Below are 121896 nucleotides of genomic sequence, written 5' to 3'. Positions count from 1 at the left end.
AGTTGCATAAGAGGGTTTCAAGACTATTCAAAAGATTTTTTAATGGTGGTTGAGTTGACCTTAGACATCGCCCACACAAATTACTCATTTGGCACATAATAGACCATTTCTGCTAAGTTTCATTTATTGAGAAGACAAAGTTTTCAATCATTCCATCATCCTGGACGATCGTAACGAGCAGTTGGGAGGTTATGAAAGCCACATGATAATGTCTGACTAGCCCAAGCGAAATACCACCAAAGAAAAGTCAATATGGTGCAAATTCCCCCCGATGAACACACATTAAACCAATCACTGCGCGTTAGCATTTCTGTCGTCCACAGACCATTACACAGCGCTGTAATTATACCACATATTCCATATATTACTTTGAATGAAAGAATGCCAATTACAATCCTTTTACTCTGTCTCTCAGTGTGCTGGCTGATGCCTCCATAAAAGTCTGTGATTAAATTACTCAGGGGAAAGCACTCACATTTTATATGACAACCCCTGACGCATCGCTCAGCTTCAAATTCCCCAACCAGCAGCAAATCTTCTGAGATGCTCTGTCTGCGGACAGGTGGGTCCAGATGACTGAGAGATACAGGCAGACAAGTCCCAGCTTTATGCTATTACTCTCTGTCCCTTTCTATTGATATAGCGCCAACTTCTTTTCTATACATATCGCATGATGTGACAGAAACATTAAGTGGAATTCTACTTTTTGACCTACCTTTACCAGCATTCTGTTTTCTTTCCACACAGCTGTCAAAATGTTAAAAAACACAATGCTTATCATCTAGTAAAAGCACTGTTAAGTACACCCATGAAGTACGAGCACTGTACCTATGAATGTAGGGGCTCTCCAGTCAAAATCATAACTAAACACGGGTTATTCTAACTTTTTGTTTGAAGTAGTAGTGCAAGTGGTGATACCCACCACCAACTGCCCTTCTTTCAGCTGAAAAACAGTCAAAGGTTAAAAATGAATGTACAGTAACTACCTACACCCACATGTTCCACTGAGGCTGAAAATTCCCTCATCTGAAACGAGTGCCTACTGCAGACTGTAGGTGTTGCTGCACTGATGAACACTGGACATAAGTAAGAACTTTACATAACACTTAGTTGTTAGTTTATTCAAGAATCTTGAACGGTCCACGTGTAAGCAGTCATTTTAGACATTCAGTGTGAAAACTGGGACTCTAGAAATTCCCCTCAAATTTCACAGCAGAGAAATTCAAGACTTGTTCAACTAACGCTGGAATGTGAAATGTGAGTTATGGAAAGACAAGGGTTCGACAGACAGAGAGAAGCCCTTCTGACAAGAAAGAAAACCTTAGCTTGTCAATCACTCCTCTGTCAATAGCTGTTTAATCCTGTGCTGAAAGCTGGTAGGCGCTGGGTCGAGAAGCAGACTGGAGGTTAAAGGTGACGCGAATGACAATTCCCCCCACTACAGGAGCATTTTTCATCACTGGTGGACAGCTTGTTGGCTGAAAGGTAAGGACTCCAATCATCTCATTGTCTTTTTGTGAAGATGTGAATTGTCTATGGCTGTAGCTCTGCTCATGACATTGATCCTTAAAAAGTGATACTGAGAAGAAATGCAAAATGCCCGTTATCAACATTTGCAAATGGCATCAAATGTCTGTGAATGAGAAGAGATACTTCATGCCTTACTAGCCATCAAAAATAAATGCTAGTATCTTGCTGTATACTCTCTGAGAGACAGTTGAATCAATTGCAGTTATTATGTGTGGGTAAAAACAAATCATAATGAAATAAGTGAAGACAATACACTTGCTTTGAACAAAAATACATTTGAGCTTATATAAGCCTCATCATCTCCATGACAACAGGTTTACTGGTAACATGGCGACGTATTTGTGTATAACCACGGCAACGTCTTCCAATTGAATTAAGCTGCACCTGTGCACATTATAGATGGAAATAACAGAGGGAAAGCAACTGTTACACAGATCCTGTTGCTGGCTAGATATATGAGACCGTATGAATCCTATGTATTCATTTTGTTTTGCACAGCATTGGGTGTATATTTTTTTCTCACAGATGTCTAAAATGATTCATTATTGTATATCAGTACAAGATTAATTAGCTTTTTAGAGTAACATTTACAGTATGCTGTGAGAAAAATGACTAAAAGTTCTTGTTTTCACATTTACAATACACGTCTGATGTTCAATTAGTATTCTTGTGCAATCCATTTGTCATGTTGATAGAATCTAAGTGTGTTTTCTTCCTAATGCACTGTGACAGATAAATAGAATAAATACATGCATAAAGAACTGCAATAGCACAAGCTCAACGGGCTATATAATGTGAATGGGGAAAGCAGACGTTCAAATAAACATTCTCATGGTGAATTTTCCCCATTTTGTTTACCACTGGGATATAAACTAAACACCGGATTTGTGAAAAGGGCACCAGAGCTGAGATGCATACAGAGAATATTAGATCAGTACCAATAGCAACAGTTAAGATGTGGTAAGGACAGGCTCCTTTCTGGTACATCAGCTGCTCTGTCAATACATTTTCTCTTAGGATAACAATCCTGTGCCAATGAATATTTATGATTAATACAGCCATTTGTAATAAATATTTGATGTTACTTTATTCACCAAGCTGGTTATATAAGGGTTCAAGAGACTGAGCAGTGTTTATGCTATTCATGTGGAATCTACTTTATTTTCATTTGCAAAACAAAATGTATATTTTCTTAGTAAACATCAAGTCTGGTTTACTGTTAAAGATTCAACGTGTAATACTTAAAGTCACCTATTAGCAGAAATGGAATATGGTGTTCGTAAATATGGCGAAAACACCAACCATTGCATTTTCTTTATCTTAGAATGAGCCTTTTAAAACTACATAGGGAGCGGGTCTCCATTCACATAGGCAGCCATGTTGAGCTGCCATGTTTTGACAGTAGCCCATAGTGGACAAACCATACACTGGCTCTAGATTTCTGACACTGCAGTCTTGCGAGTGCATGAAGTGTCCTGTAAATGCCTATCGCTACATTTGAGCTACAGGTAGAGTAGGATTGAGAAGAGAGAGTGGCACTTACAGAAGAGGTATGTCTTCACATGTCTTCTGAATTCTGAAAAAAGATGAAATTGTCGGATTCATGTTGGGTAATTAGCTCCACCGCCCAGAGAATTTTTAAGAGCCTGGGTTGGACCAGTGAAAGATGGACATGAAGCTTCTATAGGAAGTTCAACAGAGTAACAAAACTATTAAACACACACACATACATATTTCAGACCCCAAGGATAACAGCCATAAATGACAAAAACAGCAGTAACGAGACAATAACACCAGAAAATAATTGTAGTTTTTGCTTAAAAAACAAATGAAATAATCAATCACCCATAAAAGTAGTTGTTACAATTAGGATTTCATTATTAATTCATCAACAAATTACTGCAGTTCTAATATGGTAAATAGTGTCTTTAGTGTCTTAAGATGGGGCTCATTGCTGATGAAATAGCTCAGTATCTCTTGATAACACAGGTTCCGTGCTTGTCCAAATAAAAAATTGTCTATTATTTTACTAGCAGCAGTATAAACACACCACAGTAACATGAGCAGGTTGTTTACATTTTCTAGCAACACAGCGAAACACTGCCCTGTGACTCTGCCATTGTCTCTGCTGTTATTCACTTGATTGCATCTGTTCTGAATATCGCTTCCCTTTCCACCGAGTACGAGCAGGAGTATAGGAAAAGACAGGCACTGCAATGGCAAATTAATGATAATGATGCAGATGTTTGAAATAACAGTGGTGTGCTGGAAAATGTTGTGCTAATAGAGGTAAAGGAAACATTTATGATCGAGGAGGAAGACAAGAGTGACTGAGGCAGATTTAAGATCAAAGAGGAAGTCTAAATGCTTTTAACAGAAGTAGAAAGTTTAATTTATGATCTTGGACAGGGAGAATGGGATACAAGTGGATGTGTGGCTGATGCAGTTATAGAACCAAGTAAGATAAAAGCAAAACCCTGTAATGCACTGTGACACAAGGCTCACATCAAGAGCAGCAAAAAGAAATGGTAAAAATGTTCGTCTGATAAAAAAGCCATGTTTTCTGTCAAATATTAATGACTCTATGAAAAGCTTTACCATTACAGCAGCAATTCTGAATTTATAAGGTTCACTGTTATACAGAATAGTGATAAATAACTTCTTCCATCTCACACAACCACACCCCTTTCTCTTTGATAGATGGGTACACAGCACAGGCAGTTGCATCTCTCTCTGTCACACTCATCAAACACAAACATTGTGTGTGCATGCTATTGTGCATGTGCGTGCTCAGTGTTTGCGCAGCTCTGACTTATTTTTCATTTTTCCCTTTAACTTCCTGTGAGTCACCAGCACTGGAGGAAATACTTTACAGCTGTACCTTTATTTTTATGTGAAAACATGGCTTAATGCACACAGAGAACAAAAACAGGAATCTGGTGCAATGTTTTGCTTCACTTGTAAATTCCTGTGCACCGACTTAATTTGCTTTGCTTCTCAATGATAAAGTGCAGTTATAGAGCTGTTACATAACCTTTGCTTATTTAAGTATGTCATGAGCCTAGAGTGGCTTATATAACTTTACAAGATGGTATAAATCTGTAGATCCTCTTCTGTTTTTACTTATCTAAAGTCCAAGATACATTTTTTGCTGATGGAAATTATGCAATTATGAGGAGAATATGCAAGAAAGTATCCTTGATGAGATTAGTTTCTCTAAAGTGGATCGTGTCTGCACAAATCTTTTACCACAGTTAATGTGATGCACTGCAATCGCCAATGTTGCCAGTCACAAGTGAGAGACAGGAAGAAAAGAAATGAAGAAATTCTTTTATTTTAGATATTCATAATTAATGTTTTCCAAATTGCCCCAAAAGGAATGAAAAGTCCTTTGATGACAGTAGAGGTTGATGGCTGCTTGTTCATTTGTCATTCACAGAACTACTGGGAGATGTAAATATCTGTAGACTGTGATCATTTTGTATTTTAATCATTTATCTTTAATTCATATGTTTTCCTAAAGAAAAACACCCACTTAATTTGTAGTAGTAGTAGTACTACAGAATGGTTCTGGAGGAAGCATTCACTCTGCTGATATTGACTTCTCCTTTGTGTGTTTAATATAAAATGAATTTGTGAAAGTGAGTGTACTGCACAGATATAAACTGGTCATTATGAGATTTATTTTTTCTGGGGTCGGAGCCTATGAACATAAGCCCATCCCCCAGCACTATAACCCCCTGACAACTGTCTCTAGATAGATTTTGGAGTTGGTATTGCTGAGGAACAAGTACAGTTGATTGGACTTGCAAAGATGATGTATAGAAAGTGACCCCCATGTTTGTACTTGAGATTTGTGCTGCATTTAGCCCCATGTGTATGTGAACCAGGAATATTTCAGATTCTTCAGTCTGAGTTATTCATCTGGGATTTCTGGCAGCAAAGAACAAAACTACAAAACCATCTGTGGCAATACTGCTAAAATCTAAATAAAAATCAGTATTGACACTAATACAACCTATTCAGCTAATCCAAAGAGAGCCATACAGTTTTTATTTGTAAACAATCAGTTTAATAAAGCTAATCTAATCTTGGTTAAATAAATGATGGAACTGTTATGGAACAATGCTCAACAATTGCACGTCAAAATCCTGGAAAGGTTTCTCGTTTTTCCTGTTCTCCATGAAATGTTCATTTTCAGTCACATTACTGGTAAAATAAAAAAGCAACTTTTGGTTGGTTGGTTACTTATAGCTATTGGCGGGGGCTAGACAAAGCCACTTCTTGAACACACACCCACAGTAACACATGGAACTAATGTAATGAGAGATTTATAATTGAAATCACCTAACAGTGTTCCTACTAGGTCCCCAATAGACCCATATCCGTTCCTACAACAGACAATGCTTCCTTTAACCATACATGACATGCAGTGTGCATTACAAACACAAAGATGTTTTAATGGCTGCCTCAGTCCAATCTTTTCATCTTCTTCAAAAGTTTTTGACTGGCAGTGGCATTTGGTCTGCAATTAAATTTAAATTTTGAGCCATTAGCATTGGATTCTGGCACCCAACAGCACAACAAGATGACATTTTCTGTAGGTGATGTAGCTCTGGTGATTCACGGTTGCCTACACTTTTCCTTTGTAAGGGCACTAAAATATTCAACTTTAATTTAAATTAAATGCATACTTAAGGTCACAAACATAGACTTAAATTGGCAATTTGGACAAAGGAGGGAAAACTAATAATTATCTGTTTTTTTTCTTCTGAGACCAAATACCTTTGTTGTCATTTTTAAAATGCCATAATTAAAATGGTTTCTTGTCATACTTATCACTTTGTAGGGTGCTTCATATGTGGCCAAGTCTGCAATGTAGCTGTAAGTGTGAACATTAATGTGAGAAGTTGATGATAGCAGAATTAACACTTGTTGCAGTAATAGTAGCTTTTGATCTAGGCCATCAGATAAATAAACCATTTTGTCCTATCTTTCTTTGCAATGTACAGTATGTCCCATTTTCCTCTCATAATTCAGCTTCCGTCCATATCCTTCTAGCTGCCAGACCAAAGATACAGTTGAGGATGTTCTAAAATCTTTTTGTATCAGCTTCGTTTGGCATGCTGCGTGCCCCACAGGTCGACTGGTCACCGGGAAAACTCAAGCTTTCCAGATGGCCACCAGCTTATGAAAGCGTGTCACCAAGCCCTTTTGAACATCAGTGTGTATTAAATTTCAAATTATATTTCAGTTATTGAGGTTTCAGTAAAATTGGAGAATCTAGGTCGTGATAGAGATTCAATAATTATGGTGGTTTAGCGTGTTTAATAACAGAGAAGTTGACATTTTAAAATGACCATCAGACAGTCAGTTCATTTAGGGCCATACAGTTATTTGCTCATGCCACTGTTAACACACCCTACCATAGCACTGCAAAATCTCCTACTCAGCAAAGTCTATTCATAATCATAAATATGGGTAAGACATACAGTAAGACAGGAAGTTACTGAGATTTCCTGTAGGCTGCCAGCTGCTGTGGTAGAAACAATGTGAATGGCTGTGAAACAATGACCAATGCTAAGTACCAATTCAGTTATCAATTTTAGGTCCAATAAGTTGCAACAGGCTTGTTTCAGGTTCCACACGCTAACAAAAAAGCAGTTTTCCTTTGCTGCACATGCCTCCAATATACCTGTGGTACCTATTCTTACACTTTATTTCTGAAGATAACTATTTTGCAATAAACACAGGAAAATTTCATCTAAAACGTTGAGAAGAACCACCAGAAGACACCATGGCTCTTAACCTATCTTATTTCAGTATGAGGTGCAGGTTTAAATGGAACCTTACTGCCTGGTTTCAGACCCAGGGTGCCGAGTACTGAAGCTTTGTGAAGTACCTTTGGTGTGTCACACAGACAAAGAGGCACTTGACAAAGCTTTGGTATATGATGCCCTGGGTCAAATCCTGACAGCTGTTGGACCTTTGGGTCCACTGAAGTATACATTTGTATATTGTCACTTGTTATAGTTCAAGGGTGACTTGGGGGAGACCAGGCTCAATTTCTCTCTTTCAGAGCTGTAGCTTTAGTTGTAGATGTTTGTAGATGTGATCAGCACACATGGTTATGCTTCCTTCTGCCAATATAACTCGAATCAAAACAATCCACACTTCTCACAATAGCTGCACAAACACAAAGAGGAAATTAATGCTTGCCACTAAGTCACACTAATAATGTTTCTCAACAATGTCATTAATGTATTAATGTCAATAGGATATTAACGTTAAATGAATGATGAAAACCACTGGGCATTTTGTATATAACATACAATTGCTATTAATTACTAATATTATATTGTCAGTAGGATGTTAACATTTTTTATGAAAGCCATGTAGCATATTATTTTTCATAATGTGGAGTGGGTAGAAGTGTAAAAATATATGACTGTAATTCAAATAGTGGGACTTTGGTGCAGTGTTTTATTATCTATTTATCTGAACATGCTATTTCTCACAACGATTTTTCTCTTTTCAAACACGTAAATATTTTAATAAACTTAATGGATTTTGATTAGATTTATGATCTGGAATAAAGGTTTGAAAGCTATGTTTTACAGATAAAACCAAGGCCAAATAAAATTAAAGACCATACCATTTTTAAACATCAAACTTAATTTAAAAGCCATTTAATAAAAAAATACCAACGTTAAACTCAATCCAATCTAGTAGGCAGTTATTTTTTCTAAAGACAGAAATACATATCTAACCTCTGCGCATATTAGAATTCTGTGATTTAAGTCAGTGTCGTTGCGTTTTACTTAAAAACATACCATTAGCATTAATGTCATTATGACAGCAACATATTTCTTGTTAAAAGTGTACAATAATTCATTCTTAGAACAGAGGTAATAGAGTTAACATTGTTTTGTTACTGCATGCTTTCAGCTTGGCAGCCAAAGAGATGTCTCCAGTTTCAGAAGGCATTTGAATTATAAAACAGAGCCTTAATTATAGTAAAAAGAAATCACTTCCATGGCTCTTAATGTATTTTTTAAGTTAATAAATAACCCAAAACTATATAAAATTACAATAATTTAGTCTGAGGAATTGGAACAGATGTTAACACAAGCTTTATGTGCTTTATAAAAATGGCCAATATGCTGCAGAGCAGTGCGTGTCAGTTTGAAGAGCAGCAGAAGGATACCAGAGAGAGACTGAACCATGTATCTTTTCTTCCCTCTTGCCTCGACACCCTTCACATTCAAATGACCTCTGAAGGAAGCATGGGAATCTGCCTGATAGATATTACAGTATTTTGTCTGTGTCTGCTTTTTGCTAGACTGGGGTGTGCCCATCCCACCGCCACCCAACCCCCCCAATCATGCAAACTGACCTTTGATATTTAATATACCATGTTGAATAAAGGTCACTGCTGTTTTGGCTTTTCTCCACTGGTTTTGTTGTGTGATTGGAAATGCCCATAGAGTCTTCTATATATATATTTCCATGCTGCTGTCAAAAACATGCAAAATTGAAGTAATCTCTGTATATTTTTTTTGTTAGATTTTTCATAATTTCAAGGTGATTAGCTCACACCTGAGCAACGCTACAGTATAATGTTATGAGTTTATGAGTAATTTCCATCACTGCTTTTCAGCCATGATCAGCTTTGTGTTCTCATGACCTGAAGTCTTAGGCCTTCAAAGCTTGAAATTAATCTAAGACCTTATGTATCGTATGTCATGCACTGAAAAATAAAATACTTTGTTATCAGGGAAAGGGTCACCTGTTCTAAGCACTAAATTATCAAGATGCATATATACATCTTCCCTTCTGACTACAGATTTTAATGTCACTAGTGTATTTTTTTTTCTCAGATGTTACTTTCAATGTAATAGCAATGGATTTTCTTACATGAGACTTCCCAATCACATAAAGTGCCTACTGCCAGCTCCCAGTGACAGGTGCAGAAACCCAAACAGCCTCTTTGAAAACTGAATACCTCATTGCTAATTCATGTACATTATTTTATTACAAGGAGTTCCTGTAGTAGTAGGTAAGACATGTCTCCACTCCTCTGTGTTAAGTATATTGTTAAAATGATTTTAACCTTCAACATATTTTGCTCATCTACTAGAAGTTTAGACTTTTGTTTCATCATTCTGTCTTTCATTCTGTCATCATCTCTCTCCATGGTGGTTCTCTTTTAAGACTTGGGAATGCAAAAGACTCCAGTTAAGCTTCAAATGGCCCTCCTCTCTTCCCAATGAGATGGAAACATTAATCAATTAGGTTGGCCCTTAAAGGATCTGAAGGAGATGAAGCTCCTCTCTCTCTGAAAATGAAATGCCACAGACTTTTAAATCTAGTCAAAGGGCATTTTCCCAATCTTGCTCTCTTCTTTTTCCCCCTCCCTTTCATTCCCCACTCTCAATTTCATTCATCTTCCCTCCCATCCCCCTCTCATTTCTCATGTGCAACACAAGTAGAAGGTCGAGGAATGAGAGAATGATGAGGAGGAGGGTTTTATTCAGGAGTGGGATGAGGATGAAGGGATGATGGGGCTCTGAAAGCACGAATAGAAATAACATTTTCTAAAGTGTTCAAACTACAGATTTTAATATTGCTTTGCATCCCATACACATACGTTTTCACCAACCATTTCTGCTGCAATTTGATATAAAATCAATAATTTGTAAAAAAATATTTTGATTTATTATTTTATTTGTTTGATTTCTCATTCACAGACTAGTCAGAACACATAAGTTGTCAGTTATTGTTGACATGAAAATGATGTAACAAATTGCATGTAATCTAATTAGAGGTCATATATCTGTAAAATAATAGCAAATATTGTATGTGGTCGGTTTGCATCTGGTGGAAATGCAACAGCAGCTAATTACGAGTATAGCAGAGGGTCACATGGAGGGTGGAGCCGACTCCGTGAATGGCAGTTGTTTCAATGGCCGATTGTCCAGAGGAACAAGAGATAACATAGTCTCATTATTGAAGGTCAGTGGCTAGAAAAGGTTAGAAAAGGTTCACCACTGAACAGCCCTTTGTGGTGCCCCCTGCCACGGCCTCACACAGAATTTATTCACACAATGATACAAAACTCAACTGTGCTTTGATAAAGAAAAGTGCAAATTCTGCAAAGCATTATTTTGTACTTAATTGTTGTTATTCTGGAAGTGTCAGGTATTTTACGTAATTTCCCCATTAGAATTCAGCTGATGGCATATCAGATAATGGTTTTTAGTCTTTTATGATTTAAAAACGTTTGCAGTTTCCTTAACTTAGCAACATGTACAATACATGTTTACTTGGTACAGACAGGTTCCCTCTCTAAAAGAACATACAGAAATATGATCTCATGGGGGAGCAAATAAAATTTACTAGGGGTCAGAAGCATGAGGCCTTAGAATATCCCCAGACAACAACGTGTCCTTTGTAAGCTTGTGTTAGATGTGCGTCAGATTTAGGCGATATGAACCTACTTGTAGTGTTTATGAAGTTCATCTGGATGTTTGTCTTCACAATATGTTCATATTATATGTCTCATTTAAATTCATTTCCTTTTCTTCCATCAATGATTCTAATAGTTTGAAACAGAATAGAAATCAGTTGACATGCATGGTTGAGAAGAAACAACCAAGCTTATTAAACTGAATCATTTTTCATTCAGCCTATTTACATAGCTAGAGACAAACGGAAATGTGAAAATAAAAAAATGAAGCCCTGGAGTACCTGTCTAATTGGCTTAAATTGACATAAATTGAAATTTATTGTATGCGAATCAAACTGATAGTAGCTTTTACATTTAATTACACAAGATGCACACAAAGTGATTCACAGGAAAGCAAATGACATAAATCAAAGCCGAGGTGAGTCTTTTCGGGATGATTTTTCCACAAATTTGCAGCTTCTGTTTAATACTGCAAAAACAGTGTGTTTTTTTGGTCAAATTATGGTCATTAATGAGTCATCACTCTGCTTAATGGACCTACTGAACTATTTCCTGTTTACCCTTGCGTTGCTATTTGCTGTGCTCAGGACAACCTTATATGGAATTGTTATACTCTGTTGTTACAACATTTACATTAGTGCTACATTAAATCAGAGAGAACTCAGGACTTCAAATTAAGGTTATACCAGAAACAAAACAGGAAAGAATTTCACGTGAAAAATAGTTTTGTAATGCTGAGATTTCGATGGTAATGTCAGAACCTTACAAAAAAGCATTTTTAGAAAAGAGTATGCATTAATATTTTACACAAAATGGCCAACAACAGTCCTGCCATGTCTGACAAAACTGCACCTTGACAGCTTCACTTCCCATAGCTAGTGGGGAACTGAAGCCCTTATTATAGTGACATTAAATAACACTTGCATAACTCTGCTTATTTGTTACAGATGAGAGAGTAGGCTAATGTGTTTTCTCTGTGTGGAGGAGGAGGAGTAGGAGGAGAAGAAGGAGGACACTTAAGAGACACTAACTTTAGTGAACAACAGGACCACTGAAATGCACATCTAACACCTCTTCTGTCAGCAGTCGGTTCTTTAGCAAAAATACAACACAATCATAAAGATATTTTTACATTGGGTTAATTCAACTTTCAGCCTCTTACATTCAGTACAATTTACTTCATCAGAGACATATAATAATCCACTGGCCACCACTTGTATTGCATGGAAAAATTACAATTCCAGAGTCACGATTTTAGTCACTATGTGATCTATCACTGTGAACGTTTCACAATCACATTTCCTACGTGTCATTAGAAATACTACTATGAACCTCTCACCGTCATATGCATATCTATGTGTAATACGTGTATTGTCTGACTTTTAAGTTGAATATGGAAGAATGTTGCAATCAGCATTTCACTACAAGGGCAGGACAAAACAGACAAATGTGCTGCTTATGCTTTCTCATGCTTTGATTCTAATATGTTCAGCCAGAATTTACCGTAATAACGAACGGCATATCAGTCATAATCAACAAAACAATTACGCCATAAAATTGTTTTTCTTATTTTACCCAAGGGGGCTTGTAATGTATATTATTTCAAATTTAGCTGAATGAAACAACTGACACTAGAGGATGAATAGCAACAATCTCATAATGTGATAAAAGCATTTGTTAATGAAATACAGTGGTTTAAAACAAATAAGGCATACCATAGCATGAGCAACAAACCAGCCAACACTGTGTGTTGAGATAAAAGGAAGAATTATTTCTTTGGTGATGTTTATCGCTCATTGGTAATCAGTGGACAATTCCACGTGGAGGAAGATTTAAAAGCTCAGTTAAATGCAGGACGAGAGATCTAAGGGGCAGAGTGGAAAGAGACGAGCATGTTTCTGCCTTTGCCTTGTGCCACAAGTCAGTAAATGTTTTGTTTCAAAGTGAAATTTTACACCCATTTAAGAAAACTGACATTTTCTCTCCAAAGCCGATTGCTATGGCAAAAGCATGAAAACATTACGGAACATTACTGAACTGAGTTTACTTACTTATAACAACTAACATCTGCGACAGACTGGTGACCTGTCTAGGGTGTACCCCTGCCTTCCACCCGAGAGAGAGCTGGGATAGGCTCCAGCGGATCCCCGTGACCCTGAACAGGAAAAGCGGGTATAGAAGATGGATGGATGGATGGATAACAACTAACATTACCTTCCTTCAAAATGAAAATTAGTTATCAATTTTCGAAAACTAGGATCACTTCAGCTCAGACAAAGTTATAAAACCAGTACTGCTGACATCATCTAAGTACTGGCAGGGTCGTAACCGTAATGGAAAATATTGTTTTATATTTTCCTCTCATTTCCTGGTGCTAGCAGAAGCTCTTACCAAGGCAATATAAAGTGTTTGTTCTGCTAATTGAACTGAGTGGATGAATGGATTTTGAAATGGTACCCTAGACATCATGATTTGCATCCCACATTGGAAAGAAGCTGTTCTTGAACTTTAATGTTTGTGTGACTTTGCCTCTGTCCCTGTGTCTTCCCCCCTTTATTTACATGTTACACCAGTATGAGTCCCTACTTTGTTCACCGCTCCACCCCACAGCTAATTCCACCCTCTGTCTCAGTCACTACCAACATCTGTTCTCTCACTTCTTTTTTTCTTTTCCATTTACCCAATTTCTTCCACCCGTCCTTTTTTTTTTATAATCACCCATTTTTCCATCTCTGTGGTATAATTCCTCCTCTGTCTGGCCAGTACTCTGTTATGAAGGACTGCTACAGAAAAAAAAAAAAAAAAAAACTACACACATTCCTTTCTCATGACACCATGAGTCAACTCATGCCAGATAGTCCGGTGTACTGCATCATCTTCTCTAACAGCGACTGAGTGAACATGTTTAGATGAGAGGCAGACAGAGAAGAATCAGAGAGAGAGAGAGAGCTGCAGAATAAGAAGAAGTCAGTATCTTATGAGCTTGGACTCAGGACAGCCTGAGCTGGCAGCTGATGGCAGACCACCACAGCAAGCCCACGGTGTGACCCATCTGTGCCTGGTTTTAAAGCAGGCTCACATCCCAGGGCCAGAGCCACCATGCCGAGTAATAGCCACGGAGACATAGGCACAGTCCCGAGGGGGCCAACAAGTCACCCACTGGGATGACAATGGCAGCTTGGTTAACACAAACACACACTTAACACTTGTACAAAAACTCCCACACATGAAACAGAAAGAAAAGAAATACACACACTATCAGAAATGCATAACAGCACATTTTGCTCTGCCTTGCAAAAACACATTTATGGCTTTTTTTTTAATTTTTTTTTTTACATACAAGTAAGCACATAACACCACTGCACCCCATTCGTAAAGACAGTGTGATACATGTTTGGCTGTGAGTGATGTTGTTTTCCCTCTCTGCGCCTATTTGAAGCTCTGGTTGGACATTCTTCTGTGTTTACATCCTGTTGTGTCAACCACTGAGTGAGTATGTTTAACGTTTGTCCAGGTGTGTGTGAATGTGACTGTGTTTGTGTATGTTGAAGGGTCAAAACTGGAGCACACTGGCAATATACAGTATATTATCTCAGTTACCATGTCTATTCTGTATTTGATGGCATAATGGCTATCAGGCTTACATCTAAATGAATTAAAGTGAAAAAAATAAATTGTAAATGTGAATGCTGTAGCTGCTGTAATGAATGTCATGAAGCAGGTCAAACAGTGTCTATCAAACATTTAGCATGAACTGTATGGCCTAAATTATTACATATTATATGTCATAAGTGGTATTGAGGTGACGAAAGTCATGTAACTGTGGAAAAACAACATACATTCATGCATTTATTAAAATGTAATTAATATTTCTCCTCTTGCTATTAACCCCGACTGTGCTGCTTTACAAGGCACAGCTAAAAGGAGATCATAGACAAGTATGAGAAAACTACGTGTTTGGCCTTTTCAAGTCTGCAGTGTTATTCTTCACAGCTCTCAGCTTGTGTCAGTAATAATATTCAGCACAGTTGTATCTGTGTTAATGGACAGCCACGAGTGTCCATTCAGCGCCATTATAAAGACTCACAAGGAAAAATGTGATTATAGTAACACCCCATACAATGTTATCTGGGCTTTCAGCAGCTTGGACCATGATTTTGCCCTTTAGCCTAATGTTTCATTTTGTAGCAGCAGCATTATAAAAATATTTTTCTCATACTGTATCATGACATAAGAAGATATGTTATTGTGGAGATGTTTTTCCATCAGTGTAGCTATGTGATGTTTACATTAAGTCAGATATTGAAACCTTATATAAGGTACTTATCATCTTCAGAAAAAAAAAACACATTAAATACTGCATGGTCGACTGCAAGTAGATGGTTAAGCAGGTTTAGCTTTTGATATTTTTTTTTCTTTTCGATATTTATTTTAAATGCAGTTTTCTGAATACTTATACCAAAGTGACTTTTACAGGAGTTTTATTTGTAATGGAGTATTGCTACTCTTACTGAAGTAATGAATCAGACCTACCATAACTGTGGTGGGCTCCTTCATCTACAAGCAAATTATATATTTATACATTCAGCCAGTATTTATGGCAGTTTATTGTGAAATGAGGACTAGAAACAATATGTATAGTTATGAGTTGGATGTGTGATCATTATAACTGTCATAGTGTTCATTTCCAGAGAAAAACAAGTCTGACATAAACATTATGGTTAGAGGTGTTAAAAGTGGATTAGTATTGTAATGTTCTTACGTCCCTGCCAAAAACTGCATCTCTCCCGTCCAATGAGAGGTGACTTGATGTCAGTATGGGAGGACTGATTGTCCACTTTACCACCCTGTCAACAATTCAACCCAACTCCACTGACACCTTTTTCTCGCATGTTCGTCCTCTGACCAGTAGAGGTCGCAGCCTAGCAATCACTGCGTGGACGGGAACGCATGGATGGAGCTGAGCGCTCCCCACACGACAAAAGCTACAGCGCGTCTGGAAACCAGGAGCGGAGCACGGGCGTTCTGGGAGAAACCGTCGACAAAACCAGTTCTACATCTTTAACCTGCAACACGCAAGGCTCGGCTCAGTGACAGATAACTTCACTGACCGTTTTGCCTTTTTTTTTTTTTTTTTCTTTCTGAAATTACCCAGGCAGGCAAATTCCCTTTTCTTCCCCTCTCTCTCCAAGTGAACTTTATAGGGATGTTATATCAGAGCATCATCGCGCTGAATGCCCAGATAGTGCTGAAGTAAGTGTAATACGGATGTGAAGAACCAGCGGCAGGAGAGACTCGGTTTTCTTTTACTACTTTTCTTCGGTTTAATAGAGAGAAAAAAGAGTGTGCGTGTGTGTGTGTGCGCGCAGGAGAGAGAAAGAGAGAGAGAGAGAGAGAGAGAGAGAGAAAGAGAGAGAGAGAGAGGTCGCACAGGTTTTTGGAGCTACGCTTTCATGCCGTCAGTCTTACGGACTCTGAGATGGACGTCAGATTTTATCCAGCTCCCCCTTCAAGCGTGGGTTCATGTACGTTACCGACTGATTCCGGTTTGGACTATTACCACTCCAACAAGGTAAACGATTATCTGTACTTTACGAGCTTATCAGTGCGAGCTTGTCAGTGTGATGGACGCTCGCAGAAGTACATTGGTTACACATGCTGCCCATGTATATAACAGGGCGCAGTGTGTTAGGAAACCATTAGTGACAAGTGTTGCAACTTCAGCGACTCCAGGATAAAGACAGTGGAGAGGCTAGAGGGTTGCGTTTACAATAAACTTTCTGACCGCGTTTCTGATGTGTCGATAGTCATAAACTGCAGAAACACACACTTTGACACCTGTTCCGAGCTCTCACACACGGGTTGTTCTTTATAACTAGGGTTAGTTCGCCTGGATAAACTGTGGGTACGTTGTGCTGTAGTTGTCCTGCAGAGTTGGAGCGCGCCACTCTCCAGCGCCCTGGACGCACCGGTCTGTTTAAACAAAGTGGACACACTGCCTTGGTCTGTTTTTTTTTTTTTTTTTTTACACTAATGATATGTAGACCAATATATTTCTCCCTGTACAACTTAAACCTTTCGACCTAACTGCGGAAACGCACGGCTCTTATCAGCTTCACACAGATTCCCCCATAGGTCAATGCACAATTAGTCCAATAAACAATTATAAAGATTTCGTCTAAATGTGACAGTGACAGCGTTATGGCTCGGCTCCGTTGTAATTCTGTATGGAATACATGGTGTAGCCTTCAACTGACCACTCTATTAATTTGCCCTTTTTTGTGTCATTGCTAGTAATAGCAATAATACAGTACGCACATGATAACTTTATAGGATTTAATTATTCATTAGCAGCATAAAAGGAAACCACCCATAGTGGATTGAAATTTTGTTTATTTAGACATTTTGCTTTCATATCAAAACGGCTAAGAAGTTGTGATTTGCACATGCCTTTTTACGCACGAAATGGTGTCCGCTGTTGATATAACCCCACACACTTTTTTTTTGCATAACAGAAGTGGGTATAGGTGCAATAAATTGATACAAGTATAAGTAACAAGACTGAAAGAAAGAACCACCTTGCATTAATATTTTTGGAGAGTTTAATGTTGTCAGGTTTTCTGACATGCGTTGCAGTTATGGATTTTGTTGTTGTTGTTGTTTAAATCCACTGGGGCTTCTATAAAAATATCACTTTTTGCACAGTTGTCCTATTTTCAAGCCAAGCAATAGTGACAACTCCGATTTACTTGATAAAGGTTTTAGTCAAAATAACAAATGGGCAACCCTGCTAAAGAGTCAAAGATGAGAAGTCACAAGCCAACAAGGTTAGTGTCTTTTTTGTGGTTGGGGTAAAACTCAGGTAAACATTTGTCAGTAACTGCTGGGCTGAGCTACATGAAGGCATTATACCCACAGCCATTCAAATAGGTTTGCTTGCCTTAATACCTGGAGGGAAGCCAGCAGGTAGTTACCATTTGCTGATGACAAAGTGAAATATTGTTGCACAGTACACTATTTGAATTGCTAATCTCCACTGTTCACACACACTGTCACCTGTACGTGTACATGAACAGCACATGCACAGTGAACTGTACATACATACACATGCACTCATTCACACCCATACTCAAACGTATACAGTCACTAGCAAAGAGGTTTGAATTACAGTACATGACTACTTTATTCTGACTATAGTCGTTCCTTCATCTCTAACCTACTGTAACACCAACTTCAGTTCCTGGATTTTTCTGAATCTGACCTTAAACTAAACCTCAAATGAATCTAGTAGTAAAATGTGAACTGGCAAAATAATTTCGAATAGATTTCTTTTTTTTTTTCCTTATCTTGCTGTCCTTGTGACAGTATCTTCAGTCTTGTGTGCTTCTGTGTATGTCTCTGTAAGTCTAGCACCCACGGATGCTGTACAAAGTATAATTAGGATCGTATTGGGACCTGGTGCTCTCTGACGGGGGCCATGTCTTAGGTCTTGTAGTGTTAACACAATGAACTGTACTAGTTATCATGATTCAGTGAATGTAGAGGTTGTTGGCTCGGTAAGAAGCTGGTTTGGGTTTCAAGGACAGAATCATATAACATTGTCATTACTAAAGTAACAGCTGTGACTAAGGTGTAAAGTGACACATTATCTCTACTGTGCCGCTGGTGCTACACATAACTGTTGAATAATGATACCAGAGCTTTATATGACATTTTGGCAATAGTTCATCTTTATGGCAGTCACATTTCAGGAGTGGGATGAAGTTGACCCCTTGCAGTAGCCCTGTGTTAGCAGTACTGAGGTGGTCCAATGCCACTTTACCTTCAGGTGTTAACTTGTAAATACGACAAAAAAATAAGCTTTTTTAATTAGTTACAGCTATTGCATCCATGGTTATCAATCCCTTTAGTTAAAATATTTTACAGGAAACTGGAAAGACAAATGCAAATTACAGTAATAAATCATTTCTATTCTAAGAGCTGTACTGGTAGAGGGTATGAACAGGCTTGAAAGGCTCAACACCCTTTCCCAGAGTCCACGCTTATTGGAATATGTTGATATATATATATGTATCAACATATTCCATATATATATATATATATATATATATATATAAATGTATACTCTCTCTCTCTCTCTCTCTATATATATATATATATATATATATATATATCTAACTCTCTCTCTCTATATATATATATATATGTATACACATACACATGAATATATATGTATATATATATATATGCATTAACTCACCAACCAGGATATGAGCATAATAGTAAGTAGGACAGTCCATACATACAAGCCTTATTACTTCCTGTTCTAGTGGTGTAAACCTGACACACACATCTATTTCTGAGAGTGACTGTTGGGCTTTATGCAAGTGACTGCATATTTGTGTGCAAGTGTGTGCATTTTTGGACATGTCTTCTATCTGAAGCGGTTAATAATTGAGGTATGTAAAGAATGTGTAAGCTGAAACTGGTCTGAGCTGCTCGGCCACATTCAGACTGATGATTGATTGATGCATGCCAGGAATATGAATATCATACTGACAGAATAAGTCAATACCCAAATCTATGGATGCACTTGACCTTTGAATATAGGCAATAGCTTTCCTTCAATTATACATTTAACAATATCAGAATGTATCTAACAGTTATAAATGCTTTAATCAATGGGTGATTCATTTAATTTATTTTTCCAGGCCAAAATCTGATACATGATCAAAACACAGAATGATATGAAGATTATGTAAGACAAAAATGCAACTGTGCTTTTCTGCATTTCGTTGTAAATTCCATAATAAAACAACTTCAGCATCCACATTTCATAACAATGCACAGAACAATACATGGGAGAAGCATTGATTTGTATGTTGCTCTTCTCAACTCTAGCCAACTTGCATTGTCCTGCACTTGCACAATCACTGTGAGTCATCTTTACTTTTCGCCCAAGATTTCTCCTAATCTTTTTGAAGCCTCTCTGTATCTTTCCTGGCTGAGTGGGAGGCTTGTTTGTTCAGCGTACACTCAGCTGTGTATACCAGCGCTGAAGGCCACTTCTTCGCAAATGCCTGTTTTAGCGGGAGACTATTTGTCAAATGCATTATGACTTGTGCATACCCCCAGGCAGAATCACTCTGTTGAAATCAAGTTGGATAGATTACTGTAGCTGTTCCACTTTCTCCTCATCCCTCTTCCCTCTAACAGCATGGTGCCCAAGAGAGAGGCTTTCATGTAATTAGGCTGTAGTTATACTGTAGGTTTTTAATCGAATGGTTTGCAGATGTTATTCTTTACATAGTAGCTGGCTGTTCCAACTTACTGTATGTTATTTATATATGCTGAAGCTGCTTTCACCGCAGTATGGAGCAAACATTTTATTGATGCAGAGTTTGTGCCATGGAAGCGCTTATAGAAGTGATATTTTGATCAAAGCATTGCTGTGTTTGAGGACTTTATGCGTGCATGTGTGTGGAGTGCATACTAATTCCTAATGTACCTTGAGGCGAGATGTACGAAACATGTTTAACAGAATAACCTTCACTTACACACTGATCCACGATTTCCCACACGTGTTCTGCTTTGTAAAGCCTTACTGTACATCTTCATATGAATGCAAGTACCAAGCAGCTGACATTCGTCTACCCAAAGAGCAATGAGGCCAGGTTTTGCAGAACATGTACCACACTTTTTTCAAGTGGTCCGTTCCATTTTCCAACACTATCCAAATTACAGTATTAGTCATGGGTACTTCAAAGTATGGACAAGCAAAAATATTTTCCATGTTGAATTTTTAGAATTCGTTTTTTTTGTTTTCTTCTTCAAAACATGACTGTAATAGAAACAGAAAAAAAAGTTATTTCAGCAGTACCTCATTCTGTACACAGAGAGAAGTTAATTACATGGAGGCAAGCATTCTTGGGTGGACAGCATGGACTTGGGGTTTTTCATTGTGCCCATTCATAACATTCTGCTGACTGGCCTGTCTGAGTTGCAATATCCCAACTGTTCTCACTGTGAAAATGTTAACCCATGCATGGCTCAAATGCACACCCAAAGGGAAAACTGCTATCTAAAATGGCTGGAATTCTCAGTTCTCTCTCAGGTAAATGTATTGTTCTAATGTAATTAACTCACAGGAAATACTACAGTAGATAACATGATATGGAGTAATGCAATAACCATTATTTTACTTGTACTTTAAAGAAATTGTTAAAATTGTCCAGTTGTGCAGTTATTTTTTTGGCCTAACCACTTCCTGGCACTATTCATAATCAAGTCTTTCTGTCTCCCCACCTCTCCCTCTCTCTGTGTGTAACTTCTTCTCTCATTTACCTTCCCAGCAGCAATGTCAAAAGGTTATGGTGGGAAGCCGGATCGCCAGGGGCTGATTGTGTCTTTGAGTTAATGATAAGTAGCTACAGTGTTGTTATTCTCTGGAGCAGTGGGGCTTAGGTTGTGTGCTGTTCACAGACCATTAGAGTATAAGAAAATTGTACTATTTAAGAGGATTTTAGTTTTGATCACTGCTTTAAAGCAAAAGAGAAATCCAGGGCTATGTTGTCCACTGAATATGATTGAAAAGAGAGTAACATGCAGAACCTCACCTTCCCTGCAATCTGTTTATGTTTGCCTACGTAACGGCACAGTTACCGGAAAAATCCCTGCATTAGTACAGCCACATCAGCGATAATGTAGTTTCTATTCTGCAGGTACACTTGCATGAGATTTTACGGGATTTTTAGTCTTAGATTAATAGTCTGATAGAGAACAGGCGGAAGGATACAGCACTATCCATAACAGGGATTTACCACCATGGACTTCAGTTTAACCTACAGGATAGAGAAGGCAACGAAGTCTCAACCCGACTCTGCAGCATTCCCGTTGCTCTGATTTGTACTTTATAATCTAGACCAGACATGACTCAGAGCTACTAGAGGTGTTAAGAGGGTCATAAGTCATGTATAGCTGAAAATAGATAGTATAGTTTATCGTGCCTGGTTAGCTATTTAATCACCTTGGTCCATAGAAACAGGCTATTTATGTCAATGACTGATTATATTAACTGCCAAGAATTCACTCAGACAGTGACAGTGCATTTTTTAAAACTCGTCCCAATATACTTTGTGATGTACTGCTGCTATCCAAATCATTTCTATGCTGCTATCACACTGTAATCTATCAGCCAGTAAGTCGGTTTATTATAAGAAATCACCAGACTGCTTTTGGGCTAAGACTGATAGCAGGTTTCCAGGCTTGGTGACATGCATAGCAAACTGTAACACAGTGTGAAAGCACAGCCACATTACAAGACGTCAGAGTAATTCCAGTGTTGACGTTGATTGCGGATAGAAGCAGCCAAGCTCCAGCCCAACTCGTGCCCCTCATTAAATCACATTAACCCTAATTATCGTCACTGCCCCTTGAAACCCAAATACTACAGTCAGGCTTGACTCCTTGCTGCTCAGCTGGATGTTGGGTGTGTGTTTCATCCCCTCAACTTGTGTAAAGGAGTCCAAGGCATTTTAAACTGTCCTCACCTCAGGAGGCCACTGGTTTCTCAGTAGCTATAGTGTAGCCTGTTTCTCTGTCTTACTCCCTATCTGTCTGCTTGCCCCCTCTCTCTACCGCCTCCCTCCTTGCAGCCCAGTTTTCTTGTGCTGTTTTATATTCAGTTCTTGATTGGTTGGGGGATGGGGTGGTGGAATAGCATTTGAGAGGTTAGCTGGTTAGAACAGGGAGGGGGGAGTAGATTTGGGGTGTGTGGAAAGAGAGAAAGAGAGAGAAGGGGCTGTAGACACAGGGAAAATGGAGAGAGATTTTTAGGGGTACTTTATTTTTCAGCTCGCCATTGAGTCTGTAATGTCATTCAACGATGTGGAAACCAAAATGAGCCTTGCCACCAGATGTGTTCCAGTCCAGATAGCGACTTGAAAGACAGACGTTTATTGTTTTAGTGCATTTGGTGTGGTTCAAACCCAAACTGCATGAAATGCTGATTGATGGATTTCACTAAAGAATGTGTGCGTGTACATGTGTGTGTGTGAGAGAGCGAGAGAGAGAAAAAGAGGAGAGAGAGAGAGGCATCTGCTGCATGTGATTTATTTAACCATTTCTGTGCTGCTTTCCTATGCTCTGCCTGCTCATGAGAAGGGGAAAATGACTTTATTTTACTGTGCTACAGTAGCATTTCAAAGCAGATTCATTTTCTTTTTATCAGCACAACATTATGAAAAAATACAACCCTGCCAAAAATGTTTCCCTATGATATCTACCAAATGTGGCCTTGATGTTTCTATATAAAGTTTACACACCAAAAAAAAAAACAAAAAAAACAAAACTATATAACATGCTTCAGTAGAGATAAGTATAGTAAACACACGTAGCAGGAAGACAATATATCAGAAAGCTGCTGCATAGTAGCTCCACTTGTTATCATAACAACAAGTCAATATTAACATTCAAATTGCTGTGACCTTCCCTTATGCAACTTTATATCTTTGGTTCACCAAAGGCAACAACCAAACTTATTGTTGTAGCTGACATTTAGCATCATCCACATGCATGTGGTTTAGACCATAGGCCAGGAAGTGCGCAGCTCAATCTTTTTTGCAACAGTTTCTGCATCCCTGCTGTGAACTGTGTGGCCTTAATTATAATACAGTAACATTTTTGCTGTTCCTGTTGTTTTATGATTAAAGTATCAGCACGCCAGTGTGCATGCAACAAAGACAAAACATTTTCATTATGCTGAAATGCTACAATTCCCACAGCAATCTAAAGAAAGCTGATCTTCATTAGGATAATTGCTTCATTTTATCCATAAACAAATAGACTACAAAGTGATTATTCTAGATGCTGGAGTTTATAAGTGCAGTTATTGGCCTTGGCAGATTTGTATAAAGCAGGCTTTGGCACATAAATTAGCGTAATCGTTGTATGAGAAAACCATATCAACATTTCAAATAAGCACAGACGGAGCTCATCATCTCTCACTTTCACACTCGCCACTCTGCAAAGATCTCACAGTTCATCCAACAATTTGTTTTTCATTTCATCTCTCGGGGAATGGTATATTTCAGCCTATGTTTTGATACATCATGATTTTTTTTTTTTGGTCAGTAAAGGCTCTTCATGAAATGGTGTGAGGCTGCCGTTTAGTCTATGAGCAGGAAATGAAACACTAAGGAGAGGAAAAAGTGATTGAGAGTGAGGCCAGGGCGATTCTGGGATATCTTACAGAGTCTTAGGTAGAAGTTCTGACAGCAGGACAGGTCACATCTATCTTTTATATCATAGTATTATGAGGGATAGTGTTTAATCTTAAATAATTCTGTGAAAGCACCAAATCACCTACCAAAAATATAGCATTCATCATTCAAACTGGTAGACCGACAACTGATCCAGGTACAGGTTATATTGCTTTAGATTATACGTATTAGAAGCGCAGGGGATTTACAAGTCAGAATTACAACATGCCATGTGGGGCAATTGTTGGCATTTTATTCCCCTTGCTCTATGCCTGATAGGTGTTTCCTCAGAAAAGGTTGGTTAGGATGGTACTATCCAACAGATTCCATAGGATAAATGTATAAAAACACTGAACACAGTGTCTGTGCTGTCAAAGAATGCAGCTGTCGGGTGTATTAAGAGAGGTTCGCAAGCCTGGGCAAACATGAACAGTTGTCTTAGCTTCCTGAGGCATGTCCTGTGCAAACAGAACTGGAGATGGCTGGTTCAGGTCCATACTTACAGACCACCGACCCACTGAGTACACACGCTCAATGACATGCATTCTCTCACAGGTAGAACACACACACATTTATGCATGTGGATGTTCACACTTGCATAGCACAAGCGCAAGTGTGAGCACATAGGCCACCGAAATACTGCTGTGTTCTGCAGCCGCAGTGCAAACCCCCAGCTGTAGTGATTTCAATTCATACGTATCAGCCAGATGAGAAGAAAGATAGATAAGCTGCATTTGTTTTGCTTTTTTGGTTTCATACAACAGATCCTGTTGCTTATTTTAATTCTTACACTAACCACACATCCACACAGTATGATAGGAAAAGTGTCACTCTACAGTGACATTGATGACAAAATCTAAAAACAAAATCATTTCTTTTGAAATTGCAGTAAAAGTAAAGCTGGAAGTTTTGCCATTTGTGATTTGTTTTAGTTTGTTTTAGTCAACAGATTACGTTTGAGTTTCCTCAAGATTGCACAGAAATTTAGTTAGTGTCTAAGGCCACCGACCACTGGGCTTCTGCCATGTGACGTTTGTTTCTGTGCTTCTCTGTGCCAAGTGTGTGGGTGAGAGTCCCCCTCCCTATCACTACAAACCCACAGTTCCCCCAGGCCTCTTTTTGCCTCAGACTAGTAAACCACCTCTGCCCCCTCTGGCTTTGGGCTTTGTTTATAATATTTTCATTGTAGCTTTGCCTTACTTTCCAGGAATTACATTCCCCATATCTTGACAGTCAGTCTTTGTCTTTTCAATGCTGACCTGGTATAACAGCAACAAAGAACACTTAATGCTATAGAAGAGCTACACTTATACTTAGATATAAGTTTAATTGCATTTCTCTGTGTCTTTGCTAAATCTGATTTGCCCATTTTCCATTCTTTAAAAACACTCTCTCTAATGCAGAATAAGATTTCAGCAATGTTTATCTGAGCTTAATAGTCCACGTAATGTGTAATGTTTCAAAAATGTTAAATAAAATGTTGCCTTGTGTCTTTATTAATTTTGAATAGTAGCTACTGTAGGTCTGTTTTTGCCCACAGTGTGTTGTGATTGTATGTGATATGTTGGTGCAGCTGAAACTGAACTGTGCTCACTGTGCAAACACAGCATTGTGCTGGCACTCCTGATTTCACTTAATCTTTGACACAAAGGCACTGTCATGCAGCTGGGCTCTCAGACAAATTTAGTGGCAGAAAGAGAGAGAGGTGAGTATATGTACATAAATAGCTAGATATTTCCTTAAAAGTTAAGAGGTTTCACGTGTTAATGTTTATATCTACTTATTTTTTTCTTCTTTATGCTGGGGGAGGGTGTTCTGCAAGCCCTGAACATCACAGTCATTAGGACTTCCTGAAGCAAACAGTATCCTATGACTGATACCAAGCTTGATACTTTGGTCACCTCAGGACCTTTTTCTGCATTATAGTGTACACAGACATCCACACTCCTGCCAGTCTGGATGGATGATTTATTTGCCTTCCATCCTATAATTACCCACTGGGTAGATGGGAGGACCTCTCTTAGATTATAGTTCATCTTTACAGCAAAAGCCGAGGAGATGTTAAATGATTTGCCAGTAAAATCCATTAAAGGATCTTTTGATGTTTTCTCAAGCACTGGAACATTAATGAGAAATATTTGCTATCTGTGTAATGATAGTAATGGTTAATCAAAGTGTTATATACATTTGAAAATGGAAAACATTTTATTTAATTTTTATTCAGATTGTGCTATGCGCAGTGTTCCAATTTTGCTTGTTTGTATTGAAATGTTACCTTGTGGCACCGCAGACCATTTGCAGAGTTTGATATCAGAGGCACTGCATTCTGATAAGTACTGAATTGAATATTTTCACATCAAAAGAATTGTTTCTGTATTTTTGGACACGGTTTGAGGCAAGTAGAATGAATCGAAAATGAAAAGTGGTGACCTCCTCCATCAGACTTTGACAGGATTTTGCTGACACCAGTCATAGGTAATCACAGACTCTTTGGCAAGAGAAAGGCATTATTTTTTTCTAGCTTTGCACCAACCTAATGTTCTTTTAATTGACTTCAGAGAAACTGTATCAAGACGTGCTGATGAAGTTACAAATTGGCTAAAGCAGCTCATTTTGAGAGCCAGATCACCTTGTTCCTTTTAGTTTGGTTTGTTGTAGTTTCTGCTGCTCTGCATAATGACAAGGGTAGAAAGGTGGAAGAGTGGAAGATTTCAATTACTCAGAGAAAGTCAAGGAGGTTGTTGAAGTTTGAGAAATACAACATGGGCTGGTTGCTATGTGGAGATTGCACCCATTTGGAATGTAATTAAATTGGTTTGGCTGCCTGCCAGTGAAAAAATACATTCCTTTCTTCTCATCTCAAATGAAAATGTATAGAGTGTTTTGCTGAAAAATACCTGGAGGGAACAGTAGGCTGTTGAATATTTGTAATACAGCTTGCATTGTGCAGTTGAAATGAGTTTTGAGATGAGTTATCCATCGCAGTTTCCCCTTTGACATTTCAAAGGTATGCAGCTTTTGAACCATGGATTTACTGTAATCTATTTTTTTTCTATTATTGATGTGTGGTTGAGTTATAAACTGTAAATTGGCTTCTCTGCCATTTCACTGGCTGTGCCATATCAGAAACCACAAGGCCATGGTGCAGAAACAGACTTTATAATGATGTTTATATATAGTCCCATGTAAACCCCAATTGTTGGTTCCAGTCTACATATGAAACTACACAAGAGCACTGTTTACCATATAAAGTGTGTGAATCTTTCTTCTGCTCTTTTTTCCTCTCCACAAAGCAACTAACCAATTCTGAAACATGTAACAGGCTTTACCATTCTAATTTGAAAATAATGACTAACTGAATTATACGCTAAGGCACACATAAGAAACAAAAACATTGGGGGGTGTAAGTGTAGAGGCTGCGGCAGAAAGTACAGACACTGAGGAATTGCAAACATTTTCACATAAACTTGTAGAATTTTAAGAAGGGATCAGTTTACAGTCCTACTTTACACTAGACATCTGTTGTTAGATTGATAAAACCGCTAAACGCCTGAAACCGTTTTACGCAGAACTGTATTCTAATCCATTTTGAGTAATAGATAGAAAAATTGTGTATGAAACACTTATGTGTTATGATTTCCTTCCTCTCAGCTGTGTGAAGAGCAAAATAAATTGACATTTGAGGTTATTTTGGAACTGACAAAATATAAACTGATCTTCCTCATCTTTGAATGACCTCAGACCAGAATTAACCCCAAAAGAAATTTTTTTTTTTTTTTTTTTAGAGATTTTTAGAAATTGCACTGTTTATATTCAGGAGAACTTTCAGGAGAAGTTCAAGCACTTTTTGGGGGCTGAATAATAGCAGAAATGTCTGGCCAGTCACAACATCATGAAAATGCCGTAATAATAGCATTATTAGAGAGATGGAGAGAGGGAGGGAGAGAGAGAGAGAGAGAGAGCGAGAGCAACCAGCAGGCAACTTTAGTTCCATAAATGAGAGCTATTAGTTTGTTGTGCATTTGTTGTGTAGCCTAGTATAAAAATCCAGCCACCTCTGATCCACTGTTGCCTGATCCGCAAATGGATCGAGCTGCCCAGCTGAGCTGTTCTTACAAAATCAGCCTGGCATGGCTTTACAATAGCTTTTCCTTGTATGTGTCCTGTCAAATCAACTTGGCTCTTTGGGTGCTATTTTAGTGTTAGTCACACAGTCAATAGTGAAAACTACAGGTCCTATTTGTCGCTGCTTGCCCCCTGAGAGCACATGGCTATATACTTGTATGTCCGATGCCATAAAGCTATCGTTAAACCATGACACTTTTGGCAAGTGTCGTAACTTCGCAACCAGATCCACGTAGCGACACAGAGAGGTCTTGAGATGATGAGCTGATTAGTGGGGTCTACCATTATCGTGCTAATGGCTGTTTGTGGGTTTGTGTGTGCTCTAGCATGAGTGTATGTATCCTCATGCTGCACACTTGATTTTTAGTCAGAGGCTTAATCCAACATGCACATGACAAAGCCTACTAAGTGAATCAAAAAGCTGTGTATCAGTGAGCAACAAGGCTCCTCATTGGAACTGTGAAGGTAGAGTCAGTGGGTGCGACGAATGCCAGTGCACCTTGAGGCACTGATTTTGTGCCATAATGCTTTCATGAATTTCTCCTGCCTGTGCTGAATGCAAACTCACATCTTAATAAGGTGTAGGATTTTTTTTTTTTTTTTTTTGTTATGTCTTCTGTGCATACCTTTCCAGATACTGTACCGTGATATGAAAAGATGTGAGTAATTGTGTGCATGAACCCAGACTTGGGAATACACTGTTAGACTGTAAAATGATGCAGGTTTCCACCACTGCAGCTCTGTACTTGTGCAAGGAACTAGAAAACAAACAACTGATGGATAAGAAGAGGAGATGGAGAGATAGAGCTTCATCTGGCACACAGAGAACGAAAGAGACCTGTAGAGCAATTCTGCAAACTTATAGAAGAATAGAATAGAATAGAAGTATACCTTAAATCAGCATATGAGGCACACAAACCAAGAGTCCTGTTTCCCAAGCATGCACGTGCTGATATGACGCCAGTTTTCACTTTCATTTGTGCTCATGCACCTGCTCACGCTCACTGTTATTTTCATTAAAGAAGAGTGTTGTTCTACATTAAATACGTCTGTTCCTAGCTCAGCGAGTGATCACACAGGACCTTTCAAGCAAGTTTCGTCAAGTAAGCAAATTAATTTGTCACTAAAGGTAGTGAAAATGGTTGAATTCAGTCATTTAACACTGGCGAACAAATTATTTGGCAACACATTTGATAGATTACTAATAGTTTAAAGTAATATATTACGCAAAAATTGCAAACATTTGCTGGTTACAACCTGTAAAATGTGAAGATTACCTTATTTTCTCAGTTTTGTATTATAGTTGTGAATATCTTTGGGTTTAACCTGTTGTTTGCACAAGCAATGTGAAGTTGCTTTTGAACTCGTGATGAGAAGTTGTCACTGTTTATCACTCGAAAAAACAATTCTGCATATTAATGATAAAAGTTACGCAACGTATTTGCTGCCCTAATATAAACCTGTTAACTGTTGGCAGGTGATGACACGTATACCATGCATCTTGTCTCTATGTTTTTTCATTAGCATTAAATGTAAGCATGGGTGTTGTGTAGCTCTTTAAGCAAATGATCAGTAATGTTTGGTTTCTATGGAAGACAGTGTTGTAGATATATCTGTGAAGTGCTGGTCCAAACATGTGTTTCTAGGAGAATAATGCAGAAACATATAGAGCAGTGGTCTCCAACCCTGGTCCTCGAGCGCTAACGTCCTGCTTGTTTTCTGGATTTCTCCGCCCTACCTACTGCTGATTACCTGGATCGTGTGTTCAGCCAATCAGAAACTGGAAGGGTAGCGATAGTTGGAAAACCTGTAGGACAGTAGCACTTGAGGACTAGGGTTGGAGACCTAGAGAGCAGTAATCCATGAACAACTGCTTGACCTTGCAGTAACATTTCCAGGTTTTCTCACATTACAATGACGTTTCTGCTTTTTTCTTCACTTTGATAAGACCTCATTCTCTCTGCTGTGGTGTCAGGACTTAGTACATCAGCTTTAATTTGTATTAGCTCTTGCAGCTTGGCTGTCTACTGTATGCAATTCCTGTTTTTTGACATCGTTTTACAATTAAATGAGATTTTCTGTAGTCATTCAGGCTGTTTGGTGTATTTGGCAATGACTACTGCTGAGCTGCACAAACAAACCCAAGCAACAAAGCAACATCAGGGGTAAGCAGGTCTCGTGTATGACACTGAGTTGACGGATGAGCTAATTGGGGATTAACAGTTAATAACTGAAAGAGGTGAGACAAGTGCCGAGCCCCTCTCTGTGCCAAAGTCTGCTGTGATATTTCTATTTTCCTGATTCGGCTCACCACTGCTTCTCTTTTGTTTCTGCCTCCCTGGATTCTCATCCACTCTGTTTCACTCTGTTGGATTTTTTATTCTCCTTTTTCTAACCCTCTTTTGATTCTCTCTGTCTCTCGGGCTGATTCTCATCAGCCTGTATTAGTTGCAAATGCAGAACTAAGTGGCTGTGACAACATTCTCAGATGCTCCAGCTGCCACAGATTTATTGAGTTATTAAAGTAATGTACTGTGATTAAAAATGCTAATTTTCCCCAAATCGTATGCCAGCTTACATAGTTTTTATTCAGAAGCTGATTTAATTACATGGAAAATGAAACAAGGGCCGATGATTCAATCTTCGCAGCCAATTGCCCCTCCCTACAAAAATGAATTACCTCATGATACAGAATTATTGTTTGGGCTACATAAAGTGAAACAACGAGTGTGATTCTCTTCGAATGATTAATCAGAGCTTATTTTGTTTCATTGTACTTTACCAGCTGTAGTGTGTGCTACATATATTAGGCTTTTTTGTTTATACATTATCTCAGCAATCTTACCTCAGGCCATAATCTGAGAGTGAGGCTTTAAACTGAATGGTAAAAACAGATTCCTTTAAATCCTTATCTTGCTGCTAAAGTAGGCCACTCAGTACATGTATGATAGTTCTGGTTTTACATTTAAAACATTGGTTTTAAGTAGAGAAAGAAAAAAAGTTTCCCATCCCAATATTATTATGAATTGTGCCTTCGCCTGTTCTGAATAATTTCCTTTTCCCTGAGGGATTTGTTCTGAGTGCCTTCCCTGGCTCATTTTGGCCTCTCATTATGCATTCATGTATTCGTTTATATAATGCAGCAACACTGCAACTTCATTGGGTGAAGCTTAGTTGTTTTGGACAGCATTGTGTATGATACATGAATGGTAACATTTCTTTTCTTTGAATTCAGTTGTTTTTTTGTTTTTTTTTATTTCTACTTGAAGCAGTCAGTTTCTCCTGCTGCAGTTATTTCTCAGAATATGCAAGGCCCCTTTTGAACATCAGTGGGGTTCAGCTACTGAAAAAGTAACTCTCAGTTAAATAATGAGATATAACTTTTTCCCTTGATCACTTGATCTTTGCCGAGCACTTCTGCTAAGCAGCAGATAGCGCCACGCTGCACTGTTATGCCAGCCCTCTAAAATTACTGCAAGATGACCAGAACAGCTTCACATATTGGTTGGATCCCGTCCAGATTTCTCTGTGTACAGATCCTTGCGTTTATCAGCATCACTTTACAGCACTACCCTGTGAAGAAGACCTATAGGTGAGCGTGTGAATTATCTGTGACAATGTCGGATGTCTTTTCCGCCCTGGAAAGGATTGACTTGTATACAGAGTATGGTGAAGTGAGTGGCTCTGGCCTTCCAGATGTCCTAGACATAACAGAGGCTTGTCAGCTCTGCGGCTGAGCTCTAAATGGGTCACTCTCCTTGATATCACACAGCTCCTTCACAATGACCCCACTGTTCTTCTGATATTACAGCACACCAGGTGGCTTGGTATGAAAGTCGTGGCCAGACAAATATGGACTGCATGTGTTTGTAAGTAGTCAGAAAAAAACATGAACACGTACACATGCAACTGCTGACTGCAGAGTGGTTTGTGTAAGGTATGGAAATGGTTTTATTGCTGAAAGTGGATGTTTAATATATGCTACAGGTCAAATTTTGTAAACACCAGCTTTCTAAAAGAGCTTACAGAAAAACCCTCAATGATCTGTTTTAAAAAAAAAGTATTGGGTTTTTCTTTCACTGTATGATTTCAGGCATTTCATGATTGAAATCTTTGATATGGGGAAAGTGCATTCTTCATTGATCTGCTATTCACCTCTTAGGGTAGTATTTGCTTGACTGTAACATAACATGGTACACAGAGAGATCTGCAGGAGGGTAGTAACAAAAAAAAAAGAGAGAGACTGAGGGAAAGGGAGAGGGGGTGGGTGTATGGCAGTTCAGTGATTTCTGATTTATGGTTTGATTACAGTCTTTCCATCCTGCTGAAGACCGGCTGTATTTGCCTGCATCACGTGAACTTTTTCTCACATGGCCTAGTGGTGCAGCAAGTTTCAGCTCGATCTGCACGCACACACACACACACACACACACACACACACGCTAGTAGGATGGCATTCAAGCACAAATGCACAAATACACACTGATTGAGAGATAAAATAGAGAAAGGCTCTTTTAGTCAGCTGAGCAGTCTCCCCTCCAGCAGCCTGGCAACCATTCAATACCATTTACCTCCTAGTGGGAAATAATATTGATATTCATAAATGTACCCAGTAAAGGGACAAAAGAAATAACAAAAGGGACAAAAAAAATAAGCGAAACAATAGACTGTGATTCATGCACAGATGTCCACCGTCTTGAGTTCATGACATCCCACTCATCAGAATGAATATCAGCACGTTTATTACTGCAAATACGAATAAGAAGCCAAACTCTCATCATTTAGAATGTCAGTGGCACCATTTTGTAAGACAAGTAGCCTTGAAAATTTAGACAATGGACCTTTTTTCACCTGGAACTGGCTGGATATTCTCTACTGAGAGCTGCATTCCATTAATAGTCTAGGAGTGATCAGACCTTGGCAAGAAAGCAACATAGTAGTGAAGTGTACTCCCTTTATGTGCCATTAGTGTTTTAAACCAGCATCGATCCACCTGCATTTAGACCATGTTGGTGTATGAATAGGATGAAATCTGCACTGAAGGAGCCAGTCACTGATATCATGTCTCCCCAGACATGCATTATACAGCCATCCATTCTTCTCCTCAGGCCTCCTTTGGCCTCTTACTTTAAATTCTCAAACTGCATGTTCTGTACCAGGGACTCTCAGCCTTGTGAGTGAAGGAGTTCACCTTGTCATTCAGGTTAGTTATATACAAGGTCTCAGTATCATAGAGGATTGGTAATAGGAATTGTGGAAGTGTGAGACTGGAAAGGTCTATATGTGTCTTTTATGTTTTTTTCTGTCATGATAAACAAAAAAAAATGTGGGAAATTATTTTTCGGTAGTGGTAACTTGTTTGGTGTCTACCTGGACAGCACTAAAAATTGTAATATCACTTCATTTCCAACCAGCTGGGAAGTGAATTATAATTATATTTGTTTTTGAATTGTAATCCAAATTTGCAATTCAAGATATGATTATTTTTGACACTTTCATGCAAGTTACTCAACTTGTGATTCAAATGAAGAGCAATGTATGGAGTGCTAAGGCTACAGGGTTTCCTTTGCTGTGGGTTTTTTCACAGTATTGTTTCATAGACAGCTAATGCTAGCTCAACACATTTCTTTCAATAATGCTGGAAAAACCTATCAATCTTCCACTTTCTGTGTGAAATATAAACTTAACAGCACAACAGATAATGAATGTAGTCATGTGGTACAAACCAAATTCAACATGGGCTGTTATTGTTTTAGGTGATATAGTGACACGATGTGGTCAGTAGCCCATCACAAAATTTGACAACGTGTTGCCTAGCAACATTTACCCTCAAATGTCAGTCAACAGCTGCTATGGAAACAACCACTCAGATGGTTGAAGCATAGTCCCTTATGGCCTCTTTTGTAAAATAGAAAAAACAAGTTGCAGTATTATAATAGTTTAGATTTCACTTGAGGTTTGGAGAACTTGAGTTTCAGTTCAACTTTAATGCTCGTAAGTTTATAAATGTCCTGTTGACAGGTCAGAAATTGAAGTGAAAACAATGGGGGAAGGTCAAATGAGCTGCAGATTATATCTATGTTGTTTTTTTTTTTTTTTTTTTGTTAAATGTAAAAAAAAAAACATGTTTTCTAATTGTTTGAAATGAAAGCAATTAAATCCACCACATTAAAAAACAGGAAACCCCCAAAAAAATGAGGGTTATGGGCTACTATATTTTTGTCATTTAGAGCCCGCAACACCAAACTCCTATTAGTTTTGTGGATGAGCCATCATACACTACACTGAGCCAGCCTGACAACAAAGCACAGAGTGGACCTGATTGTTTTTGGCAGCACTCAAAAAGATCTCAAATTAACACCTGGTGAAAGCTGATGTTTAAAACCTGTGAACACCAGAAAAAAGGCCAACCAAAATGATGGGGTAGCTCACTGTGACTCTGCCATCAGCAGGTACATTTGAATATGAACAGCCATGACTGAAAGGTTATGACCCATAAAGAGAGTGAACGATTTGAGCAAAGTGCACAGAGGGGAGAAATGTCAGAGTGAGAATGGCAGGAAATATGTTAGTGACAAGGAAAAAGCTGCCCCTGGTATTCTAGAGCCCCGATGAGTAAAAATAGGGCATTGGGCAAGAAGGCAGGAAACCAGCAGAGCGAGGCCTCTAGTAGGAATTTCTTCTGGGGAGGAGAGATAAGGGACTTAACTCCCTCCTGTCTGGGCTGCTTGACTTTAACTTTAACATGCGACATGTGATCACTGATCACTTATGTATAGATGGACAGAGGAAGAGGAGATTGAAGAATTGAATAAATGATTTTAAGACGAGCTGTTGTGTCTCTGTGTGCACATCACTGTGTGTCTTAGGTTTGTGTGCACTTCTGTGTTCTTTCTGATGACTTGTCAGTTATTGAGCATCAACAGGGCTTTTTAATTGGGTCATGACTTGTGATGGAAACCAAAGATAACACACACACACACACACACATACACAGGCTTACTTATGCAAACACACACTCACATAAACACACACATACACAACACACATTTGATGTAATGGCTAAGGAGTGGAAAGTACCGTGTGTGAGAGCCTGAGGTTCCTCAGGTTAGAGAGTGGAAGTAAGACAATAAACAGTGGCCTTATCAGACTCTGGGCAGAGCTTCCAACCTGATAGCCCAACATATCACTCTAAATATTAGAAACAAATATGACCTCTACACCACTTTCCACAGCCTCCTCACTCCCATGAACGAACAATTTTGATGCAAAGTGTTCTTTAAGACTGAGATGTGCTTCTTCGTTGTTGTCTTACTGATCATTCTACATTATTTGATTTGCCTGTAGTTATGTGACACCACTGACACCAGATTTATCATAATGTTTTACAAATCAAATTTTCGGGCCCTAGTGGAATTTGAGATCGATGCCCCAGAAGTGGGAAGACAAGATGATGATTATCATTTCACCGATTACAGTAATTTGTATATGCTGTGGCAGCTGTTGAACTGATAGGGCGTTCACTGACTACTACACAGTTGACAATCTGACCACTTCTTATAAACCGTAGGCGGTTCAGGAGTTCCCAATGTTGGTCTTGTGCGGGGAAGAAAGTCAGAACATTGCCAAGCATTTACTCAAGAAACCCTAAATAGTTTAACATTTGCACCAACAATGTAGTCCACTGACATCTTTAAGTATTGAGAGTAAAAAAACATAACCCTGGATAAGAATTAGGAACTTTTCATCACTCTTTTCCTTTTAAAGGATGTTTACTTACTGATCTTCTATGGCTTGGAAAAAGAAATAAATGTTAGGAGCTGTTGATTAAATGTTTCTTAGCCAACTAGTTGGAGGTGGAACTACTGCTGGCTGTTTACAAGTCCAACAAACTAGACTTTTGGTGAAGTTGTTATTAAGACATTGTGAATGAAATGTACCTCTGAATACTGGAATAAGATTTTCAGTTGAAGTACTTCTGTTTGCAGTGTAATGACTAGGTCGCCACTTAAAATGTTTAATTGCCCTAAAGAAAACACAACTGGAGTAATACACATGAGGGTAAATCTCATATTTGTATTTAAGATGTTGGAAATACAAGTTTTCTGCAGCAGTGACAGAATAGTAGCTCTGTATGAAATATGCTCTATGATAATTAGAGTGCCTGCATTGACAAGAGGAACAGTGTTACATAAGTGTCCTTATGTGTCCTTGTCGTGTTCAGTTGCTGTCATATTGAGGACACAGTCCTCCTTCCAGCGATACTGCCATTCGAGACAATAACCTAAATACTTTTCAGATTTTTCAGTTTCACACTGTGATTTTTTCACCTTACTCTCTTTGTGATCCCATTTCATCTTCACATCCTTACTTCTTTTCCCCTCTGCCTCTCCTGTTCCTTTTACCAATGCTCACTCATGGTCACTCTCTTAAGTGATTGCTACATTTCATCTCATGGTAAATCGGCCGTCAGCCTGTTGAGCTATCATTATGCAAACGATGGGCAATTCAATTTCAGTTGGTCGGAGGGGGAATTTCTAATTAGGGTGAGGCACAGCACTCAAGATGGAGAGAGAGATGTAAAGGCATAGAGAGAGCAAGGCAGAGAGGTGCTGTAGATAGCAAAGGTAAAGAAAGAAGGAGAGGAGGAAGGGTTGAAGCTAGAGGGAGAAGGGTGCAAAAGAAGTATCCATCCACCAAATCAAGACCTGCTTTACAATTCTAGGTTATTCTTCTATAGGTTTCAAGTTTCCTGCCTCCTGTTCTTCCAATTGTTTGTCTCCTTCCATATCCAGTTAATTTGAATGAAGTGCTGGTTCTGAGCTTTTCTAGAAAATGATCCATATAAAAGATATGTCAAGCCCGATTTATGAAAACATGTTGAACTTTTTGCTGAAGAAACGCTATGAACTATGAATTTAAGAAAGCTGAAGACAAAAACTGTGTAATAAGACTCATACTGAACTTGTCATTATGCTGTGGTGAGCTAAGTTCTTAAATTAGCAAAACACCAGTTTCACATGTTGAAAAGGAAGGGTACTTAATGTAAACTATAAATATGTACCCTTGACTCATATGCTACTTATAGCTGTCTCATAACTTGTGTCATAGGTTCAGGGTAGTTAGATTGCAGGACCTGCGATCTGAATCATTTTGAATTTCTATCCTCTTGGTGGTCACAAGCCAGTCAAAGTCTCAAGCAAAGTGTCAAGTGATAGAGAGTTTATCTGATTTGAGTCTAACCTTTGGGTTCATGGTGCAGTAACTTCAAACTTCAGTGCACCAGAACAAAACAAATGAAAAGCAGATGAGACCTTTAAGGGAATCTGCAACTATACATCGAAAATCTGTTTAAAAATGGGCCATTATTAAACTCTGCAGAATTAACCACAACAGAAACTACACATGCTGTACATATGCTGTGGATATAGGCTTAGCATGTACACAGGTGTGAAAGAGTTTGCCAGTGAATCCTGTACCGATTTGTATTTATATTCAAGGACATTCAAATAACAGAATATAAAATTAGATCTATATTGTCATTTAAAACACGTCTTCAGTCTGCATGTCCAGTTTCAGCAGGTTTGTGAATAACACTGGCACAACAGATTTTTTCATGATATTGTCCTGCTCCCAAACTGGGCCAGTACTGTGCAACAGGTTTATTATTTCTTTCCCATCACTGTAATGAAGCATTGGGGTCGTTTTTTTTTTTTTTTTATATTCAGAAGCCCAGAGGGACAACATATTAACTGCAGGGGAAACAAAAGAAAATGAAAAACAGCACATGGTCAAACTGATTATGCGAATGTGGTCAATTTACCTGCATAAGGGCCTGTTTGCACAGTTTGTTTCTGAGTGTTAGCAATTATTTAGCAGTGATTTATGATTTCATTTATGTCTTGGCTGATTTCAGTGTGTATCGCACACTGTCCACTGTATGTGTCCGTGTGTGTGGGAGACATACTCGTGTGGGCTTTTTGACTGTTTTTTGCACATCCACACATATTTGAACATGTGTAGGTGTATGAATGTGTTGGGTTTCAACCATACATTCAGACTCAGGCACACACACGCACACACACAAACACGCAGGACAGAGGATTCGGCTGAGATCAGCAGCTCACCCTAGGCTGTCAAATATTCTGTCAGCACAGCCCAAGAATCACAATTGGACTCTTTGGGAGGCATTAATTCAAAGCACCATAACAATGCTCTCTGAAACCAAATCAACTGCCTGTAGTCAGCACATCAACTCTCAGCTAACTCTCTCCCTCTATCTCTTTATCTCCATCTCAGTCTTTCTCTCTTCTTGCCTCCTCTACTCTGTTTTTGCTGCCATGTTGTTTTCTATCCTCACTACCCCTCTCTGTCTCTCTCTCTCTCTCTCTCTCTCACTCTGATGTGTGATTGAACTTCTAAATATGTTGCTAAAGCTGACTAACTGTACAAGAAAGCTGAAGATAGAAAGCTGCTTCCTCTGCAGCTCAGATCTTATAAAAATAATACTGTTATTTGAAGCAACTGCAGCTAAAACTCTAATTTTAATCTAAAATTTATAATGTAATGTTACTGAGGAATGAAATATTTTAATTCTGTAAATTTAGTGCCATTCGAACACTATATTAGTAGTAGTGGATATGAATGGGTTAAATACATTGTGCTTTTGCCACTTTTATTATACTCTAGAGAAGTGACATTTTTATTCACTTCACCACTATTTTGTAATCAATTTGTTCATCATTTAGTACAACTGATTAAATGTTTGTCTCTAAATTATCAGTAAATAGTAAAAGAATCCCCACTTGACAATAATATTTGATTATCAAAAGGGTTATACATAGAATTTCCATAATTATCGGATTGTTTGCAACATTGCTTCCTATGTGTATTATTATATTTCTTAAAATCCTTATTAAACTATTTCTAATATTCCCTGTTAAAGGAAACATAAGAACATTCATATGACACTCACAAAAAGTCTCATTAAATCAGATGCAGTTTAACATCTGGGAGACTGCTCTCTTCAGCAATCCCAGTTTGTTAAGGAATTATTCTCCATAGCTTCTGTGTGTCTTTTGCATGTATTGTACCTTATGTGAAAAAAGAGAAAAGCCCCTGTTTCTGTGTTAACTCAAACATCTTCAAACCATCTGTTTTCTGCCTTTAACACGCTGGTTTTGGCCCATGCACAGCAGAGCTGGCCATGTTTGTCAGCTGTTGGTTGTAAGTTGTACTATTGTAGCACTATGTTGTTTTGCCTTCAGGAAACCACCTCATAAAAAAAGATGAGGTGTTTGTTGAAAAAAAAAAAAAAAAAAAACCTGATAAATGAAAATGAAAAGTTTCTTTTCTCCCCTCTGAATCAGTGAGAGCAAGGGCACTGACTGCACTTTATTAACGTGCTCCATCTCCCTCGCTTTTGTGTCAAATGTAATACAAAGGGAAGGTGTATGTCTGTGCGAGAGAGAAAGTGACAGAAAAGAGAGCGAGCAAATTTCTATGATCAGGAGTTATTCCAGTACATGTTATCCTTGGCAAGAGATGCATTTTATGGAGGTCTTTGTGGCATCTTTAAAACTGCCTTTGATGTAAATAAGAGACATAATTCATCAACTGATTGCTTGTCTCTTGCATTCAGCTTTTCTGTAGACGAAGCTTGATTAGTTTTTCTTTCATTTGAACTGAAGCAATTTAGTCTTTAATTTTGCACTTTGATGAATCCTGTAACAAACTGCACTTGACCATTGACTGGAGCAAAAATCTTTAATTATATCTATAACTTTTATTCCATTTTCCTGTGCGGAGAGTAAAAAAAAAAATAAATGCAGCATTTAATCCACTCTATAATCTAGGCAGCTAGCTGTGCTTAGCATGTGAGTTTGGTACAGACTTGGATGGTACTGTTGAATTTCTTATCATACCTGAAAACATGCAGCCCAGCTCTACACTGTTGTTCCAGCAGATACAGAATCTTCTTTCAGTGACAGGCACACAAAGTCACGTTTGAAAGAACAAGAATGAGGCGAGGAGAAAGGAGAGCAGTGCAATGTCATAAACGTCTGCAAAATGAACACAAAGTTGGAAACCCAAATTGTGTTGCAGATGCATAACCTCTACTTTCATTATTAGTTGTATTTCATGAAAATATCACATTTTCAGCTGTTTGTCACAACACATGACATAATAACTCTCATTAAGGCTCACATTAAGAGTCTCCAGCTCATGTATTGTTTTCCAGTGTAAATTAAGATCTGTGTTGATTAGTGGAACAACAAAAAAACTGAAGAAATAGAAGCAGAGGATTAGGCAGCAGAAGGAAGGGTGGAAACCATTTGAGTTGTGAACCTGCCGCAGAAAGGCACAGGAGACTATAGAAGATGTGGTTAGAAGGCAAAATGAAATTTGTTTTCAATTAAATTAAATTTCTTATAATATTATTAATTAGAATAATTACTGCATAATGGCTTGCTGCCACTAGAAACGGGAGGTAAAGCATGTACATACATATATACAAATGTCTGTATGTACAGCCATACTAATCTCACTTTACGTGAGGAATGGATGGAGAGTCACTGGAAAAGCTGCGGTCAGCTATAAATAGCCTCAGCTTAAACTCCAGTGTTGGCTGGATATTCCCAATGGTGTGATCAGTAGAGTGTCAGTTGTGGCCTCGGGCAGGTAGCCCCTGGGTTCATGTCCTGGTTATGGTTGAACTGCTTAGGCCTTGATATCTCTTTTACACACAGTCACACACACACACACACACTCATGTACAATTCATCTGTGTGACTTTTAATGCAGATGCTGGGAAATAAACTACAGCACACACATCCACATACAGCTAAATTGATTTATAATCTATGTTAAACTAAACAGTCTTATCTAAACAATTATTACAGTCCACCACATGGATATCTACAATGTGCATCGATATGTTCTTCAGGTCTGTAGCTTCTACCCTATAGTAATCAATGCAATGTATTGATTCATTATATTACACAAGTACTTGGTTTACAACAAACTCTAATCACATTTCTGTGCTGGCACCTTAAGCCATATATAAATGCATATTCCTTTCTCTTTATATATTAAACCTTCTGGTATAATTTAAGCCTGTCTTTCCATTTGAAATAAACAACACTTGTCAGTGTCTTCAAGGTCTACAGGTTAGAACTCACAGATGGTGGTATAAATTAACATCAAAAGATGTTTATGAACGCTTCCCAAGTCCCTGAAAAGCAAAGTTAGTTTTAATAAATTCAACAAGCCTAAAAAACTTATGTATCTCTACCAACTTATTATTATTATATCATATTATATATGCCTGTTATTATATAATAAGCATCACTGTACCACATACACACTAAACTGAACTCTAAATTCAACATTTATGTTGATGAAATGAAAATCAAAGTTGTAAAACACGGTGGAGATAATACAAATTAAATGATATGACACTAACAGTGATTCATGACATGTAAGGTGCAGACAAATATTGCACACTGCAGTTGGTTGGTTTTATCTCAGTATAAAGTCTCTAAAAACCACTGAAAAAGTGATTCATACTCTGTTATTGACTGTTAGACCACCAGAGCTAGAAATCAGACTGATATTGTGTGATATGTTTAGGCAACAGAATTGACAAGATGATGTGTTTTATCCGATGAAACATCATGCGCAGCAGCACAAAGGGGAGCAGACCTGAACTGTGTTGGGATTGAACAGCTATTTGGAATGACAGTAATGTTTTCTAGTATTGATCTTCTGATGTTAGTGTGCGTGCATTGTTGAGTGCATACTGTACATACAGTGTGGGGCACCGCCTCTATAATGTACACATTTGGTATGTGTGTATATGCATGACTATGTGTGTGTGTGTATATAGTACTGCATACTGTTGATGAGTGATAGGGTTTCTACATAAGCCGACCCAGTCCTTGCATTCCTCTCATTGGTGGAGTCTGATGTGTGTAGGCCTTTTAACTAATCTGGGAAGAATGTTGGCTATAGACACACATATACTCCATTAAGTCCAGACCTGCATAAATAATATAACATGCAACAGCTGGCACTACAGGTAACTATACCCCGACAGCTGTGCCTTTGGATTTACAGTGCTCCACCAGTCCAGCCTATAAAAAGGCAAAGCCACTATTTATATCTAATGTGTAATATATGTGGAGAAAAAAAAAAAAGATTATGAATTTTTATTATATAGACTGTCTGATGGTGAATTTTATTGGATATTGAGAATAATAAAAAACCATGTATCAGTCAGTAATAATTTTCCTTCACTTTCATTTTTTTCTGTTTACATATTCTATAAACATAAGGTGATTTAGATATGTCTGACTTAATATATTCACAAATGAAAAATAAAACATACTGCATTATCAAAGACATCAGTAACAGTAAATATGATGTCTATGATTAAATACTATCTATAACTGCTGTTATAAATCAAATCAGTTATATGTTAATCAAAAATGGGTTACACATGAATTGAGAAAAAAATGTATCTGTCTGTTGCTAATATGACATTTACCACTGCAATTCCTTTTTGTCTACATCAGTGTACATATGGATGCCAGTGTATTTGTGATAACTGATAACATCAGTTATCCTGTTGATGCTGGCCTCAATCAAATGCGTTGGCAGACATTTTAGCTCGCAGCATTGCACTTGCCCTAGTGAACATAGAATGACTATGTTCACTAGGGCAAGTGCAATGCTATAAAATGATTTGTCAGACACAATCTGTAGTTGTCTGGCACATCATGATAATCAGTATCGTGTAAATCTGTACACAAGCATAAAAAGTTTGTCACATGGCAGGAGATGAGTGAGAGAGCATATCATAGCCCAACTTTTATCCCACCCCCTATTGTTAATGCTTCTACATCCAGACAACCATCACTGGCTCACTGTGTTTATTGTCTGCCGATTACGCTGGTACTGATTGGCTGAGGCCTACCAAGCGACGGGACAATGTTTGCTTTTGCTGTCTGCCTGGGGAAGTCCCTCTTGTCCTCAGACAGGCTCAGCTACATTAACTGATACAAAGTTCAGAGGATGCCAGTCTCTTCCTGGTGTGGTGCAGCACCTTCCTGTGGCTGCACAAGTTAGCTAGAACTGTGAGCGTGGGGGTTATTTATTTATGTATATATCTACTAATGTTTCTTGTTTACAGAGAATATTACAATAACATGGGCACGCAAGTGAGCTTGACCCTCTGTCCTATATTGGTTGTAACAAAAATGTGGGTGTGAGATAAAAAAAAAAAAAAAATAGAACAAGAGGTTAGACTCAAAATGGTGTTAAGCAGAAATGGTAAATGGCTGGCAGCATCTGGCTTAGCAGAAATATCACGCAAACCTAAAGTCAGCCAGAAAGTGAAAGAAAGGTGACAAGGGTGGGAGCATCTGAAGTGAGGCCTAGAAAACAAAGGTGTCAGAGAACAAGTGTACTGAACAATGCTTCTTGCACTTGCAAACTGTTGTGAGCCAGCAAGGAAATGCGAGGAGTTGGCTGTTGCTGTTCTGGGTGCCAGCACTCCTAATGAGTCTGTCAGGGCTAGTTAGCACAGCAAGACCTGCTTGTGTCCCCTCCAGGCCACAGACAGCTGTTATTAGCCCCGTAATGGCATGCCACAGGGCCAGATTAGCCTGGCACACTGGAGAAATATCAAACATTCACTTACTGTGGCTCCTTCGCTGGCTAAAGCAGCTACTCTGTGAGGCATTTATTTAGCTGCATTGCTGCCAAGCTACCTAACAGACCACGAAAGAAAAAGTCTCCATTGAGAGATGCAGTTAGTGTACAGTCACTCCTCTGCATGGTAGGAGGAAAAATAATTCTGACTGAGGAATGTTTTATGTCAAATAACTAAAGGCTGTGAAAAGAGTATATAATTATTCTAAACTGCCAAAAAAAAAAAAAATGTCTGTAAGTTTTGACGATGGGAAACTGATATGTACACATTTAAAGAATATGCATCAAAACACAGAAGGACTACTTTGCTGTGCTTTAAAGCATTGGTTGTCGAGGTGATGCAGCAATGTTGTAAGTGAGAGTTCTTTTTAATAACGCCATGTCATCAATATGCGAACCATATTGACAAGATGGCCACTGCTGTCTACTCATCTGTTTTCACCTTTCATAATGAGCACAGGAAATCAAAACCTTACACAGCAAGTACACTCACTCTCCCTTAAGGGACAGCCTGCACTATATACAGTCTGCGATAGGCCTGTGTGTACTGTTAATGCATAGAGTACTGTGCACAGCTCTGCACAGAATGCTGGGTATAAATCATACTCTTTGAGCCTGCAGTTTCTTGAATATGTTTTATGCATGGTTATGTTACACAAGCTTCACTGTGCATTTATGCCCATAAACACAATCTGCAAAGGTGTGTTTATGGCCGTCCTGCTATAAAAGCAGCAGCCAGTTTTGTTCATGTGTGCACTGGATGCATGTTTCCTCCATGTGACTGACTGGACATGAAAGGCAGGGTCAGTTTCGGTTGGTTGAGGGATATTTTTTCTCAGTGCTTAAATATAGTTAAATACTACATGTCCTCCTGCACAGCAATCTGAAACCTTGCCCTTAAATGCATTTGTGTCTGTGTGTCTGTGTGTGATTGCATGTCTCTGGGTGTATCTTGTGTGGATGTGTTAATGTGTGGTTTTCACTGTTTTTGTGTTTGGTGAGGTGACAAAATGCATGTTAAAAAAAGGAGAGACAAGCCAAAGCAAGAAAAAGAATAAATGCGAGTGAAAGTTAATTTGATATTTAAAATAGATTGCTGTGCTGGGTAATTTTTCTCCCTTAATAATCTACATCACACCCTCATTAGTAGACTGCATGGATCAAGTGTGGCAAAGCCATCAAGCACTACACATTACAGGCAGCAGCCATGGCCATTTTAAATATAAATTCTTTCTTATTTATGAAAACCCAGTTTCTCCATCTTTAGCTGTAGTCTTTATTTTAACAGCAGGCAGCATAAAAAGTTTATGCAGACTAATATTTTCGAGATAATGATGTAGATCATTTTATCTACTAACACACAAACAGGTTATCACTGCTCTACAAATCACACCACTGCAATGACATGCAAACTGTTGGGCAAATGCACCTCAAGAGAGATGTCAATGTGATGACACAATATCAAAGAATCACAGAGATGAAGTGAGATGTCTGATAGAGAAGTGAGGAGGGAGACAATGACAATGAGACAGAGAAAGTGCGATTTGAAATGATTCCTGGGATGTACCCCTGCTGTGGCTGCGGGCCACAGTATGAACCCCATTGAGCTGCGCTGTCAAGAAGTACTTGTTGTGAATCATTAGTTTCCTAACTACTGTAGGGTTTGCCACCACTTCTTCGGGTTGTTACACGTCTGAAAGTCACATGGGTAGCACAGGGAGGAGCTGGCAGCCATAGAACCCACCACACTCTAATAATCAGCTGGAAAATGTATAGAAAGATGTCGGTAGAGTGCAGTGGAGGGCAGGAACGCTGGCTAGCAAACACAACAGCTTAGTTCCATTAGTGCCGCTGGTGAGCCAACATTATCCAGTTATTATGTGCGGTACATCACCATGAGGTGATGTGATTCGCCATGGCAGCCAATGTGCAGGCTTTGTGACTTGGCGGAAATTTATTAAATGAGCACTACTAAACAGAAAAAGAACTATAGCATGTACATGGCCAGATTGAATGATGACAGACTACAACTTATCGCTTTTAAACTGAATTAGTAAAAGGAATGCAAATCTGAATCATTTCAGTCAGATATTATCATAGTGTTTGATATTTTTCAGTAAGAAAATATGCCTAAAATCTCTCTCTGTCTCTCTCCTCTTCTAGAGCAGATACGGTGCTGCAGATCGAGGCGTGAGGCTCTACAGTTCCCTGCCCATGCGCCCAAACCCTGACGGCAAGAGACTGCCCTCTACTGGGGTAAGACTCATTTCCCGCATCCCTGTCTCCCCCACCTCACTCATAGTCCCTCACCCCTTACTCTCACCCATACCATATACATATACCATCATGCCAGATGCCATATTTAACCCTTACCAATGCAGTGAGAGCAACAAAAAAGTCATCCCTGTCTACACAGCAAGACAGTCCAAACACTGGACTGGATTGACATTTCAGAAGCTGGGTAAACTTTGACATGCTTCCATTTTTTTTTTCTCACTGATGTTTACCTGCCTCATACATGTAGCAGCTGGGAATTCCCAAGATAGAAAGTTTATGAATAGTGATAAAGAAAATAACAAATGCCAGCACTTCCTCTATCTTCAGCCACCATGACTTCTTTCTTATTCTTTAACCCCCCCCCACCCCACTGTTCACCACCACTATTGCTTACCCCACAAATCCGTCCTGTGTTTACGCCGATAGACCTGATCACTCCCCCATTCCCAAATCAACACTGGCCACCACAAGGCTCCCATTAAAGCCGCCATCTGACTTAGTGGTTTGTGTGGTAGTGTTTCACAGGAGCATGTTGCTGTAGCTGAGAGGCCAACCAACTGCCTCTGCATTTGTGTCTGCAGAGAAGTAAAACTTAGAGTGGATTTCTGGATGTATCTCTTGTTCTGACTGATCTAAGACTGGAAAAAAAAAAAGGAATGATGTATAAAATTTTAAATATTTTAATAATTTTCTCTTTGCCTTTTGTTGGAAAACAGCTGTATTGGGACATCAAAGTCTTATTTCAATAATTTTATTGTATAACCGAGAACGGTTAGAAAAAAAGATGACGTTTATTGAAGTTTGGTGATGTAGCACTTGCAGTACTTTGACTTTGACAAAGTACTAAAACAGTAAGTCTACTGTTTGTGAAACCTTTTTTCATTAAAAAAAAAGAAATCTTTTAGTATTGTGAAAATCATAATTAGAATCTAACTTGCCTTGCCTTTATGCGTTTATGTAACAAAGGAGAGAAAATGAAAGAACAATAGAGCAAAAAGAGAATTTAATTTCATATGTCTCCCTTTTTCATGTTTCACTCCATGCAAGTGCTTTTTGAATTATCTCTTCACTGCTCCAGGGCTCAGTGAGAGGAAGAGTGGGTGAGTGAGGGAGAGACAGACAAAGCGAAAGCTGTGTAATATTGTTGGTACGCACCTTTTTTAATTACAACAGAGATTGTATTGATGTCTCAGGCCACATGTCCTAAATCATTTATCAAGGGGGGAGAGTGCTAACAAAGCATTTCTAAGAAACCCATCCTCTCCCAGGGCCTGGAATCATACGTTATCTAAAGTGAATATTGTTAATGCTGTTCTGTAGAAAGACTGACTTACAAATCATGGGAATGAGTTCCTTGTCAGGACATGCATGAGGTAGTAAAGATATATATCCACTTTCATCTGATCCTCTGTTGTGCAAATTAAACTCTGCATCTAAATCTCTATGCAGAAGTTTATTAAATGAAGAGGGCCCTGTTGAAAGTGATGGATAAACATTAATGTAAGGGAGGGAAAATTTCTAAATTGCCTAGTTGTTTTGTTGTGTGACAACTTAAAGGCTACATCTCTCATGTAGATGAGAATTTGTCAAAAAACACAATACAAAAGAGAAAATATGTGCTATTTTCTGCCTCACTATTTGGTTTTCTGTCATTTCCTTTTGTCTGTTATTACCTGGGTGTAGCGTCAGTACAGTAGCAGACTGTAGCTACAGGCTGCATGGAGAGGAGGAGAATATAAACCACTTAACATGCAGGAGGAAACCAGACGTTTTTCCATTGCACTTATCAGGTGCTGCGGTGAGAGCAAGTGTCAAGGTGCAGTAGGTCTCTGCCCCCCTTCCCTCTTACCCCCCAGCTCCTCTCACCCATCCTCTCTTTCCTCCCTTCTTCCTTCCCCTGCACACCCCTTTTATTTTCCCCTGATCTCTATCTCTGTCCCCCCCCCCCCCCCCCCCCCCCCCCTCCTTCAACCCACCACCACTCACCACCCTCGGTTCAGTTAAAAGTGGGCTTGGCACTTCCGCAGCGAACCCCCCCCCCCAGCCTCCACCTCCTCCACCACCACCACCACTTCTTTTCTCTCTGTCAAACTAACCTCCAACTCCTGCTCTTCACCTCTATGTTTCCTGTCAAGGTGCACTGCCCACCTCACCCTCCTCCCAACCACTGGCTCTGCCCCCGCAACCTTTTCCTTTTCTTTCTTTCAACATCTATTATGGCTCTAAATGCCTACAGTTCATTTTTTAAAATGCTAGGTGCTGAGGGTATGACCCCCCGGCGCTCTGCAGTGATCTTGCCATCCCTGCGTGTACATGAATGGGGGTGTTAGTGGCTTTTGGGGGAATCTCTCCTCTAAAAAAACAATGTACACTTTATTGCAGTGCTCTTTGATTTTCTTCCTAAAAATGTGAACGTGGATGAATCTGTTTTAAACCTTCAAACACACACTGCATCTTTCCTATTGGGTATGAACATGTGCAAAGTGAGTACATTCAGTATGAGCAAATACCACAGGGCTGGAGAGCAAGATCTTTTGAATAGCTAATTATAACTAATTATTAACTGACCAAGGAAGCTGGAGCCTGGTGCTCATTATTCTATCTCAGCATAAAGATCAGAAGCAGGGGCAAAATGCTAGCCCGGATCTGTCTGGCACCTCCAAAACTCACTCATTTACATGTTGAATGTCCTTTATTTAATCTGTGCTCAAGCAGAAATCCATTGTTTTAGGGGTGAGACATACCAAAGAATTGAGATTTTTTTATTTTTAGAAATGTCAAAGGTATAATGTTTGGGAAAACCAGGCTAGCAGTTTCCAGTATTAATTATTTAAGTGAATTGACTTTTTCCAAATTCAAAACCAACACTCTATATACATTTATAGCCACATCACTGCATAGAACAAAACAAACAAACAAAACTTTATTGTGCAAGATTACATTTATAATATTTTCCCCCAAGCCTCAGTCTGACAAATGCAGTATCTTTGCAAACTTTGGGATCTCCACTAGAATTTTATTGAACCAATAGTGGGTTTAAACAGTGTTTGGCTGCACAGGGTGAGCAGGGGCATGCCAGCAAGGTTTAATAGGGAAACTCAGTTTTGTTAACAGTCAGTATTGTAATCTGTAAAGGTATTACAGGAATCTACACAATGACACAAAATAGTGAAATATACTGACTGCTTAAGGTAAGCTCAAAGCTCTCAAAGCTTCTGGAGTGGAGGTTTGTTTTAGCTCAGGTTGGATAAGCATCAGTGTATTATTTGCAGGGAGTTAAACTGTTTGAGCTAATGCTGTAGTTGTTGTTATTGTTGTTTTAGCTCCAGTGCCTTGACAATGATACATAGGGTGAAGGTTCAGAATCTGCTACAGCATAGAGATGACAGAATTGTTTCAGGAGTCATTTTCTTTCTCTCACTGCATCTTTCTCTTAGTTTCTACATGTCTCTCTCTCTTTCTCTCTCTCTCTACCCTGCTTTGTCTTGCTCTGTTTTTCTTTTTCCAAGCTGATTTGGAGCCTTGCATAGTCAATTATGTAGGGAGCGAGAGATGGAGTGGGGGCTCCAGCTTCCATATTTTGGTGTGATATTAATATTGCATGAGTGCCATTCTGTAGCAAATATCTAAGAGACTGCCTATTAAGGCAGTAGCAGAAGAAGAATGTGACAGACATGGGCACACACACACACACACACACACACACACACACACACACACTCACACACACACTGTACATACATGCACAGACAACCAGACAGCAGAGGTGAATCAGTCAGGATCAGGCACAGGTTGTTATAATTAGTGCTTTCCAGATTTATTTTGGTGGGATAATAAGAGTGACTCATTTTCCTGTTTAATATGTCATGTTTGTTTATCTTGACATGGCTCACATCACAGCGTACAGTGAGCGTGTTTGATGTTGGCGAGAACTGAATGATGTTCCACTGTAATTGTGCTAAGAATGGAATATTTTAACTAACCAACTGAATAAACAAACAAAACCGAGAAACAAAACAAATGTCTGCTGTTAAAAAAAAAAAAAAAAAAAAAAAAAAATTGCCAAGATAATTGTAATATTGCAAAGCAAGACTCATCTGATGGCAGGCTATTAATTTTCTGCTGTTAAGTAGGTATCAGTGATGCATACAGTGTCAACAGTGATGGCCAATCACAGAGGTTCAGCATGGACATTTGATGCTGTTTGGGTAGTGAAGACAGTGGATGGTCTGTGATTATTATTATGCTACCAAAGATTGTCAAGAACATCTAATATTGAGATGTCATACATAACCTGCAGTAAAACAGTATAAAACAAAGAAGTTGTTAATTCAAAATCTGTAATGTGTGTGTTTTTCTAAACTTTAAATAGTCTTTGGAGAGGGTGACATGGCTGAACTCAGTATCAGAAAATAATAAGGATGCTGGTCAGAATCATCGTTTTATGGACGTATATAAGCAAATAACCCAATCACTGCTTCATACATAGGTCTAACTTTAACCTTTTCAGTCTTCAGATTGCTCGTTTTGTCTAACATGATGTTCACTTTACTAAAACACAAAACTAACTAATCTTTAGCTTTGACAAGATAGATTGGCAAATGGAATATCAAAATAGCAAATAATCAAAAAACATTTCAGCCACTGACTATTTCTCTAATTGTTTGAGCTCCAGTAGCTATCTTCAGTTAATACAATTAGCTTGAAGTAATTAGTTTCAACAGAATCACTAATTAGCAGTTGATATAATTTAACGCTTGCAGTCTATGTTTAGAAAAACTAAAACTGGACAAAATCCACACACTGATGTATGTTAGTTCAGGCAAAAAAATATGAAAGTTGTTTACCTGCAATTAAGATTCTTATATTTTTTGTGAGTCACAGATATTCCCAGCGTTGCTCTGAAAGGGTTACACTGGACCATAAGTAAACTGCCCTGGCTTTTCTAAGCAAGTACACACCCTTTAGTTGCCAAACCAGGTACACTACTGAAAATTTCCTGCATATAACACATGATAATCAGCAGACACTATTTTTCTCACAAGACTTAGATGCACAAACATGCTGAAGAGGTTTTCCTTTACAGTCTTATTCTTCCTGCAGCAGCATTGCCAGGTGCTGTCAAAAGCCCAGAAACCCTGGCCTGGAGTCGACACAGCCAGTTAGTCCCAAGCCCAGAAGCATCATGCTGAGCCTGACGTTGAACAAGTGCTTGGTGACCTTACAGCACCAGCTGGGATTTAAAGAAGTCTTTTAAAGGCCGATTCTCCACAGTAATATCATCGCCTATGCCTCAAAGAGTCTGGATTAAGGCCCACTTTCCCTCGCTAAAATGTAACAAATGTGTGAAAAAACATCACAGCCAGAGCGAATGTGCAGAGAACGATGGAGGGAGGAAGAGGAGTGAGAGAGAGAGGGCTAGGAACAGATTGGAGAGGTAGAAAAGAAGGGAGAAAGAAAGTAAGGGAAACTCAACATCTTAACACCCCTTCACTCCCCCCTCCCTGCTAGATATATCAGTGTAGTTGGCTTTCTCTGAAATTCAAATGGCAAGAAGAAAAAAAAAGCTGATGAAAAAAAGAAACCTCTGGCTTTGGAAAGGGGGTGGAGGGTGTGTGTGTGTGTGTGTATGTGTGTACGTGTGTGTGTGTGTGTGTGTGTGTGTTTGGGGGGTGGGGGGAGGGAGGGGTTGGTTGCTGAGAAAAAGACCTGCCATCTATGTATTAGTGCTCTGTAAATATTACATGAGCTCCACATTCGCTCAGTTGTTTGGCATTACTTCCACTGGATGGGTATATTATTTTAGAAACCATGCCTTGTTTATGGAGAGGCATGACCTACTTCCAGACACTCATCTCTCTCTTTCTCTCTGGTATTTTTTCATTCTCTCCTATTCCCTTTCCCTGTCTTTCTCTCCTTCTCTCTTTCCTGCTCTCCCTTATTCACTCTCGATCTGCAAAATCTCAACTGGTTGTCCCTGCTGAACAATTACTAGGCAGAGAGACCCAAATGGAGATGTTTGTAGAAAACAACATGTGTATAATTAAGGTTTAATGAGCTCTTGTCAGGGTGGAATGTGCAATTAGATTGGTAATAGAAAATTCTGCCTGGATGCTAGTGGCAGAGACTGGATGTGGAGTCAGCATGGCAGTGAATGAAAGAAAAGTGAATTATTTTGAGCCCTATTGACAAAAGTAGACTGTGCTAGATGCTGCACTTAGATTTAAATATATGGTGAGGTCCCAAATACAGAAAGTGGTGCCCTATTGTGTGTTTTCAAATTACTGTATTTGTGCACATCAGGCTGGTTTCTTGGGAAAACAGTTCTCCAACAGCTCAAGTTGGTGCATGTGTACCTGCTGTAAAATGATGCAAGATGCAATAGTTGGGATTTAAAATTAGAAAGTCATAAACATCTGTTTTTACACAAGTATAAACACATGAGCATCAAAAGTATCAACGTTCTCCAAGACCAAGGGTTTCACAAACTATAACCATAAATTTGTTATTTTAATAAAAAAAAAAACATTTAAATCAAAACCCAGTGATTGTCAGTTTACTCGGTTAATCATCTGCAAATCCTTCCATTTAAGCTAGAACTGGCAAATGTTTTTGGCATTTTTTGCCAAAATTATTGAAACTGCTAATCGATAGTCACAATAGTTACATATGGGTGTTTTAATGCCAACATTCAGTGCCAGTGCGAAGGGGAATCATACAATGTGTGAGTTCCGTTTTTGGATAGTATTGCAGATATTCAGAGTGAATTTCTCATCACATGAACTTATTAAACACACATGACATTTTGCTAGCCTTAACCAAGAGACTTATTGGCCTAACTCTAACTTGGTGATAGTTTACTTTCCATTAACATGGTATGGAAAGCAGGACTGGATATTTGATCCGTGTTCTTATACAGTGAAAAGACTTTGACAGACACAACTGACACAAATTTCTGTGGAAGATGTAACAGATGATAAATGCAAAGATGGATATTTATTAAACACAGTCTGCGCTCATTTACTCTCAAACTGTTGCTTGTAGTTTTTTCTGATGCAGAGACCTGCTATTTTAGAGAACACTTCAACACCAGGCCGTGTGGCTTTTTAAATAAGGCACTTGTGAGGGGAAAAAAGCAGGTATCTTTTTCTGCTCTCTATTGCTTTTCTGGCAGTCTTTTACTTGACTTCGTTGAAATTGCCATTTGGAGGCCTGGTGGAGAAGATGATCCACACGCATGAATACCGTGTTTGGCTCTTTCTGAATTACTTGACTAGTCCCTTTGTGGCTTTCTCTGGGACTGCCCTTGAAAGGCTCCTATTGTGTGGTGAGCACTATGATATAATACAAGTAGATTTAATAGATTTAATGGAACACACAGACAAGCCCTCATGTGATGAGAAGCAGCCTGTTATGGGGGAACAGAACTGCACATCGTAAAGAAATGATATGTCAATGTCATGTTGCTCCAGTAGAATGTTACGCTTTGACTCTATGTCAGACATTCTTAATTTGGGCCAAGTTGAGACAAAATTCATTTCACTGTATTTATGTTTACGTTACAAACAATATTTTTTGAAACTAGTTGATATTAAGATTTTTTGTGTTTTGCTTGAATATCCATTTCTTTATTCCACCTAAATTGTGTTGTTGGACATCAAGGCTAGGCAGAGTGGGGGAAGTTGGATGTCAGCGATGTGTTAGCTTTGTTTTCATTGTGTTAACAGGAGCACAATGGTACAATTGTGTGGCCATTTGAAACTCTACACCTACCCAGAGCTTTCAGGGGTCAGAGGTGGGGGAGATGTGTGTGCCTTTACCCCGACGAACAGTGCATTTTGAAAGACCCAGAAACTGAGGAGTAATCCATCCAGCATACCATCAAAACTATTCTGCTTCGCTGGCTCGCTCACATACCAGATCTGCTCATCCAGAGTCCGTGTAAAATGCTCTCATTTACCAAAAATAAATAATGTTTCTTTTGCTCTTTTTCCTTCATATTTCTGCTTTATAATCTGTCTCATTATTTTAAGCTGCCATTTGAGAAGTGGCCTTCCTCTCGAAATCCCTCAGTGTGATGGACAAGACCATAAAGCTGAGCAATAAACCTGAGATGAATGTTATATCTTAACGCTGATAGAGGCAATTAAGTCCATCATAAGCGAGAGAGGGAACACTCTTGTCTGGGGACTCATTCACTTGCATGGTTTAACATGATCCCCAGCTAAATGCCTTATTTTATTTCTCCTCTCAGCTCACAGCTTACAGTCGAGCACAAATTGAGCTGATGTGTGTGTGTTGTATTTTTTTTTTTTTCACACAATTTGATCTTTCTGTCTGCCCTGCCCTTTTCTGTCTGTCGTCATGTGTCTCTCCCCCACCTACTCTCTTCTCCTCCCTATTTCATCGTATTTGTCATGGTAATGTAAAAAAATCTCAGCTGCTCCAATTCATTTCGTGCTCTTTCAGTCGAGAAAGAAGAGCAATTCTGTTTCTCCTCACTAGTTTCTCTGCGTTGAGGTTTAAAAGTAATGAAGACCATATTTCATCTGCATGGAGTTATATGACTGGGCGTGGCTGAGCAGGTCTGCTGTGGGAAAATAAATATTATGGAAGGTCTAACTTTGTTATCTTTATCTCACTGGGATCAATGTGTGCATTGTTGGACAGGATACATTACACAAACACATAGGCACATTCAGAGCCGAGAGCACAACACATATACGCTCAAGTTATATATACAGTGTTTAAACATGTACACACATACGAAAGACATAAAGGTGAAATACAAACGCAACAGCAGCAGAGGTATCCACATATACGCATAGGCAAACCCTATCTGTTTACAGCACACCATCCCCCATGCTCTTCATGCCTGTATGTATATGCATTCATATGTCTGTGTTCATCTGTGTGTGCCTGCCAGTGAGTCACTGAATGCTCTAATGACCACAGTCCTGACACAGGTATTTTGACTGCTGCCTCTTTCCATTGGTACATTGACTGACATGCGATTAGTTACACTGGGGTGAAAAACTAGGGAGGCGCATGGTGTAACCATGAAAAGAGACTTGGAGGAGGGTTAAGTCCTCTTCTCTGTGTCTCTCCTGCCTCGTTCCTTCTTTAAATCTAAAACATCCCTGGCTGCAGTTACTGTTTGTATGATTTGGTATTCAGTTCATACAGTAGAGCACAGCTGGGCTCAGAGCGACCTTATGAGAAAACCCTCTCGTGTAGCTCAATGCAGGTTAGCAATACTGTAGCAGAGAATGCAAAATAACTATCATAGGAGAAATGTGGAATTGGTATGAAACTAATCTGAAAATGCTTTTTTCATAAGAAGGGATGCAGTGCCCCATCACTGACCTTAGTATGTGGATTGTGTATTGATTTATCCAATCCACATTATCTAAATGTCTCATCTATCACAATCATTCCCATACAGTAAGATTATGCAGGTTTTAAATTTGGGGAAAGGAGAGCAATAGTATCCAAGCAGGAGGCAGTACTGGCAAGTGTGTGGAGTATATGTATTGTAATTTGAAACAAAGATAAAGACAGATAAAAGACAGAAGAGGGAGGAAAAAACACAGCTAAATGTTTTAAATATCAAAATATAAAATTCAGAATACAATATTCAGTGATTAAATTAAAGTATTGAGTATAAAAATATTCTATACAGCACAATTCTGACGGTGGATTAATTAACCTACTTAACTATATGGTCACGTTCCAATATTTTCCAGCAAGTATGTGCCACAACTAAGACTTCTGCTGAATTTTACACTGATCTCATTAGTTTGAAGATATAACAGCACTCCACCCTGCACGCCAGTGTGACATGAACATGGACAGTTTTTTAGGTGGCATATAACTCCATCTTCTCAATTTAATACACAACCTACTTGTAAAAGTACACACTAGAACATACAAAAAACTAAAACACTGCTATTTAGAATATATGAACACAAACTCAAAACAGTATGGACTATGCAAATATATAATTGTATCAAGAGAGAGCTTAAGTCTAAAACATAACTAGATGTTATGCATAAAATAGAAGCATGGTGCAGGAATAAAACACTAAAAGTTTGCTTATTTCCATTTGAGCACTTAACATAATATCCTGGTGCCATCTCTGCCAAGGGGACAAGAAAAAGACAAGGCAAGTTTATTTGTGCAGTATTTTGCAACAATTCAATTCAGAAAGCTTTACATGAGATATAAAAGGTATGAATATATGGTACTAAAAACACATAAATCAATTTTAAAAGAATATATAATCCAAATTTTAATTTAATAAAACTTGGCCAGTGAGCAGGGCTCTCAAAATCATACTTTACCCACTTTTTAAAAGTTTTACGATTTACTTTTGTAAGGAAAAGATATTTTTTTAATAGATGGATAAAAGTGTCAGGTTTGAGATACCGTGTTGTGTTCCAGTCAACAGTTGTTCTATAACCTCTATGACTATGCTGCACTTCCTGCATCAAACTGACATCGGTTTGGCTTTACACAAACATAAAGCTATTTATAGCATCTCTCCCACTTTATTTTCTCCCTCCCATTCTGTCTTTCTCTCCCTCTCATATATTTGCATTTCTGCTAAGCAAACAGGAGCCTGGTGTCAAGTGCGTCAGTTGTATAGGCCTTGTCCCTTTTCTTTCTCAAGCCTCAATCTATCTCAACATTTCTCCCCTTCGTTCCCTTGCTCCACACGACTCCCTCTCCTCCATCTCGCTGTAGCTTTCCACCTCTCTCTCACCTTCACCCGCTCCCCCACCCTCACCCTCCCCACTTCATCCTCTTTCTTTCTGTGTTTTCCTTTGCTCAATTGTTTTGCTGTAGATTTGACCGCTATGATTAATGACCTCAAAACCTCAGGAAAGCAAACAGAGAAAGACAGGACAAGCTCGCCCTCCTTTTACAAACCTCCCTTTCTCTCATATGTCAACTGCTCGTATGTTCACACTGAGCACATTATGACTTCTGGAAAAAGATCTACCTAGCATGAGTCAGATTACATGAGACTTTATATGAACAAAACTCTGATTTCTGCAAACAACATCCAACACCTGGCAGATGTAACAGCTTTACCAGACAACTGCTGTCAAATCCCCAGTGCATTTTTGCTTTAGAATACTTGGCTCATTAAATAACTGTATATATTTTCTCATCACAAATCTTTACCTTTCCCCTTATTTTAAATTTTGTTTATTCTAACAACTCCGGCACCTTCCCATCATCCCACTCCCAACTTCATTTTACTTGACATTAGGTATCATTTTTTTCTACTCATTGAGATCTTTGAGATCTGGCTTGCAGGTGTGAGGTCAACATAACATCTAGTACAATGTGATTAGGGCAGCATGTAAAATCATTTTCTAAGAGCCATAAAGAAAGTGATTTCATTTTCATTTCAGAATACAATGATTGTTCCTCCAGCAAGCTAATAGTGTTATCAGACAGAAATCATTGCACTAGAAACAACAGTTCCATCAGAGGCTGAATGATAACATGGAAATAGAACTGCATCTTCAAATTGAGTAATGTTGCAAGGAATTGCCTTTACACAGTAGTTTGTTTGACTATGTCACATATAAAGACAGGAACAAAAACGCAATAAAACTCAGACGATTCTGATGATAATTTACATGGAAAATATTCAGAATTTCACAAAAGGAGTTGATATTTGAAGAGCATGCAGTACATAAAATTAGTCACTAGAAGCTATGGCTCATTGCACGTGGTGAAATATGGCTATAAAAAAAAGATGTGCCCCATTTTCCTGCCCACCCCTGGTAGATTCTATAGGCACATATCCATCAGGTTGCTTGACCTTACAGTAGGAAGCGGTAATTCATCTCAACCCACTACTAGCTGTCTTGAGGTGTGTTTTGTTTCCTCATAAATGGCTGGTGCCAAATAGTGTCAGGCAGAGCAGCAGAGAAAGCCTCTGGGAGCGCGCGTGTGTGTGTGTGTGTGTGTGTGTGTGTGTGTGTGTATGGACACATTTATATGTGTTCCAAGCTGCGGCCTCTGGCTGCGACCCCAGTGTTAATCACACTACAGCCAGAACAACCACAGCCTCTATCGCCACTATTGCTGCTACAGCCCTCCTCCTCTCTGTCTCTGTTTTTCTCTCATTCATGCTCTCTGTCTTTACCCTTTTCATTTCTCTCTCTATACCTCTCTACTTTACCTCCTGCTTACACATGATCTCTACCCAGTCCTCTACCATTAGCTCAGGGTTACAGCCTCTTTCATCTTTCTCATCTTCTCCTCCTAACCTCAAACTGTCACCTTTCCTCGAGCCTAATCCTCCCCTTAAGGCTTCTTGAAGTTGGTGTTTCTGAGGTCTGAATTAGCAGGGTTGCCCTGTCTTTGTTTCTCTGGCAATGCCCAAAAGCACCAAAGGCTGTTCTCACCTCATGGAGTCTCTGTGCTCTCTCAATCACTGGCTGGTTGGCAGGGTTGGTAAAAGTGGAACAGACATGTTTTCGATTGGTTAGGATTGATTGTTGTAGGATCAAACAGACTTTTTGTCTGACAGACTAGTTAAAATGTCATTATTTGTCAACCTTATTATATTTTGACTATTACGATAATATTTAACGCACTCCCACCCTCCTGGAGTTTTGGGAAAAACCACGCTACTGCTCAGAATGATGTTGATCAGCGCAAGGAGCATTAACCTCCTACAGCTTTACAAAAATGTCAGTTTGAAAGAAATCAGCTTGAACAGTTGAGTCTGACTCAAAGTAAACACAGAAAGTAGGTCTCTGGAAATCCCTGTAGCTACAGTTTGCTGGCGAACTGTCTGGCACAGCAAATCAATTTCTGGGTCACCTTGCTTACCTGTCATATATTGTTTTATAATGTAAATGCTGCCTTTGAATTTTCTTTTATACATGTGAAAGAACTGGTAGCAAACACAAGAAAATTATGTATGTTAGCTGCTCCATGACGTGTATGGGCACAGCCTTGCTTTGAGCTAAAGGGCAACATAACGAATGTCTAACTTCATGTTGATCGTCTTATTTTTGGTAACATTTGCTAATTAGGATTTAAAACAAAGTCCAGCCAAGGCTGATGGTAATGTATTCGGTTATAAAATCAATTGGACAAACAAAAAAAAGGGGATGCTGCTAAATTAAAAGTCAGGTGATCATCAGAGTCATTACATCCATAGATACATGTGTTTATGGAGTTACATGGCAATTCATTTAATAGTTGTTGAGGCTTTTTATTCAAAACCACAAAGAGGAACCTCATGGTGGAATTAGAGGAACACTGACTCACTGGGATTCATTCCCAGTTAACCAGCAGTATCTGGACTAAATTTCCTTCTGTGATGCTGATGAGTGACTGCCCGACTTACTGGCTGACGGTGGCAACTAATGCAAGTTTTGTATTTTCAGTGTTGTGATTGTCACTATTTTGTGCCTTGTGACACCCATGGAATCACAGAGGTTAGGTGAGAGTGCATTTACGCACCATCTCAGGCTGTAGGCAAGCTGAGACGAAGAGTGTGAGTTACACAAGATTTGACAGGGCCTAATTATACATGTCTCTAATGAACTGTAATTACTGACATCCACCAGAGCATCAGGGTCTATAAGCTGAGAACTCGGAGTCATTAGGCTGCTGTGTTACCCTGTTTCTGTATCTCCACTGACTGACTGAAAATCTCTGTTTTCTGCCCTTGTTGTGATGCCTAACTATTTTCTCGTTTTTCGCTTCCTCCCTCTCTCTCTCTGCTATAGTTTGATGGTGACAACATGTACATGAACGAAAACAACCATGAGTTCCTTCCGCCAAACCAGGTAAGCTCAAATTGCAGCTAATGGAACACTGTTCTTTTCCTCTTACTCAATATGTTCCCAGTGATTGTAGCTTGAGTTGCTGCTGAGCCATTTTCCTTCCACAACTGTTCATGCTTGTTAGGATGGATGACAAGTTGTTGGTACTGAAACAACTTATATGGCATCAGGTGACAGCAAAGGGTCTGAAATATTCCAAAAATATTCCAAATACCACCCAACTTTCACCCAAGTTTTATGCTGACAGATGTAGCATAGAATATTCTTCAACGCTTTCTGCACTGTATGCGTGAAATATTTCCCCAATATTATTAATATAAGTGGTAAGGCTGACAGTGTGGGAAAAAAAAGCACAAAAGTGACTGTTTAAAATTTTAATTTTTTTTTTCTATAAAAATATAAACCAGTTGTCTTTGGTATACTGAAGATGGAGTCCGTCTTGGGCCGAGTGCATGGACAGGTTACTAACCCATCACAGTCTACTTCAAACAGTCATAATTACATTTCTGCTACAGTCAGTATGAGAAAACCAGAGCACTTAAACCAGCTATAATATCCCAGTTTCTCACAGAAATTGTTGGGACCTTCTTTCTGTGTCAACTATTAAACTAACTCTGCCATTATAAAATTCAAATTCACTATATTCCAATTATGCAATCACCCACTGTGCACACAATTTTCACTTTGGTAACAGCCAAGCAGAAAATACTGCTTCACTCAGAGTGAGCTTTGGCCTCATTGCGAAGGATTTATTAAGTTAGAATGGAGGGGGAGTCACTCCTCGTCTACAGTACATGGCAACCATGCCAGAGACACTGTAGCACAGCTGGTCGTGAACAACTGGGAGACCATATGGTTGTGTTTGGACAGGGGGATTTGTGGAGTTTGGGAATAAGCCCATCTGACATACACAGTGGAACAGGGAATTTGTCCCTGTCAATTGCAATTATTAGAACCAACCCATAGGCTACAGTAGTTGTGCATTTCTGTTGCTTTTGCTGTTTTGCTTAATTTCTTAATGCTTTGGTTTGTTAAAGTGTGGCTCAATGCCCAGAGTGAGACACAGAGCTGCTTATGCTGCTCCTTGTACACGATCCCTGAAGTTTATTTAGATATCTCTGACAACAAATGTGTCTGTCTCAGTAGGATCGTTCTGTTTTTTGACAAATTTACTATGCAGCTGCTTGGTTGTCTAAAACCTTAACCACTGCTTTTATCACTCTTTTTGACTGTGCACATGTACTTGTATTGCAGTGCTGACTGACTGATTACAAGTCATGCTGATATGCACATTTTTTTCTTTTTGCTTAATTACAGAGGGGCAGATAAAATATCTCAATATGACAAAGAAGATTGATAGAGACGAGGGGGAGAAAGGTAGAGATCAAGGAAGGAAGACAAAAAGAGACAAAAGGAGGGAGTGAATGTGAAAGACGGTGATGGGATGAGAGGCGATTTTGCTTTGCTTTGTGTTATACTCTGTTTACTCAAGATCTCCTCATATTTGACATGTGCCTTGGTCTATTCTCTGCTTCACCAAGTTAGCCTCTCTTCCTCTCTGACAGTTAAAATCAGCGAGGGCCTTAGGCGTGGACATACACTGACAACAAAACACAGATATGGAATAAATATCCAAGATCACTGACATGCACCTACTTAGCTGTGTCCTGATTCTACATTATATGTTAACTATAATCAGATTTAAATAAGTAGTATGTTCACATTAGGAAACCCACAATATATACCAGCAAAATTATAGATCTTGATTTTTAAGGGTGATGTTGATTGTGGTGAAACTACTTAAGGTGGATCTTGGACACCAAACAAATAAGTTTGAATTTTTGACATTTCAAAGTCAGAAATGTCCAAACATCTATACTAAATACAGATTGTACAGTGGAAACAGATTACATATTCAATACTTTCATAGAATTCTTATGTAATACAGATTTAGGACACAGCTGCAGTTTGCCATCTATCAGTGTGTGTGTGTGTTGCATCATTTCCTGTTAAGATAAATTGGTATTGCATTGCATTCTTCGATGCTAACTACAGAAATTTGTATTGTACGTACGGTATGCAAGCAAGCCTCTTTCTTTAGACTGGTTTTTGATTGAGAGATCTTAAACTTATTATAAATTAAGAAGCTGTAAATGTGTTTTCTTGTGCTGTTGTTGTTGCAAGTGCTGAGATAAGAACGACCTTAGTGAAACTACTGGAGGGATAAGATAGCTGCGGGGATGTTTTTTATTAACTAGCTTTATTCTTCAAGAAATGTGTTGTACATTACATACAGTAGCTGTATTATTCTTAGTATATTTCATCTTAAAGAAAAACAAATCATTGTGCCTAAAGCTCACATTTCTCTGCTTGCTGCTTTATTATCTCATGTTTCTTTCTCTATTTTTCTTTCTCTCATTCTCTTTGACTCCCCCTCTTTTGCTAGTTGTACGCTTTTTTTCTCTCTCTCTTACATTCTATTGCATTTAAATGCATTTGGGTCAGCAGTTCCACTTGCAAAAGTGTGTTTCACTTTAGCTTCTCCTTATAATCACTCCGTATTGTTCACCTATTTGAATACATTTTTATACTTAAAGTACATTCATATATAGAACATAACCATGACACTGTTCAGTAAACCTTACCAAGTAACCACATCAGATGCACACAGATGTATAGATAGAGCTCTTCTTGTGATGAGTCACATGAAAACAGGGTCAGTGCCACTGTCATATTGATGTTTTTCCCATGAGCATTGTAGGCTGACCATTCTTAGTTCTCTGTAGTGTTTCTTCCAGTCTCTCTCGTCCCCCCAGCGGAGTGAAAATGTGTTAGTGATTCAATGACAGGGTCACGGTCCCTGGTCTTGGCATCGACAAGCTCTTTGTCTGCCCCTGTAGCCACTGACCATTGTTGTGGCAACAATGTAACAGTGAGTAACCAACAATGAGCTGCTAGTTCCAGTGTCTTTACAGAGGTTTGATCTGGCCCTCAAGCTACAAAAAAAAAAAAAACACACACTGACACAAAATCCCCACAGTGAGAAGAGGATGATCACCTCCTAAGTAGAGGGTTTTTTTTTATTATTATAAAGGTCTTAGTAGACCACCACTTAAAGTGGGATATCTTTTGCTAATACAAAACAGAACAGCGCAGAGCGATGAAATCATAGATAATGCACTGTGGAGATGCCTTCTCATGGCTCCGTAGCAAAGTGGAAGATACAGTATACTTCATCAGCACTTTACCTTGACAATGCTTTGCTTTGATGTCTTTCTCCCTGACTTATGAATTCATTTAGCAGAACTGCTGTTTGAGAGAAATATGTCACAGAAAAAAAAAAAAAGAACACAAGGAGGAAATTGAGGGGGGAGGAGGGTGTTGGATGGAGAAACTGCACAGGGGAATAATTCGGCTAATGGAGTGACTGTTTGGATATTCAGCAGAAGTAGGAACGGAGATTATGATCTTGCAATTAGCGTAACAAGGTTTTATTGATTGGCTGCCGCTGTAGCGTCTTTGCTGCCAAGACACTGCATGTGGTTTTAGCATGCACAGTGTGTGTGTGTAGCCCAGCCAGTCACACTAGTCCTACTACTACTAGAGCAGAATCCAGCTCGGTGTTATCATCGAGCTGTGGCTATTTCCTGCGCATCAAAGCTGAAATATTATAGATTGCCAAGTTGAAAGGGTCTGTTTGAATGCCTGTTCTTTTTTTTTTTTACTCACTTTTAAGTTAATGCATTGCCCTCCTTCCCCTTTGATAAAATGCAGGTATGAAAAAGGAGCTTCTGGAAACGAGTGATTTGAAAGTTTGTCTGCCTGTTTTACATTGTAGGAGTTCAAATGATGCTCTGCGTTTGATGTTATTTCATGTCTCAGTTGTTACACTGTAAGTCATTGCTGGCGAGGATTATGCTGGCCTCTTGGGTGTTGTAATTGTAATTAGGGATGTTTTTTGGGTGCCAAGAGCAGATCTGTGAGAATCAGGAAAGTGAAGACAGATTGTAGAGTAAAGTTTCTTTTTCATATGGCAGCAAACAGATGTGATTATGATTAATTTTATGAAACACACTCACAGATTGAAACCATAATGAGGCCTTCATGCCATTTTTTTTACACTTCTTTACTGTTTTAATGTGGGATTTAGTGGTGTATGAGCCCCTAGTAACAGGTTTGAACAGATACGATGTCAGTCACTTAGTCTTGGTGGCCAAACTTCAAGAAACTCCAATATGATAAATATGATAAAATGTTCTTTATAGCTCCCCTGTGTCTCTCATTTTTCCCCCATATGTTTCTGATGAGCCATTGTAGAACATGATCCCATAGCCTTTTATGTCCAACCTTTGACAAATCTATCACCTCGTTCCTCTATGCTCTGAATTAAAGGCCCATTCTACCTTGCCAGTTTAGATGAGTAATTCCCTTGTTTGGCAGCAGCCCAAAGACCAGCCAGCATGTCTACAACCTCAGTGTAGCCTGATTGGTCGGGTTCAGTCGTGTGTGACTGACAGGAAGCGAGCTGATTGGGGGAGACGGTATCTTTGGATAGCTGCACTGATTAAAGCCTTACGGCGGCATTTTCTTAACTCCCGCTGTTTGGGGTCCCTGCACTAGCGCCCTGGCCCTGCTGGTCTGAGTTACAGCTCGTCTGCATTAGTCTGATTTACAGCTTCCTCCCGCTGTTTGGACTGGAGCTGAGGAACAGAGTGGCAGGCTCCTTCTTCCCTGTGTTTCCACGTGTTACCTCCTGTTCCCACCGATTCTCACACTTTATTTACATGTCCAGTGTTTTACTCCCTATCATTTCTGCTGCTCTTCTCTATTTCCCTCTGCTCTTTTCTCAAATGCCCCCCAAACCTCTGACAACATTTTTTTTTCCTTCCCACTACCTTTCCGACACCCCCTCCCCCTATACCCTCACTACATCTTTTGTGAAAACGAAAACAAAGAGCAGCCTGCCAAAATATTTCTATAGCCATTTGCTGACGAAGCAGGGAATGTAGACAAAGCAAAAAGATGTGCAGGCATATTTGTCGTGGCAGCAGAAAGATGGAAAGCTCTTTCCCTGTGGCCTTTTTACAGTCATTTGGACCCCCCCCCCCCCACTCTGTCTTGCCCCGTTTAAAAGCCCTCTGTTTGAAATGCTCATCTGACATGGCATCACATATAAATGCACAGCTGTATATTTGTGTAAGGCCCTCGCTCTGCCAAGCTGTCCATCCCCCTGTTGCCCCAGGTGATCTGATGAAACTAATGGCAACCTTAATGTGTTTGTGTAGGCCTTTCACCATGGATAGAATGATGAGAGACCAAACACTCTTGCACTAGATCACATGCCAGAGTATTATAAAAAAACATGAAATGGCCAGTGTCTGTTCAGCCTTTTCGTAACGACAGAGATTTTCTGTCTCTTTCAAAAATAAAACTTACATAGTTTGCCTTGAACTGTTTTTCTTTCATGCTTGTGGAGAAAAAAAAAGTGCTTTGGGTTATTAGAGAGGAAAATGTTCCATTGACCCAAGACTCATTAGCAAAAATACTTGGTTAATTATTGATGCAGTGTCTTCAAGGTATGAAAAAAGCCCTGAGCTGACATCGATCTATGTTGACTTATTTCCTTGGCTCAGAGAAAGTTGAAACAAGGTAATATAAAATTTCTTATTAAACTGGTTAAGCAGTGTACAGCAATGATATTGGTACAAGCCCAGAGCAATTGGTTTTGATATTGTATTTGTATATTCGTGTGTCATTTTAAGTTTCTTGTAGTGCAATAAAAGTCAAGTTAACTGTCCTGAAAACATAAACACAGGAAATTGCTTTAGAATGTTTCAGTTCACTTTTTAATCAACTGAATTGTTCAGATGCATTTGTAGCTACACTACCTATGCTATTTGCTGTTGGCATCGAATTTAGGCTGTTTGGAGTTCTGTACAATTTCAACTGCTGACCTGAAGTTGGTGCTAGGTGAAAAATTAAGGGTTCCCTAAAGTTCACTTAATTCTGAGAACATGATTGTCCAAATATTTCCATGGCAAGCTATGAAGACATTTTAGTAATCAGGGCAATCTAATAACGGATAAATATCAGTCTGACATTGTCACCCATAGAGGCATAACGCAAGTATTGCTAAAAACAAAAACAAAAAAAGACAGAAATCTGGCCCATTTCATTGTACTTGTTAGGTTTTAACTCTGACATCTTAGTTGCGAATACATCACAATGATGGAGATTGTTTTGTGGATACTTTTGTGATGCATCAAGTACAAGTTGCCATGTAGAGCTCCAGTAAGAGATAGGGAGGTTCATTGACACTGGAGAGCTGTCTCCTCCATTCTCCTCCACTCCCCACCAGCCCCTTATTAACAATGGCACCAAGAGCACAAGGGTCCAGATGTTAGTCTCCTGCTCCCACCAGCTGTGCCTGCCTCCAATACACAACCTCATTGACTCTGAACTAGGGATGGGACACACTTAAGAACACTGACACCCCACACACTCTCTTACAGTAGGTTTTTGTTGAAAAAAAAAAAATTACAGTGTGCACAAAATCATTGAAGAGCCATTACACTTACAGTTTTTTGCAGGCAGAACTGTACGCAGATGCACGTTTGTCACATAAATCAAATGACACACACACACGCGCGCGCACACACACACACACACACACACACACACACACACACACACACACACACACACACACACACAAACACAAACACATGCACTTTACAGCCGCCCCTCCTCCCTGGTGCAAAGCAGAGGTATTTGTGGGTGACAGGATCCTAACAATTCACAGAATAATGCATGTTTGTTTGGATGACTGCGCCATCAGCACTCCCTTTGTTATTCCAACATTGTTAGAGTCAGTCGGTACAGATCCACCAACCTTTTATTGTGCTGTTTTGTGCATTTACTTGTTCTTACATTTATAACAATAATTAGTTTTGTCATTCAGGCACAGTAGTACCATTGTCCACATTCTAATAATGATTTTGACTTTGAGCACAGAAAAGTGGATAACTGAAGCACTATTAAAAATGTTAAAAAACTGTTGACTGGATACTCTCTTTGGCCTTGTCAAGTCTTCGGGTGACTTCCACAGTAGCTGTTGTTAAACCTCACAGAGCAGACAATGGTGTGCCAATAAACAATGTTAAAAAGGCTTCCCTTTCCAGAAGACATGGCTGCTCTGAACAGGAAGAGACAGAGGGGACTCTGGAAATAATACTGTATGTCTGCCAAAGTAACATTGTGATCTGAGATTTACCCTGTCAGGCAATAAGTTTGATTATGGTCCTCATTTGAAATGTTGGATTCATCTCTGCCCCCCCCCCTATTGCTATGTCCTCTCCATTTTCTGCTCCATCCACCCTCTTCCCCATCGCTCTACTCTCCCCGCTCTTCCCCTGTCACCAACAGCAGTATCAACATTGGCATCACAATCACTCTGGATGACTATTGGGAAACCTGAGCTGTCTCATGCACCCATGGTTTGTTTTCCGACCGCATTAGTGGAGATCACGGTTGAGTTTTCACTGACACTGTGCAGCATCTGCATATCATTACTACCGCAAGGTCTTGAACTCTTTCTGTGCACACGACACATGCCAGCAGAGGAAAATATAAATACATGTTTATTTAATAAACAGTAAAACCAGTTTTTATTCATCTACAAAATAACTTAGTTGATTTTTCTTTGCCAAAGCTACAAATCTATTCTGTTCTATAGTCATTTGGGAGCTATTGAAATGTTGTTTGTGTTCCAGTTGAATGTTCAGCAATAATGATGTGGTTGTTGTTCCTGACAGCACTTCTCCATTAGTCTCCTCTCTTGCCAAAATCAAGTGTTATTAGACAGTGAGGAAGAAACAGTGACAGAAAAATAGAAAAACGAGCGAGAAGACGGTTAGCGACTCATTTTCAGTAAATCAAACTGAATGAAAAAAGGAGAGTAAAAAGTAGCGTATTAAATGCAGTTAATGTCTCAGCACTTGAGCAGTTTGATAAAAAGAGTTGGAGGGGGCGGGGGGCAGACAGACAGAGAAAACGGGTTCAAGGGTTGGTTTTCGTATTTGCTAAAGCCTCCTTTATAATCTCAGCATGTTGTGCACTAGCCCCAGCTCCCCTTCAGCTCTGTGGTGTGCCACTTCATATTAGTCGCTTGTGGAGAGGGCCTGGCCCGTCTTTGCAAAATGCATTAGTACGCCATTCAAAGCCTCATACAGCCTAGGGTTAAACACAAGTTATATCATTTCTGTCATCCAATCAAATCACACTGACCCATTGACCTGCAAGATGAGTCAAATGCGTAATGAAATATGACATAGCACAAAAGCTCTGATTCTAATCTACTCTGACATGCGATCAGATGATGATGACCTCCTGACCTTGACTGACAAGTGAGACGAGCACTGGGAACAGGATACACCAGGGAGAAGAGGAGAAGGAAACTTAAAAGAAAATAAAAAGAAAATATATGCAATTAGAAAGGCTGATTTTAGTCAGTGGGAGGTTAGTTAGTACTCAGCTGAGTGTCTGGGGTGAATGGGGCCATCTGCATCGTTGGACTCTGGAGAGTTGGTGCTCACCTTAATTATTTTCTGATTTTCCTCAATAACTCCCATCCTATAAATAAAAAGCATTTCTGTCCCTGAGCAGCATCATGTCTTCTCACATAGCTGTGACTGGTGCTGAGGGAATAGTAGCTGGATTTTATTTCCTAGAAAGAGCCTGCCTTTCACATAATTTTTTCCCCTGTCTCTTCTTGCTTCCCAGTCTCTCTCAGCCACCCTCCCATCCCATTCATTCACCGGTCAGAAACTGAGTACACAGTGGTTTAGCATCCCCATCTCCACCTCCCTGTTCATGATTTCCAAACAGTAACATAGTGACAGATAAATAATGCAGTCTGGTGGTTTTAGAGAGAGATGAGATGACAGGGGGACGGGTGGAAGGGTGGGTCTGGGTGATATACAGCAAGGACCTAAACTGTTTGGGCTGTGGCAGGGATAGGCCAGGCTGGGGTTGGGCCAGCCAAGAGAGGAAGAGGAGAGTGGAGGTGTAGGGTGGCTGTAACTGGATCTTTCCCTTTCCCCCTCCCTTTCTTTGGGCTCTGTTACAAAAGGCTTTGTGGTGTGTTGATACCGCCTGACATGATATTGTAGCAGAAAAACATCTATGGCTTTAATTAAGCCGGAGTTGTAGGAAAGACATTGATGGATAAGAGGAATTAAAGGCTGCAGAAAAAGAAAGAAAGAGAAAGAGGAGTATCAGCAACAACCCAATAGAGAGAAATAGCAAAAACATCATGGCGTTCAAATGTGTTTGAAAGTTAAGTGATCTTTATAGTCTAACAAGCACTATTTTCTTCTGCTGTTTTACATTAAAACAAGAGCTTTGTGTACACTAGTAAACAGGATCATTCATAAATATACAGTATAATCTTCCTCTGGGAGAGCAGTGGCAGTGTGAATGAAAATAGATGATGCTCTCAAATCCTTCCCAAAGATAAATCTACCATTTTCTTTGCAAACTGGACTGTGTGGAAAAGAGAGATAAGCAGGCCCGACTTTGTCTCTGTGTGCAGAGTGCTGCACAGAGGATACAGGAAGGTGTTGGAACGAAGAGTGTTGGAGGTGATGGAACTGCTAGTGTGTGTGTGTGTGTGTGTGTGTGTGTGTGTGTGTGAGACAGAGAGCAAGAGTGTGTGTGAGATTTTAAGCATAAATCACCACTGTGACAAAGCTCTCCAATAGGCAGATAAGTGCACATTAGTGGTAAGGCAGATCTGTCATCGTCTGTCTCCGAGCTGTCGGTCCCGCCCTCTCCCTGAAACAAACGCCGACTTGGGAGGACTCCAAACACGGCGTCTGTGTGGCACACAAGCCGGAATATACTTATAGACGTATGCTCTTATTGACTGACTTAATATCCAGATAGATTATTTGTTAGAGAACATGTTCACAGTGTGTGGGCAACCTGTCAAAATGTTTATATAATGACAGTCCTGTTTAGTTAATTTTACTAAGGACACCGTACAGCAACTAATGATTTATTTCATTATAGAAGCAATTATCCATTTAGTCTGTGAAATTGTGGGGAAAAAAGACTTGTTTCCAAGTGCCAACCCACCCAATTTTTTTTTCCCCTGTCTCACCCTGCCAGCCAGTCTCCACCTCACTCACCCCAAAAAGATTCAATTTACAGAAAATTAGCAAGACCTCACCTTTCAGAAGATGTAAGAAGAAAATGTTTGGAAGTTCTGTTGAAAAATGACTTAAATGTTTAATTAATTTTCTCTCCATTAATCACCTAATGGTCCTGGCTTTAAATAAATACATTATGACAAGCTCATGTAGTGTTTTACAAATACTAAAAGACAACAGTGCGGCATTTAACAGAATGATTATACATTTATTAATAAGTGGGTTATGTTGTGATTCCAGATTTCTGCAGGCATTGCAACATTATTCTAATAAGAAGAAGAATATACTGATAATGAACCATTAGCCACAGTCTATCATATCCAGAAGGCCTTGAATACTCAGGCAGCGCTACAGAGGGAGGGAGAGATCTGTGCCAAATAAAAGACAGGCTGGAAAGCTCCCCAATCAATGTTATTTTCTCTTTCAGTCCCAGACCAACTGTCTATTCATCTGTTTCTTTCAAATGAAAGGTGTGCTGGTATGTAACACTTACAGTCAAGAGATCTGTCTCGTAATAAAAATCTTACAGATTGTGTTTCGGTCACTTTGTAGACTGAACATACTGTGTATTGGAAATACCGTTCCCTATAGTGTATGGTATTGATCAGAGAGGGGAAAATAGAGAATGTTTTAGTAATAAAATAGAATCTGTGTATGTAACTTGAAAGTAAACCAATGACAAGTACCTCATAGGGGAGGAGGCCTTAGTTTTGAAAAGCCAGTTCCATACTAGGACACATGCTGCTCTGTACAATCCATCAAATACATTGCCTTTGTTTGGATTTTACTTTTAAAGGAGAAAAGAGTATACATTAGCCATCACCTACATGTGGTTCTGTACATGCAGTTTTATTCTGAATAGGGGCATATGAATAATTTATTTCACCACAATCCAGCTGGGAACGTCCTTGGTATTTACATTTTATCATCAAGGGCACTGGATGAGCCTTCGCAGCAATCTAACACATGACACATCCTCAGTCCCCGTCCCTTTGCACAATCAAAAGCAATGGATGGGACCAGGAAAATGTTTCTGTAGTGTGAATATATATTTATACACTGCAAAAACAAAAGGTTGATGAACATGCTAGATGATGACTAAGTGTGGCGGTCTTTAGATTACACAGTGGTCACCCGCATTCGTAGGGAAGCACAGTGAAAGATGACAGCAACGCAAAGGCTCCGAGGGACATGCCAGGGACTCACTTCACACAATACCTCTAATGTTTACAGCAGACAATTTAGTTTCCTTCCAACAATTATGAGGGAAATTGAATCTCAGGAAATGTTCGTTTTCTTGTCCATTAGACCAAACAATAACTCCATCCCCAAAGGTTTACAGAAACATCTGTCTTCAAAGGACAGTCCAGAAAATTAATATCAACTGGCTTGCAGGCTATGTCAGGACAAAGTAAATCAAAATGTGGCAACCACACTTCTTTTTCTCTTCTCTTTTTAATTTGATGTAGCATGTAAAAAGATGAAAGTGTACTTTAATACCGAGTCTGTGTGTGTATTCCTCCCACACATTAAAACATTGCAAATGTTTTGTGGTCAGTTAAAGATGGCTGTTTTAGTGTTCTAGGTATTGTAACTTAATGAAATTCCTCTAATCTGCCTTTGCACTTACTGCCACAGTTTGGTATTCATTTAAAAGACATTAGACACATTTTAATAATGCTGAAAGCTATTGTGAGACTGTCCTTTACTTTAAAGGCAAGATGTGCAGTTGAAATGGAAACAAAGGATTTTTCCACTAATAAAATGAAACGATCTAAAATTGTAATTGCCTCAAAATGAACATAAATTGGCAATTAAATTTACATGGTTAATATTCATATAATCAGATGCTGAATGAGTGATAATGATCAGTAAACAAGTCTACTTTAACTACATGCACCTGCAAAATGTCTGTCATTTTGTACTACGTCTGTTACATATCTTAACAAACCTATAATTTATATGTTCAAAAAATACAGAACGGGCATTTACACTCACCTTTATACTAAAATAGCACTGAGAGAAACAAGAAAAAAATGTGCTCTATATCCTTTCCATCTCCCCATTCCCCTTATTTTCTAAAAGTATCTGTTTGAGAGATAAATGACCACTCTGCTGCCGAGGATGACAGCCTACACAAAGATGATATTGAATTGATTTCAGAAATGTTGCAGAACTGACTGTTTGATGTATACTGCTAGACATGAATCATAAAAAATCTATTAAAAAACCCTTGAATGGCTGACACCAGAATATTATTTGTGATGATTAATTTGACTCAGTCATTACAATGGGAGTCAAGTTGGATCATCTCAGACAAAATTGCTTTTCATTCCCTCGTTGAATTTCCCTGCTATTTTTCTTTTCTTCTCTATCTGTGCAGAACTCTGATCTGATTGGACTTACTGTGTTAGTGTGACAGCACACAAATACAGAGACTGCTGGTCTTCCTTATTACCGGTTGCTGTGTTTTTGTTCCAAAATGAGACGTTCAACATTTGAAACAAAATTACACCTATTTTAACAAAATGACAGATGAGAATTTAAACATGTTACAAAGCTTTTTGTAGAATTGCAGGAAACTGAAGCCCTTGTTTGATAAGATCTTAACACAATAAAACACAACAAACACAAGTCGAGTTTAAAACTAGATTTCAGTCAATATTTTTAGTTGTCATGCTACTTTAAGATAAACAGTGATAAACAACAAGGTGCCCAGATGTGCAAAAATGGTGAAAATGGATAATGTGAAGAACACTTTCTTTCCTAGATCCATTTCACTAAGTGACAGTTAGCGAGATCTATTTCATAGGTGTCAGTCAGTATTGATGGTAACAAGAAAAACTGCTACGGATTCTGAGATTTTGGACAGATCTAGAACAGAGGATGAACTATGGAATGTGCTGGAGGGTGTGAAGGGGGTGGCCTGTTTTACACTTTTACACACATCTGCCAGTCAAAAACATGAATATAGATTGTAAATATTTAGGCTCCCCTGCCTCTTGCCCAATACAGGTCCCGCCACAGTCACATAAGTGGCGTAGCTAATGGATGAATGGATGGATTTATCTAGACTTGATCACAATTTTCACCACTGGAAAGTCTTATTCCAAAATGTTTTTTTCTTAAAATTATCCTTCGTGTTTCACAGCAGAAGGTATTTTTGTTGTTGTAACAATTCTATTGGTTCCTACTGAGGTTAGTTTCAAAAATACACTGGTATTGTAAATGGGTCTATATGCCATGACGCCCAATAACTTCAGCTACGCAGGGTGCTGGAAGCCAGTCAGATGTTTTGTTCTATCTCTGGACAAATGACTACACTATAGTTTCCTGATGCATCATAAAATGACTTAGAATTCAATTTGAAGCTGATGTATTGTTATGTTTGTTTATTTGATCAAAACGAAACAGCTGCATTTTAAGTTTTGCGATTTGTTTTTTTCTCACTGAGATTAGGAGTGCATTGTTAGGAGATGTTGACTTTTGTCCTAACAAAAGACTAACAGACTTGTTCTTTTCACTTTTATCAAAGAACTTTTGTAATGTAAGTGTTCGTCTTTGTGATACAGATGATTCACCTGGTATAGTTTTATAACAGTTCAAGCCTTGGAAGTGAGCCAGTCGCCCAGCATTTCCTATGCAGGAAACAAACAGGACTTTTAACATACTTTTGAAGCCCTTGGTGCCTGAAATAGAGATTCCCACTTTGCAGCTCTGTCGCTGTGTTGCTGTGCTATTATTCTGCAGCCCATAAGGAATAGTCATACAGAAATCACTTCTGACTTCAATTTGGTCTGCTTATATATAGTATGCTACTTCATCAAACCTAATTTTTCTCACTTTTTTCCCTCTCTCCCTCTACTCAGAACTACACAGGTCAGACTGGTGGCAGCGGAGGAGGAGGCGGCAGTGGTGGCAATGCCAGTGGCAATGGAGCTGGGGACGAAGACTACGAGATCCCCCCCATCACTCCTCCTAACCACCCCGAGCCTCCTCTCCTTCACCTGATGGAGCACGACTCTACAGGCTACCTCTGCCACTCGCTGCCACACAATGGTGTCATCAACCCATATCCCTACCCAGAGCTGCCTACACTCATGATGTCTAACATGCTGGCACAGGACAGCCACCTCGTTTCCAGCCAAATGCCCTCAGTGAGTAGCACTACACTGATCCATCCCCATGGGGGTTCACAGCACCAGAATGCTAATGTTTAAGAGTGAGAGAATTTTTTTTTTTTAGTTAAGGTCAGATATGTTTTAGACACATTTTTTATTACAATTGAAGAATTTTTGCATCTGAGGTGATCTGGAGGACAGGAGGGCAAAACACAACACAAACTGCAATATGATGGTGCACATGAGAGATGGGGTAAATGAGACTACTCAAATTATTTTCAAATCTTTTTAAATATCTAAAAAAAAAAACTTTAGCAACCAATATATACTATTAGAAAACAGATTACAACTTCATAAGGTAAATGTAAGTTACAAGACATGAAGATGGAGGCTACGCGGAACCGAATGACTGTTCACTGGTTCAGTGTCATGTCAGCCCTGATGCATGGAGAAAAGGATTGTGGGTAAATCCATCAGCATCATATCTACCTCGACAGCCTGCATCGGTCAATCTGTCAAGCTTTCAAACATGAATACGCACTGATTACTCCCTCAGCTCCACACAGTACTGCTCCTCCACAAATTAGCATCCCCAAATCATAATTACATTCATGAGAACTGCAGGAAACAGAGCATCTTTCTGTCACAACAAATGATATATGTAAAGCTTATTCATGAAACATAATGTATAGGAAGCAATGAGCAGTCTCTCTGATAGTTCTAAGAGTGCAGTTTTTGAAACATAGGTTGAACTTTAAGTTTAAATTAGCGTCCGATTTTCTGTACTCTATTCGGCACACAAAAATTAATATTGCAGCGGAGGTGCACTGAAAGTGTTCATTTAACATTTATGTTGGATAGTGTCAGATATTTTATGTGTCCCTTTGAAATATGGACAGATGTGAATGGGTTTTATTGATTGCAGCAGTAAAAATCACTTGATTAAAGAAAAAGCACATATGGTCAACAATATTAACATATATAATGATTTTTGTGTTCAGGGATTGAAGGTCAGAATTTTATAGCTTCATAACTTACTTGTTATTGACTGAGATATCATAAACAGATACAGAAATAACTGTACTCGGCAGCTGTGCCTTTCTGGTAATTTAATGGATTACCCGTGTGTAGTTCATAATATAGTATACATGCTTTATATTGTTCCTTTTCTTTCTGAAGCATCATCAGGAATCACAACTCAGCAGCATGGTTTGTGTATATGAATAACAAGAAAAGAAGATGTTATATACAGTATACATTCTCCTCTCTCCATATCAACTTCAAGCAGAATGTATCCCAATGTTCACCATAAACAAAAGAAAGACATGTAAACAACAGTCAACAAATGAAGCCAAAATATGCCTTGATATAGATCGGAAATATAAATATATACCACATACTTGGAATATTCCCCCTAGGTGTTGGCGTCATGTGTCATTTATCTTCATATTCATTTCACATTTTGGTCATGACCTTTTCTGTGGAGACAGTGGTTGATTGGCCAGTCTTTGGCTCGGCAGTCAGGATATTTGTTATTGCTACAGAGTGCCACACTCTGCGGTTTTAATAGATTGAATACTGCAAGTTGGGTGATAAAAATGCATGAGATTTGAAATGTTCAGGTGGCACACAATGAACATATATTTCAACCTATACCACAAATGCTGATTGCTATTCTGATAACCAGGCCCTGTTGGGTTAAAGGATGATTTTGGTTTTGAAAGTGGGGACGCAAAGGAGGAGGAAAAAGCTGAAATAAAAAAAATAACGGTGATGTAGTTTATACCAATGAATCCCTTTTTATCTGGTGACCATTGTTCTTTTAAAACATATACTTTGCAAGTAATCCTCCCAAATCTTAATAATCCTAACATGCTCTGAGAGGACATCGTTTTCATGGCTCTATTTTAACTTCATGCCAGCATAAAAAGCAAACTCAGAAATTTCCTAATCAAACAGTCTGCTTGGTGAAAACTACAAAACTGTGGCAGGGGTTCATTTTGTGCTGAGAATGGAGTGTCTATTAAAGTGGTGCCTTACGTTGACACAGTCTGTTGAGCAGAGTAATTAGGCAAACTCTGCAGTTCAAACATGAGATGCTATCATTATGAATACCTCACTTGACATGGATAGATAAATAACAAGGGTTATTTCTCATGATAAACTTTTGATTGCTAAAAAATTTGAAAGAGTACTATATGTAGATACAAAGTTTTTGCTGCCGTTAACATTGTACTGTATGTGTCTCTATGTTTCTGTGTCTTCACTATAAACAATATCTCTGCTGTTGAAATGGATCCACTACATCTGGAGGTCAGGCCTTATATTCAATCTTGAGCACATTGAAAAAAAAAATCCATTAGGGTTCATCTTTCCTGCATCAGCCATTCTATTGTGGTGCTGCAGTGAGATCTGTTTTCATCAGGCAGATTCAATACGTGAGCTGGGCAATGAAAAGAGTGCAATAGAGTTGGATGAAGAGAGGAGGGGTGAGGATGGAGAGAGAGAGAGAGAGAGAGAGAGAGAGAGAGGGAGAGAAAGAGAGGAGAGCATTGTGGGGAGGAAAGCAAGAAGAAATTGCAAAGAGGAAAGTAACTCTTATTCAAAATGAGCATATACCTCCAGTTTTCTGTACCTCCTGGATTTCATTATTAGATATGTTAGAGATAATTCAGTTGAGTGAAATAAGGTTATTCTGTCTCAACAAAAGGCTGAGAGCCTCTGGTTTTTAAATGTGTGCCCATGTGATCCAGTATGAGGATGCTTGAAAGTACTCCACTGCAAGTGCAACAATATAAACACAAAATAAATAGGGCGATTATATAACAAAAAGGGTTTAGAGTAGTGCAGTATTGATTATAGTCAAGGAACGGTTAGAATAGATATCTGTGTTTAGTTTGTGGTGATAGGATGAACTATCAGAATAACGGTGTTTCGACTGAGATCTAATGGTGGATTTGTGACTGATTGTTGGGTGTGGATCCTTCTGAACAGTCTTCTCACTGGTTAAGATACAAAGAATCTCACTGACAACAGAGAACAGTGAATATTTAAGTATGAGGCTGATGTTTTTTTTGTTAGAGTGAAAAGTGCAATTGCTTCTGACTTTTTTCAGCCACATCCATTAATATAATTTTGGCTCTCCAGTTAGCAGGAAAGCTTATGTGAAACTGACAGTGCCTCTGTCATAATAATAAAGGCACACATTAACCAGAGGCTTATTGGATTTCAAAGTTTTGGGGCAACAGTGGAGGCCTGTGGCACGGAACACAACACTGTATTACGCTTTGGCTGCACAGTGAGTACTTCTTAGAGATTAGTCGATCGATAGAAAATCAATCTGCAAATAATTTGATTTATGTTTATGTGTTTAAGTGCACAGTGGTTCGGGTTTTTCATATGTGAATATTTCCTAGTTCTCTTAACATATTACATGTGTATATTGATTATCTTTTGCTTTTGGATTGTTGGACTAAATACGTCTTCTGGAAATATCACCTTCGGTCTTATGAAATTGTGATTATACAAATTTGTGACACAGACCAAATGACTAATCAATAGTCATGAAAATAATAAGCAAATTTATCAATATTGAAAATAATCATTAGGTGCAGCCTTGCCTGTTAGTATTAGCTGATGATTTTTTTTAAGTTCTTCCCTCCTTTGATGGCTCTCAAAACATGACAGAAATAATTGACTGTACTCCCTTTTTTTTTTTTTTTTTTCTGATGCTTATTGTCTTGTGATCTGAAGCCCCTCCTGGACAAACCTGATATCTTTTAGAGAGCTCTTTTCTCTGATGCTCTGGTGCACTTGGCAGGGCCTCTCTCTCCCTGCCTCTGTCTGTTAATGCCCCCACTGTCATAGCAGCTACAAGTTCCAAAACACATTAGACATTTAATAGCCGTGCTCAGGTTGCACTGATATTATCAATACAGCCCAGAAAGATACACATTTCTGCTGCTACTACTGGATCATTTCTGGACTCACAAGCAAAGTGGCCTTGTTGCTGTCTGTTGCGTCTTGATTCACAGTAAAACCTGCCTAAAGTGAAACTATTTCATTATTGGCTGGATGGATATATTTTTATGAGTCTCACACCTGTGCTGCAATCTCTTCGAACAGAATGGCTCAATTATGGAAAATTTAAAACGCTTCCCAAATTCATATGACCTGTGCCTGCAACTAGAATAAATTACCTTTGATTAGGTTTTTTTTTTTTTTTCATGTTCCTCAATGATGCATTCAATATTAGCCATCATCCAACTGGCTCGAGTGTGATGTTTTGAATATGTAACAGATGATGAATGTATCATCAGCTGGGGGTGTTATGCATAACGTCTATGCATTAGCCAAAGAGCTATAGGCAGACGCAGCTGAAGCACCATTAAACTTCCAGGTATTATCTCATTTGTTTTTTGTTTTTTTTTCCAGAATACAAGATGCGAATCTGCCTGAATGAGGGTCAGTGCAGTTGTAATGAGGGTTATGGAACCCTAAGATCTTCCAGCCGTATTCATATTCAAATTTACTCTAATTCCTTTTGTTACAACATTTGAATGTAAGAATTTCCTCACAAGCTCTTTATCTTAAGTTGTTAAGGTTAATTATCAAGTATTAATCCCACCCTGATTGTCATGTTAAGTTCAGTGGATGCCTGTGCTTTCTTTTCTTTTCTTTATTTTTCCTCACAAGGTATTAAGTGCTCCTGGCATGTGCTCACTCTTTAAGCCTGTGTGAAAGAAATATGAGCTGCGATGTCAACTGAACTTGTCACAGACCAGCTGGGTTGAATTAATGATAAGAGAGCAGAGGTGTGTTTTAATGTGTTCTCTCTCTGATGGAGGGTCTCAGCAAAGGTATTATCGCATACTGTACACCTGCTGGTTTTTGTATAAACATGGAACAGAAAAAAAGATGGATTAGCAAAGAAAATATTGGTCCTAATTCTAAGTCTAGAGAATGAATCTTATATCACCTAGACTGTTGTCAAGTGACTTTTGAGAAATATTTTCATATGATGTGTTTAGACTTTTCCAATATGGACTTTAAATTCGTATTACTTTGAGGCTTTGACTTATTTTATATTTTTCATTCAGATGAAGAAAATGTGTTTCTCCTTTGAAAGACCTTCAATTTCAGTGACTTTTTTTTTTAAGGGATTAGAGCGTCTGCAGAAAATGATGGAATGTCTGTCGCTTTTTACCACAGTTCAACAAGCCCAGTGATAGAATGGGACTTGTATTAGTTATTCCAATGTTGATTCAGGCATAGATGATTTTGAATGATCAATGAGTCTAGCAGAACAAAAATCGCTTGCTTGTTTGATGGCCTCTTGAAATCTGCAAGAAAGGCGGGGGGGGCTGTTCCTTAAATTGCTTTCCGTTTTTCACTTTTTTGTTATTATTTATTTTCAAATTGTTCCTTAGGCTAATGTTCCATTTTGGCATTTCACACCTCCCTCTCCCATAAATGAACCATCACAGCCATAAATCACTGGACAAACAGAGACTTGTGCAAACCCTGAAAGGTTTAGAGATTTATGTAACACATTCATGTTTTCCACTTCCTCATTTTAGTACTCCACTGGTAAAGCCTAGCTAATAAAAGGTCCTATTAATATTTCCTGTTGCTTAGCAACGGCAGGCAGCAAGTAATAGCATTCTGTGGAAAAATAGATGACCGATAAGGAAAAATTCAATTCTTTTCTCATCTCCTGGGAGAAAGTGCCTTATTTCTCTGGCAACGTGATATGAAACTGTAGTTGTATATTAAGAAATATCTTAAAAGAAATATAGGTTATTTTCCAATTTCATCATTTTGGGGGGATTTTTATTGCAGGCTTGAATGGCAGTTCATCTTTTTTCTCCACCTTGATAAAGTTAATTAAGCTATCGGATTAAGCTAATCAGAGGATAAGGTGCCGACTTAATTTCTTGCTTTTTAATCAAATATTCTAAAGAGATGGTGTTAAATGACGCATGCACCAAACTTTAAAGAGATCAGTTCTGTGAGACAAATTGCATTTCATTTATATTGCAGGTGTAATTTAAACTTGTTTTGCACAAACACAGGCCAGCTTCTACAGTGCAGAGTGCTATGTAGAACCTCTTCTAATAACACTGCTTATCACTGTGATCACTGGTAATAGTAGAGGATATCTATAGAGAAAATTTTCAATTTAGCTAATTCACTGCATCATATTTCAAAAACAACTGAGTAAAAGATGTGTTATCACACATATGTTATTGTCCTCGTCCTCCTCCATGCTGGAGATGTGATCAACAGTGGCATTCAAGCAAAGAACAGAGGCTAAAGAAACAAAGGCAGATTCAGCTGCAGTAGATAGACGGCAATATGAAGCAGATACATAGATAAGGGATTTCATATTACACTTAGACATGGGCCCCTGCTGAGATTTATCATGCCATGAAATCGTGTCCATATTGCACTGTGCCCTATCTCAACCATCCATCAGCTCATTCTGCTTTCACCACCAGGAATATTTGGCCCTGGTGGCGGTGGAGAGCCATGTCGTCTCATTCAGGGCCATCTCTGCTGCTGTGCCATCAGCAACCAGTTCAACACAGCACAACACAACACCACCACTCTTGTCTGCTAATGTGCACAAGGGTAGCTTGAGGCCTGGTGATTAACACACTGTCTATTCATATAACACAGGTCATACTATACTATGTTAATCCAGGTCCAACAGACCACAGAACAGACAGCATTTATGGCCAACATGCTTCCTCATTCCTGCTAAGTAGAATGAAATGTTTACAGAAATGATTGTCACATATACGATCCTCACAATTACCATTTGACATCAGAAAAAATACTACTGGGCCAAAAATATCAGTAGTAAACCTGTAGTACCTAGGGCTCTTTTTAACAGCTATTTGAGATTCTTTCTTTTTCTTTTAGCTGCTCCCATTAGGGGTCGCCAGTGTGGATCAATTGATCTGCATTGATTTGGTTTTAGACTGGATACACTTCCTGATGCAGCCCTCTCATAACAATGATTAGGGAATATATTGTTATGAAAACAGGCTCAACACACTTTAGTTTAGCAATTTACAATTTTTGATATTACTATAAACATGGTGTTTTAGCAGAAAATTAATGGCTCATTTGTGTTTTATGTTTGCATCCCATTTTTATCAACTAAAATTATTTCCTAAACTGTCCTTGCAGAAAAACAAACTTTACTTAATCAACCAGTACAACCACCAGGACATGCAACTTGTGATTGTGTGGGGACATAAAATCTGTTTACTTATTGCCTCTTTCCTTTAAAAAGTATTTTAAAGAGTATTATTTGGTGAAAACTTTGATAAACGAAAATGTTAAGTCTTATATCATCTCACTGATTATTTGTACTCAAGAATTGAATTTCTTTGTTAATCTGCAATCAGAAAAATTTGTTGCTGGAGAATAAGGTGAAGGTGGGTTCTGTCAGAAATGTGTGAAATTTTTCCCCGACAGGATTTTACACACATGCAAATCATCTTGATTTTGGCAACATGGTGCGACTGTTATGACCTGCACTTGCATGGCACATACAGTACTGTATGCACCTTTTTTCGTTTGTGTGCTCTTTCTTGTTTTTGTGTTCATTATTTCTGCATCTACATTCTTTTTTTTTTTGTTTTGTTTTGTTTTTTGTTCGAGAGCCGGCACGCCCACACACACATACACACACACACACACAGAAAGTGTGTTTGACACGGCAGTCAGAGTCTCATTAGTGGGAGCAGAGGAGTCTTGCCTTCTGCTGTCAAGAGTGTGTGTCCCTACTGCTCCTCACAACCGTCTCCTACATGTCATGTCAGCCAAGGCTCTGATTCTCTGACGCTGTGCTTTGTGAGGTGAGCTCATAGACACGCCTGGGCTGAGAGGGAGCAGAGAGGGGGGAGAAAGAGACAGTGAGAGAGAACAAGAGAGGGAGACCAAAAAAAAAAAAAAAAAAAAGACTGAAGAACAAGAGCGAATGTGGAGGGGGGTAGAATGGGGAGGAGAGAGAGAAAATAAGAGCAAAGGAGGTTCTGACATTAGCAGTAATGAGGAACATGGAGGATGGTGCCGAAGGGGACATCATGACATTACTATCTGCAAATCAACCACTGCCTTGTTGCTGCCACAGATTCTCTCTGAGAGGCGTTCAAGGTGGTACAGTACTTTTCAAACCAACAGTCAATCACAGCCATAAACATCAGTGTCTTTGCTCCTCCAAATGCTTCCAGCTATATTTTTAGACATGATAATAATAATAATGATAACAACAATAATAAAATAATAACAGGTACTTTTCACAGAAAAAGAAAAATACAATATCAGCAAAAGAGTCTCTTTAGAACAACATAATATTTGACCTTATGATCAGTCACTTTTGTCATGACTGTTTGTTTAAGTGCCTGCGTCTGTTTTAAAGCTCATTTATAGGGCACAACTTAAGTCATTCCTACATTTTACAAAAATATCAAATGTGTTGGCATAGACTCTGTTTGGCTTTGAGAGATATAGTGGCAAAGTCCATTGCAACAGTGTGGCTACTTAAGACATTCTTGGAATACATTTTTCAAGCTTGTGTTGAAGCTTATAATTATTTTCTTATGCTCCTGCTTTGTGAGGCATTGCTGTTTTTCTGCCAGATTAATTACTCCATCAGACTTCATTGCTGAAGGTGCAAGAGTAAGTATTTTACATTTTTCCTTTTCACTAGCATGTAACTGGAACGACTGGAAGTGAACTTATAGTGTCTTGTTTTGGCAACATGGCGCGACTGCCAAGCTCATAAATACAATGAGGCTTTGATAATAATGTGTGGCTAAATGCAGTTGGCTGGTAGTTCAGCCGGATCACATCATCTTATTACATTTGAGTCAAACTCTCCTTCTCTTATTAAATAATATTTAATAAAGTCATCTAGATTAGTTTTATAACACAACCAATTAGGCTTTAACAAATTCTTGAAACACTTGTGTTTTGTATCTTTTTTTTAACATCCCAGCATCCACTGCTCATCACATCTCCTTACTTAGCATCTGTCTGATGTCACAAGGAGGCAGAGGCAGCGTTTTGCCTTTGCTTTCATACTTAAGTGGCGTATGATTCATAAATCCACTCTCTTATTAATTCTCTTCAGCTTGTGTAAATGACCCTCCTGGGTACATATAAGCGTGATAAACCAAAGACATGGATGAAGGGAAAGAGAAGAGAGACAGAGGAAGAGAGAGAGAGTGAGGAGTGGGAGGGAGGGGAGGAGGCTCGAAGGCTCTTTGAGGAACAGAGTTGTTAGTGCTTTGCCCTCGGGGTGAATGAGAAGTAGCTTTGAGGGCTGTGAGACCCAGGGTTGGCTCCCCACCTAAAGGCGTGTTTACCACCGTGTTGTGCGGCGGCTGTGCTTTTGAAGGATCAGTCTTGAACGCGCCTCTAATTAAAGCTGTCATGGCTGGGTGCCTGCAGGGATAATGTTCTATTATTATAGTCATTTGTTTCAATTAAACGCTGGGTGATTTTACAATAGCAGCCGTGAACCTGTGTGAGTGAGCCATCACTCTAAACAAGATGGCTCCAGTCAACCAGGGATTGGCGAGAGGAAAGTCTCAGGACTCACAGAAGCATTGATCACTGTATATTCAAACAGGGCAGGACAAGAGAGAGAAAGGGTTTGAAAGGTGATGTTTCTATAAAAGTACAGAATCATATGCAGCATTGTGAGGAAAATCGTCTATTAGTACACTTTAAGTAAACAGTGAATACGCTCCAGCTCCATAGAAAACACTTAATTAGAATTTGACAAACACAAAAGATTTATTTATTTATTTTAGATGGGGCTAATAAGCTGAAATGTGAACATAACATTTTTTGATTCTTTAGCATTGAGAGACTGTTTTATTATGTTGCCACCACAATAAAACTATGCAAAACTCACCTATTCAGATGATGAAACAGATGCCACTCTGGTATAATCATCCTAAGGACAGTGCAAGGTTAGCTCTCCTGTGTGAATCCCTCCTCTTTCTCCTTGTGGCTATATGGGGCTCTCTTCTCCCCTTCTCACATCTCTGTGCTGGTGGTCAAATCCCCTTAGCTAAATCAAATGGTGCAGGCAATTGGAGCGGCCATGAAACCATTTCAAAGGTAAGGTCAGCAGGAGCAGGGGAACAATGGCTTTGTGATATTCCATCTTGCACACAACGTGCTACACATAATTGGAAAACCTTTGTTATGTGACTCCCATTTGACTATGATGTACAAGATGTGAATACAAACACGACAGGCATAACGATAGCAGAGGAACACGTTTACACCAGGTTTCCTGGTTTTACATCACAGTGTAGGTCTGCCTGGCTGCTTATCACCAAAAACCAATATCTAACTGTCCCCTTGCTAACTCTGGAGATGGATTTTAGTAATTAGGTCATATGCTTTTTTATGTAATATTTTCTGTTACAGTTTCTGCACTTTTTTTCCTCAGTTCTTCCTTTCTTTCTTTCCATTCCAATGTCCTCTTTCCTTTTCCTGTTACATTTCCTCCAGTGTGCGTGCGGGACTATGATCTCATGGGGCTTTACAATACACAACTAAATTGCTGGAGGTTAAGCACAGCTATGACAAGACCCAAGAGGACACAGAATCCAACTTTATAAATGATCTAAATATGCAAATTTAAGGCACTACACTATTGTTTGGAGTTTGTACCATGAAATACTGCAAAAATATTTAATCTATGTCAAGAGTCCATGAAAAGGCAGTATGTGTTACATGCTAAAGACAGAGCACAGCAATATAAGCAATGTCCTGTTACTCATTGTGTACTTCACCCCCCCCCCCTTTTCGGCCATCCATTTGGATGATACCATTATGAATTAGCATACAGTACCTATGGCAACCGGCAACCTTTGTCAGATTCTTTCATAATATTTGAACAGCCGTCTGGTGCTCGCTTTATTTAGCTCCAGATTGATGGTGTTATATGATAACTTCTTGCTCTGTCTGTCTTGCTCTGGTGAAAAGCACAGATGTTTTTAAAAGGACACAGGAATAGCAGTTTGAAGTAAATTATCAGCGTGGGAGTCTGTGTTTGAGTAATTAGCACCATGGTATACTGTATGTAGCTGTATATAGTAGCTGCATTATTACAGCAATGACAGTCTGCCTTACAGTAATAAGGTAATAAATACTTTTATACGTAGGATTCAATTTATTTGCGCTTGCACTGATGTGTCTGCTTTTACAAAAGTTGTAGCAGCTTACAGCTTCAGACTTCCATTACACAATAATGCAATAGTTTATATGTCTCTAATTGCTTCATTAGTTGGGACAGAACACTCAGCTCTAATTAAAATTTAATTCATGCTATGAAATGTGAGTGAATATAAATAATAGCAGAGAAAATGTATGATCGACTCAAAACAAACGGACAAATATCACAAATATCAATCAGTTAAAGGCTTTATAATCCCTGTTTTTTTTTTTTTTTTTTTTTTTTGTACCATTATAAGGTTGACACCCAGCACCTACAATGCCTTCCCCCCGGTGAACTACGCCTCTCTCTCCCTCTTGTTTATATTAAACATGGTGTGGCTCAGATTAAAGGGTGACAATTCTGCCTGGAGGCTGTTGCTATGGAAATCCGTCTGCTATAGCTATGATAGGCCATTCATGTTTGATTAATTGGTTTTTCAATGCTTCTTGGTTTGTGAGGACCCTTAAAGAGCAAGTCCATGGAAAATGGGAAATTAATGGATTTCTATTGCCTCCTCTTTCCCACTTCTTTCTTCATATTTTTCTGTCTTAGTACTTATTTTACTGAAGCTATTTCCTCATGTTTTAAGAAAGGTAGTGATGCTGTTTTGAATTAATGATTGGAAGTTGGAGATTGCCGTGGATGGGGGAGGTTAGAGCTTGATTATTTGAAATGGAAAAGGAATGCCTTTGTTCATGGGGCTGGCTTTTGTGAGCAGCCACCGAGGCAAACACAGAATCTAATGTTGTGCGAATGTTATGAGTTTTCAAAGCAGACCAGATTCTCGCAGAACATTACTTTGTTGTGCATTTTTATCCTAGCAATCTACTGGGACCAATTATGATTAGAGAGCTGAGCCTTCATCTCTGAACCTCTGCTCATGTTTATCAAGACCTCATATGCATGGGCCCTTTCAATTTGATCTTTTTAGCACTGCACTAATGTGTAATGTATTATTTAACTCATAAATGTTTAAAAGAGCTAACAAATGCTAGTTCATCACTTTCTGATCTGTAAATTGCCAAACATTTCCATTTATGCCTGCATTAAACGCATCCTTTGGTTCATGCTCATGTTCTGAATGAATCTTGAAGAAAAGCTTTTTGATGTAGTTATTATTGAAGATCTTTTAAAAGTGCTAAAAGAAGAACTTTGTGTGAGTCCAATTTTGTAATCACTCTGAAGACCGCTCTTTGTGGGAGAGTCTTTCTCTAGCTGTGAAGGCCATTTTTGTTTCTATTTAAGGCTCCAAGGGTGGCAACAGGTGTAGTTTTACGTGGCAGTGAGTAATAGTGTTTCCTTAATAGCACACAGTGAGCATAATATAGCTGCAGGCGCTTGATAGGTTTGCTGATCAATGCCATTGACCATTTACAATGGTTTTACCAGGTGCTGAGAAACAACCACCAACCAGTCCCATGTAGCTCAAGGACTCTGGAGGGGTTGCACTTATTGCACTTCTAGTGACTGCATGTAAAAGTCATTAGATGTCAATAGAAAACATGGATTCTGCCTTTAACTGTAACAGTGAGCTCTTTTGAAAAATTAGATCATTTTCAGTTATGTGATAATGGGCCTACATGTTACATGGCTGGATGACATGAGATAGAAAAAAAAATCTTAATTGAATTGTAGATTAGATTTTTTTTTCATAAATAAACCTGCAATAACAGATTTTTGGGCACTTGAGCAATGAGACACAACAGTGACAAACTTTTATCACCTTTTAAATTCAAACTAAACAAAAATATTTTTCTCTTTAGCTGCAAAATGCTGCACTGTGTTTATTAGCTAGTCATTACAGGTGCCTCTCTGCCATTTGATGCTGAACAGAAGGTGTAGGTGTTTTTCTGCTTTTTTTTTTTTTTTTTTTAAATAACACTATGAAAGCAGAATGTATGATCCAAAACAAGAAGCTGTAGGACACTAAAATGCTCTGTAGAGCTGAGAGGAACTGCAGAGTCAGGTTATATGTCCCTGTGGGTTCAACACTACATTCAAGTAGTGACCCACTCTTAATATAAAAATGTTAATTATAGCTGTTCAAGTTCTCAATAGATGATTTCACTAACATTAAAAACAATCACATTTTTTGGCTCACATTTTCTCCATTCACAGCCACCTATCACAATGACTAACAGCACAGCACAATCGTTGTTTTTTTAAGCGACAAACATTGTGACAGGCAACAAGCACAAATGCTTTGAGGTTTAAAAATGAGACTTCAGGAAACTATAGGCGATGTCACAGAGGCAACAATCATGTTTTGCTAGTCTGGTCAGTGAACAGGGAGCAGGTGTGTTGTTCAGTTCTAAAGTGAGGTTGAGTAGAATTGTCTTGGTTTTTGGCTTGGATTGAGAGGTCACATTAGTAAAATACTGCACTGTTTTCGTACATTATGAAAGTCAGCGCTGAACTCGTCGACAAACAAGCAATACATAAACATTCCCACTAAACTTCTCCATAGTTTAGGTTACTGTGGTAAGGCACGTTTGGGGGAAGGAAAAGAGAGTTTTCTAGACAAATTTCCCTCTTTTGCATCATTTTTTGTCCTGCTTTTGTCCAACACGAATACACATTTCCTCAAATTTGATAATGTCATTCCCACTTCTAAGTAAATGCATATTTGGCTGATTGGCAGACTTTTATTTGAATAGAGGAGGTGATAGTAAAGCTGGTGTTCTTCTCTCACCCCAGATGCAGGAGATGGCTTTGCACCACCACCAACAGCAACACCATCACCAGCACCCAGACGGCTCTCATTATGACCCCGCCCGTAACCACCCCCTGATAAACAGCTCACCTCCGATACTGCCCAACCCCATGAGTGCACTGTCCCAGCTAAACCCTCAGGTCAGCCGGAGTGCACTGCCTCATGGCTCCCCCTCACCTCCCGGAAGTAAATCGGCCACACCCTCCCCCTCAAGCTCCAATCAGGAAGAGGAGACTGATCCTCATTCAAAGGTACTTATGTAGCACTGCTTCTCTGGCTTGTAGTAGTGGAACGGCAGGCAAGGACTTGGCAGTTCTTCTCTGAGATGGTTCACATGCTTACCGTCGTGACGAGTTAAGCAGGAATACTGGCCTGTCCATGATAGTGCTTCTTTTATTTGGTTGCCTGGAAAGCTCAGACGTGGCTGAGCGGTTTTGTTAGAGTTTGAGTTATGGCTACAATATTTTTTTCCTTTGTATATGAGATGGTGTGGTGTGGTGAGGTGTCATATTTGATAAGAAAATTGCTTGATTAATTTAGACATTTTGCTCAATATTGAAATTCATTTCATTTCATTTTACTTTTTAAAATGTCTTTTTTATATTATAGGCACACATAAATTATTTTGAATGAGTTAAAATCTTGCCCACACTTAAAAGCAACAAAATCTTGCCTTTGTGAGAGATAATTTCACCCTCAGCCAAATTTCTTTTCCAATTACACATTTGTGAATGGCTCACAATCCATTACCACCATGGCATGTTTATACGTTTGTTGGCTAACTCATAACATAATATGAAATCCTTTTCCATGATGTAGTTTTTGAAATATTCTACCCTTTCTCTGTTAGATACACTCTGATTTGAAACCTACCACTCCCTCATTTAAACCACCTATTCATTTTAATGAGAAGAGAAAGATACTTGTTTACATTCAATTGGTTTATGTAAATCCGTAAAACTACTTTCATAAATTGCCCACCAACTAGTGTCTCTGGGGATTTACTTCATTTGTATCAAGGGAATGTGAATGTGTGTATAATTGAATCTGCCATGTCCCCAGTGCTTCAGATTCATCGGTGCATTTAAATGTTAGTTCCCAGTGATGCAGTATAACAAGAAGGGTATCCTTTAGTTTAAAAAATATATTTCTTGACTATATATCTCTGCCGCGCCTCTCACTGTGTGTGAATATAAATGATTACCATCTCTCCTATCAGTAAGTAATTCCATTTGCTCTCTCCAATTCATTCTGAGACCCCATCAAAGCCAGAGCAGATACAGCAGGCGATTTAAAATTCCTTTCACCCCTACCAAGAAAAGTCAGAATTTATGACTTGCTGAACAACTGAAAAATAAAGATTTGCGAAGGTTTGATAAATTCAACTAACTAATTTCTGACAAAGAAAGGCAGACAAAAACTACTGTCAACCAGCGCCTGTGTAAAAGGTTACTGTCAGTGAAACATTGCTCTGTAATATCAAATGCTGACTACATGGGTATTGAACATAGAGACTGAATTATGGATTTAATGACGTTTATATCCTACACCTGAAATTAATGTTATAATCATTCATCAGAAATGTAGATTGTAGATGTTGTTTGTACAGTGTCAATAAGCTGTTTTGTTTTTTGTGTGTCTCTGATGGTGTTTCAGATCACGGGCGAGAAGCGGCCGTCTTCTGAGATGATGAAGCCTAAGCCCAAGCCCCAAAAAAAGAAGAAGAAGAAGGACCCCAATGAGCCCACAAAGCCCGTGTCAGCCTATGCCTTGTTCTTCAGAGACACCCAGGCAGCCATTAAGGGCCAGAATCCCAATGCCACCTTTGGCGACGTATCCAAGATAGTAGCCTCCATGTGGGACGGGCTGGGTGAGGAGCAGAAACAGGTACATAAATGTTTTAGCTTTCTACATTCATTTTGCAGCTGCACTGCTTATAAATATAGATGCTTATAAATGTTGAACCTTACAGTTGAAATTTGATACTTTTGGGAGTTTGGGGTAATGATTAATTTAAACTTGCAGTAACTAATGTTTTTCCCATGGGAAGGCCACTAACGTTGACACTAACATTACACATTTCAATATGGGGAACTTGTTAGCAAACAGTTTCCTATTGAAGTATCCAGCAGATACTCAGCACGTCATTTAAAGTGATGTGTCTGGCCACCTGGCAAATCCAAGTTCAATATTCACACTACATTAAACTCTGTTTTTGGTCTCCACAAAATCTTGGTGGAAATACGTCCTCTGCTACATGGCTGCCTTTGTCTCTCTATACCTATATATGATGCTGTAGTGGAGTTTTAGAATCATTTTGCTGAAAACAGTTGCCTGTGATGCCCAAAAACACTATACACTGTAAGACTAACACCAAAGTAATGAGCTGCAAGAGTCTATAAGGCTCCATAGACCTTTACACAGATGGATTTAGGGCACTAATAGGTAACTAGCAACACATTGTTACATACATGTATTTAATTGTTGGCTCCTAACATGAAACCATAGTCGTGGTTATGCAAATTAACCTTCCAGGTTCACCAGACAAACTGTAAACTCCACAGAGTTCACAGTTTGGTGAGTATCTCTATTGTAACACATTGTGGGTAGCCTGCCAAGGACGTTTGCAACTCTAGTATTGATTGGCACAATATTATTTATTGCCAGTTAGACTAGTTAATACAGCTGCTTTGCATAGGCCATTTGGAAAGTGCAGTCAGGTTAAGTTGTTGATATAATCATATGAAAATGTTTTCTATATTACATGATCTAAACACAATATACTGTATTACAAGGGCCTGCCTAGAAAATCTGGGTATGATGGAGTTTGAATAAAGTTTGCATAGTTTAAACCTACAGGTAATTATAATTTTCATTATCAATTGATCTGACAACTTTTTTTTTTTTGATTAGTTGATTAATTCAGTGACTATATCCATTATATTTTCCCAGAGTAGTGTTTTCAAATGTCTTGCGCTGTCTGAACAACAGTTAAAAATAGCTTGAATGTTGGTCCTATAAAACTCAAGCAATTGGTTAATCAACTAATCATTTATGTTTGGAACTTTTTGGATTAGACATGCGCTTGTACAAATCAACTAGAAAAATATTTTCCTGTGTTTGAAAGGTGTGCTTCCATCAGCTGTAGACATATTTGACAGAATAGTTTCAGGAGTCATTTTAATTTCATTACAGGCTGACCTATGTATATGGAAGTGCAGCTACATTTACTGCAGTGTGAAGTATTTCTGTCCAGCATATTTTCTATTTCGTTTTAGCATTCCAGACCAACAGACAAAGTCAAAGGGGTTTCTATGTGTTTGTGGTAACAAATGATGGTGTGAAATGAATGGAAAACGAGACAGTCTGATGATCATGTGCAGACTCATATTTTTAGAATATCCAGTCAGGGCGCAGCCTATTGGGTGACAAATAAAAGCACCTGTCTCCATGACAAAGTGCAGCCCATTCTCCTCAGCCCCAGCCACTGTCGACTAGACCCTATCTAGCATGTGTGTGTTTTTTTTCTCCCACCAAACCTACTTTATTCGCAGGACTTTGGAGGCCGTCTGTCCCTTTTATTTGCAGTTAATTTTTGCCGCCTTCACCGGGGCTCTTCACCATGAATCTTCATTTTGCCGCTGACACCCTTGAATGTGAATTCCTCATTTCCTGTCCTTTTATTTATATCTGTTGCCTGGTGATTTGATCATGCTGGGAATACAAGATTAGCAATTGCCTTGTCCTTGGTTTTGCCTCAAGGACATCTGCTCCTGAAATGTTATTGTTTGTGCTTCTTAACCCTTTCTGTACTGGCTTCTTTTTTAACCTTAGATTTTGCACTGTAGATTCAGTGCTCTCTCTGTCTCTCTCTGTTATCTCCTAAATGTTTTTGTCCTTCACACTTTTACCTGGAAAGAGAAACAAAACTAACACAAGGGCAATTCCACCATTAAAACGTACCCATTTATTGTACCATTCCAAAGGCTAATTTTGTGATTTGTTTGTGCATTCATGTGTTTAATCAAACATGTCACCACGCAAGACACATAATTAACTTGAGGTAATGATGTCATTATGCAATGAAATGTAGTACCCTGTCTGGGCAATAACACTGTGATTGCTCTAATTATTCTCTGTGACTAGCACTGTCACTTACTACAGCAAAACAAATGGATAAACTTGATAACCATGTATATACAGAGTGTAGCCAATTCAGCTATTTCTGATAATACTCATTAAAGTCTGAATACATTAAAATCTGTCTTTGGTTTAATATAACAACCTATTACAGCAAACTGTATCTGCAGCTGCTGAGCAATCATGTTAAAGTTAAATGCATTTAGAACAGATGTATACTTTCCATAACAAGATCTCATACCTTAAACATTCCCATTATACAGCCTCGATTTATATCTGCTCTTCATCTGCTGATGTATATTCAGTTATGCCTTTACTTTTCTTTTTTCCCCCCCAACACTGGCTGTCATGTCATCTCTATCGGAACAATGAGGTGTGTTTATAATGTCACAGTCAGACCCTCTGGAGCCATGCAGGAGCACCAGAATGTAAACACAACCCTTCCCCTACACACAGCTTTGTTTTAACTAGAACGTGGCCCCTGTTTCCAATTACCTATAGTACTCCTCAAACACACCATGCAGCAGAATTCACATAAACGCATTGGAGGCAGCATGCTTTATTGCTGTATTTTATTGAAGAAACGATCAGAACTTTTATTATTGTGATTTGTGTTCTTTTTGTTTAGCTTCAGCATGCATTTTTCCCCACTTTGCTCATTTTGTTGTGTATTCTCCAGTGCCGACCTTGAGTTTGGCAGAACAAAGTCTTTTTTTAAAACTCGTGTTTGTGTTCATATTTTCTTTTTTTATTAAGATGTTTTTGCATGCTATACAGCCTTTTTTTTAAATTCCCAAAGGCCTGTGCTTTATAGTACAAGAACAATGCAAATCTTTGGGCTGTGTTATTCCTCAAGGTGACTACATGTTAAAGCTGCCCCAGAAACACAAAAGAACATTTTTCTTGTTTTTGTTATTTAAGATTAAGATCAATTTTCAGTTTTCACAGCAGCGAGGAGGAATGGTGAAAATGGAGTTGGGGAGAAAAGAGGAGAGAACGTGGCTTTGTTTAACTGAGTCTAATGTGTTGTGGTTGTGTGGCGAAGGGTCAGAAATCGGAAACAGCTTTTAGAAATTTTTATAAACTCCTCTATAAGGCTAACTTTCATTATATATCCAACAATATTCTTTCTTTTTTTACTGTTTGCTGCTTATTTGTCTTTTACACACTTTTTTCTTTCCTTTGTTCTTTTTAATTTGTAATGGTTCCCTCTTACTCTGGGAGTCACTTCTTTCCTCTCTTCTCCTCTCCACTACCTCCCTTTTAACTTCTCTCATCTCTCCTCATCTCTGTACTTCCCATCTATTTCCTCTCCTCCTCCTCTCACTGGTCGCACGGTCTTTCGGTCGTAGGGGTAATCACTCCCTTCAGTGTCAGCAGGGTGCGGAGTTATTGTCTCCTGTAATTAACTGGTTATCAAACAAGAACATTTCATTAAGGTACAATTAGGGGCTAATTCAGGCGGGACACCTCTGTGTCAGAATTACGATGGAGGCATATGCTCTCCCCTTGCAGCTTTGTTATTTTTAATTCATACTGACCTGCAGCCTCTGACGGCTTCAATTGCTAATGAATCCACTCACTTTGGAATAATTAGACATCCTTAGGCATGGTAATTTATTTAAAAGTATCCGTCATTGCGCAAATCATTAGCTGTGTTAAATTAATTTGAAATTAAAGCTGCTGGGAGTATGGGGTGCATTAAAGAGGCAGGCATGGCTCTATCAATATTTAAGGGGTGAGGGGTAAGGTTGTCAATTTCTTTTTTAACCAAAGTCAGTCATTCTTTTTGTCTGTCAATAGACATTATTGTTTATGAAAATCATCAAACTATGTGCTTTGTTCCTGTATTTTGGAGTTCCTAACTCAATCCTGTCTTGTTTCAAAATATCTGAACGCATACCATGGAAGGGATGTAATAATAATAATGTAAATAGGGATGAGTGAGAGGATAAACATCAGCTGTTTGAGCAAGAGATTGTATCCGTCCTTATCCTGGTTTGTTTGCTGTTCTCTGTGTATATCTGTTTGTTTATTGACTGTATGTGTTAGAGGCTGTCTATGCCTATGTGCGTTTGGTAACACATGAATGCTTAATGGTTATTCTACCCCACCTCTTTGAAAGAAATGACCCCTGTCCATGAAGCCACAGATAGTCTCTCACTCAGGATCAGTAATTACCCACCACATTCACACACAAAACACATACTCTCCTCGTAATAAAACGCTCCAGAGAGGAGCTGAGATCTGAGTCTTCCTCATTGATTTAAGGGTGGACTTTTTGCGACTTGTTTTTCCCACATCAAAAAGGCAATGGCAGCAATAAAGAGCCTGTGAGTGACATGTGATGACATTAACTTGAATTCCCTGTCTTAACGCATCATTTGAGGTTCCTTCAGAAGGCTTGAGATTGCCTCTTTCCTAATGCTGTTTTGAATTTTTCTATTTTTTCTTCCTTGTCTGAATGATTTGCTGGGACATCAGCTCTGATTAAGAGATGAGCAACAGTCTTAATAGAGGAGGAGAGTGAAAAGCAGTACACAAAATGACAAACAGCTTCTCGCTCCTCATTTAGCTCCATAATATTTCAAAGTGCATTATTGCGCACCAGATTTCTTGCCATTTTATTCTGGATATTTTGAGGAACTAAATGATTCAAATACAGCAACAACATGCAGGTGGTCAAATGTTTTTGACTTGATAACTGTGCAATGAATACATGTGGTATGTTTTTCATTACAGAGCACACTGCCAGGTCACACAATCACACCATGACTCCCAAAATCTCATCCACATCAGTCGGTGTGGACCACAGGGTCATTTTAGCCTTTGGCATCACCTTGTAATCAGTCGTTGTTGTTGTGTTTGCTCCTGCAGAGCTACAAGAGGAAAACAGAGGCTGCTAAGAAGGAGTACCTGAAAGCCCTGGCCGCCTACAGAGCCAGTCTGGTTTCCAAGGTAACCGCGGGGGTCACGTCTTTGATATACATGGGTCAGCAGCGATATAAGGGATGATAAATTAGCCAGAGAATTTCTCTCTCTTATTTCTAAGAAAGGGTTCACTTGCTGCACTGAGGGGTTAGTAGTATATCTGTGCATATATGTGTATGCATGTGTGTCTGTGTGTACGTGAATAGAGAAAATCAGGTCTCAAACACACCCAAGACATGAAAAGTAACAACAGAAATTTGTGAGCCTCTAAGTGTGTACATGTAAAACTTGAATTGGACATTACCATTATCATTTGTCACCCTCTTGGTGCTTCTATCCTGCCTGACTGGTCACTAATATGCAGGCTGATGTTTGCTCATACCTACTGCTCTCTATTTATTAAAGTTAATTTAACAGTTATTTAACATTAATAAAGCTCTTTAAGCTAGTGTAAAAAAGCAAATTTGTTTTTTGTAAAAAAAAAGCCGACATATTAAGGCCCAGTGTCTGTTTCTTGCATCTGCAAGGCTTCTACAATTGTAATAACATTACAGGAGTGTTTTAATCTGTTCAGTATGTTGGTGTAGTGCATTTCATTTCTTGGTTTCTGCATTGTTTTCAAAACGCAACTTTAAATTGCATTAGCATATATCAAGCTCCTCCTCTTCCCTTCTCTCTCCCCATCCCCTCCGCACAGCACCACACTTCCTCTCATGCTCATGGGCCGAAAACAAGCACCTTGATTAAGGCATGAATAGTTAATTCATCAGCCTCTTCACTGTGGCATACTTTCAACTAAAAAGACTATTCTCATCTCTTGTCTTTGGTGCAATTAGACATTCATGTCAGAGCTCCTATACAGAGGCTTGATTGATACTATATGTTGGTAGATTGCCAGTCAAAAAAGTGACTGACAAAAATAAATCTGCAAACCCCCACCCCACCCCCCTCATTCAGTACCAGCCAATCTGAATGCAAGGCTGAATCTCATGATTCAACACGACACTCTTTTTTAAATTACCAATGAAGGAGTCTTTTCAACGTGAATTGGGGTGGGAGGAATTGGAGGTAATTGGAGCATCATTTGAAGGATTCACATCTTCAGTGTGCACCTGTTGCCTTTTTGTTTTGTGACGCTTGTTGGTTTGTTTGAGAGAAGTAGAAAAAACAAAAGTTTGATTGCTACCCACTGTACGTAATGGCACTTCTCTTATGTTCATTTGCATCCAAAAACTCCAAGTACAGAACGTGATTTAAAAAAAAATTCTAGATTAAAAGTCACACTATGCAGTCAATTTCAAAGATTTAATAAATGCTTGAATTCTCATACACTATCATTTTACATATATATTTCCTATGATAAAAATGACTACACTACATCATCCTTAAATTTCCCTTAAAATAAATTAAGGTGCAAGAAATGACACCCATCATCTCACTCTTCCCTCTCCGTTTACCCCATTTCTTCAACATTTCATTTTCCTCTTGACCCTGTATAGAACCATGTCCCTCTGTTTTATCCATCCCTCCATCCTGTTCCATTGATTAGTTCAGGGTTCAGTTGGATGGATGTGAGCCATTACTAAATAGCAGACCCCCACACATCACTCTAGCCAGTCTGACAGTTAATGAGAAATACTGGATGTATTTCATACATACACCACCTCATGAGAGAAAGACAGACAGAAAAACCTGCAGAATAAATGGCTGTCTGTGTGTAGGCAGTGAATAGCATGGAATTTCTTCACACTCACCAACATATAGAACAGAGATATGTCACTTCTAAATTTAATTCACACATTTATTTAAATAGTTGTCTTTGAACTTGAATTGGTTAATGGCTGCTTCTCCGTTCCTTTCGCTTCATCGCCATATTGTTTAGAAAACTTCCCCTGAGAATGTTGTCTCTTTGGGAATGACGAGTCACAAAGCATTATGGGACAGCTTTATCAGATCCAGCTGTTGTGTATGAATGTTCATATCTCTTTCAGGGTGCTATTATTTGTGCACTAAAATTGCACATTACACTAATTTGCACACAAGTAGCACTGAACATGAACAGTTGGGACAGTCTCGATACTGGTCATACTATTTGATTCTGGCAAGAGCAGTGCAAAACCACTACTGCTAATTTACACCAAAAAAAAGAAACAACTCAAAATCTTACAGCTATGTGTTTCAATTGCAACTCCATCAAACTGCAATATGATAAAAAAAAAAAAAAACTTACCATTACATAACCCATTCAGCAATGTTCACATTATTAATATTCCACTAAATATTTGATTTATCCTTAAAGGATAGTTCCAGTTTATTACAACAAAAGTTTTGGCCACCATTTCTAGTGACTGTGATAACATTATACAGATCCAAGAAATTGCTGAGATCTGGGAACATGGCAACATAAATAAAGTCAGACGACAAAAAATAAATAAAATAATAAATCAGACAAACAGGCTGTAAAAAAGCCAACAATTTAGTCAGACTGTCTAAAACACACAGCTAAACCCAATAATCCCTCATTACATATTGAAACTGAGAACACAAATACAAAAGTAAGATCAAAATTATAATAAAACAGAACTGTCCTTGGCTGAATATATTGTCACAATGAATATTACCACTATCCTTCTCTCTCCCCTCAATAGACATATAATGACCCAGTGGAGACAAAAAGTGCCCAAACAAGCCAGGCTTCTCCACATATGATGCCAGCCAACCCGCCCCTATACAGTGTGCCACCTCCTCCCCAGCCATCATCACCCTACCTGGGGCCAGGGGCCTTCCCTCTCACCGACCTGCAGAGCTACGCAGGACACGCCCCTCGCCACACCCTGTCGCAGACTCTCAGCCAATCACAGATGCTGCCCAGCATTAGTGCCTCTCCCCCTTCCTCCTTCCAGATCAGCCCACCTCTTCACCCCCACCAGCAGCTCTCCCTGCACCAGAGCTCACTCCTCAACCAGCCTATCCGCATGCAGCAGGTCCAATCCCAGCCAATCATCTCTCACCAGATGGGGCTGCAGGCCTCCCTTCACTCCCCACCTCCTGGACAGCAGGTATAGTAATACATTGAGGCGCATTTGCTGCTGTGAAATAGTTTATCCTGTAATATTTTGGCTCAATTTTCTTTTTATTTCTCCAGGGTTTTTCCCATCTCCAGTCAGAGTATCAGAAGAGCATTGGAGGATCCCAGTCTCCAGGAGCCCCTGGCTCTGGTCCAGGCCCTGGAGTGGCTCAGAGCCATGACTGGGACAGTGAATACTGTAATCGGGAGTGTGGCAACCACTGCAGGTCAGTGGAATTACAGGAGACTGTGTTAGTTGCTTATTTGTTCTGTTTCCATACTATGGTTTCATCGAATCCCATTAGCTTAAAAATAGATTTGGAAAGAAGACAAATGCACCTGATTTTATTCATCTTAATAAAAGTTAAACCATAACATGAAAAAATGTTGAGATTGTGGGACTTCATTGTTAACGTTTTACTTTTACTACAGATTTTCAAATTGAATTTGTCAGAAAGATATATAGCAGAGTCCCTTAGAAATAAGCACATATAGTCATGTCACATGTCTCCCCAACTCCTATCTCAGTATAAGTGTTGAAAATTGACAGCTCTGTTCCAGTGAGACAGAGGAGACAGCTGGAGAGGTAATGGTGAGATAATAGAGCTTGTCATGTGTTTGTCAGACAGCAGTAAAAAAACAGATGTTCCTAACACAAGTTTTCACTGTTATTGTACTGAACAGTTTGGCAGGCTGTGCAGTCCTGCGGCACTGTCTGCAGTGCTCATCATGCAAAAGTACACTTCATTTATTAACAGGTTTTGGTTAGAGTCAGGTAGAAGTGTTTTGCCTTAAACTGTGGCCATTTGAGAATGAAAGGTATTTGCAATCAGAGAAAAACATACCTCCTATTGTTCTGTTCTTTTGTATTTGAATCCTTTTCATCTTTCCCACTCTGTTTTTGTTTAACCCATGTCTCTCTTTCTTTCCTCCAGTGGCAGCATGATAGGCAGGGACAAGCCACTCTACCTCACCTGAAATTGAAGATCATACTCTGTCGACAAATACCACACCGAGGAGTCTACTTTCACCACCCCCCACTCCCTTCCCCCTCCGAATTCTCCTCACCCCTATCCTCGCAACCCTCTTCTGATGCACACACATACATACAGTGCACACGTAACATAATTGCATTCTATTACATACAAACACACACACACACACACACGTTCGACATTGCAAACACAATCACCATCATATTTTTTCTCAATGTAATTATTATTTCTCTTGGTTTCTAGAAGAATTTGTGACCAGAGTTTTTTGAATAGATGACTACTGTCTGTACCACTTAATGTATTAGCAGTCCTCTTGCTGTTTGAATTTGCCAAGCACTTATAACCCCTCCTCCCCATGCCCCCTCCCTCCGACTCCCACCCTCCTCTCTCTGAGTCGTGCATCTGTGCCCTCTCTGATACGGACTGGGCTGCTGAGCACTCCTCTTCTATGTCACCATCAATGTCCCCTCAGGGACCCCATCCAGCTTTAATTAGAGTAAGAAGAAAAAAAAACACTCTTCCTCTTCTTTAATCATTTTAATTTCCTTTCGTGTTTTTTTTTCTTTTTGTTGTTGTTGTTATTGTTGTTCCTGTTTTATTTATTTTTGGCTTGCAAAATTGTTCCTCTCTTTTTGTTTTTTTTTTTGTTTTTGCCAATAAGCTTAAGGCCCCATACTGTAGAGAAATATTAACTTCTAGCAGATTCAGCGCAGGCCTTGATGTTATGGTAGCTTTGCTTAAGGGCCTGCAAAATGAATACAAAAAGCTTGGGTGGGGAAGAGAATCAAAACTAAAAGAATCTTTTTTTTTTTTATATTAAAGACCTGTTGAGGTCTACTGATCTGTCACAGTGTGATTGTAAATATCACTTTTATGGGATCAAATTTGGAATTGGAAGTCCAGATAGATTTGTTTCATCTTTAATATTACGTGTAAGTCATGTTGTGTGTGCATGTGCGTGTGTGTGTGTGTGTGTGTGCGTGTGTCTGGACGTTAGAATGTACCCCATTCCTGACGTGTACAGCTGAGTGTGTTTGTGCACGAGCACACGCTTGCGTGCAAGAGTGTCTCAGTGTTTGAGGGTCGAGTCTTTCTTGTGAATTTTAACAGCCTTGTGCAGCTGGATTTCAGAAGAGTATTTCACACTCTCGTTCTTGCATTAAATCTGTGCTCACTGGTGTGTTTTTTCCAATAAAGTTCAATCCAAAACTGAATACACAATATGTGTCCTGCAGATCATTAAATGGAAAGAGCCAGGCACAAGATAGAGTGGAAAGAGATAGAAAGAGAGAAAGAAACGCAGTGAGATAAAATGAGATATAATGTTGCGAGTGGGGGGAAAAAAAAAAGTTATTGCCCCAAAATGCCCACCCACCTCCCCCACTTATTTTCCCAGACCATAATGTCAATTTTGTCTCCTTTACATGCAGAAGTGAAGTAATGGAAGATGTAAATGGAGCCAGCTCAACCACATTACAGTGATTTTTATAAGTTTCTAGTTGGTGTTTGATTGTTTTGAACTCATCTTTTTAACTTTCGTGTGAATAACAGAACCGCATTTTGCTGACAAAAACGTCTGTTTGTATCTCTTTACTGTAGCATAATTTCAGTTTTAGTTGTTAAAGAAATATAACATTTTAAGTTGTGTAAAAGACCTGCCAATTGTAGTTATTTTATTTGTAAAGCCGATAAATATTTTAAATGGTTATCAACATATTGTTTTCGCTAGTTGCCCATCAGCCATTTCATAAGTTTTCTTATTTATAAAAGAAATTAGATCACTTTTGCTTCTTACAATGGAGGTGTATTTTTATTCTTATTTTATTGTTTTTTTTTCCCTTTGGTTTGATAAAAAAAAAATGATGACCGCAACAATGATTATTTCTTTTATTTTTTACATTTTGGGTGCTGCTCCTGTCTTTCCTTGCCAGCAGCATCTGTTTTTGTCACAATGCTTCTTTTATTTCAAACCTGCATAATAAAAAAAAAAGTTGAAAAGTGAGCATGCCTGATGTCTGTTAATTTCCCTGAAGACTTTTTGTTTCTTTTTGTCCCCTTCTCTAATGAGATGATCACACCTTTTTTTAAGACATGTTAATCATTGTTTTAAAGAGCCACTAACACCCCCAACTTACTGTACCTTACAGTGTATTTGCACTTAAGAGGGTCGCATTTGTATCCTATATTTATATTTAGCTCAGGGCTCCAAAGGCATTAGCTAATTAGCCATGGATACAGTGTACACCAGCCAGCATGGATTCTGCCAGTAAACTATCTTAACAAACAAGAGAGCAGATGCGAGAAGACGTTTGCTTTGCTTGTGAAAGTGGTGCATCGTAGGCGTCTAGTGTGAGATAAAGAGAACGGAGAAATGCAATGTGCACACAAACTCAGGCAACGGTCCAAGTACTGATTTTACCCCAAATGCACATAAGTCTTCTTACAGACTTTCTGAGAGAGAGAAGGAGAGATTGAAATGGATCTGTCACGATCCCTCCATTCATTGTTTTATTCATTTTACATCTACGTGCTGTCTCTTATTCAAAAGTATTGAAATGGCAAATAGATCATTATTGGACAATTGGAGAAACCTGACACTCTGTGATATGACACATTATATAAAAATCAAAGTCATACATTCTTAATGCAATGCTAGATGTTTTTGGATGCAGTCACACAGCCCTGTCTCTGTGCCTTTTGTGTACATACAGTCATGTACTTGTATGAATACTGTATCTGCTTATGTGTTTGCATGTTTTTCTTCTTCTCTGTTTTGAGTGCTGACTTTCCTCTCTAGCTGTAGATATATTTATGCATACATGGTGACAATACTTAGTTTTTTTCCTTTCTTATTTCAGACAAAATAGCTTTTCCTTTACTGTATATTCTCTCTGCCAGCAGTGGTGGCAGTTATTGTCTGTAGTAATACTATAGTAAATACTGCAAGAAGACAGCATCAATTTGACACTTCTGTCAGCGCCCTTAATCCCATCCCTCATCTCAGAGTCAAAGTCATGAGGCTAACAGAGAATGAAAAGCTAAAATTTATGGTGGAGGAGGCTACTGTGAAGAGGTGAATGCAATGGTCTTGTTGCTTTCTACAGATTTGAAAAGACGACTGCAGCACCAAAATGGATGACATTAGTAACAGGATGGTTGACAGAGATTAGGTCATTGTAGTATCCATCTTTAAGACAGCAAAATAAGTGAGTGACTGACAAAAACCCACTACAAACTCACTATTTAGTATCCAATCTATAGTGTGGTCATTTAACTCAAATTCTTTTTGTATGTTATACTATATGTAATATTATTTTTTAACATAGGGTCAGGTTAATTATTATTTCATAACCAAAGTGAAATGGAATTGTTGGAATTAAATTCACTTCAGTCCATTTTTGTGCTTACTTTTTTTTTTCTTTTGATAAAGTCATAAGTTTCCCTTTTTCCACAAGGATTTGAGGTTTTAGTCAAATTGTTTAATTAACAATTAAACAAGATTCCAATGTCCTTATTAAAATTAAATATTTTAAGACAACGTTGGACCTAATGATTTAGTAAAGCAAAGTACGCTATGCTAAATGGACTGTGATGGAAACAGTGTGTATGATTTCCAGATTACTTAATATGTTGTCAGTTATTTAAATACAGTTTGTCACTGATTATTAAAAAAATCCCATCATGCATGACAACAAGCTGAGTATGGTTGGAAGTGATGAATATGAGGTTAACCCTAGCGTGTGAGCGTACATTTGTGGACGTGCTCAGGCAACAATGGAAAATTTCTTTTGCTAACAGACTTGTAAGACCCGCCCCATTCAAAGTCTCTATTTTTTCTTTCTATAAAATGCACTTTATTTGCTTATTGTGGTTGAACAGTATGCCATCACTTGTTTTTAATGTGAGCGTGAACATAAATATGGTTAATCTGACCACATTAAAAAAAACTAGCTGCTGCAGCTGGAGCCTCTCTGTCGTTTGCATTTAAACTGATGCAGGTGAGAAGGTCATTGGTATGGCTGAAATAAAGGCTCGTGCACACACACACACACACACACACACACACACACACACACACACACACACACACACACACACACACACACACACACACACACACATAACACACACAATGCTCCAAGCTACTCTAGCATACAGGCAAAATGTTTCAGTTGCAACTTAGATGCTGTGGTGGAGCAACAAACAGCAGGAAATGTGGGTGGTTTTAACAAGAAATGGGTTTCGCTTTGTGTTAGAATCAGTTAAGGTTTCTCTTTTATGCTGACTGTACTGCACAAAATACTACATTAGCAAAACACAATATTGCATGGAGAATATGTGAACAATATGCCAAAAGTAAATATTTCAGTTGCACAAAATGTTATCTGCAATACATAAGTTGAAAGTTATTACATTTCATCACAGTTATGTGGACGATACTTCTTTTTGGCATTATTTTTCTGGCAGCCTATATGCACACAGAAAACTGGAAGCAAACACAGGGTGACAAATGTAATAGAAAGGATATGACAGGTACAAAGCTCATTTGTGGTTTCACACCTGAACATATTTACGTAATATGGTGTGTGTATGCTTTGTCAGCTTTGACAACCATCAGATGTGACCTGTGGTAGACAAATTTAGCCCACTCCCTGTTTTTATGATATTTACAAATGATCTGCGTTTAAAGTGGCTGCATTGTCTTTGAATGAACCGTCATGTTATTTTTTAACATATAAAATTCCTGAGACTCATTGTGAAACATCAGGTGATCATGACTTTCTCTCTATGACTACATTAAACCAAATTTGAATGTCTCAGTATCAATTTAGCAACTTTACATCACATGCTGCAGGGAAAATGGTATTATCCATGACATGTTTTTCTAACACAAATTCTTTAAAAGCAGTGGCTGACACAAAACCTTGGATCGCAATTTAACAATGTGGCAAGACAGCTTGCTCTCCTTTAGACTTCTCTTAGTTGAAGTTGTGGTGGCCTTGCCTTGTGCTTCAATAGAACTTAGATTTAGATATAATGATAAAATACTACTACTACTACTAAAACTACTACTAATAATAATCATCATCATCATCCCTGCAAGCTTCTTCAGAGGTATAGCTAAGAGGTAAGAGGTATAACTAAAGGATGGATATATGGATAATAAAAATAAGAACAAAATATATGGATCAGCTCTTAAAGTAAAAACTTACAAATTGCTTGACATGATTAAAAGTAATATATAGGCCTAATAGAACTACATTATGAAATAAATAAGTCAAACTAGTGAATTATTTGTCTCACTAGGAAGAGAAAGCAATGTGAATTGGCTGATATTGCACTTTTGATCTTTATGGATCCAAGGAAAGCGCAGTTGAGAGCATTAGAGCATTAAGCAAATGGTGGCCAGAAGAGAGATGTGTTTGATAAGAAGTAAAGTATGGGAGTTTTCTCTCTCTCTCTCTCTCTCTCTCTCTCTCTCTCTCTCTCTGTCACCCTGTCTTTTGGCTGTAGGCTGTACAGGACACAAGCCCACATTCCTGTAGAGAAACCACGGTGCTCACTAAGAGGTAAAATAATAGTGCCTCACATTTCTCCATCTCAGCAGTTTTTATGTCTTGACTTGAATTGCAGATGAGTCAGATTGGGAACCGCACACTTAACTATTTTCTCATCACCCCTGCAGTCGTCTGTAAAAGTCAGGTCTCATTTTTGCCCCGGATCACCGCACAGTAGAGCCACAAAAATGGGACTAGCCATACGCAGTCATTTCAGATGTTTGTTAAACACAACAGCTGCTCTATTTGAGCAATATCGCCCACACATGCTGCACTTTAGTTCCTCTAGTAATTGCATGTTGGAGAGTGTTAGAGAGAAACGGTTGTGTTAGTGTAATAAGGTTCTTGGTCCAGATGTTTGGGATTAAAGGGTTGTTATGAAAATACAATATAGTTACTCAGGAAGTTAGGTATCCAGCTCTGTCATGCACATGGCATGTAACTCTGTTTTAATAGGCTTGAAGATGAGATTGGGAAAGGAGTCAATTGAATGTAGTGCAACATGCTGTCATATTGTATAGTAGACAGTCTAAGCATTTGGTTGGTGAAAAAGGTCCTTGTTCTTAAAATCAGTGCCATAGCAACCAAGCTGTGGAACATCCTTTGCCAATATACATATAAATGTAACTTCACAATAGCTTTTTTGTAACTTATTTCCATACTTTAGCATGGCTGAGATGCCTATGAAGTTGTGTTGCTTAATTTACTTATTTGATCAAATTTAGGAAAATAAAAAGATGAAATAGTCATTTGAAAATGTCTCGCCTGTTTACCCAGTGGTCGAATTATGAGGTGTTTTTCTTCCCGAACTCACTCATGGTAAATTTGACTATACCTAAAATGACTTCAAGAGCAAAAAAAAAAAAAAAAAAAAAACCAATAAGCCTTAAAAGCTAGCTCCTTTGTGCAGAGAACATGATCAATTTCCCCCATGCAATGTCCCATAAGGTTAAAAAAAAAGATGCATATCGGTCCTTTAATAGAGCACATCCTTCTTTCAGCAACATACAGAAAAAGAACAATCACACATGGCTCAGAAGTGCCAGCTCCAAAAGTGAAACACCACGTTGCCATTGGACACTGTATACTGGCTATTAGCAAGCTACCATTAATGCTCATAACGCCAACCCTACTGTTAGGGGACTACACTCCACATCAGAGGTCCCCAAACCCTGGTCCTCGAGCACTACTGTCCTGCAGGTTTTTACAAGTGTCCCTGTCCTTCCAGTTACTGATTGGCTGAACACACCTGATCCGGGTAATCAGCAGTGGGTAGAGCAGGGATATCTGGAAAACAAGCAGGACAGTAGTGCTTGAGGTCCAGAGTTGGAGATGAGACCCCTGATCTACATGTACCAAACCAAACCAAATAAATAATTAAATTGTTGTGGCAACTTTATCAGTTTGGCGAAAATCTCTAAAATGCTGTCCACTGTCACATATTGTCACCAAAATGAATTTAATATCTGTGTAAATGTACAGACCAAAACTAGTCACTACAAAATGTATTCCTATGTACTAGAAATACAAAGATTTACTATACACTATGAGCTCCATTGTGTTTGACACATGACATTTTTCTTCTTTTACAAATTATGTGTTTCTGTAGCTACCTGCAGAATCCAGAATGCTTTGTGCATGATTGCAAAGTTCATACTTTAAATCCAATACATAAACCTTCTCTATTTATGTCTGTGTGACAAACTTTCTTCCCAAGGGCCTATTTTTTTTATTTTTGTCAGGTGTGTCTGCATTCATTTGGAATCAAATACACCAACATGTTTTCCTTATTTCTGTGATTTCTTTTTTTGCCTCTCTGCATCTTTTCCAAGTAATAATACTTTCTATCACTCTAAAGTGCTTTCAATCAATCTCCCTGGTTTTAAAGAAATTGACTTAAAAAGCTCTGAGCAGGGGGGAAATGTGGATTGAATTCTAACTTGGGATGTAGTATGATCATCCTTGGCTACATCATTTGCAAATAGCTTGAGGTGCTGCCTCACAAATCCCTATGGAGATCACATGCTGATAATATGTGGATTTTACAAATAAATATTTGTTCTCAGTTTAAAACTTGTTCAATTTTTTTCCTCAATAATACCAAATGATTTTTCATCATCTCGCAACTACAGATAATGTTGTACTAGAATAACTTTTTTAATGATGATCTGGCCTAACAAAGAGACAGGCAGCAGCTGTTGAAGCTGCAGTGCTGTACCTGAGTGTGAGAACAGGTCAGGAGTCCAAATGCAGTGTGACTCAGACTGGGATTTGTTTTTGAGAGACTTCAGAGTCTTTAAGTATGCAGCAGAAACACAGGAACCAAAGTTCTGTTAAATTTCTGAGCTTGGGAACTACAAATTTAACACTGATGAAAAGTTTTAATGTTATACCCTGCTACTTTTATGTAATACTAATTTGCAACAGGCTGTACAGTTTGAGAAAATAATTTTCAACTAAATTATGTTTTATTTAAATCAACTTAATAAGGGTCTGCCATGTTCCAAAAAAAATAAAAGCAAACCAGGCAGTCACAAGGGATTTCATTTGTTCACATTGTGATTATTTTTACGCAACAAAAGCACTGACAACCCGAGACAGATCATGTTTACTTTTATAGCATTTAACCAAGACCACCGCCTTTCTTTAACCCCTAGCTAAAGTGATTGTAATTGGCCCATCTAGCCACTTTAATCACCGTCCTATAAATTCAGCACGGTATACAAACAGAGCTTCCTTCAGCCGTACAGACACTGCCAATGAATCACAATAGCAATAACATCAGCACTTACTGGACAAAGCACATTGGGAATGTTGCAGTATAGTCCTAATTCTTCATGCAAGGAGAGGCCATTTAAAATCTTCCCTCTCCCTCACAAATATGTGGATAACAAAGCTTAACAACCAACAATTTTACTAGCTGTTCTGGAATTTTGATCATATGACATCATTTTGGTCAGCAACAGAAAAAGTTGGTCCAGTTGCAACAAAAATACATAAATTCAGATGTGAAAACTTCCATTTTTCTTCTTACAAATATCAATAATATGATATGCAAGAGCATGGTTGTGTTGTTTACTGCTGCTTCCAAGGTGAGGAATAAAAGATGAAATTTTGTTTTTTGTGCTAAATTACATGCTAGATCATTATTAAACACTGGCAAATAGTCCACATTCATCCTAGCACCTCTTTGAGAGCTGTACAGTAACTGGTAACATAAAATATGCTCACAGTGACAATGCTAACATAATGACAGTCACCTGGTATAAGTTTTACCATGTTCACCATTTTAGCATGTTTGCACTTGCCAAACATAAAGCACAGGCAGGTATCTGCTCGTAAACCACAGTATGAGAGAAATAAAAATTCTGGCCTGATGATAGTAATGGAGAAACAATCAGGGGAAAGCTAAAGTCAAGAGGAGTCATCCTGCAGGCACTAAGAATGTGTCTACAAAATTTCATAGCAATCCGTCTAGAAGCTGTCAACATATTTCACTAAAAGCCAAAAATGTCAAGCTGCTGGTGGCACTTGAGGAAAAGTCAGAGGATCACCTAAGCCATTCGTCCTCAGAGGACCTTTATTGTGTGTACAGCATTCCTGTCAATTTCCTGTCTGTTGAGCCCCAAGACCAGGAAAGTCTAATGTGCACGGCTGTAAAACTATCCTTGAATGGAAACAACATGATTTTAAAGAAATTGATAAACCACAGTATTACCCATTACCTCCAAAAAAGATATGGATATTCATTCTCTTTTAAGTCTGTTTGTTGCTGTAGTTAAAAAAAAACAGGTAACACGCTAATATATGAACAGACCACAGCCTAACTGTCCAATGTAGTGGACTACATCCATTTGAACCATAAATTCATATTGTGAACACTACAATTTAACCATTCATTAGAAAGTTTAATTCCATTTGTTAACTGTGAACCAGTAATGACTTAAATTCTGTTTTCTTCTCACACCCACATAACATGCAACTCCCGGCCTCTTCTTTCTCCGTTTGTCAGCCTCAGATAATAAACCCAGGAGAACGCTCTGGAAAAGGCACTTTTTAATACGTTTCTTTTAAAAAATGGATTATCAAATTAATGGAAACTGCTCAATAACTGCTGCAGTGAGGAATGCTTCCCACATAATTGAATTAGGGTTTTCATTTCTGTGATTTCTGTGTTTGTTTTTGGCAGCTGCCATCTGTTTGCCTGGGACCAGCTCTATTAATAAGCTATTCAGATTGAGATGGGGCTTTATTCCAGCAACTGTTTCTCACCTCCTTTCTCTCTCTCCCTCTCTCTCTGTCTCTCCCTCTCTCCCCTTTTCTCGCTTCCTCGCTCACTCAAATGATTGTCATGGAAATCATCAGAGGTGCCAAACCACAGACAAAAGAAAGAGCTTTAACATATACCTGAGCCAAAAAGAACAGAACTGTAGTCTAATTATGATGGGAACAATTAAGACTGTGCATATTTATTGACAGGGGACTTCACACAGGAGCATATGCTCATGAATACCAAAAATGAAGACAGGATGGGGTGGGGCGTGGGGGCTGGGTAGGTTGGTGGTGTTGGATCAGAATGTCTATATGATGGTGCGCTAGAAAGCATGTCTTGCTTTTTGGCAAATCGAATATTTTCATTTTAAGTTCCTCATCAACTATTTTAATTATGCACTCATTTTGTCCAATACTTAGATATGAGCACCTTTCTGAAACCAATGTGGCTAATTTCCAATGCCCCCAGATAAAGAAAAAAAGTGCACATGTCATCACCAGCAGCCAATATTTACCCCCTTCTCCCTTGTTTAGTTTTTTAACCTCTCTTCTTGACAGCTACAGTTTCACTTTCAGTGCTCCAAGAACAAGGAATTCCAATCTGGGCTTTGCTCAGTATTCTGATCACACACCGCTCTCCTCCAGTAATACAAGTCTACTTTAAAATTCATAACTACATTTGGAAAGAATAAAAGGGCGCCCTGATGGAATATTTCCAAGGAGCTTACTTGAGCGAAAATACAATTCGCTTTGGCATATTTAATAACCCTAACCTGGTCTTTAAGACATACAGTAGTAATAACAATAATAAAAAAAAAACTAGTGGTGACTGAAGAAAAGAAATCCAAGCTATGCCTTAGCATGAAATGAGTACCTATAACTCCTGCCTCTAGGAGGAATGATAGAGAAAGAAAGAGAAATAGGGGGAAATGAAGGAGACGAGAGATGGAGAGGAGCCTTGTCAAAGTTAGAAAGAGTCAGCTCAGCTCAACTCTCATTTTCTGCTTTTCTTTTCGCTCTCTTCTTCTGCCTGGGAGGCGGTTTGAATTGAATCCAAAAAATAGATTGATTAAGCTTGGAAGAATGACTCTCCAATGACACAGGATTCAGCTCTAGCCTCACCCTATCCCTCTGTACATATTTGACATGGTTATTGAGGAGCTGATGTGAAAGTGATTGCGCTGTTGTTTCCTTTTGGATTCTGCGCAAGGTTGGAAGGTTCGACCTAAACTAAATGTTTAAATGTTGTCGACATTGTTCAGTTCCTTGAAAGTCCTGTCGGATTCCTGTTGAATCCTCCTTTGATTCAAATGCCTCTCAGTAAGAAAATCAGTGAATGAGTGTGAGAAAATAGATAACATGCTCTTCCAGTTGGAATATGAATTGTTCTGCTCGAGCCTTAGAATTAATCTTCTGCCCTCCTTCCTCTCTCTAGTCATTTTGTGTTAAGAGGGAGGAAAAAAAGATAGGAGAGAAAGAGAGAGAAAGAAAACAAGAAATCGAGTATTGAATATTGTGGGATGTCCTATTCTGAATTAGGTCAGGACCAATCAAAGCTTAAATGCTTGCTCTCACCCACTGAACATCAATGCTCTCTTTGTCATTTGTCTGTATGGAGAGACAGAGACCCCTACTGTTTCTGATGGCACATTAAAACCTGTCAGAGCCGAATTTTTCTCCTCCCTCAATACTCTACTGCCATCTGTCTGCTGTGACACACACTGCACAACAGGATACAAGGAAGGACTGCAAGTAATGCTGCACATGCACTGTATGAAAAAGACACTTTCATTGCTGAGCAGTAATGGAAGAAATATATAACTCCTTACTTGAGTGATGGAATCTTCGAAGATTTCAATTATTAAACATTTATAGATGAGACAGTTGCTGTTATTGAGACCCAATCAAGTCCTACATTTAAATAGTTTACCTAAACCACCCTGTGTGTGTATATATCATATTTTTATTTTTAAGGTTATGAAAATGCTGTAATATCTCTAACAGCTAACTAACTAACTAACTATCTCAGTACAATATTTGCCTATAAAATGTAGTTAAGTAAAGTCTATTCAATTATTTATTATGATATTATTATAATTATGATAATATTCAAATAAGTGCGCTGTTCTCAGGTGCATGCACAGATATTGGTAAAGGGCATGATATAGATTCCAGTTTGACAAGTTCATTTGCATTCACCAAGACTCCTGAGCTGTACACAGTGTGATGATCCAATCAGACTCCAGGACAAGATTCACAGCTTTCATAATGACGATGATGACAGCGCTGATGAAAAGAGTGATTATATTGATGCCTTTACACAGGAAGCGATGGAGACAGTAAACAAAATAAGTAAGTAGTTGTGCTAGTGATTTCAATCATCACCTTATACCAATAATTGTTGATGCTCTAATGGAGTAATAAAGTACGAGAATAATGCCAAATGGATGTGCTGGGCCTGTGCCATTTCCAGATGTATCCTACAGACTTATTTAAGTGGGCATTTTCTAACCTAAAATGACATATTCACTACATTAGCGTTCTATAAAACAAGCTATTCAGCATTGTCTGGCTTATATGTCAAAGAACACACTAAAAAATTATTATCACAAAAAAAACTTGTAAAAATGTCATAAATTTAAATCAGTTATACTTTTAAGAATACTGCGTGTAGAACCTCACATATGGCTATTTTTACTGAGATCATAAAGCATGTAGGACATAAAACCTGTCATTAGTCTCAAGTTAGGGTAGGAGAGAGAAAGAGGGAGCAACGCCACAGGTATCCAAACATTTAACTCACCACATGCAGCAGCTGGCTTGTGATCTTTTAAATAATAAGTATATTTCATAGTTATGCAGAACACTTTGTTAAAAGGCACAAAATGAGGCATTTGCTTCTTGCGAAATCATATTATAACACAGGGAGCAGTGGAAGAAGGCTACAGACTTGGAGAAAGAGGACACTCAAACGTAGGTTGGCAACTTTAAGGACAGCAGCTTTACTAGGTCACAAAGAGTGGCAGGGGAGACCTTTATTAAAAAGATTAACCGGATTTATGACAGTTTAGGCCTTATTTGCTTTCTTATTATAGAAGGTAGAATTTTCTTCAGCGTAGTCACACACATGATGTCGAGCTACTTAGAAAATAACAAGCTTAATGACATGTCAGGGCAAAAAGGCAGCAAACCAAGTTTTTCTGGACGCTTGGGGCCCACAGGCATGACCTGGCATCAAACTCCATCAGCAAAGAAGAAAAAAAAAAAGACACTTGCATGTGGTGTTTTAAATTTAGCAATTACATTCATTCTGTTACACGCATTCTACTATGGAAAGCATTACAGTATTTCAAGACAGTAGTAGTAGTAGTTGTAGTCAAAGGGCTAGTAAGAGAGTACTTTCAGACATACAAATACAAATACGTATACAGATACAGATACAATCGGGGCAGTCGTGGCCTAATGGACAGGGTCGGACTTGTAACCTGAAGGTTGTAGGTCTCAGGACCGGCAGGAATTGTCGGTGGGGTGGAGTGAATAGCCAGCGCTCTCTCCACCTTCAATACCACAACAGAGGTGAGACCCTTGAGCAAGGCACCGAACCCTCAACTGCTGCCCACTGCTCCACACTGGGTGTGTGTTCAGGGTATGTGTGTGCACTTTGGGTGGTTATGCAATTTCCCTATTGTTGGACTAATAAGGGTAAATAATTTAACTAACTTAACAAAATATCTCATATTTTCAGGGGTTGTGGATGAGAATGAGGTATTGCAAACAATTAGATTAAATAGTCATTGATGTGAATATTCATACAAGTAAAACACCTCTCCTTCCTCTCTGGACATTCCTGCCTTTATTAAGAGTAGATCACAGACAGACAGGAAACAGGCCGAGACACCTGAAACAGGTCTGGAGGTCTGGAGGCCAGACCCGAACATCATGGATTACGCCCCGCACACAAGGACCACCTGCCATAATCACTCTAAATCCATCATTATCATAGCACACACAGAACACACTGTGTGTGCTATGATAAACTTATAGTCAGCTGCCTTAAAACACATTTGTGCTATCAGCTTGTATCCAGTTCCCACAACCTCTGCCTGACACACTGCCACAGTTCTAACATCAAATACACACCAAATACACCACTGTATTATGTTTGGTTTGCCACCAAATACACACATAATTATGCATAGGGGCCCAATACAAAGCAAAACAGCACACTAATGTGGCCCTATATATATTAGGCCTTACAAGTCGTCAATACAAAAGCAAGGCACAGGGTGGGTGTACACAAAATCTAAGATAACAAACTGCAAACAACACAACTTAAGCAATAAACAAACAGATTCAGCTTTATCATACAGCTTAACAGAGAATGGAAAATAAATTCCTACCTTCAAGCAGCCAGAACAGACCAATGTGGTGTTTACAGGTGTGGGAGAATCCCAGCCTGCAGTGAGTCCTCAGCTTTGGTGGGAATGTGGCAAACACAAGATTTTGTAAACTGATCTTTTCCCTCTTTGTCCTTTCTTGTAAATCCACAGTTAGTAAGATTTGCTTGTGTTTGACATTGTTCAAGACAAAAACTTAAACAGAACAATCAGTTTTCACCTAGCAGAACAGCACCCTGCTTCAAACAGCCTGAGTTGATATGCTCTTATTTTGCCCAATTTCCTGTCTTTTTGTGGTAATTTATTTTGGTGAATGCAAAGGAAGTCATTTAAACATACTCATGTATTGACGCGTGTTAGCATTCTTTTGTCTCTGGTTAAATCATGACTAATATATGGTTAGAAAGTTAATAAGTCGCACTTTACTTTGACACTATTACATTAACTAAAAACATTACACCATCATGTCGTTAAGTGAAATTGTATATAATCCTAAAAAGTCTCCAAAGCAGGACAGTTGCATTAAAGACGGTAAATGTAAGTGTCAATGTGCAGGTGGTCATCGGCAAAAACGCCCGTTCGGCTTCCATCCTAGGATCGTTTGTTTTGCTTTCCCGCAGGAGCGTCACATCACGTCACCGGTACCACTGCATCCCGATCACACAGCGGCACACACGCCTTCCACTCCTGCTACAGGAGACATAAAAGAAACGCCCCCTCGACTTCACTGGCACAATATCCCCAAGAAAGAATATTACCCAGGTTATATCTATAGTAATAAGTTCTTTCAATTTTACTAACATCTATAGTGACTTCTAGAAACTGTCTATGAGCTACACCAAGACCAATAGGTAAAATAAGGAAATAACAGAAAGAGCTTGATTAAAAACAAATAAACTTAAATGAAGTTGAAGTGGTTGATTTTTGGTTGCTGTAAATTTAGTTCAAAATTATAAACTGGTTCATTGTAACTTAATGTGCGTGAACTCAACCTTGACCTAACTCTTGTCAAGCGTGAACTTGCACGACTGCAGGTGCTAATTTGTTTAATATGAATTGATAAGCTTGATGTTTTGTTTCCTTATAAAACCCCCAGATGTTCTACGACCACTAAGCAAAAGTGGGAGGAAGTTTAAGCCAGTGAATTCAACTTGTAAAAATGTGCTTTTAGATAAAGGTTTTGCATAAATGAGACAAAAAAGTGTTAGAGAAGCCAGGTGTGTTTAGGTAGGTAGGTAGGTAGTGTGATGCAGCTCATTGATAAACAGCAGGCAGTGGATGGCATTGGGTGTATAGAGACAACTGGCCTTGGAGTAAAGCAACATTAGGAAAGACAGGAAAACTGGATGTAGAAAATATTCAAATATGCAGTAGAGGTGTCTTAGGCAGAGTGGAGGAAGTGGAAAAAGTGCAGAAAAGTATGAAACAGCTGGAAGGAAGTGTGGAACGTGAAGGCAGGTAGGATTAGATTCATGTTAGAGAAAGATGTTATAATGTGTTTCTATTGTCTGAAACAATCTCATGGCTGGAGACATAATCAAGTGCTGAAGTGTCTATCAGCAGCCACTGAGACTGAGCACTTGGAGTTAACTCACTGGATTAAAAAAGGAATCCAGATGGGATTTTGTTTGTTCGTGAGGATGAAGACGCGAGCAACTCTGAGCAGGCATGAAGCAAGGAGGGACTGGCAAATGAGAGTGGAGTTGGGGAAACAGCTCACAGTCCCTCAGGAGACGTGTACAGTTACTCTGAGACCAGGTCTTGTGTTATGGTCAGGAGCACAGCAGGTTGTACCAAAAAAACATCCAGTAGAGTTGGGCTGCGATTTGGAAGTTTCTCATATGCAACACCAGCATGTAGGTTGGTTGGGCTTGGTTGATATGGTGCTCACTGGTGAAACTGGAATTAAGGGCTATGTTGAATTGACGTGTACAGGTAAACAGAGGGTGGATTTACGATATCACAAGATACAATTGAGCCTTCAGCTATATTGTCAAATTTACCTTATGGCTGTGCCATAATGCAGTTGAAACCATTTGTGCAGTTACAGAAATATAATTTGAGAAATATAAGTCATCCTAAAAAAGTGTGGAAATTGATAGCTGCCTAAAAACACATTTGAAATATTTGACTGGGCTGAAACAAGTGAAAACACCAGTATGGATTGCATGTCCACAGGTTTGCCGACTGGTGCTTACACTATAACAAAGTCTCACCTCTTTTCGCTAATCTTCTCATCCAGTCACACTATTTTCTGGTTATTGTAGAAATTCAGAGAACTTAATGCCAGATTGTCAAAAAGTTACAGTGCTTATCTGATCTTATTTGGAGGCAATATTCCTTCTCTTTCTCTTTCTCATAATGTTTGCTTTCCAGGTTTCAACACAAAAGAAGCAGTGTGTTTGTTATCTAGTGCAACATTTTCTCTTAGCCCTTTCCCATACTAACATCATATTTTCTGATAATTTTCTCCTCCTTCTGTCCCTCTTAAGTGCCCTTCCATTTTTGTTAATCAAAATATATTCACACAATCTCCTCTTCCTCTCCAGCAGATCTGAGTGGCTGATTGGCAATTTCAGCAGCACAGCCATAGTTCAGAGAAAGCCAGTCTGAGCGCTCCCTGCCGTTACCATGGCAACACCTCAACAAGCGGGGCGAGAGAGGGAGAAGATATGATCAAATGTGAACACTCTATTCTGATTTGATAGGCTGATATACAACTCACAGTTTGTTATTACTAGACTCTCATTTCCATTTGTTCAGCCACACATACATTTAGAAAGTGTATGCACACACACACACACACACACACACACACACACACACACACACGCACTCACACAGTAACAACCAGCATCTGTGCCTCACTGATAACAGCCTCGTGGCTGTAAAAGCATATAAAAAGGGGCTGTTTACTTGTTCCTTTTCAATGGCTTGCAGCAGGCCTAACTGTCTCCATCACACACCCAGCTGACTTAAGCATCTCATCACCACCATCATCTTTGCTCAGCCCATTCTGCAGATCTTTCTGGACTTAATAAAACTGTCAGACCACCAACTGGTACTGTTAAATAAAGACCATGTGATGGCTAGAGCTGCTGTGTGAAGCAACTCAAAGCAACGGGTTTTTAAAGACCATGAGATATAACATTAAAACTTGCAGCTAAGTGCTTTAAAGCAGATTGAAAAGGAAAGGATTTTACTAAGCTGTCTAAGAGCTAGATCGTTACATAGATAAGGTCAATGTGTATACATTTTCATTCAAAACAGCATCAGTCCCCCATTTTTTTTTTTTTTTTTTTTTACATGACGTTAGACATCAAGGTTTCATTCCTTCTAATGCATGGAGTTCATATAGAGTTAGAATATAATTGGAGAATGTTCTTGATTGTCAGGAGTCAGCTACACCTAGACCTTTTTTTTTTTTTGCCCAAATGCCGATTGTTTCTCCAGCTTTAACCAGTAAGATAGCTGTATTTCAAACTTTTATATTATACACATTTAATAATTTTATTGAAGTTACTAAAAGGCTTAATTTGCAAACGCAAGTAAAAATATGAGCTATATTTTCTGTCAAACCTCACTAAAACAAGTTAAGCCATTTATTTCAATAAAGCACTTTAAAAGTAAACAATAAAAGTTAAAGTTTATTATGTTTATATACAAACAACTCTGCAAGGCACACCTTTGTTTAAATAAGAATGTACAATACATTTTATTCTTTAACACAAACAAGTTTTAGTTTCGTTTTGAAATATATATTAATACAAGTTTGTTTATGTTGGACAGAGACAAAAGGCCCCAAGTTATGGATGTTCAGTTGTCACGGATCATTTAGAAAAAAAAAAAAAAAAAAATCATTCAACACTTTGTGATGTCTGTGTAAATGAACAAATGTGTAAAATGTGTCAGTACTTTCAGATGGAGCCTGTTCGTCCTCACTTGTCATGACATTACAAACAAAATACTTTGTTGTAACTAGGTTTGTAACTGTCCTATTCCAGTGAACTATTTATCATCTATCAAAAAATGATGATGAGACAAACCTTTGTCAATAGGACTCTAGAACACAGTATCTCTTTTCTTAAACTTCACATGGTGACACAAAATTTAATTGTAGTGTGTTTTTTTTTTTGTTAGAAAACATTCGATTCATTCAATTTTTTGGTTAAGCTAAAACACAATGTAAACTTTTATAATATAATCTGTTAGTTTCTTTTAGTTTGGCCTTGCCCTGTGTGCACAGAGAGAGAGAGCCAGAAGTAAATAAAACAAGCTGTTCAGCTTTAATGAAAAATTATATGTCACATTTGATTTGGCATTTCAGAGTTGTTTTAAAAAGTGTCACTTCTTATATGAAACGTCGTGGTAAAGGCAACAGTAGCATCCACATAAACAGCTTTATAGTAATATTCTGTAAGTTGTTCAGTACATACTATTGATTGTAGTGATGTTTTCCTGTCACTCCGCTGAGGTTGCCTTCATAAAAAAAAATGTTTGTCCAATATCAATCAGGACATTTGTGAAACAGCTTTTGTTATGACTGCTCATAGCACAAAAAAAAAAAAAACAAAGATTGAAGGATAAAAGGATGCTCATGACAAAGGGCTGCTGTGACTCATGGAACAATACAAAACTAAACAATGGAGCAAAAAAAAAAAAAAAAAAAAAAAAAAAGAATCAAATGGTTGGGAATTCAAGCTTAGAAACATTAAATTAAACTGCAGGCTGTCAGAATCACACAATTTGCCATCATGAAATGTCCAACGTGACATATTTGATAGATGTCAGATCCCTGAAGTGGTTACTGACTTATGTCATCTGTACAACCTCTCTTTACCTTACAGGTTCAACAAATGTCCATCAGTTTGTTTCATTTCCACGAGAAAGACAAGGAGGTAACTGGGCAGAGATGGTAATTCTGAAGGGGCTGAAGTGAAGGGTTTACTCAGCATCATTTCCAGGGATCTATCCTCTGCTGTTTCAGTGTCTTCTGGCCTGTGTGTTTCAGTGAATATTCCTATTGCTGGTGTTCCGGATTCTCTGGCCATTATCATGCCAGGAGGCCAAGTCGCTTCACTTTAGCAGACAGAAAAGAGTGGATGATGAAGACTATGGTCTTGGGACAACAGTGGAGGTCCAGTTGCTGAAAGAAAAGAGAGACAGGAAGCAGTGACTACAAAGCAGAAGAAAAGTTACAGAATAAAATTAGTTTTTGCAATGTACAAGTGTAATATTGACCACAATTCCCAAATATGGATCTTTATACGAACAGGTGAACACATTTGAATACTGTTGTTGCACCAGATGGAGATGTTCAGTGTTGGCCAGAGCTGGTCTTTATCTCCTGACTGTAAAATGCATTTGGAACCTCTGGAAAAGACTAGTAAGAGCACCCTGTGTTATGATTTTTATATTATGTGTATATGTTATGCTATATGTATTAATATGATTGCTATAACTGTGATTTGTTTGTTTGCCGTAGTGGTAGTGCTTGTAAGCATTAACAAAGCAGCTCTGCCTCATTAGTTTGCGCTCCATCTTGTGCCATATAAAATTTTCCTTTGCAGTGTAAATCACTTTTACAAATGTAATACTCTCACCAACTGTCATGTCTGACAACAACAATTCAGGCTAGTTTTCGTGTTAAATAAATGGCTCAAATTTATAGTGGCAATAATTTAACAATACTAAAAATGCTTCATACTCATGGATTCAAATAAAAACGGCTATTTACAATCTCAGCCTCGGGTCCCCCAAAGTCCAGAAACATCATGCGAACCCCATCATCTGAAGACATTCTTAGGCGCTCGAAGGGCTGCTGGAGGAGAATATTTTTCCTGACACCCATCTCTTCTGTGAATAGTGTAAAACCCTCATCGATATGCACTCCCAGGGTACACTCCTTCCCATTCCAACTGCAGGCTGAGAGGATTGAAAAAAAAAGAAAAAGAAAAAAGGGTTACATAGCACAAACGAGATAAATGCAATGAATAAAATCTAGATTTCTACATTTCTGTGTGAGCTCAGTGTTGAAAAAGAGCCTAGAAGTCTTGGGTGTATTCTATGAATGTGATTATTTTACTGCAGTGTGAGGGGGAAAAAATAATTCAGATACTGTTTAATGTACAGAAAAGTGATTAGGTCAAAATTATAGTTCAAAGAAAAATCATCCTTCTTTTGATCCAAAATTTAAACCATTTTCGATTATTGCCAGGTGTGTTTGGACTACCTTGGGCTACCAGCAGAGGGCAATGTATACATATATTACTACACAGCTGTTTTTGAACTCTCACAAAGCAAGATTACTAAGTTTTCTGAACAATTTGCTGAATAAAACGCAGAAACTGCATCATGGAAAAAGACCTTTTGCAGGTTTAACTAGCTGCAGACATGGATTTATAAGACACTGTAATGCATATATAACTAGTTGAAACACATATGTTCTGTTTCCTCAAGAGACAAAATATAAATAAAAAAATACAAAATTTAATTACAATTTTTAAAAAAATCCCAACTCCAATCCTTTGTAAAACATGGCCCTATTATGTATTGAAACTCAAACTGTCTGCACAATAGAAATCAAGCACCTAAACTTTAAAACAAATATTCCCAGACCACAACTGAAGAGTTTGTATGACAGATGGAGAAGTCAGCATCTTGTAATGTTCCCAACTGATAATACAGTTTTTTGTTTTTTGTTTTTTTTACTGTATTTCTGTTGAAAACAAAACTTTTAACAGTGCCAGAATACACTGAAAACATTTGGCAGTGTGAAAGACCTGTCAATCAGTTTGAAAGTGTCAGCATATTCCAGTTTGTCTTCTGTAGTTGGACTACTCTATTCACATTTAGATCATGGTTTAAACAGACAGCAGTGAAACAAAAGAACTTTCATGCAAGCATTCTCTTTTGTTGGAATTGTACAGAGTAATACTGCTTAACATTTACTGAAGTGACAATGCATTCTTGGTGCATGAATTTGACTTTTTACTTTGTACAGATTCCAAATGTTTAAAAACTGGGTGAATTTGTTTCTGATTCTTATAAGCTCAAAGGATATCACTCTGATATGCTTGGGCCTTTTGATGGTTCAGCACAGAATTTGAATTCAACTTGTAGACGAGCATTAGTCAAGGAATTTCTGTATCTCTACCCGTGGTGACCTCCTTGATGAGCTCAGCAGCATTGTGGCAGCCCTCCACCAGCAGGTGAGTCCAGGCGGATAGCTCCTTGGCAGAATCAACCCTGAACACATGGGTCTCTACGCCTTGCTTGGTGCCCGAACGCAGGCCAAATGACAGCTCAGAGTCCAGAAGTGGAGAACTCTTTCCTGGGCCAGAGTGAACCAGCCTAAAGGAGAGAGGAAGTATAAACAACACTGATGACAAAGAGGGTAATTAAAATTCATAGAAAAGAATTGCACGGACCCAGGGGGAGCAAATGAAGGACTAGGCTATGCATGATTGTGTGTTACAGGAGCCAGAAAAGGGAGGCAAAAACACATGAGTCATAGTTTCTATTTCCACTAATGTTTTCCAAAAGAATGAGATTATTGGGCAAAATGATCAATAGTCCAGTCATGGAAAGAGTGAGCATGTGCTCCTTGACTGGGCCAAACCAAGCCACGGGAGGGTGTGGTAGCTCAAAACTGAGTTTATGAAACACCAAATGTTGTGCTACATTATGTGAACGTGTTTGAGAAATTCGAGAAATTGTAAATGGAGACGTGTGAGTCCATGCAGACCTGGTAGTGATGAGTGGGTGACTCTTGGTGGGGCTGCTGAGGCTCTCTTTGTTGTCAGGCAGGGAGGGATACAGGAGCAGATCTCTGTCAGTTAGAACAGCCAGTACTGGTCTCTCGGGACCATGAGCCACCTGCACATATGATTGTTGGTAGTAGAATGGAATAAATCAGTCATATGATTCTTTTCTGACAGTAAACAGTGTTTAGATAGATAGATAGATAGATAGATAGATAGATAGATAGATAGATAGATAGATAGATAGATAGATAGATAGATAGATAGATAGATAGAT

General features: G+C 38.7%; 2 protein-coding genes across 6 annotated transcripts in view; one reads left to right on the top strand and one right to left on the bottom strand.

Moving 5' to 3' along the window:
* Positions 1-1125: 1125 nt before the first annotated feature.
* tox2 (TOX high mobility group box family member 2) lies at positions 1126-101187 on the top strand. Of its 5 annotated transcripts, none has more exons than XM_026306692.2 (10): positions 1126-1485; positions 46261-46353; positions 60141-60200; positions 74278-74565; positions 88481-88747; positions 90141-90383; positions 95514-95594; positions 98216-98626; positions 98713-98861; positions 99570-101187. In XM_026306692.2, the coding sequence occupies exons 2-10, from the start codon at positions 46312-46314 to the stop codon at positions 99610-99612; spliced, it is 1584 nt and encodes a 527-aa protein (XP_026162477.1). In that variant the 5' UTR covers positions 1126-1485; positions 46261-46311; the 3' UTR covers positions 99613-101187. The 5 variants fall into 5 exon arrangements, with proteins under 5 accessions (XP_026162477.1, XP_026162476.1, XP_026162475.1 ...); XM_026306691.1 differs by lacking the exon at positions 1126-1485 and adding an exon at positions 15994-16571 and having other exon boundaries at positions 90153-90383; XM_026306690.1 differs by lacking the exon at positions 1126-1485 and adding an exon at positions 15994-16571.
* A 16753-nt stretch (positions 101188-117940) lies between these two features.
* snta1 (syntrophin, alpha 1) overlaps positions 117941-121896 on the bottom strand; it is a 25637-nt gene continuing 21681 nt past the window's right edge. The window contains exons 5-8 of the mRNA XM_026307622.1: positions 121604-121734; positions 121013-121209; positions 119594-119781; positions 117941-119002 (exon numbers count right to left, since the gene is read on the bottom strand). Of these exons, the coding sequence (XP_026163407.1) occupies positions 118910-119002; positions 119594-119781; positions 121013-121209; positions 121604-121734 (609 nt within the window). The 3' untranslated portion in view covers positions 117941-118909. The remainder of the gene's footprint in view (positions 119003-119593; positions 119782-121012; positions 121210-121603; positions 121735-121896) is intronic.

The sequence above is a fragment of the Mastacembelus armatus genome, chromosome 5 (assembly GCF_900324485.2).
Source record: "Mastacembelus armatus chromosome 5, fMasArm1.2, whole genome shotgun sequence".
Classification (NCBI taxonomy): domain Eukaryota; kingdom Metazoa; phylum Chordata; class Actinopteri; order Synbranchiformes; family Mastacembelidae; genus Mastacembelus; species Mastacembelus armatus.
The sequence above is the reverse complement of the archived record's forward strand: the minus strand, read 5'-3'. Positions and strand labels throughout refer to the sequence as shown.

What these genes read in the sequence shown, in the direction of transcription:
- tox2 (XM_026306690.1), top strand. Translation starts at nt 16,479, where the DNA reads ATGGACGTCAGATTTTATCCAGCTCCCCCTTCAAGCGTGGGTTCATGT. An exon ending in ACTATTACCACTCCAACAAG is followed by an intron (nt 16,572 to 46,260) that starts GTAAACGATTAT and finishes CTCCTCTTCTAG; the next exon opens with AGCAGATACGGTGCTGCAGA. An exon ending in GAGTGTGGCAACCACTGCAG is followed by an intron (nt 98,862 to 99,569) that starts GTCAGTGGAATT and finishes TCTTTCCTCCAG; the next exon opens with TGGCAGCATGATAGGCAGGG.